A 144,179-nucleotide genomic window follows, 5' to 3' on the forward strand; every position below is an offset into this window, starting at 1 on the left:
TTTTGTCATTGTAATGACATCACAACTTAATATGTGATATGTATGTTAATTAATTGTGTATTAATTGTTATTATTTATTTTTTAAGCTTAATTATAAAAAGGTTAAAATAATTTTATTAACTATCTATTAAATTTATAATAACATTTATTATACCAATAAATAAAATCTTAATATAAAAAAAAGCATTTTTTTTGTAAAGTTAAATAAAATATAAAGTAATGATAAATAAATTAATACATAATAGAATATCTAATATATTATTTTGGTAATGAAAGATAAAGTGATATATATAAAATTGCAATTATAAATATATAAAAATATTCAAATTATTAAATTATAATTTGAAATAATAAAGTGTTAACATTTTTGAATAATTAATCAATTTATTTATATTACTATTAAATAACTAATTGTCTATAGAAATTGTTAAATCATGGATGAAGAAAAACAGAAATGAATGTGGTAATAAAAGAAAACTATTTTAATTTTGATGATATATGAGCTAAATTGAGTAATCATTTCTATGTTATAATAAAAAATCAATCTTTAAAAACAAAAATCGTTCAAATCTTTCTTTATTTTAACATTCTATGTATGATAAGATCAAAAAAAATATATATATATTTTTAAAAATATTTTATAATTTATTTATAAATCTTTAAAATATTAAACATATTAACTAAAATGACTGACTGTAAGAAAAAAAAAATAGAATTTTATCAAAAGAATAATTAAGATATAATTACTAATTTTTTTCAACTTGTATAATAATTTAAGATAGTGTCACATTTATTAATATAAATATAATTTTAAAAATATTCTAGACATTTAGAAATTATTAATAGGAAATGACATATAATTAATTAGAATAATGAAAACAATGATTACATACTTCCGTTCAAAAAGGGTTAATTTAAAAAAATAATTGGAAACTTGAAATAATTAAAAGATATTAATTTAACATGAATACATAAAGTTTTTTTTTTCATTATCAAAATTATCAATCAGAATAATATCTATATAAATTTGAAAAATTACATTTACTTATAATCTTATCTGCATAACTAAACATAGAATAAAGTTATTTTTAGAAAACACAACCATTTACACATTTCTATAAATCAAATAGTATTTTTTAATGATAGTATTAAAGAAAACTAATAATATCATTAAAATCGGAAGATACATTTTTAAAATAATAAATCTAAATTTATAATGCTTTTTAAAAGGTGAAGTTATAATTAAATGATTACTTAATTTGGTAACAAAACATTAAATAAATAATCATCAAAAAGAAATTTATATAAAAGCTATAAATTTCAAAAAAAAAAAAATTGTAAAATAGATGTAAATTAATTACATAATGTTATACTTATATTTACAAAATTAAACTATCTTTTTGTAATAAAAATTAATGTCAGAAAATTTTATAATCAATTTTTAAATTTATTTAAACAAGAATTCATTAATAAACGTGAATCTTATTAAAAAAAAATCGCCATCAACTTCTATCAATCTATTAAAATTTTTCAAAAAAAAAAGGTAAATGAATTGTCAATTTTTAAGAAACTTAAGTTTCTTAATGTAATTTTCAAGAGTTGTTGAATATTATTATTTACTAAGTACCCAAAATCCACTTAAATATCATAAATTATAAGTTAATTTTTTTTCTTTTATCATTTTTACGTAATAATTGAAAAAATAATTCAAATTACCCCCTTATTATTAAAAATTCTTTCTCCATGTATTTTTTTTTCGTAATTAAGCAATCAAAGAGGTATTTATATATTCTCTTTATCATATAATATTAGTATAAAAATTTTTGTATTATTTTACATTTCGTTTATACCAATGTTTATTTTTAAAATGATAATAGAATTTTATGATTGCAAAATATTAAGAAAATATTATCCACTTTATTTTATCGAAATCTTCTATTAAATAGTATAGGAAAAATAAATAAACTATTCCAATATTATAATACAAAACTTATATCTAAATTTCTATTTTTATTTAGCTAAATGTATAATTTAAAAAAATATATATTAAAAGTTACAATTTTTAAAGAAACATTATAATTTTAAATAATTAAATATATTTCATAAAATATTTATACAATATTTGTTTAAATTAGGAAGTATGTATAATTCGTTTAATATAAATAACTTTAAAGAACAAAAATTTGAGACGTTAAATATAACAAAAAAAATTACACTATATTAGATATCAAATTTATGTAACATATAATTTCTTAAATTTTTTTTTTGTAAATATACCTTTTATGTACCGATAAACATATCTATTTATATATATATTAACAAAAATTAGGTAATAAATATTTGATCTATCTTCTTATTAAAAAAAAAAATTTAATTAAAAGATTATAATTTATTAATGACAGAATATTATAAAAAAAAAATATTTAAATCAGTAATTATATATGGTTAAATTTAATGATATAACAAATATTATGTCTTCCAAATAACTATAGTCATTAAAAAATTATTGTATAGTAAGTTGAAGATATAAATATATGCATATATATATATTTATTAAAAAAAAAGATAACATGAAGGATGACAGTCGAGATGTGATTGCTTGATTTTTGATTTAGCTGTAAAAACCCGGTATGTATTGGGACAAGCAAAATCATTAAAACTCTGTGTTTAAAGATTATTATTAAATGATAAAAATTTTTCATAAACATGTATATTTCTCATAAGTTTAAATTGATATCTTTTCCAAATACAAAATCAACATTTATTCATTCTATACATGAGTTGTAAATGGTCCATAAATTTCTCTTTTCTTATTATTTCTAAAATAAAAATACAATAAACAAATGCCTTTTTAAAAGTTCTTTTTTTTAGATAATAGTAAATTGTGTAAGTATATTAATAATAATAGTTACAAAAATTTTTTTTTTTTTTAAAATACATACTTATATCCGTTCAAGTGTTGTGTAATCTTATTATTGTGTATATGTGATTGTGATAATATGAACACGAGAGTTATCATGTAGCTTGAACAAAAGAACATACCAAACGGACAGGTAGCAAAAAATATATATATTATATAAATAATAATCGATGTAAGCAAACATTCATTATAAAAGCTATTATTGTAATTTTTTTTTTAATATAAAATAAACATTTTCTTTCCATACTTACACATTTATTGGTTGATTCTCAGATAATAATTTGCTACTCTCAGGACCATTATTTTCAACATCTTCATTATTTTGAGATCCTTTATCAATTTTTTTGCCACAACAATGAGTTAATATAAAGACAATTATTCCACAACGATATGTTATATATAAAACTAAATCTATTGTTGTAATTATAATAATCATCATAATTCCAGAAATTGCTAAAAATTTAGCAAAACTTCCAAATGGCCATTTAAAATAGGATCCAAAAATAAGAGTATCAGGTGTTTCTAAAGTTATTATAAATGGTTCAGATTCACCTTGTTCTGTAATTGTTATTACTTCCATATTATATTCCATTTCAGGTTTTAATTGATCAAATGATAATTTATTATTTTCTGTTTCAATAGATATAAAATGCATATCAGCTAAATCAAAATTATCTTTTTTTAAATTTTGTGTAGCATTAAATGTTACTCTATATTTTAATCCCCATCCACCATTTAATTCAGCATCAGGCCAAATAAAATCACAAATTTCTTTACAATTAATTTCTATATCATTTATTGGTTCTGGTGTACTTGGTGGATCAGTTTGAAAATAAAATATTGGTCCCATTTCTGATATTCCAGCTGCATTTAATGATTGTGCTTTACCTGTAAATGTTGTATTTGGTGGTAAATTTATAATAGTAATAGTTTCATCATATTTTATTGTTTGATTAAATTCACTATTAATCCAAAATTCATCATCCATATCTATTTGTAATTCTTTTGGAGTAAAATAAATTGTTACTGTTTCAGGTCTTTTTCCAGGATTTGGACCAGGATCAATATTACAAATAGCTTTAGTAGCACTAAGTTCATCTGAACATGAAATTGTTGGTTGTTCTGGTTTTTCTTTAAGATAAATATTAATTTCATCTGATGGTACAGCTTTTTGAACAGAATTACTTCCTAAACATTTATATGTACCAAAAATATTATCTTGAATATGTTTTCCATTAATAATTAAATAACTTTTATGTCCTTTTTCATTCTTAATTATATTTATTCCATCTGGATAGATAATATTTTCATTGTGATACCATTCAATATCAGGTCTTGGCATTCCTTCAAATTCACATTCTAATGTAACAACATCTTCTTTAAAAATAATTACTTCATTCATTTTTATTGGTTTTGGTGTTGGAGCAAATTTAATGTTTATAAAAGTAATAACATGTTCAACACCTGCAGCATTCTCAACACTACATCTATACTTTCCAGCTTCATTTTTTGAAACTTTATTAATTGTTAATTTAAGTAATCCTATATCATTTGTTAATTTATATTTATCATTTTCCTCAATTTCCTAAAATATAATAAAAAAAATTAATAAATAAATAATTGACTTGTTATTAAAAAATGTTTATACTATTATAATTAATAATGTGATAAGTAAAAATAAATATATATTATTATTTTATCACATTTATAATTATATAAATAGTCAATCTTTTTTATTTACAAAATAAATTAACTCAAATTCTCAATCATTTGACAAATAAAAATGAACATCCTTCAGTTTTGATGTATTAATGATCAAATATAAATAAGTAAAAGATTTGATTTTAATCACATCAACTTTCATTAAACATTTATAAAACAATTATTAATTGTACTTATAAAAATTTTTTTATTTAAACATACCATATATGTGTTTGTTTCATCTTCTTCATCATTTTCCTCATCTTCATCTGATGATGTAAATGGTTTACTAAAATACCATTTTGCTGTTGTTATACCTTCACTTTTATATAAACAATCCACTACAACATCATCATCTTTCATTGCCATAATTTCAGGTATATCTTTAATTTCTGGAGCTATAATAACTTTAACATAAACAGAATTTTGAACACTTCCCATAGCATTTGAAGCAATACATGTATAATTACCAGTATCTTCATTATCAATTGTATCAATCGTCAAAAGTCCCCCTTCAACTTTATATTTGTCAGTTGTCTCTATAGTTGTTTCTATGCCATTCTAAAATAAACAAAGATAATAAGATAATTTTTAATTATTACAATAAAGGCACAACAAATATGTTGATATGTCTTATTACTGATATAAATATAAATATATAGATATATTTATAGTAAACAATATTAAAACTACCATTGTTAGAATGAAGTGATGTCACGTAAAGATGACAAATATAAGATAAGACATAATATAATATTTAATTAACATACCTTTGTAACTCTCCATTCATAAGTAGGTTTTGGTTTACCAACAGCTTGACATTGAATGGCAAAATTGCTACCTTCAGAAATTTCAGTATTATTAAAAGGTTCAAAGACAGTCATTGATGGACGTGCTAGAAAAAAAAAATTAAGTAATTATTTTTTTTTTGGAATTATAATTATTGTTTATAAAAAAAAGATAAGAAATCTTTTTTTTAATTATATATATAATTATTTTATATAAACTTACCATATCCAATTACTTCAATTGACATTTTTTCTATAGTATTATGATATGCAGCAACACATTCATATAATCCATTATCAATTGATGAATCAAATTTTGGTATAACTAATATTTGTGATCCTTCTAAAAAGTCATAATTTCTTGGTGTACCTAGAATAATAATAAAAAAAATTATTAATTAAAACAATAATAATGAATAATTTAATTAATAGTATTTATTATAAGCATATGTTAATAGAAAAGATATTCATTAATTTTTTTTTTCTTAATTATATATTTATATTTATCCACTTAAGAAGCATGCATAATTCGTTCCATTTGTTATTTTATCTATTTAAACAATTTAATATATGGTAATAGTGAAAAAGTAATTGAATAAAAGGATAAAGGATGATTTAAATTATTCATGATATATACCATTATCTGTTGAATGGTGTAATTTGGTATTGTATTAAAATATATATTTATAAATATCATATGTATATATAAATATATTTTTATATGAACATCTGTCAAATGGCTTTATCAAAAGAAGTGGAAAAGCCGGAAGAGAGGTTGCCTATTTTGTAATAATAATAGTATAATTTTAACAAAAAGTTGTTGCGCATCTTCTTCATATAATTAGAAGTTTAAAAAAAAAAATATTTAGTTGATTAGAACATATTGTTTTATTAAAAAGAAATTAAAGGGTCAATTGGATATAAATATGAGTTATTATATTATTCTTTTATCCTTTTTTTTTTCCTTATACATCTTTAACATGTTAAAATAGTATCTTTTGATCTTCTACCGATCATTTTAAATAGTTTTTAAAGAATGTATCATTTTATATATTATTATTTAAAACATTAATTTTTATGTATAAAATTTAAAATATAAATGGAAGCTTGATTAATGGCATATGATTAGTGAAGCATGATTTAAGTAGAAAATAGGCTAATTATATATATTATATTTTATGATGATACTTTACATAAAAATTATATATATAAATATATTTTAAATTTTTAAATATTATTATAAGAAATGAATTAAGTGGAATTAATAATAGTATAATATTAATTATTTAAAAACTTACCTTCTTGAATAATTGTTCCATTAAATGTCCAATAAATATCATAATCATCATGATTTTTAACATAACATTTAATATTAGCTGTACTACCTTCTTCTGGCGTTTGAAGTGGTTGTGGATTAAGAAATTGTGGTGCATCAACAACACTTAGTGAAACTTTTTCTGATGACTTTTCTTCATCATCAATATTAACAACACATTCATATGTACCTGAATCTTCTTCACTTACTTTTGTTAACATTAAAACAGAATAATACTCTTCAGTATTTTTAAGTTTTTTAGGTGTTTTAGTTGTTGATATAGGTTTTGTTAAACCATCTTTATGAAATGATATTGTTATTTCATCAAAATTATCTTCAATTCCAGTAACGGTACAACGAAGTGTATAAAATTTTCCAATTGTTACATGAGTATCAGAATACCCAACTTTTATTTCCCATCCTACAATAATTAAAATTAAAATAAATAAATAGAAGGTTATTTTTATACATTTTAAAACATAAAAAAAAAGATAAGAATAAAAAAGTTTATTGTTATATTTCCTTTTTTTTTTGTTTTTACATCTATTATTATTAAAGTAATTCTTTTAATACTTTAAAAATGAGATGTAATTAGATATAATATAAATGTATATTTAAAAAAGAAATATATAAAAAAGATGAAAGTTATTAATTGTTAAAGATCAAAGATAATTATTTCTTTTATATTTCTTTTAATTATTTCCTCATCATTTTATATGTTTTTAAATATCTATAGATATCCTTGACAGAAAAAAAAAAAGCTATATTATTCTAGAATAAAACTTAAATGCATGTTATATTATATTATATCTATGAAAAATAGATATTTTAAATATCAAAAAAAAAAGGATTGATAGCTGATTTGGGAGTTAAAATTTATAGTTTTATTTTATAAAAATCCTTTGAGATTTTATTACAACATATAGTATACTATATATAATCTAATCTATATATATTTATCTTTTTTAAAAAGTTTGTTACATAAATTAAAAAGTATTGTTAAAATTATATAAAACATTTTTAGAAATTTGTCTAAAATTATCTAATGATATATGATAAAGATTTATAACTACTTTAAGGATTAGGGTTAAATATCATTATAAAATAAAAATAAATAATTTAAATAAACTTACCATTTATAAGATGAGGTATAATAAATAGAAGAATACCCAAAATATTAATGGGTAAGAGGATCATGATTAAATTTTGTTAAAAATTAATATTTAATATATTATTAATATATATTTCTAATTTAATAATACAGTTTGATAATCTTCTTATTATTAAAGAAATATATGTGTTAGCTTGATGTTATAGAGACCTGAAACTATAAAAAGAGATTAAGATGAAAAGGTAAAATTGGTGTAACACTTAAAAATAGCATAAGGAAACATAAGACATTGGTACTTGAAAAATGTAAAGATTAGTTGATGTCTTCTTTATAAAGAAGTAACTCATTCCAATACTTAATGATCAATCTAGAGTTCATTAACTTAATGTCAAATGTTAACGGGATAAGCATAGTTAAAACAACAAAAGCTTACTACAAACGTTGATATGGAGTGGTTTCTCTTAGAAACTGTTCAGATTATATGATGTAAATATTTATATACATTCCAAATAATGTACATATATATATATATCTTTATATCTAATATATAATATATTTTAAAGTACTGGTATTTAATTATTTAATGAATTATAATATATAAAAATAAATAAATAAATATACATATATTTAATAAGATAAATGATAATCGTTATCATATAAATATAATATATTTTTATTATAATTAAAAAGTATATCTTTTTTATAAATGAATATATATATATATAAATTTAAATATTCACAAAAGTTAAAAGACATATTTGGCTCCACCTTTATTTTAGGATAACAAATCTGTACCTTAAAACAATGATGAGAGTTTTCTCTATTAAATCAACATCTATTTATTATATTTCCTTGTAATATATCATTTAATATATATAGTTATAGAAACAAACAAAATATCATGAATTAATATAAATAAAATATTTTAAAATTTTAATTTTATTATAAAGAAAAAAAAAATTTTTTTTTTTAAAATAAATTTATATAATATAAATTAACATAAGTAAAGATGTTATTTTAAACAAATAAAATATAAAATAAACTCTTTTTTTTTGACTCATAAAATTTATACATCATTAAAATATATAAAAAAAGAAACAATATATGAATAAAAAAAAAGAAGTACAAATAAAATATTATTTCCCTCTTAAAAATAATTTTAACCTAAAAGATGTAATTTTACTTTTGGTAAACAATGAATATGGATAATCAAAGTTAAATTTAAATGATTAATATAATGTAATAAAAGATAAAATAACAAGCTTATGATGGGAAAAAGTTTTAAATTATAGGTATCACGTAATTATTATATGTGATTGTATGAAATTTAATACACCATTATATTTTTCTTTAAATATATGCATAATGATGATATTAACAATAAATTATTACTACAATAATTGTATAAACATTTTCTTCTAAAAGTTTTATATTACTTATCTTTAAATGTTGATAAAAAAAAAAGAAATACAATAATAAAAGCTTAAAACAATTTTATATAAAAAAGATGATTAAACTTATTGTAAATAGCTATCATTTAATATTAAAAAGACAAAATGAATTATTATAAGAAGGGGTACTTTTGATGAAATTTTATATGACATAATGACTTTTGTTAAAAAAATTTACTTTTTATTATAAAAGTAAATTCTTTATAAGAAAATGGAAAGTAATTTATAATGAGAAAATTTTGAATGATTTTGAAGAAATTAATTTTATGAAACACATTAAATAAAAATTTTTTTTATTGTAGTGATAAAATAAATCACTAGAAAGATGATTCAAATAAACGTTTTTTTTTTCTAAATATATTTTATCAGGTGGTGTTAAGATTGTCTATTAATTATAAAAATTTGTTAATAGTTATGTCTTAATTATATATACTTTATTAAGTTTTTTTTTTAAATATTTAAATGTCATTTTATAAACATATTAACAAAATAAAGTTGATGATTTAATTTATATAAAATATTGTTACTGATGAAAATATAATTATATATACATATACATTTTTTTATAAATGAAAATTGTAAAAAAAAAATTTACATAAATGATTGTAAAACATAAAAATAAAAAGATGAATATAAAAATAAATGTAAACTTGTTAATATTAAATTTTTAAATTATAATATTTATTAAAAACTTATATTTCTAAGACATATATCAAAATTAAAAATTTACGAAAGTATTTTTGAAAAATATTTTTAATATTCTAACAAAGTTTAAATCTTTTTTAATAAAAATTTCTAAATAATGCTACTTATGAATGGAAGAAGTTTATTTTCGTTAACTACAAAATGTTTTTAATGTTAAGAAAAGAAAGATGTCTATAAATAAATTGTTTCAATTTTACCAAAAAAAGATAAAGAAAAGATAAATGAAACAAACTTAATATGGAAGATATATATATATGATATATAAAGTACTCTAAGATGATACTTTGAAAGAAGTACTTTTATCAAATATGTTGAATATATATATATATCTATATGTATATAAAAGAGTAAAAATTAATAAATTTACTAAATATGTTTAATATTTTTACCATAATAATAAACTTCATTAACTTTGTATTCATTATTCTAATATATGTAATATATGATATCTTTAAAATATAATAACATTTTAATATACAAAATTCATAGGGAGTGAATATAACTTTTCTTGATGAAACCATACACAAAAATTTTATCAGTAGGGGGTGTGAAAAGGTTAAAAGTTTAACAAGAGAAAAGAATACTATTTGTTTTATAATAATTATAAAATTGCTTAATAAAAATTTTTCTGCCTAATTTTATATAAATACATTATATAGTCAAACAATACTATCTTTTGTAACATTTTTATTATAAAAAAATTTTCTTAAAAAAAGATTTTTGAATAAATGAATAGTGATAATGATAAAATAGTAAATACAATAGATGTTTGTAAGAAGGAGATTAAAATAAACTTTAAATATGTCAAAAATGATCCTCTACAAATGAAGAGATAATAAAAAAAAAAGTTTTATAAAGAAAAGTACATTTTTTATTATAAGCCTCTTTTAATTCTAACAGAAATTAGGTAAATGACAAAATGAGAATTATTTAACGGAGATAAGGTAAAATTACATTTTTAATATTTATCATACAAATAAAAAATTTTAAAATAAAAGTTTTTTTTTTATCATACAAAATAAAAAGGTGGAAATATATAATTTTTTAGCATTAATTAAATGTTAAATTATTTATTTTAGCAAATTATATTGTATTAAACAAAGAGACAAAAAGATAAAAATTTAAACATATTATTTACAAAGAATTTATCATTAAAAAAGATATTCTTAAAAATGATTTAATTTAAAATTAAACTAGAATTTTTAATAATTAATATAAGGTTACTTCTCTTTTTTTTTATTAATTTTTTTGATTATTCTTAAGAATATAAAATACCTTTGTTAGGTGATAAAAAATAATACAAAAGACAATTTTAATTAGAAGTTTATTCTTAAGAAAACAAAAGTAATATTATAAGTACCTAATTCTTTTGTCAACTTTTGTTTAATGTTAATCAACCTTTTATAATAGGAAGAGTTAAAACGACAGAAAATCTTTTCTCCTCATAATACTTTAATATTTATTTATATTTAATAAAGCGCTTTGTAATGAGAAAAAAGTTTTGTCAACTTAATGTATTAAATTAGGATATATTATAAATATATATATATATAATATATAAATAATTATAAAATGGTGAAAATTAATGTAATTTTTTAAATTAAATAAATTTTTACCAAATAGTAAATGGTTTTTGAAATAATTCATTTATAAATAAAATTATTTCCACAACAACAAGATACTTGATAAAAAAAAATTTTTTTTAAATATATGAATAAAATTTTTGAATTAATTTTAATATTATAGTATGAATAAATAAAAACAAATTCATATAAAATTGATATATGGCGAAATTAAAATATATATTTAATAATAAAATATAAATGATTTTTGATAGGTAACAGGAAAAAAAATAAAGGATTATAAAAAGTTTTTAAATTTTTTATATTAAGTTTAGGATATAAATAATAAAAAAGACTTTTTATGAGATGACAGAAGACACGGTCAGAAATTTTATTGAAAGAATAATGACAATTTTGTTATGGTAAATTAGCTTTCCGTCAAAAAGAATGCCTTTTTTTTCTAAAATAACGATAAATTATATCTGGATATATATATATATATATACATGTATACAATATTCTATTAATATTAAATATTTTATTATGCTTATCATAATAACCCATTTTAAATTGTTTTAAAAATAATGATATATATGAAGTTTTTATTTAATAAAAGTAATTTGTAATTATTCCTTATTTATTGTTTCTTTAACAAAAGAGGAATAGGAAGTTGGTTGTTAATGTGAAGATTATTTAAATTATGATTGAATGTAAGATTTATTATAATTCTTTTATTATACATATCTCAACATAAGTATTATCTTTATAAGTTGATTATTTCTCCTCATCTTATCATGTCACTTATTTTTCATTAAAACATTATAAGATATAATAAAAATATATAAATTAAAGAGTTGTTGAAAAACTTTTTTTTTTTTAATAATAAAACATTTATAGTTGATTTTATTTTTATTATAAATTACCCTTTAAAGTATTTTTTGAAGGTTTTATTTTGCAATAATTAGTATAATAAATTATATTGCAAAAGTAAAATAAAATTATTTTAAAACAAAAGGTAAACACTAACTACCTGCACGTGGTAATAATTATTTTTTATTATAATATTTTTAAAGAATAATAAACAATAAAATCAAGGTAAATCTTTACTTTATATCATATCATTACGTTACTTTAAATTTTGATTGATAGAGTAAAAATCATTTTAAAATAAAAACATTCACTTTTTCAATAAGATGGAATATTGTTTTTATTTATATTTGAAATAATAATGTTAACATTATATCCTAAAAATTATTTTAAAAAAAATTTTTTTCACCAATGATTGATTGACAAAAAATGGTGATCACTTTATTATCATTACAGTACTTCTTGTAACTTAATTAAAAGTACAAAAATAATTGGAACAACATTAAATAAATTAATAAAACTACTTTATTTTTTTAATAAAAAAACTATAATATGATTATTATACTTAACCATTTAAAATAGATTCAAATTTTTTTTTACCTAAACAAATAAATCTAAATAAAATGGTTTATATGATACATTTTCTATATCACCAAAAAAATAATGACTAATTTGTTAATTGTACAATAATAAAAAAAATAAAATAGATAATTTAAATTGGTATGGAAATGGTTATATTTCAATATTATCACTCTGCTCACAATTTTTTTTTTAGAGTTGTTTTCATCGTACTATAATTTAATCGTTAAATTGAATTAAATATTTTTTTTCTTTACTATTTTAATTCATACTAATATTTTTTTTTATACACAACATCCAAATATAATTGAAGACTTTACATTTTTTTTTTCACATTAGTTTTATATAGTTGTTATAAATGTTGATATATATGAAACAAGAGAAACATTTGAAGAATAATTTTTATATTTCCTTTTTTTTCTTATTAATTAATAAAAATATTCCTGGTATTTTTCAACATAACAAAAAAAATAGTAGAGTTAGTTAAAAAATAGTTTTGATGATAGTTTTTCTTTTGATTGTTTAAAGACCCGTAAAAATCAAACCAATATTATTGAAACAGTACTATACATTATTCATTTATAATTATATTACCATTTCGAACCAGAAATATTTTTTAACAAAAAAAACATTAAGAATTTTTTGTTTACCTATTTGAGAATCTTCAAATGGACTTTTTTGCTTTTAAATTTTACATAAAGGTTAAATATTGTTGATATTTTGAATATTAATTAGTTATTAGTTATAAATTTAAATATACTATTTTTTTTCATCTGAATCTCAAAAAAAAAAAAGTAAAGGCACAAATTACCAATAAGGTCTTTCATTTGTTAAATTTTTCCATGCAGCAAAATGGGTCCAATTCATTTGTTTAATGTTATAGGCATCTTCAGATGAATCTTGGCGTATTAATGTCGATGGTTTGTAGTTATATTTCTTGGAACCCGATGAAGGATGATTTTTACTCAATATTGTATTGGTATTTCTAGAATGACAATTATTTGATATAGGTTGTAAAAAAGAATTATATTTACTTTCTTCAGTAACTAAATGGTAATTATTTCCATTATTAGAGTCCCAAAATTGTTGATTATCAGTCTCGTAACAAATACAAAATTCAATAGTATCATCCTATAAAAAAAAAGTTTTAATAAATAAAAAATATAATAAAAATTTTTATTACTTTTTTTTCATCTTTTGGAATTTCTGTTTCAAAACAAAATGTATCATAAATTTTTGAATTTGAAGGTTGATATTTCCCATAAATATCAGTATATGTTTTCCATTTATCTGTCGTTAGACGAAGGAATACCTTTTTTTCATATGACAAGTTTACGACTTTAATTGTACCTGTCATTTTGTGACAGTTATTTTTAAGCACCACATTCTCTAAGGCAACTTTGTTAGTATCTAGTGATTCACGAAATTTAACATATTCACTAGCAGGTTGTTTAAAATCTAATGTCCAAGAAGCTTTATTTTTTTCATTGTCAGAATTGTCAGAATCATAAAATTCATCAGAATCATCATTATTGTTTCTGTAACGTCTTAAAATTGATGGTGATAAGCGAGGAGGATAATCTGATGGTTCTTTCATAACTCGTATTGTATATAACTCTTTTCCCATTTCATCAGCAAATTTAACACATTTCTTATCGCTTGTAGGTGGAACTTCTTGAGATGGTAATGGTGAAGAGCAAGTTGTGTTACTATTTTGTGCTAAGATTGTAGCTATTGATGATGAACTTGAATTATTGTCTAGTTCTTTTAATTTTGAAATTATTTCATTTTCTGTAATAGTATGATTAAAATCAGGTGGAGTACCATAGTCAAAATCAGATAATGATTGTTCTTCGGAAGAACTAATTCCAGAACTTGCAGCACTATCACTTTCATCATTGCAATCACAATTATCTATACTTTTGTATGGAAAATGAAGACATGATTTTTTAACTTCAATTTCATCAAGGAAATTATTTTGGGACAATCTGATTAAACCGTACTTGTTTAATCCTTCAGATTCACTTCTAGAACGTGCCTAAATAATTAAAAATTTTAATTTTATAAATAAAAACAAAATAGTTTACCTTAATTGGTTGAATAATTGTATCACCAAAATTTGTTTTGGAAAAAGTACCGGGTCGACGAAAGAGTCCATTTGCCAAAAGTGATGGTGATGAGGTTGGAGCAGAGTGTGCAACTTCAACATCATTAGAACTGATATGATAATCCAACACATTTGTACTCATGCATTCCATATCTGAACCATTTACTAAAAAATAATAAATAATTAAAAATTTAGTTATATTATTATTAATTTAATAAATAATTATATTTTAATATATATAAAATGTAAAAAAAAAAAATTAAAAGAACAAAAATTTTTAAAAATTTTTATATTATAATCAAATGTAATATACTAATCAAAATTAATAAATAAAAAACCTTTTGCTTCTAATTTGTTAAGGTCAACGTCTTTTTATAATTAAAAAAGATGGACAAGAGTAACAATACACTAACATACATATAAATATAATCCATTTTTCTTATCAACATTAGATAAGTATAATATATTTAACAAACATTTTATTAAAATAATTAAAATGCCTTATAACAAAATATTTTATATATATAATTGATAACAATTTTTTTTGAAAGACACCTATCTTTGAAACATACATATTGCTTTGTCCTTTCACAAATACATGAAGAAAGATTAACTAACTAGCAGTCTAAGATGTCAAAATTATTAAAATATATATATTAATATATTTTATATATATAACATTGCGTAAGTTGCTTCAAAGAAAAAATGTTACAAACATCCTTATGGCGTGAAACGTGACTTTTGTTGATAAAAAAAAAGACATATATTATTTTGAAAAGTTTAATGATAAACTTTTTCTAATTTTTGATATACACCCATTATTTTTAAATATAATTTTAAATATAATTTTTCTTAAACACTATTATTTTTTTTTTAGTGTTAAGAAAATATAGAAGGAGGAAAAAAAGTGATGTCTTTGTTTAAATTTTAGCAATATACATTAAAAATAGTAATTAAAATGTCATACAAATTTAAATACTAATGATATATGTGTTTTATTGTAGAAAAAAAAAACTATTATATAAGTAATAACAAATTGATAAATTATAAAAAAAAAAAATACTTAGTTAGGTAGTAAGAACAATATATGCTACAAAGTACTGTATTAATGATTATTAAATGAAAAAGATTAATTTGTTTGTTAAAAGTATTGATAATATTTTAATAATAAAAAATAATAAAAAAATGTTATAAGATTTTTATTTAATTTATCATGTAAAATATAAGAATCTATGATTATTATATCAATGACATTAAAGCTTAAATAATTTACTCGGGATGTTTACATTAAATAATTTTTGATGAAATACATCCTTAAAGTAACTTTTTTTTGTTCTATTACATTTAACATGTCTTTAAACATTTTTCATTATTTAAAAGAAAAAAGTAATGAGTAATGAGTAATGGAGAAAATTTGTGTAATAAAAATATTATCTGAAATTTTATTAAATATAATATAAATTTTTAAAAATTTAGGAATATTAAATAAATGATATTGTCATACTTTTAAAAATATTTACTTTTTTTTTAGTGTATTTTAAAGCCTACCTATGAAACAAGAAAGATCTTTCCACACCATAGATTTTGTTAGGTAAATTGATTTATCAACTGTTAATTATATTCTTATAAATATTATATATTTATAATGTATATATATATATATCTTTGTATTTAAAAAAAAGAAGATAATATATGTATAAGTAACTAAAATTACGGAGATTGTTATATTTAATATATTGACGCAAGATTTATTTAAAAATATTATATAAATATTATATTAAATTAGTATATTTTAATTTTTAAGAAAAAAAAAATAAAATTTAAAGGTCTTCCCTATAATAATAGTACTACCGATCAAAATAATAATAATATTATTTTATTTCTAATTAAATAAAAGCATATTTTTTTTTAAAGAAACAATGTTTATAACATTCACGGTAATATATCAATATATTTATATATATATATACATATACATTTCGGCACTAACCCTTTTTGTTTGAAAGTGTAGGTTATAATAGTAGGACAGCCTATCAATCTTTTATATTAAACTTGATAATGATCACAAGCTATTCACGTGTATTACTTAAAGTATTCACTAATTATACATGAAATTGTATTAAATTTGCAAAATTTATTAGCTTTAACTATAAGTTAAGAAAAAAAAATTAAAAAATTTTCTTTTTGTTTAAAAAAAAAAAGTAAAATATATAGTAGAAAAATATTCTATAAATATTTTAATATAATTAAAGTTTGATAACAATAATTATGTCATCTTGAAATAAATAAATTTTGTATGTATACGTATAATATTTAGGTACTTTATCAACGTGATGAATTTTATTGTAACAGTACAAAATCATGAATTAATAAAATGTATGTTGAAACGTACATTGTAAAAAAGAGATACATTAAATAAATTATACATCATCGATTTTATATATTAAAATGATGAAGTATATATCATCTTTATGAGAAAAAAAAAAACTAAAAGCTTAACTGATTGATTGAAAAGATTATTGTATCAATGTAATATACTTCTAGATATTGGCATAATAATAAATATATACATTATGATCAAGATAAAATGGCAAGAATGTAAGAAAAACTTTTTAGATACATTTATATATATAATATATCTATAATACATTATTATTATTCCTTCTGCTTAAAAGTTCAACAAAAACAGATTGATAGAATTAGATATCTTATTTACATAAATAACTACATTAATATTATTATTACTTTTTTTATTTTTTTTTATTTTCTAAAACATATACTTTTTTTCTTTGTCAAGGTATGCAATTCATAATTAAAGCATGTGATAATTGACAAAAATGGGAAACTACTAATAAGAATGATGAAAATAAACTATTACAATAATAATATTATCAAAGTGTAAAATTTAAAAATTTTCTTATAAAAGGTAATAACATTAATTTTTATAAACAATAAACCTTCCACGTTTTGATAATTAGGGTTATATGATAACATTAAAAAGTAATAAAAAATAAATAAATATGTATAATCGCATTTTCTTGATTAATTTATAAAATAATATTTAACAAAAATAATCTAATGACTAATTTGAGTAGACGTATTGTAAATTAAACTTTCAAAGTAACAGGAAATTTGTATAATCAGAAATTCTAGTTATAACGTTTTTAATATCACAAAACAAAACATTTTCTTGATTACCTTTTTATAGTGGAAAAAAAATGTTTATTTGGGAAATTTTAACCATGATATTAAACAAGAATAAAAATGGCATGATATTTATATTATTTATTTTTTTTTTATTGTAATAAAAATAAAATAAATATTATTTTAATGACTTTATTTAATTTTTTTTATTATTATTATTACTAATTAAATAATACCATTTAAAAGAAAGAAGAAATAAAAGTTAAAAATAATTGGGATATACCACAACTAATATGAAGTAATAATTTTTAGTAACATAAATCACACTTGATTTTAAAAAATTAAGTATTATGAATTGAAATATAAAGTAGTAATACTTAAATATTTTAAAGTGTAAATAAAATAAGTTTACCTCACTATCAAATGACATATTTTTAGGGTTAACTGATAAATTTATTATCATTAAAAAAATTTTCTTAACAAATACCTTTTTTTGCAAAAAAATATTTTACAATTTATTTTTTAGTGTAAAATAATTTAATAAATGATATTGAAAGAAAATTTTTATAATCATAACAATTTGTAGCAATGTTTATAAAAATGATATATATATATATTTATTGCATAATTTTTGTTTTTGTTAAGAATAATAAATTAATAGTATGTATAATAATGTTGATAAATTTAAGTTAAGAGTAAAATCTGGTCAACAAATTAATAAATTATATTTTACAACAACAAACTGTTGAAAGAGTAAAATTTTTTTTTTTATCATTTAATAACATTTGTTATCTTTCAAAAGGTGAATAAAAACATAAATTAGTTTTATTTTTCTTTATAAAATTATAAGATAAATATATTTTTTTTAAAAGATAGTATTTTATAGAAAGATGAAAAAGATTAATAGAAATAAAATATAAGAATGATGAAAGAGTATGTTAATAAGATAATCATTATACCTTTAAATACATGTTATATGAAGAGAAAATAATTTTGTGATATATTCACATGCTTGTATATTTAATATAAATGATCATTTTAATTAAATTTGTTATAATTTAATGTTAAACTTTTAATGACCATTATCTTTTAAAAACCGGTGACAGTATTATGGTAACAAAATAATAACAAAAATTTTAAATAATGGTATTATCATATACCGTAATAAGTTTTTTTTTTGACTAATTTTAAATTTGACCTAATGAAGTAAACATATATATTAAATTTCAAGGATTACAATCGTATAAAAATGATAGTGGCAAAATGTGTTTAAATTTTAATACGTAGCCCTTTTATAAATTAATTTATTATTACACAAAATTACATTTTTCATTTGGTGCCATTTACTTTACTAACCTTTCTTTTATTTTCACGTGAAAAATGTAATAATCGTTCTTTATTAGGTACGTTAAAAGTAATAAATTTCTAACTTTTTTCAATAAATCACTTTTATTTTGTTTTAAAAAAAAAAGTTACTTTTAATATGATAAATTTTTAAATACAAAATTAGAAATGATTTAAATAAAAGTGGGAAAAATATATTAAAAAAAAATATATGCTATTTCTTAAAATGTTAAAATAGAATAGATAAACATAATTAGATTAATTATCATTCAAAGAATATTTTTTAAATATAAATAGTATTAACAAATTTTAAAAATTTATTTAATAAATAAAAAAAAAGTTTATTTTGTTATTATTTTTATATTTACTTATTTTATAAAATAAAACAAACATATATTCTCTTTTAACTTAAAAAAAAATAATATGAAATATTATTAAAGCACCTGTTTCTTGATTATTTTTACCATGAAATTATGTTGAATTAAAGGCATTTTATAGATAGATAATAAAGAATAGTGTAATGTATCAATCTCATTTAATCTAATTTACTTTAAAGCTTTCTTTCAAAAAAAAAGATAAAATGATTAGATATGACTTTAAAATAAAAGAAAATTTTCTTTACGTAATTTAAGTGATTGATAAATTTTTATTAGAAAATTTTAACTTATTAAATTGAAGTATTTAATATCTTAAATACTTTTAACTTATCAACAAAAATTGATATATTATTTTAAAAAAATAAAAATGTTTTTGTTATAGTTGTTGTATTAACAAATAAATAAGATATCAGTCCATTTTAATATAAGAAATTTTTAAATATAATATTTTTTGTTATCATAAATGAAACAATTTTATAAAAACAAAAATATTTATATTAATACAGTAGGAAAGTAATTATTAATTTAAGGGTAAAATATTATTATTACATTTTTTTTTATAAAGTTGATTAATATAATTTACCTGCTATAAATGGAAGTCTTATAATATACGGGCTTATATATGATAAATATAAGGAATAAATATATTCTTTTATCGTTGAAAAGAATGTTGGTTGAGCTAATTGTAAAGATGTATTACTTCTTTCTTCTTTTCTTTCTGAAGTATCATGATCAGAAATAATATTAGATTTATCATTTATATGTTTAGTTGTGTTCATAATAATAATTAAAAAAAAAAAATAGTTTTAAATGTGTGTTTTAAATGTGTTGATATTATGAAAATAATTTTAGGTCATATGCCATTTTATGACTTCCTAGCACTTAAAATGCCTTCAAACAAAATAGATTGATGAATAAAACTACTCCAAAATAATATTTCGATTGAAGTAGTTATTTTAAAGTTAAAAGAAGTAGACTGTTTCCGGATGATAGTTGTGGTGAGCATAAGTTTAGTTACGTGCCAATTGATAAACAGATTTTGAAAGCTTACTATTTATCACAGTACAAATATATATAATAAATGTAAGTATTTAAAGTTATGGAAGGAATGTGTATGAGTATTTTAAAAATATAACACAAGCTTTTTTTTTTAAAGTTTACAATAAAGGGCAATATTTATTCATAAAAATTTTTATTAAAACAATATTTTGAGTTATGAACAAAAATTTATATATATATATTGTATAATTTATTATGGTCCTGATAGGAAATATATTATTGGCAATCTTCCATAAGACTACCCAAGATAAAATATGTTAAACCAAAAATGATAACACAACTTTTTATATATATATAAAAAAAAATAGAGGGGTAAAAAGTAGTATGTATTTAACTATGCTCTTATTAATAAACATTAGATAAATTTTTAAAGCTCTTAACAAGAGATAAAAATGTATGATGAATTCTTTACATTTAAAATTTATGTCAATATTTTTCAACATTTTTAAAGATGTACTTTAATTCATTATATTATTTTAGTATTATAAAAAATTAGTTTATAGTAGATTATCTATTTTACAAATTTACTACCATGTAAATTTCAATAAAAAAAAAATGAGTTAAGTAATAATTAGAATATAACAAAATTTAACTAAATACATATTACTAAAAATATATATATATATATATATATATCACTATTTAAATATATTTAAGATATTATCAATACATTTTCTTAAAAAACTATATCACATATTATATATTGAAATGTAATATAATTTAAAAATATATATATATATATATAAATAAAAAATATGTATAAATTTTTATTATATTATTAAATAAACTATAATAATAAGACAAACTTTAAAAAAAAATATATTTAAATAATACTTGTGAATACATAAAAACCTTGAACGAAAAATGATTAAAACAATTATTTATGTAATATTTAATATAATATAAACTGTAAATTATCTTATTTTATATAAAGAAATAATATTATAAAAATATAGAGTTACATTTATATATTTTTTCTCATACATTATATATATTACTACCTTTATATTAGAAATTTTAAAAAAAAATATAAAAACTTATAAAAATAAAAATCTTTTACAAGGTTTTTATTAAGATGGGGATTAGAGTGTAAATTTGTTTCAGTAATATAGATATTTAAATGGTTTAAATGAATAATGTCAATCTAAAAGCATAAAAGGAAAAAGTTTTTAAAATGTCTATACATTTTTATCATGGATAAACATAAATAAAATTAAGGATAATCAAAAAAATAAAAAAAAATATAAATAAAAGAGATATAATAGAAGAAGCATGCAAATTTTATCAAATATTTTTATTCAATTTTATTTTTAACTCATTCATTGTTATTTTTAAAAATTATTTGATTTATAAAATTGAAGAGAAATTAGTATAATATACTTAACTGTATCAATATTATTATGAGAAAATATAATTAAGATATCATGACAGATGTACTTTTATATGAAATATAACTAAAAATAGTTTAAAATATTAGTTCAAACAATATAAATTAAATTATTTTAGCAATTTTTTTTATAAAAATTTTTTAAATATTTTTAAAATAGGAATAATTAAATTAGATAAAAAAAAGAATTTATATAAAAGATTTAAATTAATTTTTTTATAAAAATTATATATATATTGTTTAACTTTTGCACTTGTTATATAATACATTATATTGATATAATATATTGTATTAACTTTTTTTACTATTAAAGAATACTAATTTGTAACTATCAAAAAATTTATTCTTCTTTGAATAAAAAATGAAATATTAATTTTAAAGTCATTTAAACATATAATAAATATAAATATGTACTTTTAACTGATAAAAACTTTCTAGATAATTGTTAAGATAGTTTATAAAATGAAGATTTATATGAAAAATAATTTGATAATGATAACAATAGTTTATTAAAAAAATTAAAAATATATTTTTTTTTTATAAATAGAAACAATTGTTTTATTATATTTACTTTATACATTATTATCATAATAAAGTGATTAATTTCTTAAAAGAAAAATGATAACATTTATTAATTTTAACTTACCAAATATAAATTAAACAGTTATGTATACTAAGTGTTTCATAATAACAACAACTATTAATTTGTTTTTAAAAAGAAAATGTTTAGAAAAACATATCAATCATAATAATTTGATTAAGTTTTTTCATTAAAATTAAATAAGTTTTATTCATTTTTCTTTACTTTTTGATGGAAAAGGGATGAATGTTAATTTTGATTTGTAAAATTTTTATTATCATTTTTAAGAAAGGAATTATACTTTAATTGGTAAAAATTTGATAAACTATATAAAATTTTTTTTTATTTTATATAATATAATAATTTTAATATAGTATATTTTCTAGTTTTATTTTATCAAGTCTTAAGTAAATTCTCAATTTTATTTAATATTTTACTCACGAATTTATATGTTATGTCATTTATTACATTTATAAAATTTATCTATTTTTAGAAATAAATAAGGACCAGTTTAAAACGAGAAAATAAAGCAACATTTAAGAAAAAAAAAAATTGATCATCTAAAATAAAATTATTATACTTTATTTTTTGGTATTTACAATATTATCATTTAAACATTGCACTTTAAATGTTCATATAAAACCATTTTTTTCCTTAAACTAAATTTTATTTTTTACTTAATAATTGATCATACTACAGTTTTTGATTTTTAATTTGCTTTCTAGTATATGAATAATATTTTTGATATTTTAATAAGTATATGTATGCTCTATTCCAAGAGATCACATTTTTCAATTAACGTGAATACTATTATCATCAACATATTATATCAAATACTTTGTTTGTTAAGAATTTATGCTATATATATTGTTTTTCTTCTACTTTATTTTACTAAATTTATCATTTGTTAATTTGTAATATTAACTTTTTTGTTCCTGGTATGTTTGATAAATAAATTTACTAAAAATATTCTTTTTTCTTAATCACCTGATTGGAATTGATATATTTTTGTTTTTTTTTGAAAAAAAAAAAGATAAAAAAAAAAATATTTGAATTTTAGTTAGTAAATCAAATTGATAGATATAAAATTTGTATATATAACAAATCTTAATATCTATTTAAAAAATAAGAAACAAAATATTCATATAGGAATATATAAAAAAATTTTGTAATATTTTATTTGACAGAATAATTAAATATAAAGACATATAAAATGAAACTTTTTGATTTGTTTTATGGCATCTAAGATGAATTTTTGACAAAATTTAATTGAACTAATTCCCGAAGCTGAGTTATATATGGAAATAAGTTTTTACTTCTTATAATTTTATATGCATATATATACATTTTATGTATATTTTTGTGTATAAAAGAGTAAATTTGCTTTAATAAATATTGTTTCTCTTAACACATGTACAAAATTATTTTATTATTATATATTCATTTTATATTCATTTCAAAATACAATTTATTTTTTTTTATCCACAAATGATATGTATTTATTTATCAATAAAAAAAATATATAATACTATCATTAACTCTATTATATATGCGTTTTATTAAACAATTCTTTTATTAGTAAATTGATATAATATTTCTCTTTCATTAACTTTATTTGATATTTTAAATTGTAATTCAAGTATTAAAATGTAATGATAAAAATTTACTATCATTACTAGCATTATTTATATTTATGGAAACATCAAATTGCATATAATTGCTTATTAGTAGATTTTTTTTCTAATATTTATTAATAATACATATTATTTTACAAAATATTATTCTTATTTCAAAATAAAATGATAGTAAAAAATTCAAATTTCTAATAGTATAAAACTGTATCGATTACTTTATTATTATAATTATTTTATTTTTACTCAATATTATTTTTACATTTTAATATAATTTGTAGATATATTGCAAAGAAATTAATAAAAAAAAACAAACATTAATACATGTATAATATTTAATATACTTCAACGACTTTAATATAATATGCAAAATGTCTCTTTCTGGTAGTAAATCATCAACAGATTCTTTAATTTTAAAAGCATTTGATGAAGAATTATTTCAATCATTATCCTATCCAACAAAATTTGCATTTGCTAATTTGGCTACAATTATATTACATCAAGATTTTTATGAATATGGTGACGTCGAGACAAGGTAATTATTTTTTTTTATTTAACCATAATTATTACATTTTTTTTTTATTTTCCAGGAAATTTAGTGAAAACACATTAAAAAAAATTTTTAAAGTATGTAATTTACCTAAATCAACAAATATGTCACTTCTTCAACAACTATATGGAAATAATATAACAACAGATCCAACAATATTAATAATGACAATAAAAGAAGGTATTTCAGATGGTTGTCATAATATTTTAATGCCAATTTGTAAAATTTTAACATTTCATTTGGAAGATGGTATTTATGATAGTAGATTTAGAGTTTTTTTAAGACATCTTTGTGCATTGTTATCAATAGATTGGGATACTTTAGAAGATGCGGAGGAGTATTTAGTTAAAATGTTAACAAAAGGTGAACACAAAGAATCTGAGTAAGTTTTTTTTCATTAGAAAAAAATTTTTTTTTTATAAATGAAATTAATTATAATTATTTATTACAAATCATTAAGTGGATCACGGAGTACAAATATCACGTATGTCTACTAAATATATTTTTTGTAGTTGTGTAAATGTGAATATTTATTATCTTATTTTACATCATTTTTTATTTCAGAGAACATAAAAAAGCTCGTTTAAGAGATCAAAAAATAAAAAAAATAAAACGTTACGTGACAATTGGAGCAGCAGGTGGAATAGGAGGTTTACTAATTGGAGTATCTGGGGGATTAGCAGCACCATTTGTAGCATCAGGAGCTGCTGCTATAATTGGTACAACTGCAGCTACAACAGCTTTAGCTACAACAGCAGGTGCTGCAATATTAGGAACTGCTTTTGGTGTAGCTGGAGCTGGATTAACAAGTTATAAAATGAAAAAAAGAGTTGGAAATATTGAACAATTTGAATTTGTTAAATTTTCAGAAGGTTGTAGTTTACAAACAATAATTGTTGTAAGTGGATGGATAACAAGAGTAAGTTTATTATAATTATAAATTTATAAAAAAAGTTAATTAGAACAGCGAGAATTGTGCTTTTACGTATCCATGGAGAAATTTACGTGCATCTAAAGAACAGTATGCTTTGGTATATGAAAGTAAATATCTACTTGAGCTAGGGAATGCCTTAACATACTTGTTATCTGGTGTTGTAGCAACAGCAGTTCAACAAACATTAATGGAAACAGCTTTACATGGTTTATTGACAGCTATAGCATGGCCTGTCGCATTAATTTCAATTGCTAGTATGATTGACAATCCTTGGAATGTTTGTATTTCAAGAAGTGTTGAAATTGGAGAACAATTAGCAGAGACATTACTACAAAGACCAAATGGTCATAAACCAGTTACATTAATTGGTTTTTCTTTAGGAGCTAGAGTAATATTTCATTGTCTATTAAAAATGGCATCAAGACCAGAGTCAAGAGGAATTATTGACAATGTCATTCTACTTGGAGCACCAGTATCAGCATCACCAGCTCAATGGGAATTGACTTGTAAAGTTGTTGCTGGAAGAATTATTAACGGTTACAGTTCTAATGATTGGATGTTAAAATTTTTATACAGAACAATGAGTATACAATTTTCAATAGCTGGTATATCACCAATAAAATTTACTAATTATAATAGACATAAGATCGCAAATCATGAGTTATCACATATTATAACAGGACATTTCGACTACGTCTCAAAATTAGATGATATTCTTGATGAATTGGGTATAAAAATGGAAACAGTTGATAAAAGAATTCCATATTCTAATGAAAGAGAAGAACAAGAATATATTTCAATAAGAGATTCAAGTAATAATATCGAAGAAAATTAAAATTTAAATGGAATTTGAGTTTATTCAAATAACATTTTTTTAATTTCTATTTATTTTAACAAATAATAAGTAAAATTTAATTGCATTGTTTACCTAAAAAAGTTCTCAAAGATCAAAGTATTTAAAGAATAAATATTCACCAAAAAAACTATTAAATTTAAATATTTGAAAAAAAAAATTATCCAAAAAATTTGTATAAAAATAATGAATGATAAAATATTACATTCAGGTTTTTGTGCATTGCTTTGTAATAAAATAATTTTTTAAAATAACATGTTTATAAAATAGTATCATTTCATTAACATCTAGTTAACACGTTCAAATCAAACAATTTTTAAAAAACTTGAATATTTTAGAATTTTTAAGTAACATATTTATTAATATATTTATACTTTTTTTTTTTTAAATTTTTTATTAATATTTAATATATAAAATAAATTGTTAATTTAAATTTTTAAATATTTTTTCTAAATCACAATTTATCATTAACAATAATAACAATATGCTAAGTTATTTAACAAGAAAAGTTTTTAATGGTAGTATAATTTTTAAAAGGTCATTCTTGAAATATTAATTAAATTCCTTAATCATTGAAACTTTATTTTTATGCAGGAAACTTTTTTATATTTTTTTAAACACATATAAATATAATAAAATGAATAATATAAACAAGGAACTTTTATTCTGTTATTTGTGTGTCAATCTTTGTTTTATAAAAAATCGCAATATTTTTATTATATGAAATAGAAAGTAAATATTGAATAGAGATTATTTAACATAATATAAAACAATGATTAATAAGATTTTTTAGTGTATTATTCTTTGAAGGGACTATAAAGTTTTATTGTAAAATATAATAAACTTATTCATTACAAAAAAAAACAATCTTTTTAACTTAAAAATTAATTCATATTTTTTTTCTTTTTAAAGCTATAAAAAACATACTTTAAATTTATATAAAAATTTAAAAAAATATAAATTTTTAAAAAACCATTTATTTTATTTCTTAAAAATAATAATATATCATTTTAATTGAAAAAAAATTACACTATAAAAGATTAATTTTTTTATGCTTTAAAAAAGTCTTCTGAGAAATAAACAAATATTTTGATTATTTAAAATTAATTCTATTTTTAAATAATAAAAATTGTAAATAATTATATTTTATTCTTTTTTCTATTAAAACAAAACATAATAACATAATTGATAGTTTAACAATTTTATGATTAATAAAATTTTAAATTTGTCTTTTTTAGATTGTCATTAGAAGACTTTTGAAAGTGTGGGATTAAAATAATAAATTTGTGATAAATAATGTTAGGTTTAAGATTGATATGACAGATGTAATTAAAAGAATTATGTAACATATATAAATATAAGATTAAAATAGTAAACATTTTTAAACTTGATATATATAATAAAATAAATTAAATGTCTTTGTTTTTCCGCATTAAGGGATCGACTTCTTCTCTAATATGAATCCGTGGCGCAACGGTAGCGCGTCCGACTCCAGATCGGAAGGCTGCGTGTTCAAATCACGTCGGGTTCAATTATTTTTATTTTTTTATTAAAAAATAATAAATTGGTTTGCGGGATTAATTTACAAAAATGTTTACAATATATTAATATTTTCAATTTGTTTTATAAAAAGAAATTTAAAAAGTAATAAATATTTATTAAAGAGAAAACTTTTTTCAATATATTAAAAACTTATAAATTATTTATATAATAAATGGTAATAAAATTTATTTTGATTTATATTTACCAATAAAAATTCTTTATCAGAGATTAGTTTTTAATTTTAAAACAATATCTAAAATTTTAAACTGGAAATATTTTTAGCTTCACATTTGTCAATTTAAAACTAAAAATATGTTAAATACAAATTATAGATATTAGAAATATAAGTTATGTAAAAAATCATATATTATTTTAAAAAATTGACTATAATAAAGATAATAAATTTACATGTTTATTAATTTTTTTTTTGTACTATGTACAAATTTTGATCTTTTCTAACAATTAAATTAAATGTATCAGCATCATCTACGTCTTATGTTAGAATAATTTTTAAATTCTTGAAAATATTTAAATAACTTTTTTAACAATATAACATTTTTAATATTCATTAATTTAAATGGAGTTATTAAAATAGCTATCAATTATCCTACATTTTATATGTTGATTAAAAAAATTTTTTTTGCAAAAGAATAAAATTGAATTGTTATTTTAGTTTTAAAGACAGTTTATAGAAACCTATCTAATATACATTAAGAATGTTTTTCTAATTTAAAAAATATAAAAATAATATTTTTATTAAAAATGTTTAATAGTTATTTAATAGATTTGGAAGAGTACGACAAAAAAAGCAATATTCTAAAAATTTTGATTTTTATTTATCCATTATTATATTTTTAATAATTTGTTAAGCATTTTTTCATATATTGTAAATCAAAAATACGCTTTAGAAATGTTGCTAATAATTTTGTTTTTTATGTTTAAAATTAAGATTTTATAACTTAAAATATTTTTATTGATATATAATATAATTTGAATATAATATTTATTTTATGATTAATATATTATTAATGAAACAAATTATATTTTAATGTTTATACTATTATAAATTACAAATACTACCTTTATTACTAAAAAAAAATTTATACATAAATATATGTATGAAAAATAATCTTCTCTAACATCAATAAACATTATTATTTGCAACATTGATCACTTTTTTTTAATAATATTTTTTGTTTACATGATTATAGGATAATAATCCAAGTGAAAATAATGTATAATTATAAATTAATGATAATAATATTTTTTTATTTGGACACAAACGAAATAATTTATAGAAAAAATCAATTTGAGAGCAGAAATCAACTTTTTTTTATTTTGTTAAAGATTAATTTAAAAATAACTTGTTACTTTACTAATTTTACATAATTTAAAGTATATATTTGGAAATTATATTATTTTAATAATTAAAATTCTTGTTAATCAATTTCAATTATATTGTAGTAAAGTATATAATTAATTAATTAAATATTATTTTAAAAATAACTTTTTAGCAAATTAACAAACATCATGGTATATTCCATTTAAAGTAACATAAAACACTTATTAGTAAAAAGTAAAAAAAAGTTATTATTAAATTCTTATAAAAATTCCATTTTTCTAAAAAGTATTTTTTTATCTTGATTTAAAAAAAATCAATTTAATTATCAAGAAATTTGGAAACAAATTAATGTTAAAGCTATATATTTTTTTAAATTTAAACAATAGTGATTAACATACTTTGGAAGTTAATTGTATATTGTTTCAAAGAAATATGACATAAACTGTAGTTTATTTAAATGTAAACAAAACATTTTTTAATAATTATAACTACATTATATCATTATATAGTAGTTTCAAACTACTGTATAACTTTTAAAAATGTTAAAAAGAATTTAATTTTTATTTTTAAAAGATATAATAGTGGAAAATTAATGAAAAAAAATTATTGATATTAAATGTGAAATCATTTTTTATAATAGAAATTTATTTAACTTACCAATCACATTTCTTACCATTGTTATTATCACGTTTTAAAAATACAAATATCATTAAAGTAGTAATTTTATAAAGATAATAGACAAAAAAAATGTTATTTAATTTTTTAGATAATAAGTAATTATATTAAAAATAAAAAAAATTTTTAAATCACATAATCTAAAGATCTATTCATTATAAAAAAAATATACATATCACATGAATAACATAAGGACCTTTTAATTACATTGTAAAATGATTAATTATTATTATTTTGGATCTTTTAATACGGTAGTTTGATATTTTATGCTAATATTTAAAATAAACAACTTTAAAAATAAAGTATATGTTTACATTTAAGTATTCAATTATAAGATAAAATAAACTTAAAATATTAAATTAATATTTTTTTAATTAACATTAACAAATTACATAACTATTTTTAACTTTTTATTTATAATGGTACAAAATGTTTGATTTGAAAACTACAAAAATATAAATATATTAAATTGTATTTAAATTAATTACTAGAAATTTTTTCAATATCAAAATCTTTTATTTAAAACATATAAATGTAATAATATAAAAGAAGTTGGAATTAACTTTTTATATTTGTTAAAATGAAAAAGATTATAATAAAGAGAATAAATAAAAGTAATTAGAGATATTTGTAATACTTTTTTCCGATATTTATAAAATTTTCATAAACGAAAAAACTTTTTTAATTTCCTTTTAAAAAAAGTTTTGTTTTAAAAAATTTTAACTTAATTAAATATCTATTCATTATGCTAAAAATATAACATAAAATAAGAAGAAAAGTTTGAAAAGTATGTTAATATTATTGGCAACATTTAATTACAGTAAAATATATTCACTAATTAGTTATATCGTTATAAATGTAAATAATGTTTCTTTTAAAATTTACTTTGACTTATCCAGATGAAATATAATTTTACTAATTAAACTTTTCATTATTAAGAAAGAAGTGTATCTTTTTAGTTATTAAATTTATGAACCACATAACATTATTAAAATTACTTTTGAATATATGTTTTAATTGTTCTTGAAAATTTTAAATGAAAATTAGTGCTTTTTATTAAAATTAAAATAACCATGAATGTTTTATCTAAGCAATTTAAGATATATTTTAAAAAAGATATAAAATTTAAATAATTAAATTTAAAATATTATTTTTCAAAAAGCTTAAAAGAGAATTAAATTTTATTAATAACTACAAGAATGATTTAAACTTTATTTATCAAACAAATATTTAACATTACTATTATAATATCAAAAAATTCTTTAAAAAATATTATCTTTTCTAAAATTTAATATTCAAAGTAAACCAAAAGTCAATCATATGGTAACCTTTAGAAAATAATAAAATTCCATCCAATAATAGACTACTTTAAAACACAAGTTAACTTGTTGTTAAGAAACTATTAAAGGATAGAAAAAATTAAAAAAAATGTAATATGATATACTGTAAAATCTTTTATATTTATAGAAAAAAAAAGGTAACAATTGATGTTATCGATAAAATAAAGATATTGTAGATGAGATATGTCATATGAAAACACAATTGATATCATTGTACTACCAGACAAAGAAAAAGTTTTTTTTGAAAACTAATGAATCAAAAAATAATAATACAACTATTGTTTAACTAAATTTTATCATAAAAACAAAGCTTTTGTCTATAGAATCTTCTTATTCATTTTTTTGTCATAAATTTTTGTATATACTTAAAACACATCATCTGTTTTATTTATAATTTTTATCAATAAAATTACTATAAACAAAATTAATAAAATGTTTTGGATAATAAATTACTATTTATATTATTTAAATTATTATTTACACACTTATAAAAATAAACTTTTCTTTTTGAGTACTTTAATTAGCAAGAATTTTTTTTAAAATTATATTTATAAACTATGTCAAAGATATATGAAAAATGAAAAGATAAAAATTGAATATATTTGTATTAATATCTAAAAAGAAGTGCTGATCTTTTCCAAATACGGTTTTCAAGTATGTAAATATTATTCAAGCATGTCTCGTATGAAAAAAAAATTTTAAAAAAGTATAGCAAAAATACTAATTGTATTTTGTTAACGTTTAAGTGTAACGTGGTTGAAGTAGACTTCAAACATTTCTACGTTTTAATCTATCATGTTATTTCGAATTCATTATCAAAATATATACAGGATATCAGAAGATAAAATTGAGATGATTTCATAAGTTTTGCATTATTGTATACCACAACTTTAGCTATTGGAATGTCACAAAATTCGCGCTGCAGTAGTGTATTTTTGTTATTATCTTTAAATAATTCATTTTCTTTTTTTCAAAAAAAAATAATATTTTTAATAATGTATATTTTTTTCTATCAATTAAAGATAAATAATTTAACCCAAAGAAATTTAAAATACAAAGAATGGGATGATATTTATTCTTAACTTAAAAATGATATTGTTCTATAAAGTAAAAACTTATAATAAATAAAATAATTTTTTTTTATTAAAGTATACTCTTATTTTAAAGAATTAACTTAACTTAAGTTATAGATTTATATGTCATTAACAATAAATAATAGTAAAATTATTAAAAATATACTTCTTTTTTTTAATGTTATGGTGGTAGATAGTAAAGAAAAATAGAGATATATTTAAAAAAATTATGAAGTTAAGAGTAATTTTAATGTTTTTAAAATATCATAATATTGTTAGTAAGATTCTTAGTTTTTTTTATTTAAGAACAAAAAAATATACATATAGTGACCTATTTATAAATATCTAGTTTTTTTATCTATTTTTTTAATAATATTATATTCTGATAAACAAACAAAAAAATAGTCTTTTGGTATTATATAATAAGAAATACAAGTTGAATAAAAAATATAAATAATTAAAAAAGATAAAATTTTTATTATGAAATATTCAAAAAAAATATATTGAGACTTTTCAATTATTTTTATAAATTTTAATAATTTATTATATAATAATTGTTAATACTATTTAAGCGTTTTATTATTATTATTAATTCTTTCTTAATAATATGATAAAAGAAATTTTTTTGTTTATAGAAAAATAAAATAAATTAAAACAAGGCTATTTTATTGAATTCCACCATTTTTCAATGTCTTCATTTATAGATGTATTATCAAGATCTGCAGTTATGATATCTTCTTCTTTTAAAATGTAATTGTGATATGTTGGGGATATTGTTCTAGCTCTTCTAATTGTATAATTTTGATGATGTTTCCCAACAGTAGTATTATTTAATGATGTTAGATTATAACAATCTATAGAAGTTTTTGAAGATGGTAAACTTAATTTTTGTGTAACTAAAGATGTAGAAAGATGAATATCAGAATCATCTGTATCCCATTCTTCTATTTGATCAAGATTATGTGCTGACATACGATGATGATGTGATTGTTGTGATAATTTAATATTTGATAATGGTATATGTTGTGGGATATCATGTGAAGAAGAAGATGTTGTTGTTGTTGTTGAGAGATTTGATAATTTTTTTCCTAACATTGAAATTTTGCGAACATTTGCTGAATGTAAAAATTTTTTAGCTGCCTCATTGATAAATGTTTTTGTTTCATTGACATCTGATATAGATTTTCGCCTTTCTTTTCTTTTTCCATGTTGTATAGTTAACTTTGAAGTTACTGAATCTATTGAATTAGTTTCTGGTTGTAATATATCTGTTGATTTTGATTGATATAAATCTGTTACAACTGAAGATTTTCCATGTGATGTTATAGATTTTTCTGATTGAAAGTCTGTTCTATTACCAACATTATGAAGTTGTTTTATTGATGATAAACCAAATTTAATAGATTCATTATCAACATCTGTAGAATGAAGCATAGAATGATAAAAAGAAGATGGATGTATTAATGTATCTTTATGTGTTGCTAATGTTTTATTTTTTCTTAAACATTTTTCAAGCCATAATTTTATTGTTTGTTTTGCAACTTCTTCCTCAATTATATATTCTAATTCTTCTCTTTGAAGAAGTTCCTCAAGCTCAAGAGATTTTCTAATATCAACACTTCTATAACTTAACATATATAAAACATCATGAAATGTTACATCATCACCATTATGAATTTTTTCCATTTCATAACACATATGTTTAAATAGAAGCCTATCTTTATTTGTATCAACTTCTAATCTTCCTTTAAGTAAACGTAAAAGAAATTTAACTCTTTTAACTGGAATACTACCTTTTTGTTCTGTATCTAACATATTCCAAATTAATTGAAAATTTTTAATATCAGCATAACTTAATAAAGCATCCTCCTCAGATGAATAGAAAAGTGAAAAATTTTCCATAATAACAGCAACAAGTAAATTTCTTACAATATATGTAATAATTAAATAAAATGAACAAAAATATATAATTGCTCCATAATAATTACCACAATCAGTTTCCCAATAATTTAAACCTTCTTTCCAATAACAAAATGGTGGACTTATTGATGAATCATGAAAAATATCATTCCAATCTTCTCCAGTAACTGATCTAAAAAGGACAACTAATGCTTCTGAACCAGATCTAAAATTAACATGTTTTGATACAGCTTGTCCATATTTTACCATACCAAATAATATAACACCAGTATATGCATAAAATAAGACAAGTAAAAACATTGCTAATATAATAAAAAAACTTCTATACATTGACATAAATACTGTTAACATTAACATTTTTAATATTGTATTTCTTCCAGCAATAGTAAAAAATCTTGCTACAACAATAACATATCCAAATGTATATGTATATCGTTTTAAACTAACAGCACCACCAACAACACTTGCTGGTAATGCAACAAAAAAATGTAAAAATATCCATACAATTCCAAGTGCTGTTATTAATAAATCAATTTTATTTCTTCTACTTTGCCAAAATCCATTAATTGTATATGCTATTATTTTTAAAATAACTTCAATTGCAAATGCTACATTAGCTATTGCTGATAAAAATGTAACAAAATATAAAAATTTTGATAATTCTTTTTCTTCTTCAACACTCCATGGTACAAGAAGTGTTGCTGAATTAAATATAACCATATAAAAGAAAAAATTATTAAATGTTTTTGACATTGTCCAATCATATACACGTTTTCTAAATTTTGCTGAATCTCTTGGTTTTGGTGGTACATGTAATGGTTGAGCCATTTTTAATCTTGCTTTTAAATCATGCCATCTTCTTTGATCAACTGTTAATAATGCTGTACCACGATTTTGTGTATAATTAGCAATTATTACACCAACAAATAATGTTAAACCAATCATACAACCAATAAAAACATATATATGTATAAAAACAACTGCCCATGGTCCTTGACGTTTCATTAATATATCTCTTATAACATTCCAACCTTTATATGATAATGTTTCAAATAATGCTAACATTGAATTACCAATATGATCAAAATTAAAATTTCTAGGATTTGTCCAAACTCTTGGTACTAAAATTTTTGGATGTATATCTTCATCATTTTTTCCATGTACTTCAAGTCTTGTAACAAATATTTTTTGCCAAAATACACCAGTACAATTTTCTCTTGTTGTTATTGTTGGATCATTACATGCAGCTAATCTTCCACCAACTGTTTGAACACCAAAACTTGCAAACATAAACATAACAACAATCATTAAAATTGTTACAAGTAATATTTCTTTAAATCCTCTAAATAATTCAACAACAACTCTTCTTATATGTGGTACTAATGTATATATTCTAAGGGGTCGCATAGCTCTACATATCATTAATAATTGTTCTTTAGAATTCATTTCAACTTTTTTTTTCATTGTTAATAAAAATATTAAACTTGTTAAATAAATAAATATTGTCATAAATGCACCTAAATCTTTACAAAATGCTTTTGGTGTAAAAAATAAACCATTTGCAACAATTTTCATAGTTAATTCAATTGTCATAGCTAAAACAAATATATAATCAGCTATTTGAAGATAAAAATTAAACATAACTAAATTTTCTCCAGTTGTTGGCCATGGACTTTCAAATATCATTGATATACAACTTAATGATGTTACAAATACCATTACCCAATCAAGATATGGTAATAAACCAACAATAGAACGTATTTGTTTATAATTTCTTGAATATTTTGAAATAACATTTATATCAGACATATGATTTAAATAATTATATTGTGCACTAACAACATACTCACAAAATTTACGAAATTTCGAATCTTTACCAAATATAAATAATGGTGAATCAAAATATGGATGATTTTCTCTCATTTCTTCTTCTATTCTACTTCTTGTAAATTCAGCTAAAAGTCTTTTTTGTTGAAATGCTTTAATATCAATACCACCACCATCTTTTGAATCTTTTTTAAGTCCATCATTTTGATATTCATTAAATCTACCAAATTCACCATTTTCATTTAATTGTTCAATAATTTTTTGTGTTGCATCTAAATTTGTATTTTTAAAATAATTTGCCTGATTATGCCTATTTTTAGTAAATAATTTTTTAACCATATTTCCCATAGTTAAAAAACCTGAATGTCTTAAAGAAATAATTTTCATTTTAGAAAAAATTTTATTATTAGATGTTAATAATTTCTTATGCTTATTTGCTGCACTTTCCTCAAAATGGTCTTCAATATCAGTTTCACCATTTATAACAAATTGATGAGTAAAAGAGTCACGCATTTTTGGTGTTGGAAATTCACTATTAATTTTTTTAAGTTTAACCATTTGTGGTCGTGTTGGAAATTTTTCAAATATTCTTAATCTCCATGGTAAAGTTAGACGCATTGAAGTTGTCTGTTCCTTAGCTTTTAATTGTTTCATTTTTTTTAATTCTTCATCCATTTCTAAATTATCAAGAATAACAGCAACAAATAAACTTAAAACAATTAATGTTACAAAAAGATGATATGCAACAAAATATATTGCAACAAAAGGAGTCCATTCATCATTAATCATTCGTAATACTTCAACTACAAAATCTGTCCATCCTTCTTGTGTTATTATTTGAAACATTGCCATAAATGCTTGTGGAAATGTTTGAAAATGATCTAAATCTGGTACATGAAGAAATAATTGTAATGAAACCGTTGATGCAATAATAATAAATGTAACAGTAAATATAACTAATCCACCTAATTTTTTTCCTGGACTAAATATTTTCCAGACAAATTCTTCTAATATTGGGCTTGCTTTAATAAGGCGTAATAAACGAAAAACTTGAAAATATGTAAAAATATTTTTATCATAAAATATTGGTAAAACATTTAAGGTGCTTCCAATTGCTAAAATAAGTTCAAATTTAAAAACATTCCTTTTCCAGTATTGGTTAATGCCAAAACACATTATTTTTACAAAGCATTCAATATTAAAAATAAGCGTAAAAACACATTCAATTTTATAATATAATTCTTTCCTTTTAATATCACTTTCATTATGAGCCCAAAAAAATGAGGCATTTACAAAGGCATTAGCAAGGACAAATGTAATAACAAATGCTTGAAAAAAAACAGAATGAAGAATTGTTGAAAGTATTTGATATTTTCCTGTTACAATTTTATTATCTAAATCCAATCTTACTAAATTCCAACCATTAATTCCTTTTTCAATTTTAGTTTTAAATTCTTCATCAATTGAGACATCATTTTTTTGCCACATTTCTGAAAATTGTACACGAATTTCAGCAAATGTTTCTGTTATAACAGCTATAAAAACATTTTTAACAAGCCATGCTAAGAAAAATATTAATGTTAAAAAATATATGAAAGCTAAATGTGATGGTAATGAATCCATACAATCATAAAGAACATATACCCATCCTTCTTCAGATGCTGCCATATAAACTGTAAATACACTAGCACCAAAATTATCAAACATTCCATAAAAACCTTCAGCTTTAGCATCTAAATCTAATTTCATACATTCTAAATTATCTGGACATTCATATCCACCACCACCTTTTTTTGAACACATTGTATCAGGAATAGCAAGATCATGAATAGTAACATTAGATGGATTTGTTCCTGGTAAAACACAATGATAATCTAATCTACCAAATAATTGTATACCAAGTATAGCATAAAGTGCCATAAAAAAGACAAAAAATACAGTGACATTTTGGACTTGTTGACTGGATCTTCTTAATAATTGTTGTATTCTATTTTGCGGCAAATTAAAATTAACAGTAAGACGTATTAATCTTATTATTACTAATGGTCTTACACATCTTATCATTGTCCATATAGGACGATAAGTTAAATTTAAAAATGATAAATGTATTGTTAATAATAAATAAATTTCTAAAATCCATGAAGATATTTGGGAAAACATTAAAATAAAGTCAAATTGTAACCATCGTTGACGAAAATATGCATTAGAAGGTTTTATTAATCCATAGCATTTTATTTTGATAATACTTTCAATTAAAAAAGTAATTGTTGTAAATGTATCAACAACAAAAATAATATAAATTAATGGAGGCCATAATTCAAGTGTTCTTGGTGTATTTAAACATACTGTTAATAAATCAAATACACAAGCTATTTTTAATAAATTAATAAATGATTTTCTTTCAAGATATTCTGAAAAAAAATAATAATATTAATTAAAAAAAAATTATTAATTATCTTTTTACCTGTCCTTAAACGTTTTTTTGAAAATGATGATGAGGCATTTAAAAGATCTGCTAATGCTGTTAATGATTCTCTTGGACGGTATGTAGTATTTTGTTGTATATCTTTTGAAGTTTTTTGTATTAAAAAATTTTCATTTGTACTTAATTTAGAATTCATTTCTGATGGATTTGATATAGCAGATTCAGATGTTTTACTAGCAATCATTGCCCCACTTATTACAGCAGCCTTAGCCACTTAAAAAAATTAACAAAAAATTAGTTATATAATATTAAAGTAAAAAAAAAATATTAAGTTAAAAAAGAGGAAAAAAAATTAAGAAAATTCTAATGAAAGTTTAATATTTTCAATTAAGAATACTGCATGAAGTATAACATGTTGCTATCAAAAAACTTGACAATATCAATTATCATAGCATTGTAAATGTTGTGTCATTGAGTATATTAAACTATTTTATATATAATTTAACTTTATATCCAAAAAGAGAAGACAACTTTTATTCAGCTGATAAAAATTTTAAACTGATGTACAAATTTATACAAATAAAATTTTGTGAAGAACAATTAAGAGACATTATATTGCGTTTAGTGAAGTTAATAAATAAAATCTTTTTTATGGTAAGATTTGATTGTTTAGACAAAAAAATATATATATAATCTAATTTGCAAGAATATTAAAATAAAGAATGAAAAATTTTTATATATTTTTAAAAATTAACTATTATTGTTTTTTTTTTTCAAATATATAAAGTTTTAAGTTAAAAAGTTACTAAATGTTATTCTCAGTCAATTATGTAAAATATTTATATTTATCAAATTTATATTGAGGATATTTAATTACAAATAAAATTTATATGTAGTAAAGAGATATATTATGCTTTGGTGATAAAAATAAAAAGGGCAGTTAAATAAGATTTAAATATAACAAATTCATATAAGCATTTTATAAAAAAAAACACATAAAATATATTTTGTATATATATTTTTACTTTTTGCTATTTTTATAAAGGGGTAAAAATATTATATTATATATTTTTATTAAATAAAATATATTTAAATATTGTCAAGTTTTACGATGGCAATCAAATAATTTATAAAAAGACAAAGTACTTATAATTGCTTATATCTTGTCCTTTTAAGTAATAAGAAAATTATATATTGAAAAAAAAAAATTATTTATTTTAATCTAATAGTATATAAATAATTTTTTTTAGTATATTTTAATACTTACTTAGTAAACGGGTGGTTGATGTTTTTCCCATATTTTAATTTTTGTAGAAATAATTCTTTAAAAATGATAAATGAATAGATAAAATAAATCAAAAATAAAAAAAAAAAATTTTATTTAAAAGAATATAGCTGGTTAAAAATTTTTATTCAATTGGTCATTCACCCATTACCGGAGAATTAATAGTTTTCCTAAAAATTTGTTTAAAAAGTTTTTTTTTTCCTTTTCCGTTAAATCACTCCTTATAAACAATTATCAAATATATACATTGTAAACAAAAAAGTTAAGAATATAAACTTTTAAAATTAAGAAGAAGAAAATAATATGTTTAAAGTGTCATATTTAAAAGGGAAACAATTTATAGTAAACTTCAATAGTATTTTTAAAATTCTGAAATATTGTTTGTACCTTTGGGACATCTTTTCACTTTTTCTTTATAAAATATCAAACAATGTTTCAACCATATCAGAAACTTAAAATCTCAATAACTCTTTTATCTATATTATATATTATATATATATATATATTTATATAAGCATATTTTTAAAGAAAATGTTATTACTTAAAAGTTTTCAAAAGTTACATTTACAAAGCAACATTTAAGTTTAAAATATTTTTTTTCCATTAAATTAAACTTAAAGAAAGACAAAAAAAAATATATATATATATGTATATAATTAAAATTACTTATAAATACTTTTATTTACTATAAATAACATAAATATTTATAATGAAAAATAAAATCTTTGGTTTTATGATGATCATTAATTATCAAAGTAAAACATGTAATTTTCATTTATAATATTTAACATTTTATTTATATAAAAAGTAACTGAAATTTTAAAAAATATTATGGTATCGTCTAAATTTATACTTTATTAAAAGATCTATATTTTGAAAATAAATTATATATATATATACATATATATTTATTAACTACATCGAAAATTAAAAACAAAAATTGTGGTTACTTCGATAATTTATTTTCCTTTTAAAATTATTCGCCATATATTACTAATTTAACACTAAATATATCATTAGCATTTTTTAACACTACAAATTATACTATTTTTAAAAAAAAAAAAAAGAAAAGTATATGTATGAAAGATTTTTTTTTTTTAAAAAAAAAAGAAAAAGATTATCATTATGATAAAATATGTAATATTTATAATAAGTAATTGTATTTATTTTTTACAAAATAATATACCAATCATAAATATATAGATATATAAGGATTACATAAAAATGATATATTAAATTGGATGAATGTATTTTAAAATATAAACTGTTGAATAGATATTTAAATATAGACATATAAATATACAGATATCATCATAATTTTACTATTGATATACATATTTAAAAAAGAATTATGGAAGAAGAAATTTTTATTCAATTCACTTATTTACTAATAAACAAATATTCAACAACTACTCAACTAATATATTTATATATCTATGTATATGTATATTGTTGATAAAAATGTTTAAATAATATTTAATTTTATCATGAATAAATAGATATATTCCTTAAAATATCTTCAAAAAAAAAGATATAATTTATGACTACATTTATTTAATAAAAGTACGTGAAATTATGTTGCCGGAAGTTAGACATGATTTTTTTACCACATCCGTTTGTTTATTAATGAATACTTATTTTAAATTTTGTTTTATTTAAAAAAAAATATATAATAGTAAAATAGAAAGCATTATTTTTTGAGATTAAATCATTTGAGTTATTATATGTTATTAAAATGAATTGGCCTTATACGTCGTGAGATTCCTTTAATTGCTTTCTAAAAAAAATTATATATTTATATTTTTTTTATATAAAATAAAAAAATACAATTATTTACCTGTACATCATCATTTAATAAAATGAAAACATTATTGCTTACTATATAAAGACCAATTAAACAATAACATAAAACATAAACCATATCTTTGGCTTCTTCTGATATGTCATACCATGATGCAGCAATACATCCTATAGATGGGAGTAACGTAGCTAAAATACTTATTTTAGCTTCATTTGCTAATTCTCTTTTTGTTTTTGAATTTTTAACACAAAAAATTGATGTAATAATTAAAATATTTGAAATGATGGAAATAACACCAATAATAATATATATAATTCTATATGAATCTTTTAAATCACATATAGTGACATTTTTTATAATAACAAATGGTATTATTACGATAAGACTTAAAATTAACCATATAAACATAAGTAAATATCTTTTTCTTAGAGGTAATTCTATAAGTTTAACAGGATACTGAACTGCTAATAATATATAAATATTATTATTTAATGAAAAACATATCTAAAGTAGTATTAAAATTAAAAATAATTTTTTTAAAGTTATTCTTTTTTTTATATATTATTAAAAAAAAAGTTTTAACTTACTTGTAATACTATAACTGATAATAATGTTATAAAAGATATACAAATAAAATTAGTAGTTATAAGTATACCAGAAGTTATAAATATTCCATGAATTAGAACATCAACAACAAGTCTTGGAACAACAACAACATAATCTTGTAATAGTTGATTACTATTTAAATGAATAAATAAAATAAATAATGATATAAGGAATCCTATAATTCCTAATGTTAGAAAAACTATTGAATAAAATGTATACATTTAATAATTTATGATATCAAATAAGCATTTACAATATTAACAATATTTGTTTCTTATCAAATTGATCATGTTTCCTTTTTCTTTTCTTTTTTTTTCAATATTATTGTGTTTTATGATTTTTCATTCACAATACATACAATCAACATACCTCTTAAAACGCGTATATGTACATATATATTATGATATTTAACATCTATACATTTTTGTAACAATATATAACAATAATTATATATTATAATAATATAATACACATCTTTTATATTTTTAAAATTTTAAAAAGTATTTTTGCAACAATATAAAAATATAAAAAAAAAAATTTAATGATAAAACATGTTCCTTCATTAAATATTTTACCTTCTTATTTAACAGATTAGGGTTCACTGGTTTTTTTATAAGTATATATTTTATCAATATAAAATAAAACTAGAATTTATTTATAATGTTATTTAACATCCTACAGCAAAAATAATTTCATTCAAATAATATTAATACTTTTTAAAATAAAAATAAAAAAATCAAATTAAATATCTATTATCTTTTAACTACTAAATAACTTTGTCTTTTTATAAATGACCTCGTTTAAACTAAAGAGTCACGGACTACATTTTATATAGTATTTTTAAAATTAATGATATAATAAAGGTATTTCTTTAAACGAATAGTATTGGAAGAATACATACTATTTTATTAAAACAGCTTTTTTTGTCAGCGGATATATTATTATTATTATAATTTTTTTTTCTTTCAATTGTTTTACTAATATTTTATCTTTTTTTTATGTTTTAGTTAAACAATCTATACAGTGCTTGTGGATTATATTTATGTATATTGTAAAAAAATAAACTATATTATATACTTAAAGTGAAGATCATTTAGAGCTTTAACAATCCTATCAATATTACTCATCTGTCAGTGGTACCTTTTTATAAATACTACCTGATAATATAGACACCTTTAAGTATTATTTTTGTTGACAATACATATATTTATTTTAATATTCTTTTCACAAAATAATTTTATACATTTATTTTATTTTGTTGAAATCTTTCATATATAAATTTATCTTTATGGATATTTAATAATTTATTATTATTATTTATTTAAAAAAAAAAATATCCATATATCAATATTTTTTTATTGTTGAAAATAATAAATATTTAAAATATGGCAAATCAACAAAGAAGACAACCTAATCATAGTAGTAGTCAACCATTATCAAATAATGTATCGGTATGTTGTTTTTTATTTTTAATTTATTTATATAATAAATATTTTTTTTAGTCAAGAAATCATAGGTATAGACATAATTACAGGTATTATCCTTATCATGAAACAGAGATAAGCTGTTGTATGAAATATTCAGTTTTTGGTTTTAATGTATCATTTTGGATACTTGGTTTTGCACTTCTTGCTATTGGAATATGGGCACAAATAGAAAAAACAAATCCTTATACACAATTAAATAGATTATCAAAATTTTATTTAGACCCTGCATGGATATTAATAATTGTTGGTTCAATAATATTTTTGATAGGTTTTAGTGGTTGTGTTGGTGCATTAAGAGAAAATACATGTCTTTTGGCATTATATTCAACAATATTAGGATTAATATTAATTGCTGAATTAAGTTTAGCTATGTTTGTATATGTATCAAAAGATTATATTGAAGGTGAATATCGATTAAAGTTAGATGATATGATAAAAATGTATAGAGATGATCCTGATTTACAAACTGTTATAGATTGGATGCAACAAGATTTTCAATGTTGTGGTATTAATGGTGCAGATGATTGGGATTTAAATATATATTTTAATGCTTCTGCAACATCATTAAAATCACAGGAAGCTGGTGGTGTACCATTTTCATGTTGTGTACAAGGACATGATCAAGGTTTAACAAATTATGCTTGTGGACATGGAGCAAGATTAAATAAACAAAATCTTGTTAAAGCAATATATATTGAGGGTTGTCTCCCAAAATTACAATTATGGCTGGCTAATAATTTTATTTATTCTGGATCTTTTTTAATTGTAATTTCAGTAACTCAAATAATGGGAATACTTTTTGCACAATGCCTTCGTGCTGATATCTTTGCCCAAAGAGATAAATTAATACGATCTTATTAATAATAATTATTATTATTATTAAAATAAATAAGATATTTCATATTGAAAGTTAACGTGTACCATGAAAAATATAATGTATGAAGTATTTTATCTTTCATTTTTAAAAAAGAAAAAAAAGAGTAACTTATCATAATATTAAAGCATATTTCTTTTTTATTATTTTTTTTTTGTATCATTTCCTGCAATTTATTTTTAATGTTTGATGTTAAAAAAAAATAAAATTATATAATTTATAGACATAACGAAAATCAAAATTGTTATTATATATATATTATATTAAATTTAAGTATATTTTTAAGTGAAAATATTAATGTTAAAAATGTGTATTTGTGAAAAATGTTAACGCACTTTTTTTATTTTGTAATAATATTTTTAAATGTCTTAAAAATTTTTATATTTATATTATATGATGTATGTATAAATGTAAATTGGTTTTTAGATCATGATAAATAATATGATAATATTATTAACATCCTGATAAAAGCTTTTAAGTTATGTAATATTATAATTATAAATAAAATTGATAATAATTGTCATACATTTATAATTGTATTCTTTATATTTATGTGTTAATTGGTTTTATCAGTTTTATTACATAATAAATAAATTTAAGTGATTTATATAGATATATATCCCTTAAATCTGTTGGCCAAAAGATAATCGTTCTATCGTCCTGGTACCTTATAAAATAATATAAGGGCGATTATCGGTAAAATTTAAATAGATATCTTATGTAATATTCAAGAGGGTTAAACTTAAAACAGTTCTAATTACTCTGTATACTGTTTACAGCTGCCGACAAAAGAAGCCGAGTTGTCTAGAATAAGTAATTTAAACATAAATATATTTACTATATATGTATATATTATATATATATAACTGTAGCTAACAAAATCTCTGCTTTCTGAATATTAATATATTACATATCAAAAGGGTAAATGAACTGATGAGTTCTTTTACTTAAAGTGTCATGTCTTTGTAAAACTTAATTGCTAGTCACGTATAGAAGCATATTCATTTTATTCATACAAATAACCAATTAGATACTTTATTTTTGATAATAATGATAGAATGAATTGTTGATAAATCAAGACAACTACTCAATGTGCTTTAATTTATTTTATCTCATTGAATAGTTAATGAAATTGAAATGAGAAGTTTTTATGGTATAGAAGATGGTTAAAGAAAATGAACATTAAATTATATATGAAGGCTAATGAATTTAAAATAAGGAAAGTCAAAAAAGAATAATGAAAAAAGATTTACATTATGTTTTTGGGTTTCTAGAAAGACATCAGTAAACTTCCTGTATACATTTATATTTATATATATAAAAGGCTAATTTTTTATTTTATTACTATTTTTAGTGACAAATAGGAAAAAAGTTAAAGATTTTGTCCTCCTATATATTCTTTAACATTTAGATATTTTCCCACTATAAAACAACAGTTAGAAAGTAACATTAAAAAAAAATATATATATATACATATAAAGAAATATAAAATGTATATCTAGGAATGCAGTTTTTTCATATGTTTATCAACTTATCGTACCCTTTTTACAAATATATATATATATATATAAATATTTAATATATAAAAATATATAATTTCAATTGTATGTTAATAAAAATTTTATCAAGAATGAGTTTATGTCACAAAAAGTCAAAATTACCGGAAACTAATCGTGATTTCTTAGAAATGATTCTTTATTCAAATGTATTCTTTCATACTTATATATATGTATAATTTTTTTTTTATAAATGTCTTCCAAAAAAATGTTAATATATTTTTTTAAGTAAAACGATTGTTTACAAAATTTCTTACTTATTTTAGAAATCTATTTTATTTCTTGTATAATAAAATACCCATAAAATAATATTATTTAAAAATAAAAAAACATTTCAAATATCATTGAATATATTTTTTTATACATAAATAAATGTAATAATTTATATAATATTGAAAAATCTGACAAACAAAAAGATTATTAATGTATATGTATATATAAATTATAAGTTTTTAAAATTTAATAAATGATAAAAGTAAAAAAGAAAATTGCAAAAAGGATGTTTATTTTGGATGAGGAGATCTCCAATTTCATGACCGTATTGTAGATGATATAATATAGTTTACTTTACTTGTTGACTTGAATGTTATGTTACAAGAAAGTTAAGATAGTTATATCTTTTTCTTCCATATGGAGATGTTTGAATTAGAAAAATTTTTATCATAATATTGTATTTATAAAATGATGATATAAAAGTTGAAAAGATTTATTAAAATTATACTACTAACACGCCTTATGTTATAGAAGTTTGTTCATTTAACTACTATTGTCTTATCAAATAAAACTAAAAATGTTAACAGTTAAATATTCACTTTCCTTCCCATTATATTGTAAAAATATGAATTTTTTTTTTATCCTATTATAGTTATGTTTTTAAAAAATATATTATTTTTTTTTTTATCATATATAAACCACCTAACTTTTTTTTTAATCTATTTATTTAATTTTATATAACCAATAAAAAGAAATCTTTTTGAATAAGAATTATTAACTTTTTATTTCAATATTTATTCTTCTTCTCATTGTTTATTAGCGGCACATGAATATATATTTTTAAGAAACTATATTATTAACACATTTCTTCTTTATATAAATTACATAAAAGAAATTTATTTCATATCCTGTAAAGTTGTTTAAATAATCACGCCGTGAAATTTTAACCTGATAGACTTCCGAAAAAGTTATATTTTTTTTCACCTCATTATAAATATTTATTTATTTTTAATATCTTATATTATTTTAAAATCTTTAAAAAGATAATTATTTTTGATGATAACATTATTGTAAGTAAAATGTTAAAAAAAATATATTTTTAGATCATCAATTATTATAATTATTTAATACTATTAAAAACATATTTAAATATTACCATATATTTGTATATATAACATTTATATTTAAAAGATATTTAAAATTATAAAAAGAAAAAATTAATTGGACTATTAAAAATCTTTAAAAGTAATTATGTATTCATATAAAATACTTTCTCTTTTTTTAATTTTTTTTTCTTCAATATTTAATTAATGAAATTTTGATGCCTCCTTGATAATATTTTAGAAACTTTTTCCCTCTTTATAATAGTGTATATATATTATTTTATTTTTAAAATTATGGATAGTAAAGAAAAGGATTAATAATTAACGGAAAATTTTCCTCCAATAAGAGAATTGTAAATGTTTTTAGTGATAGGAGGAGTTGATAGGAGTTTTGAAGATACAAACAAACATTAACTATGTCTTTATAAAAGAGACACCACAATAAAAGATAGGGCGGTATCATATTTTGATAAAGGAAACAGTTATACTTGATGTTCATAGCCTTTTTGAGTGCGATGTTACACTACCATAAATAAATGAGTAAGATCATTTAATGTTTCTTCTTATTTTTTTGATAAAAATTTCGGAAGGAATATAACAAAAAAATGAGTAGAATTTCACGGAATGTTTTCCTAAATATCTTTTTAAAAATAATAATACTATTTCTCGTGGATATATAGTCACTTCCTTTTTTTAATTTTTTTTTTCCGTTACGATACGTATTATCATACCATTTAACTTTTAATATATTTTACAAATATACACATATAAATATATATATATCTGCAAAAATTCTTTTTCATTATCTGTATATAATAATATGAAATATTAAAATACTTTTTAATATAATTTTTATATTACATACACTTTTACCTAACTCAGGAAACGATAATTTATACTTCTATATCATTTCTTTATCTATCAGTAATTATAAAAAAATTTTTTATTTCTTATAAGTATAAATAATTATTTTTCCAACCATATTATATTATCATTATCTTTTAGTATTACACTTTTCATTTATACTTCCTTTAAATAAAAATATTATATATTTTCTCCTAATCTAACTTATTTTTAATATAGAAGATATTTATCAATATAAGTAATATACAGAAAGTGAAAATTTTTTGTGATTAAAAATCTTCATTAACAAAAAAAAAAATATTTTTATTTATAAAAGGAAAAGTTAAAGAAAACGGAAGGAAGTTTTAAAGAAAGTGATATTTAAATTGAAATGGACATAAAACAAGAAAACCTTTCAGTCATAACTGGTGATAATATCAATAGTAAGTTTCACTTAATATTAGAAAAATATATTTAATAAAATACATATATAAAACATTAATAAAATATTTTAAATAATTTTAACATTTAAAAATAAATAATATTTTTAGATTCATCACTTCAAAATAAAAAAATTTTATCAAATATTAATGAACAATTAACAAATGGTGGTTTACATCAAAATACTTTTGATTTAACATCATTTAATTTACCAACATTTCAAAATAGTATTATGTATAATTCACAAGTTCAAAATCTTACAGCATCTAATAATATTGGAAGGAATCCATTTTATGATACTCAAAGTATAGCACCCCTTAAAACTACTGAATTTTCTATGAACCAACAACAGAATGAAGGTATGTTTGAATATCTCAACAATTGCAGTAAGTATATATTGATAAACTTTTTTTTTTAACATGATAAAAAAAAAGAAAATTTCTTTCATTTGATTTTTTTTTTTCCTTTTTACATATTTATCTATATGTAAAATACTTTTTTTTTTCTTTTTAAAACATATTTTTAGTAATAATTTTGTGCAATTTTTTTTTTTAAATCAAATTGCTTTTATTATTTTCTATATATATATACTTTTAATGATAATTTAAAATCTTTTTTTTTTAATAATTTATATAATGTTTTGTTAAAAATATTATACTTAAATATTTTTTTTTTATGTATAGTATATTATATGTATAAATATATGTATATATATAAAAATATATATTTATTATTTTACAATTTTATGGTAATGATTTAAAATATGATAACAACTTACCATAGTTATTTTAAAAATATTTTATCATTTATTTATGGTAATAAATGGTATATAAATATAAATATATATATATATTATATGTGTTTATATATATATACTCTAACTTTATATATGTAAATGCAATAGAATTATATTACATAATTTTATATATATAATGGATAGAGAAAGAAAGATTATTTTTATAAATAATTTGATAGTAAACAATGTTTTTTTTTTTTTATTCTTGATAAAAAGATATTTATTAATTATATATAATGCCAAAATATAATAGATTACCATAACATAAAATTTAAGAAAATATAAGAAATAAATTGTTGTTATAATATTAAGAAATATATTTTGATAATTATAGTTGAATAAAAAATTTATCAAAAATTTTGTAGTAAAAGGAAATAATCAATGTTAATTCATTCTTCCAGAATAAAATTATTTTTTCAATTCATTACCATAACATTCTATTTCTCTATTTTGAGGATGCCAATTTATTCTTATTTCCTCATTATTCTAATTTTTATCAGGACAGTAGATAACATTTTATTGTTAACATTTGAAGGAGCATCTTTGTAATTTGATTCATTAATCAAGAATAAATCACATACTTAAGTTTAATAAGTTCTTTTAATAGAGTAGTACTAATTAATTTGATGAAACATATTTTGTTATATTCTATTTCTTATATGTTTGACTTTATTATTATTATTATTATCAAGTAACTAAAAATAATTGTGTTATAGGAGTTAATTTGAGTTTACAACATTCATTGTTACAATCATCAACAAATAATAATTCTACAAATACGTTGTTAAATTCTATGGCAAATAATTCTAATCCAACAACATTAACATCACCAACAGGACATGCTATATTATTGAAAGACGATAATATTGGTATCAATATGGATAATGCTGGAACATTAAATTCATGTTTTTCATGTCCACCTCTTCGTATATCATCATGTCAATCAAATACACTCAATCAACCAGGTATGTTATTTTTAAGAATTGACATTATATATAGTTAATATAATTGCCATAAATATAGTTATTATATATATATATATATATTACATACCTTATTGTTGATAACTTTTGACTATTCTTATACTTGTTATATTTATAATTAATAACCTTTTAAGTTCTTTATAATTTTTTACTTTTACTTATAATCAAAATAATATATTATTATTACTTTATCATCATTAACTATAAATATAATCAAAATATTGTCGGGTTTTTATTATTTATGTATATATATAGGTAAACCTCTAAATATTATTTATAATATTTTGGTTAAAAAAGATTTACCTATCCAAAATGAATAATATATTTAGAATACAAATTAAATGTTACCAATCATTAAATGGTCATATGTATATATATGTATATGTAAAAATAAATCTTTATAACTAAAAAAAAACATAAATAACATATAAAAGAAAATATACCCAATTATTCGTTATAAATTTCCGGTTTTAAAATTTGAGTAAAATATAATGATAAATGATATAATATTACTGTGTTATACTTAGTTCAAAATTAAATAAACTAAAAGGAAAAACGGAAATCAAATGATAAATATAAAAAAAAAGTCTTTTTTTTTTAAATATTTTTTCACAATTTTACTTCTATTCACATTAATTTTGATTTTAAAATTAAATTTTACTGTAGTAAGAAAATTAGAATATATAAAATAAAAGCAATCACGTAGATATACAATTATTATGATAAGAAAATAATAGGAAAAAAAAAGTTTCTTTCTAATATAATTAACTTTTAATTTTACTTATAAAAAAATTTTTATTATATCCTTTTTTAAATGTAATTTGTGATCAAAATAAATTAAGATATAATTGTTAATTTAAATGATTTATTATTTGGCACCTTAAACATATCCTTATTTAGTTTATACTTATTATCTTTTATTGTTTTGAATAGAGTAATTACTTCAAGATGACTTAAACTTTCTTTATATAAATTAACGCCAGTTGGTAATTGTTGTAGATAAATTAAATACTATCTATTATTAATATAAATAAACAAAGAAGTAAATATATTAGTAAATAGCCCGGACAAATAAAATTAAAATTATAATTTCTTAATGTTTTTTTTTTTGGAAGTAACTGTATTACAGATTTTATAAATAGTCTCTAATTAAAATAAAATTATTACTATTATACACCTGTTAAAGATGTTTTAAAAATAATTTTAAGAAAAAAAGAAATATATTTATATAATAATATATATATAAATAAATTTATATATTTTTAGATCCTTATCAAATATTGGGGCCAACAAGTTCAAGATTAGCTTCAGCTGGTTCAGGACAAATACAGTTATGGCAATTTTTATTAGAATTATTGTCAGATAGTCGCAATGCAGATTCCATAACATGGGAAGGTACACAAGGTGAATTTAAACTTGTTGATCCAGATGACGTTGCTAGAAGATGGGGTGAAAGAAAATCAAAACCTAATATGAATTATGATAAAATGAGTAGAGCATTAAGATATTATTATGATAAAAATATAATGTGTAAAGTTCATGGTAAAAGGTATGCATATAAATTTGATTTTCAAGGAATAGCACAAGCACTTCAACCACAAACAACACATCCTGGACCATCTGATATGTTTAATACAGCAAATTCACGTATTCAACAAGATTTTATGAATACATCATGGACGACTGCTGCCAATTATAGATCTCTCATGAATCCATCAGGCCTCCAAAATTCCACCGGTTTTTTTAATCAAACAATGGGATATGGTAGTTTTAATTCATCAAATATGTCAACACCTCGCAACTTTCCTTTGTACAATCCTCAAGGATACTCAAAATGTATATATTCAAAGAGAGTTTCAGATGAAAGATATATATTTTAACAAAAAAAAAAAAATATTAAATATGCTTCTTTTTGTTTTTTTTTACTTGACTTATTTTCTCAACTATATTATCTTTATTTAGATAAACAATAATGGCATACTAAAATCTTCTAAAGATTGGAAATTGAAAAATTAATAGATCTAATGATAAATAAAACTTTTTTATTGCTTTTTTTCTTCTTTAAGAAAACTTTTTAAAAAAACAAATTTGATTGTGTTTTTATAAAGATATCGTAAAGTTAAGAATAATTTTTTTATTGTATGTAAAAAAAAATTTTTTTTTTTTTGCTTTATTTTCAATTAAAATTAATTAAAAAATATTTGTGATAGGTTTATATAATTTTATTTATTATTTTAATTAAAGATAAAAATAGGTTAAAAAATTTTTATGTGTAAAGAAAAAGGACAGTATACTGTATATGAAATTATTTTTACTATATATTCTTAATTTAAAATTTATATTTTTAAGGGATTTATTTGAAGATATAAAGTAAGAAATTAAAGTATATAAGAATAAGATTACTTTGTTATAATTTTGTACTGTATTGAGATAAAAATATTAATTAAAAAGAATATTTTTATATAAAAGAACAACTATTTAGTAATTAATGATAATTATATATATTTTTTTATTTTTAATTGTAAGTCTTAATAAAGTAAAATTATTTTATTTTAAAATTATATTCAATTATGTTTTCATTAAAACTAATAAAATCGATATCAAAGTTTGTTTTTTAATTTTTCAAATACTTTAATTCTTTGAATAGAAAAAAAAAATTTTTTACAGTACATATGCACTCAATATATGTGAAAAAATTTGTTAAAAATAATAACTCAATTAAATAGATAACTTCGTTTTTTTATAACTTATATAATATGTTAATTGTTGTTATAATTATAGTTTCTCTTCAGATTCAAAAACATTCAAAATGTCATTTCATATCATTTCATAAAAATAAAATAAATAATTAAGAAAAATTAAAAAAAAAAAAGAAAATTGGTCAGTGAATCAAATAATTTTGATTATTTATATCTATTATTATTTTTAGTAATTGTTAAGATATATAATTTATTGTATAAAAATATAATTGTTATATGCTTTTTAATAATTGTTTATTTAATATAGCATATTTTTATAAAAAAATATTAGATTATCTTATATAAATTTATTAATATATTTATCAAAGCACATAATTACTTCGTACTAAATATATATTAAATATATTTTTTTCCTGTTAACATTAAAAAAAAATTTATCGTTATTAAATATTTTCGACAATTAAAATATATATATATATATATATATAAATATAATTATTTTAATAAGAATCCCATAGTATATGTAAATAATTTTGATAATATTATTGAATCCGTATATGAAAATTTACTCAAATTGTCCTTTTAATCATTCCTTTTTTGCACATATTGACATTATCAGTATTTACCTTTTGTCACATTAGTTGTCGTTTTTTATGATACTTATTTTTATATTCATTAGGCAAGAATAATAATACAAAAAGTTATATTTCTTCCTTTATTTTATTATTATTATTATTTTTTTTTTATTATTATGATATAATATTAATATCATTTATCTAAATATTCTTACCAAGTCAACAATATTTCCTCTACATATTGGGCAAGCTTTACCAGGACCTTTAAATTGTTTGGAACATCGTTTGCACATACATAGATGACCACAAGGATAACATGAAATATTTTTAATTCTTTCAATACATATTGTACATGTATCTTGTTCATTTACTGGTTCTGTTAAATTTTGTACCTCCTCTTCTGAAGCTGATTCATCATTTTCACTATCTTGAGATGTTCTTTCAATTTCATTTTCTGATGTTTCTGTTGTTCTATAGGCACGATATCTTGCTAATGTCTCATCAGCACCTGTTAATATTGTATTAACTCTTCTTTCTAAACTATTTGAACTTTCAAGAAGATCAGCCACTGTTCTACCATTTAAAATTCTTGTGACAATTGGATTTTGTAAAGATGATGTTATAATTGATTCACCTCTTGGAGAAACAGAAGTTGGATGAATATTATTATTATATGTATTTAAAATTGAAGATTCTGAAGTTATTGGATCAGGTGTATGAATAGAATATGGTGGTGTATATGATATATTTCGACGATTTCCTATACTACTAGGACTTGATGAAAGACGATTTGATAAATAATTATTATCACGTGTATTTGGAGAAATTCTAACAGAATTTCTTGGTGATCCTTCATTCATTCTATTCAATAAATTTCTAACATATTCAGATGGTTCAATATTATGAATATATTCATTTTGATTAAATTCAGAAATACTTGGTAAACTAGTACTTCTTTCTCTAACATTTTCATAACCAACCATTCTAAGAGATGTTATTGTTCCATCTAATTTCATAAATAAATAAATAAATGGTAATGTTAAAATTTGTCCAACTTCTGTATCACCAGCATCCTGTAAACAATAAAATAATCTTCCAGAATCAGTATAATAAAATGAAAGAGAATCATATTTATTTGCTAACATTGAACGAATTTCAAAATATTGATAATATTCTTCTTTATCTTCTAATAGAGAAGGATTACATGGTAATTCTTGAGGATCAATTTCATCTGGTCTTTTAACAGTTACACCAATAATAAATGGTCCACGAGAAGTAGTTCGAATATCTTTTATTAATAATTTTATTCTTTCATTTGGTTTAATTGGTCTACATGTAAAAACATACGTATTGCGACCACCTGAATTATCATATGTTACCACTTGCCCGTTATTACTTAATAGTACATTAACACCAATTGTTGAATGAAATCTTTGATCATCGTTGTTTAATTGTGCTTAAAAAAAAATATTTAATGATTATTGAGATGTTACAAAAAAAAAAAAAATTTACCTATATATTCTGAACCATAATTATAATCAATTCTAGATTGTGTTACATTATCAGGTGTCTCATTTCTAAATTCAATCATATTACTTTCTGATGGTGAATCACTTATAATATCTTCAGATGAGGAATCACTTCTATTTTGAAGTGTTCTTCTTAATTCTTGAGCATCAGCATTTATAAGAAATTCAATTGATGTTGTCTCACCATAAATATCAATCATAAGCCAAAGTCTAGTTGCATCAGGTGGAAATTTAAAAAAAGTACTATAATCTTGAAAATTTATTCCATAAATAATTTCATGATTTTCATTACAAATTACATGAAATACAGTATTTGGACGACATAATCTTGATGGTATTGATTTAGCCCAATAACCATCTTGTTCTGTTAAATTAGGGCATGTAAATTCAGGGACAGGATTATGTCTAAATTCTGTGGAAGGATTATGAACAGTTGCTCCCAACCTCAATACACCTGACCAAGCGGAAGTTGTTTCTCGTATTCTAAAGACCACGTGCTCACCAATATCAATAGGCCTAAATAATAAATTAAACAAAATTAGGATATAGTTATTTATCGTTTAAAAAAAAAAAAGAGTGAGTTACTTACCTATTAGTGAAAGCGACACCATTATTATATGATGTATGCCTGGTAGCAACTCTATTATCATGCGACAACTCCAAATTTGAACCACGTACAGTATGAAATTTTAATTGAATTTTTGGATTTATTGGTGTACCTCTATTTACAAACTCATTTAATAAATAGACATCAGGATTAATAATATTACTCTGTCCTAGTCCCATTCCTTTAAAATTTCTCTGTAATGTATGATAATGCATATTGATATTTATCAAATAATGAATATAATATATTTTAATACAAGAAAGTTAAAAAAAAAAATTATATCATTTAAAATAGTAAAATATTTTACAAGTTGTTAACGTTTAAATAGCTGTTCAAATCATATTTCTTTATCTTTAAAAAGTATGAGGAGAAAGGGAAATAAAAAAACAAATATATGACAAAATGTAATAGAAAAACAATAAAAGGGGTTAGAGCCAAATTTGTGGTGTGTTAAATAAAAAAAAATATGTTAAACCACTAAACAAAAATTATCCTTTATTTTCTAACAATCAAAATATATTACATAAAGCATCTCTGATATATCCACTAACTAAAAAATAATCAATATATTATATTTTAAAATAAGAATAATTGAATGATATGTAGAAGATAAATTAAAATTTGTATAATATCATATTATTTTATTTCTTAAAATTAAGAACAAAATATTTAAATTATATAAAAATATAAGTAATTAGTAATGATTTCAAATAAGGGTCTTTTGTCATAAATATTAAGAAATAAGCTATTCTTAATTTTTTTTTTATTCTCTATCTTAAAAGTGATCAGATGATATTAGAAGTAGTAAAAAATAATTACATATTACGGCAATAATACTCAAGAACTACAAAGAATGAATGAATGACTCTTTTAACTTATTATTCATTTAACCTCATGTTTAATTTAATTGTAAAAAAAAAAGAATATTTTCTTATATCACTTTCAATCTAAGTATCTATCAACCTTGTTATATTACGCACATCTACCTAATGAAATCACTTACGTTCTTTATATTTCATAAAGTGAAGGTTTAAAATGAGGACAAAACAATAGACTTTTATAAAGAAATAATTTTATTTTTAAAATAAATAAATAACAATAAATATTGTTTTTATTATTTTATTTTCTTTTTTGATATCCACATATTTATGATTAAAACAAATTGCGTAGTAAAATACATATCTGATCATAGTTAAATAAATATGAATATATATGTTATATGTTTTGATAATAGTTGTTTCTAACAACCTATTTTATAAAAGAAATGTCAAAAACTTTTTTTTATAGTAAATAATTGTTAGTTGATTTGTTATAAATATTTGATGTCTGTTTTAAAATTTCAATTTTTTTTTTTTTAATATTTTTTTTACCTTTTTTACAATATCATTATTGATATATTTGTTAGAAAATAATAATAAAGTTTAAAAAAATTAATTATTTTATTATGAAGAAGGAAAACTATAAAAAAAAGATGTAATAAGATAAAAAAAAATGTTGAAATTTAAAATAAATATTAATTAAGATATGAAGTGTTTTTATAATAAATTATTAAATGCCGTATACAAAAATATCTAAATTAATTAAAAAATTTGTACTCTTATAAAAAAAAAAACAATCTTTTAAAAGAAAAATTTTTTGAAGTATATATATATATATATATATATATACATTAAAATTTTATAGAATATTTACTTTATATGTATTTTTATAAAAGAATAAATTTGATATAGTATGAAGAAAAAAAAATTTATCTATTTTTAATGGTAATGTCTTTTCAATTAGCCAAGTTTTTTTTAGGTTACTTTTTATAATAACATTAAAATGTATGTTGTGAGTATGTAATGTAATTATGAGAAAATAATTAAGTATAAAATTAAATATTTAAAAAAAAAAGTTAAATGATCACGTCTATCTATTTATATATCTATACCATATTTTTTTTTTACATTTTTTGGTCTATCTTTTAAATGTACATTTCAATTTTATACACAAAACAGATAAAAGATTTTAACTTTATGATATAGTATTGTCATTTATATTTGCTTGCTCCTATTTAAAGTTTTTATTAATAAATTTAAATTTTAACTCTTATAAAATAAAAAATATGATATATTTTATGGATAACATATATTATTAAGAATATTTAATAATATATCTGCAAAAGAAAAAGTTTGTATATAATTTTAATTAATTATTTATTCAAATTATAAAGTATAGAAAAAGTAATTAAATTAATCTTCATTCTTTTATCCTTTTTTTATGTCTTTAAAATAAATTTTTTTTTGTTTCCCATATATATTTATTTACTATTTAACACGTGCTATATTCTTTAAACTCCAAAAAAAAATATACTAATTACATTTATAGAAGGTACTTGATGTGGAGAGTTTTTTTTTTTGTTAATAACATATATTTTTATAGTTATTTCATTTTATTTTTTTACATTTCATTAAAAAGATAATTTTATATTTTTTCACAGCTCTTTTATACAACATTAGATTAATAAATAGTTTTATATTTTTTAAAATAATGTTTAACGAGAATAAAAAATAAATAAACATTTTATCAATAATTTATTTATATTTCTTTATTTTTATAGAAAAGTTTGAAATAATGGTTGCTAAACCAAATACAACACTAACTATAACCAGTTATTTTTACGATTATTTAAAAAATAAAAGATATGAAGAAAATCAAAATAATCAAGAATATTTTGGTAATAATAATGGTACACATAGACTTCGCCATGAATATGAATATCTTGAACGTTGTAACAGAGAATGTTGTGCTGAAAGAAGTAAAATAATGCAACAAAATACAGAAAATTATTATGGAAAATTGAAAAGAAAAGATGTTACTGATGATAATAATACAAAACAAACGTAAATTTTTTTTAATATTTAAATGTATAATATTTATAACTAAATTAACATTTCTTATAATAATTATAATATAATTTTCCTATCAATAATTTTGTATATAATATTCATTATCAATTGTCAGAAAATTTTAAATATTTTGAGAGACATTATTTTTATTTTTAACAATATTATTTATATATATATACGCATATACTTTCCACTATTATGACAACATTTAATTTGAATGTTAAGTCACATTATTATTTTTTTTTTAAATGTAAATAAGAAATTATAAAAAAATTTTAAATATTGCTATATAAATTATTTTTAATGGAATTAGCTTTGTAAATGGACTATGTCATGCGATTTTAATATTATATTCTATATTGTCTTTTTTCTTTTTAATAATGCATTACAAAATTTGTATTTTATTTAATAAATATATTTAATTAATAATTTAATGATAAATAATATATAATCTTTATTTCGTAATTAATTAATAAAAATAGTTATAATATTTTAGTATATGATATTCCAAATTTTGTGTTGAGATATCATGATTTGTTGTCCTTTATTATATTATAGTATAATTGTCTAAAAATAGTTTATTTATAGAGTATTTTATATAGCATTTTATTAGCTATAATTAATTATAAATGTATAATTAAACAATATCCTTATTTTTTTTATTTTTTTTTATCAAATTGTTATTATATTACTTTGGTATTAATATTTTTATTATACTATTATTTTTTTTATATAACTATTTCATTAATAAGGATAATTATTGAACTTCTTAAAAGTTTTTATGTCCTATTTTTTTAAAATATGTAATTGTTTTTTATATTTATTCCAGAAAATGGGTGATAAAAAGCAAAATATTAAAATAACAAACAATCCTTCATCTGATGTGGAATTATATAAACAAAAAATTCAGACATTGTTACAAGCTTATAAAGAACAAGAAGATGAAAAGAGACGCCTTCAAGAGGTAGTTGAAACAATGAAAATGGTAACTGTTGATGATGAATCAGTCAATAAGTTAAGATCAATGTTAGCAGAAGGTGAAAAACAACGTTTAAAAAAAGAAAAAATATTATTAGCTGATAGAAAAGGATTATTAGAAAAATATAACGAAAGTAGAAAAGAATTAAAATTGATAAAAGATAAAATTAAACAGGCAGGTTTGAATATTGATGATAGTAGTGATATAACACTCAATTTTGATAAAGTTAATAACCTGTATGAAAAATTTAAAAATAAAAAAGAAAATAATGATAATGATTTAATAGAAAATAATAAATTAAATAATACAATTCATATACAAAATTTATTAATTGATACAAAGGTATGATATATAAAGATATTTATTTTATTATCATATTTTTTAGAAAACATTTGAAACCGATAGTAAATCATTGAATAAAAAAATAGAAAATCTTTACAAAATAAATATTGAAAAGGATATTCGTATAGCTAATTTAGAAAGTGCAAATGAAATATCAACATTAAAAGTTGCTGAGTTGGCAAATGAAAATACATCTTACTTAGAAAAAATATCATCTCTAGAGAAAGAAATAGAACAGTTAAAAAATATGACATCTCATAGTAGAAAAAATTCTTTAGTATCAGAGGAAGAAGATAAAAGTTTTGATTTATGTAAACAAAAACAAAATTTTGAAATAATAGAAAATAACTTAAATTATAACATTTCAAATATTTTTGAAAACGATAATAAGTGCCGGACATCTATTTGTCACAAATGCTCTATCAATGTGTGCAAAGAATTGATAAAAAAAGATGACTTAGATAGTATTTTAAAAGAGATAACAAATATATCTTTCGATATGATGAATGTAAGTTGATAAGTAAACAAAAATAATATTAAATTTAATATTATATTCATTTATTTAAGATCAAATCATATATGTTAGAAAATTTACAATCATTTAAAAAAGAAATTAATCATTTACTTTTTATGTTGATTGATGACGCAAATAGTTTTGTTAAAGATGTATATAAAAAACAATCATTAGAAATAGAAAAATTTAAAAAAATAATAAAAGAACAACGTGAAGAAATTGATTTATTAAAAAAATATTCAGAAATATGTAAAATTAAAGGACAAATCCAAGGAAACAGTAATAATTTTGAGAGAAAACGATCACTATCAAGAAACTCCTCTACAACAACTGATTTGTATTCATTAATTAATGATAAAAATAATCATCATCATAATGAGAATGTGAAATCAAATTTAACAAATACTGAAGAGACTGTTCTTGTTCATCACTATGTTGAACAATTAACAAAAAAAGAAAAAATTCTTGAAAATATTCAAAAAGAATTTGTTTTATTGGAGGGAAAATATAATGATTGCCTTAAAGAAAAATTAGGAGCGCAAATGGAGTATGAATCACAAATTCAACTTCTTCAAGATCAAATTCGTGATATACGAGGTTCAACAAAACAATTACAGGTTAATGATTTTCAATATATAAGAAATGTATTTATAAGTTATTTAAATACTAGAAGTAATGATTTCATAAGCCGCCGTAATATGCTAAAAGCTCTTGGACAAGTATTAAGTCTTAGCAATTTAGACCTTCATAGAATTGATACATTTAAGTAAATATATTCTTCATAGCATATTATCTATAGTAATTAAATATAAATATATGATAAGATTATATTAATAATAATATTATTAAAGATCTTTTTTTAGTATCAAGTAACTATTTACATAAAACCTTTTTTATAATTTAAATATATGATTTTATTTTATATTATTATCATAAAAATTATTATTAAAACTTTTTTTTTTATCACTATAACATTTTGATAAGACAATAATTTTGTTAAAAAAATTTTTCTTTAATATATAACTATAATTACTATACTATAGTAATATATCTTAAATATATAATATTAATTTAAAAGTTATAATAACCATTTTGAAAATAACTTATATAACAATTAAAAATTTAATGTATTATTAGATTGTCTAATCATTTTTAATAGTTAGGCCTTCAGTAGTAACTGTCAATATTATTTGAACATTATTATCTATACTTTATAATCTTTATTCTTTACACTAATGCTTGTTTGATTGACCATCCTTAGATTAGATTAGATATTTTTTGACCTATCTATAGTTAAAAATATCATATATAAAGAGTAGTAATTTTTATTATTTTTGTCATTTAAAACAAAATATTATGGGTAAGGTAAGTTATTTTATTTTTATATAAAAATAATTAAAAATATATTTTAAGATATTAATCTTTTTATTACCACTTTTTATTACAATTTTTGGACAGTTAGATGATTTTGATCCTGAAAATCTTTCTGGACAAGATTTAATTGATTATGTTAATAGTAAACAAAGTTCATGGAGAGCAGAATATCATGAAAGAATAAATTCTTATGATGCTAGAGTTAGATATGGATTAATGGGTGTTAATCATGTTCGTAATTCTGTTAAAGCTAGAAAACATGTCTCTGCAACAAAAGATCTTGTTATGGATATTCCAGAATCATTTGATGCTCGTGATGCCTGGCCAGAATGTGATAGTATTAAAAAAATAAGAGATCAAAGTAGTTGTGGAAGTTGTTGGTCAACATCAATGGTTGAAGCTGCTTCTGATAGAATTTGTATTCATTCAGAGGGTCAAATTCAAGTAACCCTTTCAAATGTTGATCTTCTTAGTTGTTGTAAATCATGTGGTTTTGGATGTAATGGTGGAGATCCATTCTCAGCATGGAAATATTTTGTTAAGACAGGTATTGTTACTGGATCTGGTTTTAAAGAACATTCTGGATGCCGTTATTATCCTTTCCCTAATTGTGAACATCATTCTAATAAGACAACTTATAAACCATGTCAACATGATCTTTATCCAACACCAAAATGTGAAAGAAAATGTCAATCAGGTTATACAGACAAAAGTTATGAACAAGATAAATTTTATGGAAGAATTGCTTATTCAATAAAGGATGATGAAATTGCTATTCAAAAAGAATTAATGGCAAATGGTCCTATACAAGTTGCTTTTGAAGTTTACGATGATTTCTTAAATTATAAAGAAGGTGTGTATCATCATGTTGGTGGCAAACTTGGTGGTGGACATGCTGTTAAAATGATTGGATGGGGTGTTGATAATGGTGAAAAATATTGGCTTATTGCCAACTCATGGAATGAAGATTGGGGTGAGAATGGTTTCTTTAGAATAAGAAGAGGTACTGATGAATGTGGTATTGAATCAGGTGCCGTTGCAGGAATCCCAAAACTTAAACAAATTCGTGGACGTTACTATAATCACGTGGCCATTGATGATAACAGTGATGAATTCTTTTTTTAAATTATTTTTTTTTTAACTAAACTCAATAATATTAAATTTCATTACTTAAAAAGCAAAAATAATTGTTTGTAAAATAGCAACATTTTGATTAACTTTAATCATATTTTATTGTTAATTCATATCTAAACAAATAAATAAAGTTTTGAAAAAAAAATAACATTTTATTTGAACTAATAAATACTAAAGATATAAAAATACTTTGAACATAGATTCTTCATGAAAAACAATTATTAGTTGATACTAAAAATTTACTTGTTTTTATCTTTAAAATAAAAAGAGATATAACATAAGACTTAATTATTTTTTTAGTTTCCATTCTTTTTAACTTTCAAATATCTTATAATAAACATATTATGTTAACATGAGACTAGTTTCAATAAATATTTTTCAAATTAATTCTAGACTGAATTGTTTCTGTAGAAATAAATTAGTTAATTTATAGGTTCACGAAAAGACCAAAAACTTTCAATTTGACCTGAAGCATAAAAACAAAAAGAAAAGTTTAGTTTTTAAATTATACAAAAACATACACATATAAAATCCTTTGAAAAATAATGAATTTTAAATATAATTATGATAAAATTAATAATAAAATTTAAAGAATTTTAAGTAATTAAAACTGAAAAGCAAAAATGGGGAATATTTTTTTTCTAAAAAATGACATCTACAATATAATTAAAAATAATGAATAAAAAACAACTAATCTAAATCAGATTTTTACGAGAAGTCGATTGAAAGTGGTCTCATCTTTCTGTGACTTCTAGAACTCAAGATATAATGAAAAATGTGTCTTCAAAAAGTTTCAAGAACGGAGTTCATAACTCAAGTATATGAGCACCTGGCGCTTTGAAACCAGATGCGCTGGACTTCTCTAAGAATTCTAGGTATAGTCCACGTTGAAAACTTTTTAAAATTTTCAACCGTTCTTGAGATACAATTTCTGGTATTTTTTCGCGCCTTATCTTTTATCATTATTTTTTATATCTCAAAAACTGCTGAAGATATAAAAAAAGTTTGAAGGTAGACCCTAGATGAAAACTGAATAGAAGTTGATTCCAGAAAACTGCTTTTAATTATCTCAATTTTGAAAAAAGATATAGCAAAAGGCGGAAATTTTTTCTAAATATTCTTTGTTCTTGCCTTTACATACCTCGTCTTTTATTATATTACCTGTTCCCACCTTTACTATAATATAACATATAATAATGAAATTATTAATATTAGATTCTTAATAATACGTATATCTAGAAAAAATTGACTTCGTAAAAATATCTTAACTATTTTCATAGATTCAGAAATGATAAATGTGTTTTCAATTTGACCTCAAGCAAAATAGGAAAAAAAAACTTTTTTCTGGAATTTGAATCTAAAATTGCTTTCATTTGATAGCCCTTGAAAAATAATGAATTTTAAATATAATCAAGGCTATGCTAAAATCAAAACTTCAAAAGTTGTGGCGCTTCAAAGTTGAAGGCGAAAGTGGGGAATATTTTTTTCTAAAACATGACTTTTACAAAAAAATTAAAAATATTGAAATAAAAACACTTTTTCTAGACCAGATTTTTACGAGAAGTCGATTAAAAGTGGTCTCATCTTTCTGTGACTTCTAGAACTCAAGAAATAATGAAAAATGTGTCTTCAAAAAGTTTCAAGAACGGAGTTCATAACTCAGGTATATGAGCACCTAAAGCTATGAAACCAGATGCGCTGTACTTCTCTAAGAATTCTAGGTGTAGTCTACGTTGGAAACTTTTTAAAAACTTCAACCGTTCTTGAGATACATTCTGTGGTACTTTTTCGCGCCTTATCTTTTATCATCATTTTTTATATCTCAAAAACTATTAGAGATATAAAAAAAGTTTGAAGGTAGACCCTAGATGAAAACTGAATAGTAGTCGATTCCAAAAAACTGCTTTTAATTATCTCTATTTTGAAGCAAGATATAACAGAAGGCGGAAATTTTTTCCAAATATTCATTGTTCTTGTCTTTATATACCTCGTTTTTTATTGTATTACCTGTTTATACCTTTACTATAATATAACATATTATACTGAAATTATTAATATTTGATTCTTAATAATACGTATATCTAGAAAAAATTGACTTCATAAAAATATCTTTACTATTTTCATGGATTCAGAAATGATAAATATGTTTTCAATTTAACCTCAAGCAAAATAGGAAAAAAAAACTTTTTTTTGGAATTTGAATCTAAAATTACCCTCAGTTGATAGCCATTGAAAAATAATGAATTTTAAATATAATCAAGGCTATGCTAAAATCAAAACTTCAAAAGTTGTGGCGCTTCAAAGTTGAAGGCGAAAGTGGGGAATATTTTTTTCTAAAACATGACTTTTATGATAAAATTAAAAATATTAAAATTTAAACAAGTTTTCTAGACCAGAATTTTACGAGAAGTCGATTAAAGATGGTCTCAATTTTCTGTGACTTCTAGAACTCAAGATATAATGAAAAATGTGTCTTCAAAAAGTTTCAAGAACGAAGTTCATAACTCAGGTATATGAGCACCTAGAGCTTTGAAACCAGATGCGCTGTACTTCTCTAAGAATTCTAGGTGTAGTCTACGTTAAAAACTTTTAAAAATTTTCAGCCGTTCTTGAGATACATTCTGTGGTACTTTTTCGCGCCTTATCTTTTATCATCATTTTTTATACCTCAAAAACTGTTGAAGATATAAAAAAATTTTGAAGGTAGACCCTACATGAAAACTGAATGGTAGTCGATTCCAAAAAACTGCTTTTAATTATCTCTATTTTGAAGCAAGATATAACAGAAGGCGGAAATTTTTTCCAAATATTCATTGTTCTTGCCTTTACATACCTCGTCTTTTATTATATTACCTGTTCCCACCTTTACTATAATAAAACATATTATACTGAAATTATTAATATTAGATTCTTAATAATACGTATATCTAGAAAAAAATTAACCTTCGTAAAAATATCTTAACTATTTTCATAGATTCAGAAATGATAAATGTGTTTTCAATTTGACCTCAGGCATAATAAGTAAAAAAAACTTTTTTTTGGAATTTAAATCTAAAATTACCCTCAGTTGATAGCCCTTGAAAAATAATGAATTTTGAATATAATCAAGGCTATACCAAATATAAAATTCGAAAAGTTGTGACGCTTCAAAGTTGAAGGTGAAAGTGAGGAATATTTTTTTCTAAAACACGACTTCTATGATAAAATAAAAAATATTAAAATAAAAACATTTTTTCTAGACCAAATTTTTACAAGAAGTCGATTAAAAGTGGTCTCATCTTTCTGTGACTTCTAGAACTCAAGATATAATGAAAAATATGTCTCCAAAAAGTTTCAAGAACGGAGTTCATAACTCAAGTATATGAGCACCTAGAGCTATGAAATTAGATGCGCTGGACTTCTCTAATAATTCTAGGTATAGTCTACGTTGAAAACTTTTTAAAAACTTCAACCGTTCTTGAGATACATTCTGTGGTACTTTTTCGCGCCTTATCTTTTATCATCATTTTTTATATCTCAAAAACTGTTAAAGATATAAAAAAATTTTGAAGGTAGACCCTACATGAAAACTGAATAGTAGTTGATTCCTGAAAACTGCTTTTAATTATCTCAATTTTGAAGAGAGATATAGCAGAAGGCGGAAATTTTTTCTAAATATTCTTTGTTCTTCTCTTTATATACCTCAATCGAAATATATCATATTACCAATAGAGTAGTTTTTTTTTGATTTTTATTAAACCATTAATCTAAATTGGTTATATTTTTAAGAAATTTTTTTACTATTTTTATAAATTCACAATTGATCTAAATTTTTCTTTTTTGATCTTATGTATAAGAGATAAAAAATATTTTTTCTTGAATTTGATAGAGAATTTATATTCATATGCTAGCTTTTTATATATGATGCATTTGTTATGTAATAAAGGGTATATTGAAAGCAAAAATTAAGGAGTTTCAATGAGTCAAATTTAAAGGTGATTGTGCACTCAAAATATAAAGTTTTGGCACATCTGACAATTATTTTTGAGCAAATCTTTATTTTGTGAAAAAGTAGTTTTTTTTTTGTTGTTATCAACATATTTGTTCTTTGAGAAAAGTTAAATATAATTTTAAAAATTTGGCAAAATGTTTTCTATTCCAATTCTGGTTTATATGTATTGTGAGTTTATCTTTATAATTATGGTTATTAGAACAAATTAATTCAGTGTAATGTATTTTTTGTTTTCTTTACTACTATGTTTAATTTATAATATCATTTTTATTAATTTTGTAAAAGAAATAAAATTTTATTTTTGAAAAATATTATTTAAGAATAAAAGTCTTTTTTAACTTGTAATTATGATTAACCAAAGGTATTTTTTATTTTTCGAATTTTTAGATTATTTTGCTTTGTAAATAATAATAATTAGAAAATAATATTTACTTTGATAAATCGAAAATAATTTTCTTTTGTTTACATCTCTCCTATTTCTAGTTCAATTTTTGTAACTTATTATTTTGATAGCGTATGTTTTACAACAATTATCAATGATAAATTAAAAAAATTGTATTTGAAAGTGTTAACAAATTAGTAAAAAGTTTGATTTAAAAAAAATTAAGAAATACCGTTTATCTTGCATTTATTTTTACTAAACTTTAATATAATAAATTTTTTTGTATTTTGTTCAAAATAGTTGAAAGTTAGTTAAGTGATATTGTGATGAAAAATTATTTTTTAAAAAATATTTTGTTTTTAAGTTTCGATTATTATCTTTATTTAAAAATTATTTCTTTATCATTGGTTTAATAATACACAAACAATATCTTTACAACTTATTGTTTAAATAGTATTTACATATAAATACGTTATTTTTTTATTAAAAAAGTTTATATTTGATTAATAATAAAATAAACTACCAAGAATATAGTAAGAAATATAGAAAAATGATTCGTACCGTGAATTGAAAGTGAAGAATTTTTTTCTGGTTTACATGAAGAACTCACTTGATATAATCCTTTAAATCCACTAATTGTATTGGGTAAGATTGAAAAGTTTGAAATTTTTGAGTCGTAGTTTAATTCTATTTCTTCACCACAAAAAATGTAATGTTCTTTATTTATTTTACTTATTATTTCTTTATTATATAACTTTCCTTCGTTATATATTAATATTTCTATTTCACCTGGTCCTCTAAATTCCATAAATATTAGATTAAATGATCTTGGCCCATTTAAAAAAACAAAATTCATTTTTGTCATTTTTTCAGGATATGAAGTCATATAATCTTTTGAATATATGATATTCTTAATATCAGGACTATTAAAAAATTTGTAAGTTAAAACTGGTGGTATTAATAAAGGTGAAAAAATAATTGATTGAGAATTATTTTTTACGGATAAAGATAATGAATTACCATAAATATACAGTGGATATATACCATCCAATGATATTAATATATTTTCTTCATTAAAAATACTTAATTCAGTACCATTTGGTGATATAATCATTCCATTAGTAATATTTTCGTTATCATTAAAAACATTTATATACATTAATTTATCAACATTTATAACAGTAAGTTGATTTGGAGGTATATGTTGGTATACTAAATTATTAGTGTCTTCACTATTAAAATTTAGGTCAGACACAAAAAAGTCATAATTGACTTTGTCGTTATCATCATCAGTTGCTTTGTAAATTCTTATATAAACTACATTACTATTAATAAGAAGACCACTAGGTTCTAATAAGTAAGCATCTGAAGTAAAAAAATATGAATCATCTACAATATTACTCATTGATATGTCATTTTTAAATATATCTAAAATAACATTGGATGTCATAAAATATTTTTGTGGTATTATTTTAATAAATCCTTTATTTCCAATAATTTTAATTATTGTACTCTTAACAGTACCAGATATAAAAACATTGTTGTAAGAATCTGTTAAATTAACTAATCTTTCTTCTTCAAAATTAGAAAATAATTTTGTTGTTATTTTAAAATTAAATCCTCTTTTAATGTTATTAATATCAAAAACATTACTTGTATCAGATACCCATTGTATATTTGTATTACCACTTGATGAATATAAAATTTTCTCTTTAAATAAAATATTACTAGCAGTTAATGTAAGTAATGTGCGATTAAATTTGTTCATTATAAATATAGTATTTGAGATTTTACCAAAATATGAAGGATTTCTTAAGTCAGGTAAAATATTTTCAATAATTAAATATTCATTTGTAATATTATAATTAATATTCCAATTACACATAACATTTGGACAATAAGGTATTCCTGTATCTTTATAACCAGGATTATAAATATATATTGGAGAATCATTATAACTTATTGTTGAAGGTATTTCTGGACATGAACAATCTAAAATTTTTTATTAAAATTTAATTATTATTATTTAATAATACCTTGTAATCTTGCGGTTCCCATAAAACCAATGGCATTTTGTACACCATCAGATATCCATTTTAAAGCAACATTTGATGTATTTGTAGCATAAATAAATTTTTGTGATTGAAATCCTTGATATTTCCAAATATCTTGTAAATTTGCACCAAAACCATTCATTTCAAGATAATCACAACCATATTCTGATTCAAAAGCTAAGTTAAATAAAAATCTTAAATTTTTATTTGTTAAATCATTAAAATTCCATGTACATTTTGAATTTATTTTATAAAAATCACTATTTGTATATGATTTAATACCAAATGTTATTGAATCACTTTGACTTAAACGAGATATATCATTTATACCTAAACAATAATCATTATATGGATTATCAAATTTTGTTGAATTATATGGAGAAATTTTTATAAAAAATTTTGATAAACTTTGCCCAATTAGTTCACTAACATTTATTGTAATATTTCCTTTATAATAAAATGTAACAGGTAAATCAGAAGTTAAGTATCCTGTTAAAAAGTTTGGGTCAACATCATCATCATTTATTGAATTAACCAATTGTCCAGAAATTTGTACAAACTCATTAACATTTGAATTTAACCGGAAATCATAAATAAAAACTCTTAGATATTCACTGTTACTATTTACATTAAATGTACAAGATTTATTTGTCGGTGTTGTGTATGGATAATTGTAAGATAATAGAAAATATGGTTCTATATCAATAAAAATGTTATGATTGTTATTTATTCCTGAACACCAATATTTATTTGGATTTCTTTCTCGTATAAAAACTTTTATTCCTGTATGATTAAATGTATCATTTTTTAATGTATCGTCACATCCAAAAACTATTGTTGAATTTATTCCTGTTATTTGATAATAAGCATGACTACCTCTATGAATGATATCACTTCCATATTTATAATAATCACCATTTTGAGGATCAATAAATCTTAAATATTCATTAGTTCCTATTAAAAATTGATCAAATATATATTCAAATGTTTTTGGAACATTACTAAACATTTCAAAAATTGCTTGGCCATTTATATTTGGTTTTGGTTTATCATATGTATTATAATTATATCCTTTTGTTGTTAATACAATTGTTTCATTTGAAACTTGATAAACATTTATTGTATTTAATTTAAGAAAATCATAAACATATTTATCACCATTAATAGTTAGTAAGAACAAAAAAAATAATAACAATATGCTATTAAAAAACATTATTAAAATAATTGTTCTTGAAGAAGCTTAAATTTTTATTTTAGTATATAATGTTATCAATTTATATATTGTAAACATTTAATCTTTATTATTAAAATAAAATTATACTTTTATCTTGATAACCATTATATCATACCTTTTATAAAATTAATTTTGTCGCAATATATTCTTTTTTTTTATTTTAATTCTCAATAAAATTTAATATTTTATTTGTATAGAGAAAATTTATATATTACTTTTCTTATCAGTCTTGTATATATATATCGATGAGTAAGAGAAATCTTAAACAAACTTTTATAATCATTATGAAAGCATATTTCTAATTATATTTTATAGTAGTGTAAGCTTTACAAAAATTTATAGATTATTAATAAAATTTTTATATGAATTTTAGATAGGGAGGTCTTTTGATATAATTTAATATTTTAACATTTATTTTCATTAGACAAAATCATTATATTTCTTTATTTTTTTTTTAAAATAATATTTTTTTTAATATACATTATTCTACTAGAATAATATTATTTGATTTTTTAACAAAAAAAAAACTATCATTTATTACATAGAACTTGATAATTTTTGAATTGTTTCTTTTAACATACTTATCTGTTGAAAATTTAATACATTAATATCATTTTATATAATAAACATATTTTATTACCTATAAATAGATGAAGCTTGATATATAGTACTGAAATATTATATATCGTGACCTGGATATTTAATAAAAATGATCTCTTGATGATTGATATAAATGCGGTTTATATTTATTAGCTAAATAGCTTTATTTGTTTGAGTTACGGAAACATTTAAAAGGTCGGCAAAAATATTTATTAAAAGAGTTACTAATAAAAAAGTTTTTTTTATGTAACCTAATTACCATATTATATATCATTCTCATTTTTTTTTAATATTTATTTTAAAGTTTTTTTTTTATCGTTTATAATATAAATAAATTTTTTTTTTATTTCTTAAAAGAGTTAAATTAATTAATTTTATTACTTTCACATGGCATAAAAATAATTATTTTTTTTATATAAAAAAATTTTTTTTATTGACTTTTATATATATATATTTTAATATCATTTTTATAGTAAATTGATTCTCATCTCTACTTTAGTATTAAAGGTTATATTATTTAAATTTTATTATAAAAGTAAATATTCTTAAATTCTTTCTATCTTAAAATTTTTGAAAATTGTTTATATAAAAAATTGTAAATTTTTTTTTTATAAAGATTATATTTTTAAGTAATGACATAAAAATTTAATAATATTTAAACAAAAAAATATAGGTAAATTCAAAGATTTTATTAATCTTATATATAATTCTTTTGTTTTTATAATTTTTGACTATTTATCATTTATCATATTTATATAATAAAATTGTAAAATAATATATTTGTAAAGAATTCTATTGTGTACTCACTTATATTATTCGTTATTTTTACCTCACTTAAATTCATTAAAAATTCCTGATCTAACTATGCAAATTATGTAAACAACATAAAGTGTTACCAAAGTATTTTTTTTGTTGTTTATTTCGCACACCTTTTGTCATATTTATAATATCTTCTTTATTACCATACCAGGTAATTTTATTATTTAATTAAAAAGTATTGTTAAATATATTCAAAACTTAACCTTTTAAATGTATTATAACAAATATTACTTTTATGTAACTTTTTAAAAAATATTTTAATGGCAATATATATATATATATATTTATATACCTTTTTATTTGGCACTTTTTTTTTTATAAATATTTATACTATATAAATTAATTTCTATAATATAATATCAATAAAAATATGAATCATATTTTATTGTAGGTATACTTTGTTTTGTTAATCATTAAATATATATGTCTCATCATTTGATAAAATATGAAAATCTTTCTAAAATGATTTCTTTTACATCTTTTATTTGCTTACTAATAGGGATACATTTAATTTAGTATGATACTTTTAATTTATGTCCAAATTTTGACATACAACTTTCTTTAATGCCATCACTTTTATTTCTTGATTAAAAGTTATAAATAGTTTGTTTATAGTAAGATTAAATGTATACTCATCACACTGATTAGCTTGAATATTTATTTATTTAATGATTATATATATAAGAAACACCTTTCAAAGTTCAAGATAATGTAATATTAAAATTATTTTTATTGTTTATTATTCATATTTTGTTTACATTTTAATAATAATTATTATTATATTCTTGTATATGATTATTTTTATCAAGTATTTCTAAATCATTACTCATATATTATTATTTCATCTAAAGTACTATTATAGATTTTTTTTTATTATTTATTTTTAACTTCTATATTTTATCATCAATAATTTTTATTTTTCAATTATATTATTATATATATATAGGACTACAATATATAAATATAATATACTAAAATAAATCAATTAAATGATAATATATATATAGAATAGTACGATTATATAATAATAATTTTTTTTATCATTATATAAGTTATATTATAAAATAAAAAATAATTTTTTTTTTCTTTTAGAAAAAAAATGACTCATATATTGTTGATAACGTTAGGTATTGTACTATTTTCTACAATACCATTTTCACCATTTATTTATGCTCAATATAATAATAATATGTATAATCAAAGGTAATAATAATATATATGTATGTACTTAAATAAAGTAAATATTTTTATATAGATATCAACAAAATAATCAAGTTAATGGGATGTATAATCAACAAGGATATCAAAAAAATATTAATAATATGAGATCATCTTATGTACAAAATAATGGTAAGCAACAAGGATTAATTTCTGCTAATCCTAGTAGAAATAATGCTGTAACTGGTACAGGACCAGGTATTGTTGAAGTTGGTGCTGAAGTTTATGTTAAATTAAATTCATATAATAATCCATCTTTAACTATGCCTAATGCTACAACATGTTCATGTCCAACAGGTAAATTATGTCCATATCTTGAACCAAATAGAATTCCATGTAATTTTGGTTTTACTATTGTAATGTCAAATATTGAGTAAGTATTAGTATTAATATATAAATATATATATATAATTTTTTTAAGAGGTGAAGTTAAATATTTGAGTAGTGAATTTTTCCCTTCAACAGGATATTTAGATCTTACTTCACAAGGTATAGAAACAAAAGTTAATATGGGATCAAAACCAACAAGTATTGATATATTTGTACATCAATTTGGTGTTGTTATTAATTCAGAAACAGGAGCATTAGAACGTTTTCAATATTTATATCACGTTGATACATTTGTTTTATCAACAAGAAATATATCAGCATCTCCTGTTGGTGGTTCACCTAATAGACAAATTCCAACATTAACAGGACAACTTGTTGGATCAACATTAACTCTTGAATATTATACACAATGTTTAGATAATAGAGTTGGTCCTAATTGTGATATTGTTTGTGAAAATACACCAAACCCAAATACAAATCAAATATTATGTTACTCAAATATTACTGGTTATGCATACACCTGTGCTCCTGGAAGTACTTTTGCATCATTAACACCTAATTGTACTATATGTCCAAATGGAATTGTTAATGGAACATGTAGTGGTACTGTTGTTATATCTGATGCTGAATTAGGTCTTGTTCCAAGTGGTTTCCGTATAGCTACAATTGTTTTAGGTTGCCTTTTAGGATTATCATTAATTTTTATTTTATTCTTGATAATTCTTTTTTGTATGTACGTTTTAAAAATTTATTTTTAATATTTTTATAATCAAAAACAATTTTTTTTTTTAGAATGAAAAATCGTTATGCTAAAGAGAGTGATAATAAAAAATATACAAGTTCAGGTTATGTAAAAGTAAATAGTTCTGATAATACATTATTTGGTGAAAGAAAAAAATTTTCAGGACAACAACAAAATACTTTTAATCAAGAATCTGATTGGTCTAATAAACCTGCACCTATTAAAAATGGTGTTCCAACATTATTAAATAGTGTAGTAAATACAACACAACATGAAACTCGTGATGTATCAAATTATAGTGATGATGGAAATAGATCTGGACAATTTTCAGTAAGAAGAGAAGCACAAGTTTAATCATATCATATATTTTTTTTATACATATATATATATATAATTTCCTATCTCCTATTATCAAGTCAACAAAATACAAAATAACTTAATATTCCGAGAAAGTTGTAAGTTATATAATTTTGGTTTTCTCAAAATTATACAACTTTTTTGATTTCTATTGTAATTTTTTCTTTGAACATTTATCTTTATTTGTCATTAACACTTATATTTATATTATATAAGTTTTTAAAAATTTTTTTTTTTTTTTCAATTATTGTTATACCATTTAAAAGATATTTTTAAAGTTAAATGTCGTAAATGTAATCTTAAAAATAAAGACATTTAGGATATATATATGTGTTTTTTTTTTACAATTTAATAACAAATAAATTTTTTAATGTTTTTATTAACAAAAGTATAAAAACTAAAAAAAAATTGAAAGGTGTGTGCAACAACATGATATTTTGACAATTCAATTATACTGCGAGAAAAATATCAATTAATTTTAATATTAAAAATAAATTGATGAATAAAAAATGTCATTAATAAGATATGCACGAAAAAAATCATTAAATAATTGTTATTTTAAAGTTACTTATAAATTTTAAAAAAAATACTGTTGCACAGAAAGGAAAGATTTTTTTTTTTAGTATTATGAAATTTTTAGAGTGCTTTACATAAAAAAAATGTTTATAAAAATTAGTAATATTATTGTTCCTATATTACAATATTTCTAATTTTTGATATCAATAAAATATTCCATTAAAACATTTGATTTTGGGAATAAAAAAAAGATTTTTTTTTTTTAGAAAAAAAGTATTAACTAAATTGGGAGCAATTTGTATTATATCGATTTCAAAAATGGTACTATTTTAAGTAGAAATTAATTGTGTACCTTAAGAGATCGTAAATTTTAGCAAAAATAATGTTAAAAAATATGTTTTTGTTAACAATTTAAATACTATTTTTTTTTTTTGCTATTGTTATTATTCATCATCATCCTCGTCGCACTCTCCATTTTTTTCTCTTTTAACAAAACGTGCCATTCTTTCAACAAGAGTTTCAGTCCAATCTACTACAATAGAATGACTATTAATATATAATTCCGATTGTTTATTATCTTGATCATTATTTGTTCCCAAAATCATGTATCTTTGACCAATTCGAAGTTTAGGACATTTACATATAGCCATCTTCTCTGGAAGCCACAAATAATTTGGTCCTTTCTTAATTTTATAATCATTCTTTTTATATACTTTTTCAATTGATATTTCATATTTTACATAATCTGTCATAATTTCTCTTGATATAATATAAAATTGGAATACTTAAAAAAAAGTAATATTATTAAATATATTTTATTATTTTATAAACATACCATGTTGACGTTTACAAAATTTTCTAAAATTGACACGTTTTGGAGAAATTTTACACTTCTCACAATTTATATTACTTTTTGGAATACTATTTTGAGTAGAAGAAGCAATTTCTAGAAGAAAAAAATTAATTTTTTTTTTTATTTATTATATAGGTAAATTAATCTTACTTATACATGGCATTTGTGGATTACGACTTTGTTGGTATCCTTTAGCACATCTATTACATGTTTGTCCAGTAACTCCAGGTTTACAAATACATTGTCCAGATGTTTGATTACAACTTTTTGATAATGATCCAACAAGATGACATCCACATGCTTAAAATAAAAATTTATTGTATATATATATATATATTTATATGAATATTTTTAAATATTTTTATTTATCCTTATCATTCCCTATTATCAATTATTCCTGTGGTATTTTATTAAAATTACAATGCATAGTGTATTGATCAATTAATTAGTAAGTAACATATTTATCATATAACATTAGTTGAAATAATTTTTAATGTTATACAAGATGGATCACTTTTCAATATAATGAAAAATACCAATTTTACAATGGTTAATTTGATACTTCATATAATATATTACTTTTTAATTATAGTATATTAAACTATTTGTTAGTGTGTCAAATAATTAGTATATTATTATTGGCACATAATTTTGAAAGAAGATTAATTAGTATACTTTTTTATTTTATGATGATAGAAAATTTTAAAGAAAAAGGTTGAAGATTTTGTTACAAAGTATATAAACATATGCTATTCTTTAAAATATTGTGGTAATAATAACGTTCCATAATAATTAAAGAGAAAATAAATTAAAAAGAAATGTGTGATACTATTATTGAAATGATTTATTGTTTCTTTCTATGTAAAGTTAAAGAATATTTTATAGTAAAGTTTACTATTAATTTACCTATTAATAAGTGAGAAGTTAAATGTTAATAATAAAATAAAGTAATGTTTTTAACATTAAATTCTTGTATCTTAACGACAAATTGAGATAAATTAGATGATTGAATTTAATTTATATATAAATATTTTTAATATTACAACTATAAAATGATCAAATTTTAAGTAAAAATTTTTATTTTTTCAAAATCCCTTACTATCAAAATTTTTACTAATCTCTTTTCAATAAAAATATAAAAAAAAAAATAGAATCTTTATAAATTAAGAGCGATTAAATATCAACATTTGAATAAAATTTAAAAAGTTAATATTAACTTTTATTTGAAAAATAATACAATGTAATCTTAGATAGTATATATCAAATAAGAAAAGATAAATCTTTTTGAAATTGAAATAAAATGATAAAAGGTACATCTAACCTTACAAAACAATCACATTAATTTATTCTTTTGTTAATATTGTTTATTATAACATATAATAATGAAAAATAATGTATTTTTCAATTGATTAAAATATATAAGTTAACAATTAATGTTCTACTTATAAAAATATACAGTATATCTTATTTTAATTATATGTAAAAAAAATTATTATTTTTAATAATATGTTTATTTATATAAAATGATATGATCCCTCAAATTTATTATTTTATATATTACTCATATAGGTATATTTATTATAATTATGATAGTCTTTAAATCATTTAATTTCTTCATGTAAATATTATACCATTAAAAGATATAAATGTTTATTTAACAACTTATTGTTTTAAATTAAATTCATATTAATCAAGATATCTCTTGATGAGAAAGATAAATAAAAGCTGGTACAAAAGATAGAAAAACAAAAAGAATTACCATGAATTCTAATGTATGTTTTTCTTCAATTATAAGTCATTTATATAAAACAATAATAATTGTTTTTAGTTTAAGAATATTAAATAAACAAAACTATTTAATAGTATTAATTATTAAATATCTAATGACAATGTAGTATTTTTATATATATATGTTAAAGTATTTCCTTTCTTATTCATATAATAATAAGAAAATAATATACTTATAAACTCTTTTTTTTTTTTTACTTTAAAACATTAATATAACTTACCTTTACATGCTCTTCTATGTGTAATAGCTTTTGTGTTATCTCTATAATAACCTGGTTTACAATAATGACAATTTCTTCCAGCAGTATTATGACGACAATTTATACAAATTCCACCACTTTTATTTCCACTTAAACGATATAACTCAGCATTAAAACGACATTTTCTGGCATGTAAATTACAATTACAAGCTAAAATATAAATATTAAAAATAAATTATCAGAAATAAAAAATATATTGTAATTTATAACTCAAAAATTAATAATAGAGATATAATTTTTTTTTTCCTATTCTTTAATTTACATTAAAATGTTATTTTAAAAAAAAATTTTATATATCAATCATTGTAAATGATTATAATAACAGCAGGATATTTCAGATAAAATAATTAATACCCAAAAAAAAATTTTTATATATATTTATGTACCCTACTTTTATCAAATGAACAAAGCCTTTTTTTTTTAATGTTCAATTTAAATTTTATACCATAAAAGAATACCGTTGAGAAGTTATCTTTAATCAAATAAAGTATTACTTTCAATCTAAAAACCTTTTGTTAAAATATATTTTATAAATATTCAATTCACAAATTGACAGCTCACTAACTATAGCGGTATAATAAAATAAGGATATTTGTAAAAACAGATGAAAAATTACTCTTTATGAATGTTAATTTAAAAATTAATTCTTATGGGAGTATTGAAAGAAATATTTGATATATTATACATGGTTTATTTATTTTCTATTTATATACTAATGTTATATCTTAAATTTATTATATCTAAGGAAAAAGTGAATCATTCATAGATGAAGAATTTCTTTTTTATAAAAATAATCATACTGTATACATTAAATTTTTTTTTTATACCCCTATTTTCTTTTATTAAGAATAACAAATTAGTACTTTAAAATAAAATAATTTAATAATATTATATAAAGATATAATTATAATATTTTAACTTACCGACACATGCATTGGCACTTTCAGATGTTGCTCTAGCCCATGGACGATCATAATGGAAGGGTTTACATCTTTCACAGTCATTTCCAGCAGTGTTATGTTTACAATCACAGGTGTATTGTCCTTTTTTGTCATAAATACATCGTGATGCATGTCCATTACATTTACATCTCCCTCCAACAGCTAACTCAGCCATTGAATAATAACTTTTTGCTATCATATCATTAGATATATCATCAGTAATATTATTTGAATCAGTAATAGCATATAATTGTTCATTAAATGTTGATGGTTTATTAAAAATAATTCTTATATCAGTAGCTGTTACCCAATCTTGAAGAATTGGTGATTGTTCAAAACGAAAAGCAGATGGTCTACCTTCTAGTGTTGCAAATGCTACACGACTTGCTGTTGGTGACATTGTATGAGAATTTGTACAAATTGCTTCCTAAAAAAAAATTTTATATTTATTATTATAAATTAAATATCTTATTTAAATAACCTGTTCATTTTTTGGGCTAATTGTATCTTTAACATCACGTTGATACATTTCCATACATTGTGATGAATAAAATTGAAAAGGTATCCAATTTTTTCCATTATCAACACTTTTATATATTGCCATTGAATCAGGTATTTTATTACAAAATTGCATACTTATATATGTTAATTCAAATTTTTTTCCTAATGATACAGTTAATGTTACATTTTCATTTTTATTAATTGATGGTTCTGATATCCAACAAGTCAAATTTCTTGCATTATTTAAATCAGTTAACAATGATGCTGGATGTGCTTTACTTTTAATTGTATTATCACAAATATCACATACTTCACGAATTAAGCCATTGACATTTTCACGAATGGCACAAAATCTGAAATTTTATCATAATATATTAATTTTCTTAATTTTTAATACATTTTAAGGTCATTATTAATCCTCATCAACATCTTTTAATCACCCTCAAGCATATTGATATTATTTTTGTTAATAGCAATAACAGCTTGATATATAAATCTATTATAAAATAGATGTAAACAATAGCCATAAATGGATAGAATAACATGTGTCAAATTCCTTCTTTTTACATATTATATTAGCGGTTAATTAAAAGAATTGTAAGATTTAACAAATCAGGATTATTCAATGAAAATGTGCTAAATATCTAAATTAATTAATAATCAATCAGAAGTATACTATTTGTAAAGCCTATATTATTAATTTAATCTTATGGTTGAATAAGAGTTAAACAAAGGTAAGAACACTTACGTAAAGATTAATATGGCAATGTAAAAAGATCATAACTGATGAATGAGGTTTCATTATCTCATTTTGAATATTAATAAAAATTTCAAGTACATATTATTATTATTTAATGATAGAATACATGTCAAATGACGGTTCTTCTTAAATTTCTTTTTATCCTATTTATAATAGAATTTGGATTAGATTCAATTAATATTTTGATGTAAAGCTACTCTTTTGTTTTAATATATCATATTGTCACCTACCGCCATCTTAAGATTTTTAAAAATGGTACTTATAAAAAGTAAAAGATATAAGAAAGTATATATATATATATATTTATATCAATTGATACTATTAATAACAACCTGGATATAAATTTTATACCTAACATATCTTGATACATTTTGCCATTGTCATAAATAATTCTTTCAACTTGATATATCCTATTAAACTTAATAATTTATTTTATAATAATTTTCTTTTTTTTTTTCTTTTTAATTTTACTAAGGATATACTTTAAATAATATGATACTAAGAAAGATAAGAAATATATTTTAAGATTGACTTTTATGACAGTAAATAACAGTTGATAGAGGTAATATTTAAAAATGAAAATGTATCTCATAAAATAAAAACTGGTATATATATGTTATAAATAGTTTGATAATAAAATAAAATATATCATATATTAAAGTATTTTAACAGTAAAATGAGGTAATTTAATATTCAATAAAATTAATATTTATATATTTTTATATATATGGTACAAAAATTTAAACATACTTTGAAGGACCGTTAACACCACAGGTACTAGAAGCAATAACTGGTTTTCCAAATGCAGCATTAATAAAATCAGGAACACATCTTATTGGACGTCCAGATGAATCATAACATGGATCATGATCTGGTTGTTTCATTGAAAATTGTGAAAAATATGCACAATTATTCAATTTTGTTAAAATAATAAATTGAAATATAATAAGAAACATTTTAAACTTATTTATATAACTATTATTGAACAGATAATTAACCATTATCTTAAAAAAAAAAATTTATTTTATTTATATAAAATATATAAGTAATATGATAAAAATGAATATAAAAAAAAATTTGTATTTATTGTATATATATAGTAAACGTTATCGTTATTTTATTGTTATTACATGGACCACTTTTTCTACCAATCACTATTTCAATTATATATATGATTTTAACACAAATATACATATATGTATATAATTATTCACGGGTCCCAAAATGTTAATAATGTATTATAAATGTTTTCTTAAAAAGGTATATACAAATAAAAATTTATGTTAAGAAAATATAAAATATATGGTTAACAATAAAATTTTTAAATTTTTACAAAAAAGAATTTAAATATTACTATCTTTAATTTATATTTGAAAAAAAAATATATATATAAATATATATAATATATATTAAAAATATTTAAATAATATATTTGCAAAAGTTATAAAAAAAATATAATTTAATATGTAATAATAAAAATTAATTGTTATATTAATTATAAAATATATTTTAATTAATAAAAATTATGCCTATTTTTTGATATTTCACCTATCACGTACGTTTACAATTGTTTATTATCAAATATATAGTAGTAGTTGACGAGAATGCAATTGAAAAAGTGATAAAATGCTGTTGAAAGCTTTTTGGTTAAGAAGATTTTTAGGCGGAGTTAAAATATTTAGTTTTATATTAAGATATCTTTGAAAATTATATACATATAAATTATCAAAAGAAGTTCTTTAAATGAAGGAGGTATAAAATTTAAATTATAACATTATATTAACTAAATAATCAAGAAAAATGTTGTTCTATTTCTTTAATAATTATAAATGAAAAAATAATAATAAAAAACTTTATAATGTAAACAAACTTTTAAATTAAATTGAACATTTTTAGTTATGAAAAAAAAAAATTAATTTTCTAAATTTTAATAAATGTTAGAAGTAATTAGATTAAAGAAGATTGAAAAAAGGAAAATAATATTATAAAAAGTATAAGAATAATCATGGAAATGTTATATAAAAAGTGTTAAATTAATAGCTAAAATAAGAAGGCGTATCTTTTGTTGTTTAATGTTGTAACAATATCATTTGAATAATAAACATAAAGAGAGAAACTTTAAAGATTGTTCTTTTTAAATGAATAATAATTAATAAATACATTACAAAAAGTTATTGAATTTAATTAATTTTACCTTCAATTGTTATAAAAGATTAATTTTGGTTTTTTTTTCATAAAAGTTTACCTTCAAAAATTTCATAAAAGAAATTAACCAAAATGAAAAAAAAAAATGATGGATTCTATTAATGACATTTCCGTTCTCATTTATAAAAATTAAAAAAAATAAAGAAATTTTTTTTTGTTAAATAAATAATTGTGGTATCATAGTGTGAGGATAATATATTACCTTAAATCCCGACAATGGAATACTACTAATTTTGACTCTTTATAATTTCATTGTTTGACAAAGTCATACTTAACCAAAAGAAAAAAGAAATAATTGTCAAAATATTTTTTTTTTCAAAAGAAAAATTTTTAATTAAAAAGTACTTTTAGATGTGTTAATTTATTATATTACCTGTGTAATACTTTTAAAAGAAAATAAATAATTTTAAAATGATTTAATGATTTAAATACAATGTTTATAGTTATTATTAAATTTTACCTGATTTGGTATTTAATATATAGTTTTAATGATGCAATTTAATTAATAAAAAAAATGTTTAATATCATCTAGTAAGAAAAAAAATTTTTTTTTTTAAATATTTGAATATAAAAAAATTATTATTTAAAGATTACTATTTTTATTATGTTAATTCAAAAGATGACAAAAGAAATGGCATAAACGTTTTTTATAATATTTTTTTTTTCATTATAAAATATAAATTTTTTTATCTATCTATTCAAAAATTTTAATAATATGATAAAGAATATATCAATAAAAGGATCATAGAATTGTAAAATTGAACATTGTTAATAAAAAAAAAAGTAGAAAGATTTATTGTCATATAAGAAGGTAAATTGTTATTTATAAAGTTATTAGTAACAAAAAAAAAGTGGTATTTCAAAATATATATAAAAGATTATAGTAAAAAGAATACAAATAAGTGACGTTCCGCTATAATAGTAATATCTCTGACAAATAAAATTTTATCATATATTACAAGAATGATGAATATACAGAAAAAAAAATCAGTATAAAATTTTATTTTTATAATATTTTTTATATTATTATTATATTTAATTTAAAAGATTTCTTCATAAAATAAAAAAAAAATTTTTCATAAGTTTATACTATAATCATCTTGCACAACAATTCATTTCCATTTTTAATTTTATCAAGATTTAAATCCATAGAACGGAAGTTAATTTTATAAATTAAATTATACCAGTAAAATATAAATATCTGATCATGTTGATATATAAAACGAACATTAAAAAAAGTGGTATAAAAAAAGATAATCATTTAATATAATAAAGTTTCTTTATAAATTTCTTTTGACCTCATCCTTCAACTTTGAAAGTATTAGACATGCTGTGAAAAGATTCTTTTACATTAATACTAATTTATTCTTTTGTAAAAGGAAACATTTAAAAGAGATTCTCAAATTATAATCATTTATAAATCATCTGTTTGATTAAATGAATTAAATAATTTAAACTTCAAATAAAGATTTATTAAAATATTATAACTTATTTATGTTAAATAAAATATTATATATATAATAAATATATTTTTTAATTATAATATATTTTTAATTATAAAATTTTAGTTAATATATAATTTATACAATCTATTCGATCTTTAATTTATCTTAATCTTTTATACAAATAAATATAATTTTCCATAACATAATTATATTTAAAAATTTCTCACATCAATTCTATTTTCTAAAAATGCTACAATAAATATTTTAGTGAGCAAAATTTCATTTATTTTTATTTATTATACAATATATTTAAGTAAAATATTTTTCTTTTTATATAACTTATAATGAAACAACAATATTGATAATATATATATATTATACTTTGAATATTTTTAAATTATATAAGTTCCATTTTAAGTTGTAAAAGTAATTTTATTGAGATGATAGGGATAATAAAAGGAAATTTTGTGTGATGAATTTTCTTCCAATAGACAGAACAAAACTAATTCTATATTATCTTCCACTTTATTATCACTTAACTGATAGTAAAGATATACCGTACAGAGATAATTGAAAATAGAAGAAGTTCTTTTTGTGTTGATTCTGAAATTTTAATTTAATAAGATGTTATGGTAATTTTTAAAACACTAAAATTGTTTCTTTACTTGAAAAATTCAATTTCATAAAATTATATTAAATTTAAGAAGAAAAAAAAAATACCACACAGATAGAAAAATTGTCATCAAAAGATATTTTCAATTACAATATATATTATATATAATATTTATTATGTTCTTTAATAAATTAAAGGGAACGGTATGATTGTTTAATCAAGGCAATCTAAATAATATATATAAATATATTTAATTTAATAAAAAAAAAATTTTATTTAACAAAAATTTTGAAGGTAATTAAAAAAGATAATTTAAAATTAGATTTAAAGTTATGGTTTATCAGATTTTTTAATTGTATCCCATCTTAATACTTCAACATCAACACGATAAAATTGCGTTCCAACTGGAAGTCTATATCTATTATTTTCACGTCTAATTTGACATTTCTCAACACTTGAAACAGTTGCAATTAATGAGTGCCGGCGTTGTTTTGTTTCTTGATTACTTAATCCTAATCTTTCAACACTTGTTTCTTTTACAAAATAAAGAATATTAGTAGAGCTAAAAAAATTATATATATATATTTAAAAATAATTAATTAAAATTACCATGATAAAAGATAAGCATCATATGTTGGATTCCACATTATTAATACAGTACATCCCTCATGAATATCTTGTAAAGATATCATTGCTTTAATATCTCCTCCATGAAGTCTTGTTTGTACACTAACAGAATTAGTAGATTTTTTTAAATTTTTGTTGTCATTTATCAAGATAGGTGATGTAATATCTGTTTCTGTATAATTTCCATTTTCTTTTTTACTTAATGAAAGCAAATTTTTTGATGTATTATCATTTTCTTCTACAATAATATTATTTTTATCTTTACAATATTCATTATCATTTTTATTATTTATAACTTTTTTTCCCATTTCTTCAATTTTTTGCATCATTACTTTTAATTTTTCATCCTTTTCAGTGACATCACATTCCATTAAATGAATTTTAACATTAGCTCTAGCTAAATCTTCTTTTAATTTTTCTATTTCTTTATCTTTTAATGATATAACATTAGTTGTATCCTCTTTTAAATTATCATACATAGTTGACACATTATTATATTTATTTTCCATTTCTGTAATTTTTTTGTTTAATTCATTATCTTGTTTAATAAAAGTTTTAATTAATGTACCAATAACATATCTATATGCATTCTGGCATTCATTGCTATAGAAAATAATTTTTTTATAATCTTTAATAAATTCAATAAAATTATTCATTTCATTACTAATAATATTATTACATTCATCCAATTTTTTATTAATTAATGCAATATCTAATAAATTAATATTTGTTTGGCATTCTATAGAATTTTTTAATGGTATATGATTTGGATAAATAATTGTATTTGTCATTTCAACAGGTGAATACTCTTTTTGCAATGTTGTTTCCATAATATTTTGTTCTGTTAAATCATTTAAACTTAATTCACCATATCCTGGTAAATCATCAAAACTTGAAAAATGATCATCACCACTAAATCTAAATTGATTTATATTATTTAATGAATTTGGTATACATATACTATTTGTTTTTTTTAATTTTCTTTTATCACAATCATCATCATATTGTCTTTCCTCTGATATACCTTGAAATGTTGTTGATAAAAAATTAGATCTTTGAAAACCTTCTAAATTATCATCGCCACTCATAAAATGTGTAAATGTTAAATGTTTTGGTAAACTTGTTGAAGATAATGTATCATCTGTTAATTGTCCCGTTGGTCTTATAATACTGCTACTTAATACAATATTTGGTGTTTCTGTTTTAATTTCAATTGACAATTTTTTATAAACATTTGGTGTTTCAAATTTAATAATAGATTCCATCTCTGGAAGTACTTTTTTTAAATTTGTTAAATTTGATATATTTAATTGTGGTATTCCTTCATCAATTTTAACAATTTCACATAAAAAATGTGGTAGGTAATCATCAAATCCAGTAAATAATTGTTTTAAAAAATGTTTTTTTGAATTTTGACTAAATTTTTCTCTTTTATCATTCTCTTCTGTAACAAATGTTTCAACTTTTTTATTAAATGTATTAAACCATTCATTAAATTCTTTTGAAAAATATATTCTTCTTAATGTTTCAGTTGTCATAGTGGCATACATTAATGGTGCATCATTTAATTGTTTTATAAGATCACCTTTTAATACAACATTTTCATATGTACTTTCAAACATTGCTATTTTATTATGTCCTTCTGCAGCCTGTTCACTTACAGGTTCTATAACAACTTTAAGACGTTGTAGTATTGTATTTAATAATTCATATTTTGAATCTATTATTTTATTACCAATATTTGTTACATCTTCAACATTTTTTTTTAATTCTGTTATATCATTAATAAGTGAAAGACGATCTGGACTTAATTTTACACCAGTTACTGTTGGTCCCATTGAAATTTCATATGATTTTATCTTTTTTTTTAATTCATTTAAATTATCATTTACTTTTTTCATGTGAAGTTGTAAAGCATTCATTCTTACCTCTAATCCTTTTATACATTTTATTTCCGGTTTATTAATTTTAGCTTTTGCATTAAGAAGGTCTGTTTTTGCATCATTTAAAGTAACTGTTTTTGCATGTTCAAAATAACATTTTGTGCTATTTTCAAGTTCTTCTAAACTAGTATGAGGATCTTTTGTATCAATCCAATCATAAAGTGATATTGGTTCTTCACAATATTGATCAGATCTTATTTTTGATGTTTTTAAAACATTTATTGGTATCATTATTTTTTTACATAATTCTAATTTTTCATTTAATTTTTTTAACATATCAAATCCTTTCTCTATAACTTTTGGCATCCCAATTGCTCTATCTTCATTTCTTTCACATTTTTTTATTAATATATCAAGCGAATGTAGTATGGCTATTATAAATGTCTTATAACCATTATCCAATAACTCGTGATATTGATAATTTTGTTTTATTATTTCATTCATCCTTTCCTCATACTGTTTAATACCGTGTAATAATTTTGCGAAACTATTTATAGATATAAAATCTTTGGAATTTTTTAACATATTATCAATATCACAATTAATATCATTATATAATTCTTCATATTTTTTCATAACTTCTTCTCTTGTCTCAGGATTTTCTTCATTATATTTACGATTAAATAAAAATATAGGTAATTCCATACTTTCTGTTTCTGAAGTATAACTACTTAACATTTTATTTGGATCAAGATTTTCACCTGTTGGTAAAAGAAGAAGCTTAAAAATATAATTATAATATAAAAAAATTTAAAAAAAAATTTTTTACCTGATTTTGATAATCAATCTTTTTTGTTTCTAGTATTTGAATTCTTAAGTCATGCACTGATGCATTTGGAGGCATTTTGAAATAAAATATTTCAGCAAAATTTACATAAAATAATTGCACCATTTTTTGAAAATATATCCAATTTTTAATATTAACAAATAATTAGCATCATTAAAACCTATTTTTTTTTTTAAAAAAAATAAGAAACAAATTATTCCTTTATTATAGAAATTCTAAAATAGATAGAATAAAAGGTAATATATATTTTTTAATGTAAATTTTATCAAAAATAGTATAATAAAATAGTAATTATATTTATTAGAACGTGTTTATTTCTTAGTATACACGTCACGTGTTAATATTCTTAGATAAAATTATTTAGCATATCAAGCGATTATACGATTACGTAAAAAAATAAATAATTATTTTTTAGTTTAAAATATATATAAACTTTAATTGATAGTTGTTAATAAGTGGTTTATCATGAAATGAAAAAAACGCCTGTAGTACATATTTTTCCACAACAAACGTTTTAAGAATCTTAAGCAAATTGCTTTAATGTAATATTGCTATTTTTTTACTTTTATTATTTTTATTTTTAAAGTATTAAGATAAGATCAATACAATTATCTTTGTTTTTTTAAAAAAATAAAAAAATTTGATTTATAGTGATTTAACTTTATATTTTAATATTTATTATCATACTTATATATCCAGATTTTAGTTTTTACCAATATAAATGTATCTTATTATCTATCAACAAAAGTATTAACTAATTATATAGAAAAAGTAATCTATCATAAGTTAACATTAATAATTTACAATAACAAAATTTTTATATTTACAAAATTACTAATAGTAATATAATTTTTATAAAAATATAATTATAAAAAGAGTTAAAAAAAATTTTTTTTCATAATAAATAGAAAATTACTGAATATAAAAAAATGATATTTTTTTGAGTAATTTAATAAATTAAATCATTTTTGTTATAACCATTTTTTGTCCATTTTTTTGTTTTATGTGTGATTCATGATGAATTATATTACCACAAATTTCACTTTTTTCATTATTATAATTTGCGAAGCCATTTGATTGGTAAGGTAAAGAATTTCCTTTTGAGTTAGCTAATCTACCATATAAAAACCAATTTACTGATGTATTAATGTATGGTAATATATGAGTAAAATAAATTAACATATAAGGATTCATATCATCATCATTTCCAATAATATTTCCATCTTTACTTTTAAATAAATCAATGTATGTTACATATAAAACAGATATCCAATATGGAGTCCAACAACCAAAATATAAAACTGCTAATGAAATTATGTATGTTGTTATTTTTTTAATTGGTATAACAGATTTCACTGATGTTTCCCTTTGATGAGCTCTAAAATATGTTTTATTTTTATTTTTTTTTTCATTTTTTAACAAACCTAATTTTCATAACTAATTTGGCATTTACTACTATAAGTAATATCATAGGAATAACATATCCAATAATAAATATTAAACCTGTAAACCATAAAAATAATTCCGAAGGCATTCCATCAACACATTGATATATTATGACAGCTAATGTAATATTTTGTTCCGGTGTATATTTTTGAGAACGTATCTTTTTTTCAGATGTTGCATAAATCTAAATTATTTTTTTAATATATATATATTTTATATTTTAAGTAGACATTAATTATATATTAACATACAATAACAGGTGATAATGTAACTGCTGCTGCAACCATAATTGATAAAACAATACATATATTTTGACTATTAGTTCTTTTATTAAATCCTTGTGGTTTACCAATTGCTATATAACGGTCTATACTTAATGCTGTTATTAAAAATGTTGAAGCCATCTTTCCTACAGAATTTGAGACACGATATATTTTGCACGAATATTTACCAAACATCCAAAAACCAACAAGAAGGTCAGACATAGCTAAAGTTTATCTAAAAATTTTTGTAAATAATATTTGACATACCTAAAGGTAAACTAAGTAAAGTTATTGTATCTACAATACAAAGAGCAATGACATATAATTGTATGCTATTACCACTACCTCTTGACTATAAAAATTATTAAAATAATTAAAAATTTTAATTATAAATTATACCTTAATGCCAGGTTTTCTTCTATTTCCTAATAATTTTGTATTATACTGATCATTAGAAAAATTTTTTGCTGACCATATCATTGTTAACATGGATGTATTACCACAAATACCAATTAATAAACATATCATATAAGCAAAAGCTATAATAAAGGCAGTTGTTTCAGGTTCTTTGTATGCAGGAAATATTTCAATATATGTTTCATTTCGAAATGTTGACATTGTTATTTTTTTGTTTTTTCCTTTTATAATACAATATAATAAAATAAAAAAAAAAGATTAAAATATTATTAAATACCTAAAAATATATTTAAATATATATATATATACATATACATTTTTTTTTAAAATAATTTTACAATAGTAATTATAAATTTTTAAATATTATTTTTATAGGTAACCAATAAAAAAGTTTTTTTTTTTGTTAATAGAAATTTTTTTTGTGTAATATTTTTAAAATAAAAATGTAATATTTTCATAATAAAAAAAATAAATCTCCTGGAAAATTATGTTATTATCTTTTGATGGAATGAAAATAGGATGGAAAAGAAATAATAAAAAATGTACTTTGATTTTAAAATATAAGATAAATTTAATAAAAATATTTTATTAGTTATATTCAAAATTAAAAATATGATAAATGTAAATAAGTTATTAAAAGAAACTTTATAAAAAAAAATTTTAAGTTTCAGAGATATTAATGAATCTTAAAACATGTAATATTGTAAGTGAAGCATATAAAAATTGTATCTAACAGAAGTTTAAATCACGCCTCTCATTAACAAACAAATGTCTTAGAATACAAATCATCAAAATTTTAAAAATTATTAATAAGAAATAAAATAGTTTATATATTATGTAAAACAATTTTCTTAAACAAACTGAGTCAACTTTTAGATTTATAATTTTATAATATATTATTTATATCATTTAAATAAAATAATATTTACAAACATATAAAATTATTTTAAAAAAAAATCTTTTAAACATTAGTATTAATGTGTTATTAAAATTAAATTAAAAAAAAAAATAAAAAAAAAAATGAATGGTTTTTAAAAAGGTTCAAGCATTTATAAAAAATATCATTAAATAAAATTTATATTGATAGTTTTATTTATAAATGGATTTAATACACTGTATAGTAAAGATTTTTAATATTTTTAGATATGAAAATACTTTAAAAATGAATATAAAAATTTTAAAATTGATAATGTTACAATTATTTTTTTTATACTCACAAAAAAATTATGAACATTTAACAGATATACAATATAAAAATTTACTTTTCATTTAATGATAAAACATATTTTTGTTATGTATATTTTAAAGTAATATTAAATAAAATCTTTATAATGACGATAAAAGAATGATTTACCTGTAATATGCTAATACTAAATATCATTTAAAGAAATATTAATAAAATGTTTTTTTTTATCATAAAGCTTAAAAATATAATCTTATTCAATATTTTTTTAAATACTTTGTATTTAGTTAAATTGCTTTCAAATTATTCAAATTTACAAAGTTTATATTACAGTAAAAAATAAAAAAAAATTTATTATAAAAATGCTATAATATATTATCAAATTTTATAAATGAATTTACCTAAATTATATATTAAAATTTGTTATATGTTATTATGACATCATAAAGTATTTATAATTATTTTTAAATAGCAATTGAATAGAACTTTTTTTTAGATTTATTATCATTTTCTAAGTAATAACTTACATTTATTTTATTTTAAAATATGCAAATATTACTTTATCTCTTAAGTTTAGACATTAAAAGTTATTAAAGAAGTAACAAACTATTCAATAGAAACGGAATAAAATCTTTTTATTCTAAAAATCATGCTTCAATAAATAAAATAAAAAGTACCATTTTATTAATATTTTATCAAAGTAACTATTAATTTTAAATATTTTCTCTTTTTAAAAAAAAAAATAGAGTACTAATTTTGTTTTATATTTAATGAAACTCTTAAAGACTCCAAAATCTTTTAATTGACAACAATAATTGATAAATTAAGAAAATATATAAAAGGTTTTGACATCTGTTTTTGAATATAAAATTTCTTTTCAATGTTATTTTTTTTATAAGTATTTCTTTATTATTTAATTCAATAAGATGAAACAAAAATATGTATACTATTTGATAAAAAAAAAACATCATTTTTTATTAGTGTATATCTTGTAAAAAAAAATAATCTGTGTAAAATGTTTTTTCCATGCAATTATTGTTTTTTATTTAATTTGCAAAAAAGATAAAAAAATTTAAAAAAGCTTATTAGTTATTTAAAACAAAAATGTAATTTTTTAATTATATAAACATTTATTTAAAATTTATTTAACTTAGTTTAATAAAATTTGTTATTGATCAAATAAAAAAAAAACAGATTATAATAAAAATCAAAAATGTATTTTCTTTTATAAACCCGTTTATATTATTTTAACAATCAATTAAACTTTTACATTTAGTTTTTTTTTTATATTTTAACAAATTGTAAAAAAATATTTTGTATATATTTTAAATTATATATAATTTGTTTACACACTACTTTTTTAAATATAATTTTTTGATATTTATAATAAAATATTACATATTATTGCGCTATTTATTTATTTTTTTTTCTGTTACTATCCACTATCTTGTAAAAGAGGAATAGTATTTGAATTGGTAGATGTTTTGTTATTAGTTGATATATTGATAGAACTTCTATCATTATTTTCATCATATGCTGGTGGTGGTGGTAATGATATTGGTGATATTATTGTTGATGTTCTCAATGGTGTTGATACTGTGTATGAAAAGGCAATTGATTGATAGGAGGGTAAAAAATTAATTGATGATTGAGAGACAATACTTAGAGATGTAGAGTTAGTTCTCCTTGTTGATGCATCTGATCTTCTATTTCCACACGTAACACCACGTAAAAAAAATAACATTGATGAACCACGGTAATTACAATTTGGAAACCACATAAAATAATTACAATCATTTGATTGTAATGTATTATTTCCCATATAAGTAATTGGAACTCTACCAAATATATTTGGTCTTGTTAATTTTGATAAAATTAAAGTACAAAGTCCTGCTATTGATATTAATAATGCAATACCAAAAATAAAAGTTACATGATCTTCATGAACATCATTTGGATATTCTAAATAAACAGGTGTATGATAAGTATTATTTATCTAATAAATAATAAATAATAAAATAAAAAATAAATAAATTACCTTGTGTGTTTGTTGTTTAGATATAAAAAAATCACAAAATGGTAATTTATTAGTATCATTTAATAATTTGACAAAATTACAACAAGCCATTCGACTCATCTTTAATTGTCTTTTACAAAAATGTATAACTTCATTTGTATTTGTAATATTTATTTTTTCTAAGGTAGATAATGTAGTAGATTTAATTAATTCATTATTTATTGATAATGTTAAATTTGTTGGTTGTTTTATAAAAACCATTATAAAAAAATCTAAAAAAAATTATTAAATTCTTTATAGTTATTGTAAAGATTTAACATTATAATAATGTAATTTTTTATAACTATATAAACATTTCCTTTTTAAAAATTTACTTTATCTATATATTAAAATAATATATTATAATAAACTTTTATAACAAATTTGTCATCTTATACTTTATAAAAAAAAATCATTTAATATTTTAAGAAGTATTTTAAAAAAAAAAAAATAAATAAAAAACCAATAAATTTACAGTAGGTTAAAAATTAATTATAACAATTTTTTTTTATAAATAAATAAAATATATATGAATAATAAAATTACTATATAAATTTAAATAAATAAATATTATATTTTATTTTTTAAATTAAAAAAAAAATAGATATAAAATAAAAATTTATGTTATTATGATTCTTTAAAAACATTTATAATTCTTGTTATAGTAAATTATCATAAATAACATATTTTTAGTTTTTACCAAAAATGCTTGTCAAATTAAAGCCGATCAATCTTTGGTGGTTTGAAGTTAAAATATATTCATTTAATAATCTAGTAAAAAAAAATATAAATAATTTTTAAAATTTTATTTAACAAAATATTTTGAAGGAATGTTTAAAGTGGTATATTTTTATAACGTTTTTCTTCTCAAATAAAGATACCCGATTTATAAAACATTTAAAAAAAAAAAAAAATTTTTTTTCCGATATATAACTTATTTTAGATGAGGTTTTCTCTAAGGAAGACAGGCTACTTTTGTTTATAAATTTGAGTATTGTCATATTTCTTCTTATAATAAGATATTTTCTCCTAAATTTAAATACACCAAATCTGATATAGAAATTTCTATATAAACATTTATTTTTTTCTTTTTAAAGAATGTTATTGTTTAATAAGTAACTTTTATTTAAAATAGAAAAGAGATAAATGAACATTTAACATATAGTTTATTCATAAAGATATCATTTTAATTCTTATATAGATAAAGAAATTTAAAAAAAATATATATATATAAAAAAACTACAATTTATGATAAACATAGCTTTTTTAAAAGTATTTTTATTTTTAGTATATCAAAATTATTATACTTTAAACAGGAAAAAATGTTTTCAAAATATACTATGTTGTTAAAATAATATATATATGTATTTGATTTAAAAAATATTTTGAATGAAATAAAGTATATACATTAATCATTGTAATTGATGGTTTAATATTTAAATTTTGATTTTTCAACAATTCCTTAGAGTCCAAATATCAATTGTGCAATAATTTCAATGAAAAGAAAATTAAGTTTAACATTGAAAGATGAGATATTTGCCGTATTATTCATCAATCATTACATTCATGTAAAAGTATTTGTTACTAATTTTAAATTTTTTTTTATTTTTTTTTTTGTTAAATTAAATAAAATATATTTTAATGTTAAATTATTTAAAATGTAATAAAAAAAAATAAAATTGTTTTAAATATTTATATTAATTTATTAAAATGATAACAAAATTGTAGTGACTATTAGTTTATTGGTTTTAAATTTGAAGAATAAAATAAATTAACTTTGTAACCACATTCAATTTGGTACATTTTTTATTATTAAGTTGTTTTTTTTTCAATCTAAATGATAAAAACTGCTGTTATTGCAATAATATATGCAAATGTTGCGATGGCATAAAGTAATATATTTAACGAATGTGCTATTCTTGAGTATTCACTATTAGATGATGACTCGGCTTCTTTTCCATTTATTGAAATAATTCTATCAATTAAATTGCATATAATTATTAATTGATGAGGTGGTGGTATACGGTTTGCTGAAAGAGAAAGTTTTCTTAATAATAAACTACTAATAAAAAGAATTGACGTTGCGGAAAGATTAAAACCAGCATAAATTACTAAAAAAAAGAAAGAATTATATGATAAGCTTAAATTATTAATATGATAAAATACCTATTTGTGGTGTTGTTGAAGTATATGTTGGCATTCTAGTGTTAAGAAGTACCAACGAAAGTATTTGCGATAAAATTGAAAATGCAAGTATACCATTTTGTGTATATGATAATTGAAACAAAACAGATGATACTGATAATAATGTTGTAACTAATGCTGGTAACATAATTTCAGTATAATAATATACAGCATTTCTTCTTAAACCAATACATAATTCACAATTATTTGTTTCAATATCAAATGGATCCCTTTTCCAGTCACCTAAAATAGAAATAACATATTTTGAATCTGTAACTGATAAATTTTCAATTGTCCATCCAGATATATGAACTTCTGATAACTCAGCATGTTTTTTATTACTTAATTCTGGTGATACTGTAAATCTGACAGAAAAATATCTTTTGTCATCAAATTTAAAGCATACTTTTTGATAGTCATTTGGGTATTCAGTATAAACAAAATTATATGGAACAGCAAAATTGAAATCTGTCCACATATATACTTGTCCTGTGTAATTTGCGGCAAGAACTTTTGATGTAATTGTTCCAGGATTGTTAACTGGACCATTTATTTGTACAAGTTGTGGTGTAAATATTTGTACCCAGTAAAAATTTAACCATGATATTCCCCATTGGTCTTTATCCCATGAAACTTTAGAATCATTCCAACTAAAAACCATACGTCCAAAAACTTTAACCATCTGTTTAATTTCATCCATCTCAACATGATTAAGGCGAATACTTTCAACATTAACAATTTTTGTAGAATTTGATGATGAATTTGTATATGTTTGTCCCAAAAATTGACGTAATTTCCATGCACGATCACCACCTTGACAACTTTGACATGATCTTCTACAATTTGCCATCATCCACATTGCATTACTTTGACATTCCCCTTGACTAGCCCATAATGAACATTTTAAATCTGAATCAACACATGATGATATTGTATTTTGTTCTTTTGATTGTCCAATTATTGCCAATAATATTAAAAAAATTAAAAATAAAGAAAAAATATGATTTGAAATATACATTATAATATATCTAAAAAAAAACTATTTTAAATTTTTTATAAATTAATATATAAATAATTATAATAAAAAAAATAAATATATAAAAGAATGATTTTAGAATAAACTTAAACTTTTCAACAACACACTTAATTTATATTCTTTTTTCTTTTATTATTAAATTTATTTATAATAATTATTTCTAGTTCCTATTTTAATTTCAATTTTCATTGACTTTCTCTTAAAATCGGTAACCTATATTGAAATTAGTATAAAATTTAAAGGAACAATGACATAATGACTATACTTAAATCCTAATTTCTGAATTTAAGATATACTTAAAAATATATTTATATATATTAGAGATTTTCTTAGATGATTATTATTTAAAAATAATGGAAATATAGATAATAATGTGTGTAAATATATATTTTTGGGTGATTTTAAAGAGTATTCAAATTATAAGATTACTAAATATCTTTTATAGAAATATTTAAAAAAAAAATATGGAAACAGATTTGTATAATCAACAAAAATTATTTTTTTTTTAATAATTTTTTAATGGATGTATGGTTATTTACATTCAACCGAAAAAATGTTATTAAAAAAAAATTATTTTTTTTTAGATAATATAATATTTGTTAGTTAAAATAAAAAAATTTGATTTTTATATTCTTTTTTAAATAGTTAATTTAACTTTTACCAATAAAGTAAATCCTTTTTAATATAAAATGATTTTTATTTATATAAATGTATGTTAAAAATAGATATTATCATAATGATAAAGTTATAAATAGAACGTAAACAAAATATCTTAAAAAAAATAGTAAAAAGATAAAATTAATGTTATATTTAATTAATATTTTTATTTAAATGAATTAAATAAATACAATAAGTAATTTAATAATAAATCTTGTTTTTAAATAATTAATTTAACATTTTAATATCAATTACATAACAATTACCATTGATCAAAATAAATATAAAAAAAAGGCCAAAGGGTTTTGTTAATTCATTGAATATATGTTAATTACAATATAATGAAAAAATTTTATAATATTTCTTTAATTATATTTAATATACTTTTAGTATTCAAACATTTCCTATCAATATTATTTAAATTTAGTTCATCCAACAAAAATATATTAAAATTGGGACATACTGAAACATAAAAAATTAATTACTTTATTTAAAATAGTCCAAATTAATATTAATGTAATTTAATAATTATCTTTATTCCCATTTAAAAAAAAATATATATTGTGAGGTTAATTAATATATAGAAATTTATTTTATTGTAATTTAAAACAATTAATCAATGACATTTTTATTTGTTTTTGCATATAAAATGTCAAATTTTTTTTAATTAAAAAAAAATTTAGTAATAAGCAGCAATCAAATGTGATTTATTGTTTTCATTTTGAGAAAAATCATTTGCTACTTTATATCTTTCATATACTTCTTTAAAAGTAGTATTGTTATTTTTATGGTTAATTCTATCTGCCTTTTGGTATTCATAACTATTATTTGATATGGAATCTAAACTTATTTGTCGAACATGAAAACATTTCTCATTTGTATTTGAATTATTAAGTATTATCTGTTCAACTTCATCATAATCTGTCTCATCATCTTCTGAAAAGTCCGTAATTTGTAAGACAGATGGTGGACGTTGTAATGGTTCACTATTATCACCATCATTATCTTTTTCTGTCTTACATTTTCTATGTTGTAATAATAATTCTAATTCTCTAGATGTATATGACTTATATCCAGATCTATTTTTTTCAATTAACAAAAGACTATATAATCTATCAGCTTCTTTTCCACAATATTTTTTAAAAACATCTTTTTCTAGAAGAAATACATTTCTACCATTACATTTTCCAAACATTTTAACAATTTTTCTACTAAAACCTTTAGCAATCAACCAATTTTGAAGATCTTCTTCAGTTGACTTTACTGTTATACAAATATTATCATTATAATCACTGCCTTGATAAGTATTTAATTTTTTATAATCAAGTTTACATATTGTATCATGTAACTGTTTCATGAAAGCACGTTCTAATGTACTTGAAAGTTCACTATCATCATAATCATTCTGTTCTTTACTATTTTTTTTACTATTATAATTTTTTTCTAATCTATCAATTTCTATATTTGACATTGATTTTGAACGATTATCATTATTAATAGCTTTTGTTAAATATTCATTTTCAATGGTTTCATGATATTCTAAAATAAAATACATTTGTTTAAAAATGAAACATAAAAAATAATACAATAAGACAGAGGATATATTTAAAAATATTTTATAATAATAAAAATCTTTAGTATAAATACAAAAACAAAGGATATAAAAAAAGTTGTACAAATAAGCTTGCAAAAGGAAAAAAAAAATTTATATTTTACTTTTTTTTTTAATTGACAATAATATACTTTATCTTACAAAATTAATATTATTTTGATCAAAAAAAAAAATATTTAAAATATTTGGATATTAATGAAATTGCCAAAAGTTTAAAAAAAGACTATTATATGCAATAATTGATATTAAATACATATCATAAAATATGTATAAAAAAAATTTTTTTTAAGGCAAAAAAATATAAAGTAGAAAAGCTTTTTCTTTGCGAATTGAAATAGCTTATATATATCTAGCATATATTTTAATGTTATTATGAATATAATTAAGAAAAAATATTTTTCTTTTTTTTTCACTCAAATTTCATTAGTATTTGATACTTTGAATATATAAAAAAAAATATATTTTTTTTGTATAATTTTAGTTATAAATTATCTAACTAAATGATATATTCTTTAGTTTTATGGCAAGTATAAATATATAATTTCTTTTGTATAACCAGAATACTCAAGAATTTATCTTCTTCTTTTTACTACAATACATTGAAGGTTCAAATTGATGTAACAGAGGTATAGAAGGAATAATAGTTTAAAATTTTATATGAATTTTCAGGAAATAAAGAGCACTTTCATTAAAATGAAAATTTTCTCTTCCATTATTCAAAATAATTTTTTTTTTATAATAGACAGAAGGCACATATAAATAACATATAAGGTATTTGGTAAAATTGTAACTTTTTTTTAACAAAGGTATCATTTAAAAAAAAATAAATTTCATCATTTTTTTTTTTTAAAAAAAATCTTGATGCAAGGGAAATTTTTCTTTGAATTCATTCAACATAGGTTAATTAAATATTTGATTTTTTTGACATTATTTCAATATAAATAAACAATTTAGAAATATCTAAATTCTCCACGTTTCCCTTGCCTTTGCCTAATATACTCAGGCACATCATCAGGTATTAATGATCCAGGAACTGGTCCTGTTCCATTATGATGTGCATTATTGTGTATTGGCATAGAAGGTTGGTGGTTTCCTGACTGGACATTATATATATTTGATGACGAACCTTTTAATGTTTGTTCCTAAAAAAAAATATATAAATATTTTAATTAATATTTAATATAAAAAATTCAAACCTTTAAATTAGATGGTGACTCCTCTAATCCACCTGGTATTGATACAGTTGCTAGAATAGTTTTTGGTACAAAACCAATTTTATTATTAGCATTTCTACATTGCCACCAATTTTTTTGATCATTAAGAAGTTCTAAAAGTTCACCTCTTGATACAGTTAATTCTTTTTCATGACCTGATAATCTATCATGTGTTACTTGAACAATTTTAGCACCTCTTTCTAATAATTCTTCACCATACTCTAATTGTCTTGGATTTTGTTCATTAATATTTGTATATGATTGTGGTCTTTGTTGATAAATAGATGCTGTTGTTGAATTTCTTGGTGTACCACCATTTGATGGTGCTTTAAATTCTGATGATGATCGTTTAGATACAACAGATCCATTAGTATGTTGTAATGGTGAAACATATGTAGCTCTAGTACCATAATTACCACCTTCTGAATTTACTGAGTGATTTTCATACATTTCTTTTAAATGCATCTCTTCTTGTTTCATTCTTTCTCTTCTTAATTTTTCTTCTTCTTTACGTAATCTTTCCTCATCCTCTCTTAATCTTCTTTCTCTTTCACGAATTTTTTCTTGTTCAAATCTTAATTTTTCTTGTTCTAATTTCATTCTTTCAATTTCAAGCTAAAAAAAATATATATATAAAGTATAAATAAAAATAAAAAAAATTTACAGTATTATCAACAGAATGTTCACGACTAACAGAACGACTTGGTGGTACCATTCCATTAGTATATGGTGCTGTACGTTGTTGTGGTCCATAATATGAATTATAATTTCCTGATGTTTTTAATGGTGGTGCAGAAACTCCACGATGTATTGGTACTGGTGTATTTGTACCAGACATTTGAATACCACTATATTGTCTTGAAGTATGATAATCATTATTACCACTTTGTGCTATACCATATGGTGCAAATCCATCCATAAATACTGGTCTATATGGTATTGGTAATGGACCATTCCATTCTTCTGGTGGTATCCTCCATGCATTTCCTAAACTCATCCAAACATCAATTTCTTTACTTGTTAAACAATTATGTAATAATTCTTTTGCTTCTCTTGATATTAATGGACTTATTACTTGTTCAGCAATATTACGTCCTAATCCCCATTTTGAAGCATCTAAAATAACTGTTAATGGTGTAAATAGAAAATGTAATAATTCTGGAGCATTTGGTTCATGAATATGGCCTTTAAGTTTTGCAAGTAAATTAAAACTAAGTTTAAATTTTTGTAGAACTTCATAAAATTCTTGTTGATGTGGTACTTGTGCTCTTAATTGTAATATACCATTTTGTATTTCAATTGGATTTGAAGCAAATCGTGATTTAGAAGAATTTCTTTGACTTTTTAATCTTTGTTGTTGTAATTCAATTTCACGTTGCGCTAATGCAGCAGATTGAATTCTAGCAACAAATCTTTCAATATCATCAAAACAATGATTTAATGTATTAACATCACATTCAAAAAGTTCAGTACCATCCTCAAAAAAATCATCTTGATTTATTGGTGGTTGTTGTTGTTGTTGTTGTGATTGTGGTGGTAAACGATAATCTCCATTATACATATTTTTAGGTAATGGTGCATAATTAGTATTATAACTTAAATTGGTATCTCTTCTACCACCTTTAACTCTATCATATTTTCCTTGAAGATATAATATCATATCATTTGCCACTTCACGAGCTGATACTCTAGTACATTGAAATATATGCATTTCAGTTGGATTAGCTCCTTTACGACCACTACGAATATCTTCATTAACAATAAATATAAGAATATTATTATATAAATCTTGTGAATCATTTGATTGATGTGATGTTGGATCACGTACTAAATCCATTGGAAATTGTTCAACTAAATCACCATTCTCATCTTCAACACTAACAACTTGTGGTGTTAATTTTAATATCATTGGTTGTGCCCATATAGCACTATTTCTTTCCATTTGTTTTAATTTTCTAACACCATCTCCTGGTGATTGTAAACCAAATTGTCTTCCAACAGCAAATGTAGCTAAATGTTCAACAGAATATGATGGATTATTATCATTAGGATCAACTGATGGTCCTCTCCTTCTAACAGAATTTGGTGGTAATTGTCCATACATATTTGGTGGAATATTTCCACGATTTGGTAAACTAATTGCTGATCCTGATCGTGAACCAAATCCTTTTGGAGATGAAGGAACCGAATTTATGGGATGTTGTCCCATAGAAGGCCCTCGTGAATAATTCATAGATAAAAATTTTTAATAAAATAAATCTAAAATATCTATAAAATTATACATATATAGTTAAATTCATATATATTTATATATGTTTTAATATTGATAATTATATATATTAAAATTTTTTAAAAATAAGATAATTTAAAGATGATTATTAAATATATTTGTATATTTAAGTATATAAAGATAAAAAGGTATAAAAGTTATTGACTGTAAAATTAAAAGATAAGATTTTTAAATATTATGAGTAATATAAATCTCATCTTTAAAAGTTAAAAAGAGTAGTGATAACAAATTATTGATAGATTAAACTTTTTATCGTGGTTTAAGCAAACAATTTACAAAATATTATAAATATAATCATACTCAATATATTTAAATTATTTGATAAAGTTATTTCTATTTTAATATTATTTATATTATTATTGATAAGAAAATTTATGAACATCTATCTAATATTAGTGTTAGAAAAAGAAAAAATGAAAAACTTTAACTAAAAATTAGTCATTACAAAAATGTTAACAATATATGCATGTATAAAAGTATAATTATGAGTAGTAATGTCAACAGTACTGATGATAAAGCAATACTATATTTAATTTTTTTTTTTTAATTTTCTTTTCTAAAATCTAATTTATTTTATTAATACAAAAATAAAAAATTTAGGTTAACAAATATTAAAAGTACCTTCATTTGAATTATACATAAAGTATTAGAAAAATATTTACCATCATTAATAAAAATACAAGATAAATTTTTGTTTTTTCTTATATAAATAAGAATTAATTTTAGTAAAGTAAAAAAAAAAATAAATAATGACAAGTTATAAACATTTATCATTCTAAAGGTATGTTAATTGTATAAAATAAAAAAAAATTGAAATTTTTATGTTGTCTTATTTCAACAAAAATATGTGTATTAAAATTTAATCAAAAGAAATATTTTTATGACATTTCAATATTATTTATTAAAAAAAAACTAAATAAAAAATAAATATATCATATTTTCAAATAAAAAATAAAAGTAGAAATATATTATGTTATAATCAATGATACTTTGAAATAATTTATTAGTACAAATCATTAAACAAAATATATAAAAGATTACGGATAAAGAAATATATTACAATACTATTTATATATATTACCTATTATGATGATATCAACTAAAACCTATATAATGTTTGTGATTTGAAAACAATTAAAATAAAGTTTGACTCTTATTTGAATAACATGTTTATGATAATAGATTATTTTAATATGACCATTTTATGTTAATAAATAAAATAGAATTATAGTCGGAAATTTAAACTATTAAAGAAAGTATATATAATTAAAAGACAGTACCTTGGTATAATTAATAATCTATTGATATGTCTAATATAAATAATATTATTAATAATATCACTTTATTCTTATATCAAAAAAAATCTTTTTATTATAACCATTTTGGGTAAAATAAAACTCTTTTATGATTAATTTTATAATCATTTTTCAATAATGATTAGAAATATAAATAATTTGATAATATATATATGTATTAAAAAAAAAAGATAATGTATATGTATATATACATATTAAATAATAATATTAAAAAAATAAAATAAATTTTATAAATATTTATATGTGTTAAAATATAATATGATATAATTATTATCATTAAAATATTTATATATAAAATTTTTCTTATAAGGTAAAAGTTGAAAGAGACAAATTTATGAGAGAATATTGAATCATTATACATATATACTTTCAATAATGTTTACTAAGTTATTGAACTTTTGAACTAAAAATGATTTAAAGTTGTTGAAACATAAGCTACTTTCATTTAGACAGTTATTATTGTTTTTATTATTTATTTACCTGATGAAATATTAATATAAGTTGATTGAATTAACTTTAATATATGTAAAAAGTAAAATGAGAAAAAAGATAGAAATTAATAAAGCATTAATATTTAAAGTTTTCAAGTATTTCAAGCAAATGAGACTTTCTTAATGATTGTTAATGTCTTTTTAGACAAATAAAGTTTTATTTAAAGTATGTAAAATGTTTTATAAATAATATCCTTTTAAATATTAAATATTTATACATATAAAATTATTTTATAATAATGATAAACTACAAAAATGTTGTTGTATATATATATTTATAAAAATAAAAAAATAGATTTAATTAGGAAGTTAATTTTGATTAACTAAAATTACGGTAATAAAGAAGAAAAAAAATTTTTTTATCAACAAAATCTATTATTAATTATAAAAAAAAAAAAATTCTTTTAATCTACATTATTAAAATAAAAGTGGCATTTTTAAAAAGGTCAATATACAAAATTAGTAATAAAATTTTTTTTTTTCTATCTTTTTAAAAGAAAACTTTCTTCTAAAATCATGCATTGATGTTTGCATTTCTTTGATAGAGTAAATGTACATAAAATTTATATATATTAGTACCTTTTTCGGTGATCTTAGATTGATTTATATATATATATTTATGTATATATATATAAGACTCTAACAAATGCCTTTAACCGCAAAATCTTTTCATTCTACTGGTTGAAAGAAAAAGAAATAGAGTGGTAAAATAGGAACTCTTTGACGGCAAAAACGTTTAGTTAATTATTAAAAGAAGGGTCACCTTAACAATTATCATTTTCATAAGTTTTAGATAAAATGTAACATATAATTTTGTAACCTAAGAATGATGAATAACCCTTTTAATATCAATTTATTTATCTTTTTTATTCATTTTTATGATAATATAACAACATATCTATTTTTTAAATATATAATTTTATTCATTAAAGAATACAAAGAATGTTTAATGATAATCATTAGTAAAAATAGACAGTTTCATAATGATATAATGTATAATTTACTATTATAGATTAATCATTATACAAATTTTTAAGAAAAAAAAAAAAAGAATTCTAAATATTTATAAAAGATAATAGAAAAAAGTTTTTTTTTTCATTTTTGTTAATAATAAAAAAAAAGGGTAAATAATAATTTAAACATATATACACTAATATATATATATATATATATTCATCTTTATAATAAAAATTTAAAAAGATTTAACATTCCTTAAAGCAATAATATAATAATAATTAGAATATTTATTATGTATTACAAATAAACTATATCATTTTGTTGATTAAAATTTTATTAAGGTTATCCAAAACTTGTATTGAATGATAGTAAGATGTATAAATGAATAATGTGGGCATATATTTAAAGAAAAAAAAAACTATTTAACAATTGAACAATTTTTGTATATTAATTATATATTTGATAGTTATTAATTTATAACAAGTCTTATATAGCAATATATGACTAAAATTTAATTAATTAATACATATATAATAAATAAGAAAATTATTCAAGTGTTTTTGTAATATTAATCGTAAAAAGGATTTAGATGCACTAATTTTCTTTTTTATTTTATTGAATCTTTTGATAAATTAACTATTATACAATTAAATTAAGTGACAAAAAATTTTTAAATTAGAAAATATTAGAATATAACAGAAAATTAATTTTTTTTTTGTTAAATTAAAATTTTTTTTTATAAAATTAATATTTATCATTTAAACAATATATATATATATATATATAATGTATGTAGTTAAAAATGTATACAATTATAACAATTAAAACTTATACTTATATAAAATAAGATATGCTTAAATAATTATTAAAAACTTGTAATTAATATTAACTACCAGTCCCGTAAAAATTTTAAATGAATCGTCTCCAGTAAATACTTCAACCTGTCCAATAAAATATTATATATATATATAGTGGATAAGAAACTATTTAATAAATTTTATAATTGATGGATGCGGTTATATTATTTGTAAAAATTTTTAGGTGATATATTTACAGGAAAATATTTCCAGTATTTAATTTGAAAAAGTTATTGAAGTATGTGTTTATAGGAAATAATATTTGACGATCAAATTAAGTTACATATTTTGATGCCTTTCAAGGACAGTCTTTAGATAAATATTTCTCACTTTGTTAATGATTTGTTGTTAATAAATGATAAGTAAGGAATGTAATTATTAACTGATGTATATATAAGTACTTTATGAGATATTTCTACAATTAATATATAATGAATAAAAAAAAATTTTTGCAATAATAACTTTTTATCAATAAAATAATGACAAAGATTTTTAAATGGTAATATATTTATTTATTTATAAGAATATTTTATTAGTCGGTAAAATATTTTTAATATATAAGGTATATATTATATATATATATATATATATGTATATATTGAATGTATTATTATGAATGAAATATTTATAATCAAGAATAGTTGATTTAAGTAGTAGGTTATTAATAGTATTCAAGTAAAATATTTTATATAGAATTTATAAAATATTATTATACTACAAATATAAATAAAATTTTACATATTTTAAATTAAGAAGAATAAAAGTATAATATAAGTATGTTTAAATGATATTATAAATATTTATACTTATTATAACTAATCATTACTTAATATTATAAATTAATTATCTAATACAATTTAAATATATTTTATCAGATATTTAAATTATATAAAAAAAAGTAAAAAAGATAGATAAAAAATTAAAAATATGAAATTAATTTTCTAAATAAATTTATAACTATTAAATATTGATAAAAAAATGTATTTTTTTTAGATTATATTATTTATTTAATAAATGTAAATTGAAACCTAAGATAATATAATTTTTTCTTATTTAATAAATAACTTTATAAATAAATAATAGATGATAAAATTAGTTAAATATTTAATTTTACAAGTGCAGGAATACTTTTTTTTTTATATTTTATTATATATATAGTTATTTTCTAAAAATTGAAATGAAACTTAATTTAAAGGAACGGTCAAGATAATATTGTTTAAAGAGAGATGAACGAAAAAATTGTCCTCACACAATCATTATCTTTTAGTAACTGGTAATACAATAGAAAAGCAAAAGGGAGATAAGACAAGTTGAAATAAGTTAAAGAAGGTTGAGATAACTTTGACTGTTGCGGTTCTTCTTCAACAATAATTTTCTTCTTCTATTCAATCATCTAATCATTATTTTGGAGTCAATATGAGCGGTTACTAAAACTACTCTTGCATAAACTATTACTATTTTTATATTTAAAGTTAACAATACCATCATATACTTATAAAGGTGATCATTATATTGAGGCATCAGGTGATATACATTCTAGTGAAATGTTATTAAAAAAAAATACATATGATATACATATATTATATGAAGGACATGAAAATAATATTAAATGCCTACACAATTACTTGTTTAAAATAAAATTTAAAAAAAATATTCATTTTTTAACATTTGCACTTTATATATTATATTATATAAAAATATATTTTGCAAATATTATCAATAAAAACAATCTATAATTTTTAAAAAAAAAATCACTAGAAAATTTATAAAAGAAACAAAAATCATATAATTTAGTATGTCAAATTATTTTTACAAATGTATATAAAATAAAGAATAAATAAAAATGTTTGAATATTTACATAAACTTGACAGATCAAGATATTAAAAAACAATTACTATATTATATTATTAAGTTATATATATTATTATTTTTTTTCCAGAAATAATAATAATAAATATGGTATAATATTTTTTTTGTTTAAAAATATTTTATTATTTATATAGTATTAATAAATTCATGGACAATTTGATTTATTAATAATAACAAATAAATTTATTGTTAACTAATAAAAATTTATATGTATACTAATAAAAGGTAATAAAATATATATAATATTTATATATTAAAAATCATTTTTTAATATAAAAGCAAAAAGAAAAAATATATTCTACATAGTAATTAATTTAAAAAAAAATATATATTATATAATATATTTAGAAGTACTATTTATAAATTTAAAAAATTTATATTTAATAGAAAAAGTCTTTCATTTCAAATTAAAGTAAAAATAATTTAAAGTATAAATTTTAATTTAAAATAGAAAAATAGTAAGATGGCGCTCTGGTTTTTCCATAAAATTATATCAATTTTTGTAACATTAGTTAAAAGTATTTAATAAATTCATTTTTCAGTATATATTTCTATCAAATATATAATGAGTAAAAGTATGAGACTATTATACACATATGAGTTTCATTATTTTTTCAACTAACAATTACCAGTGACACTAAAAATATAAATGTTGATTGTAAGTAAAAATAATCATAGAAAAACAAGTTCATTTATTATTAAGTATCTTTAAACTACCTACATGTGTATTATCTTATTTTACTTTTAAAACAATAAATATAATTAATCAAGTATTAATTTTTAAAATACTGATAATGATTAAACTTGGAAAAGTAAATACGTGAGTATTTTAAATTATTATCATATAAATATAATCTAATATTTTAATATAAAATAAAAAAGATATGTTAAAGATAAATATATCTAAAAATAATTTTCTTATTTACAACAATACAATAACTTTATTATTTTTTAAATAAATTTTTATTTTTTATAAAAAGTTTTTGCACAAGAAAATAATATCAGAAATATATTAAATTGTAAATAATATGATGTAATTTTAAGGGTAATGAAGTTACAATTTTTCTTTTTATATAAATAATTTAAAAACTTTATATATGTATAAATGTAGTAAATTTATGAAAAAAAAAAGTTTATAATACGTAAATATTATATATGAGGAATGTTGAAAATAGATTTTATGGTTTTATTAAAATCAATATAAAATTGTTGAATTGTTAGTAAAATAAAAAAAATTACCAAGTTTACTTTTCATATGATATAATAAATTTTATAATCATTAAGTGTCTATATTGTGTATAGAGAATGTTTAATAATTTCATTATACCTTCTTTTAACATTAATTTTTATTTTTTTTAAACAATAAAATAATTGAAACATTTTTAAAAATTAAACATTAAAAAGTGGTTAATTTATTGAAATTATTAATATATAATCAATTGTAATACTTTATTTGAAAAAAAAAATTTTAACATGAAAATAAATGATTCTAATTTAAAGTTACAAAAATGAGAAAATAATTTAAAATATTTTAGTTAGCTAAAATTATAAATTAAAAAAAAATATCAAAGATTATATAAAGTAATAATGACGTATGAATCATATTTAACGATATGCAAACTTTATAAATGAAATGATATTAAAAGTAAGTTATAAATTATTTTAAAAATTATTTATTTTTTATGTATCATAAAATATTTTAAACAAAAAGAAATACATATTTATAAAAAAAATGTTATAATTTTATATCTAAAAACTAAATAATTTACAATATTTAATGGATATATAAATAATAAAAAAGAAAGAAAAAAGATAATAATTTAAAAAAGTGATAAAAATTTTTATTTGATATATAACTTAAAAAAAAGGGTATATTCTTTATTTTTTTTTTCTATTTTTTATAGTATTATTAAAAAACATGTAATAACGATATTTATTCATACAAAATTAATAACTTTTTTAAGATATCAACAAACAAAAAATATTTTTATGTATTTAAATGTGTTCTAATATCTTGGAATAAAAGTATATATATATAAATTTCTATTCAAACATCAACATTTAACATCATCTATTACATAAATAAAATTTCAAATGTCTGTTGAAAAATCTTCTTTATTAATGTTCAATCGACCTTGTCTTTAAAAGTATGTATATTGATTTATTTCTACTAAATCTATTGTAAGAAAAGAGATACTAAAATTTTGAACTTAATATTTGAAATTAAAGAAAAAAAAAACTTTTAATTGATGTCGTTTTGTATGAATATAAATTATTTTAAAATTAAAAAAAAAAAAATTATTTAACAAAAAAAAATAAAACATGTTTTAGTAATCATTTTTACTTTCCAGCCAATGTAATTTTAAAAAAAAAATTATTTTTAAAATAAAGTCAAAATATTTATTAAAATAATTAGGCATATTAAATTTAAACATTAATTATTTATATTTTTTTTTTCTACTAAAAATGTAAATATTAATTTTTTTTTAGTAGAATAAAAAGATTAATATATTACATAAAAATTAAAAAAAATTTTTAAAATCTTTGTATTTAAAAAAAGTATAATACATAAATAATTTTAAGTATATAAAAAAGGTTATTCTAAAAATCAATGTGTCATCTTTAATTTTGAACAGGATAAGTATAATTAGAACAGGAAAAATGATATAAATTTAAGAATATTAGAAATTTTCTTACCCTTTAATTAAAAATGTAATGTTTTAAAAATAAAAGGATATTTAATAAATATGTTATCTCTATTTAAATAGGCAATATAAATTTAATGAAAAAAAATAAGATAGAATGATAAATTAAAAATTTTTTATTAAACTTTTTTTTCATCATACCTACGGCAACTTTATAGTTTTTTTTTTTTAATCTTCAAATTAGTAAAGATTTAAATATATTTATATTATATTTTTATGTTAAGTTTTAATAATTCCTTTTAGTTAAAATTATATATTAATGACAAAATTTCATTTTATTATTAATAAAAAAATATGTATTATTTATTATTTATTTTTATTAATTAATTCTACATTAATGCAAATGCAATATATGCCAGGTTCATTTTTAGCAGATCAATTTTTATCTGCAGCTACAGCTTATGGTCCTGGTATAAATATATTTACTCCATGGACATATGTTGATTTGGCTTATGATAATATACCATTTGTAGGTAAATTTCCTACACTAGGAAAAGATGGTACAAGTTCTTATGCAATAATGTCACCTCAACAATTAAAAGATGGAAATCCAATACCACCAATATATTTAGCAAAACCTTTACCACCTCATGTACCTGAACCTGTTGAAGTTGTTGCTGTTCCATTAGATGAGGAAGCATTACATGGTGAACCTTTATTCCCAAAAGGTAAAAAAATAATAAAATTTATTTAAAATATTATTTATATATATAATCTTTTTTTTTTAGAATTACCTTTACCATGGGCAAAAACAAAAGAAACAAATAAAGAGAGAGATGAAAAAACAGGTGAAAAATTAAAAAATCCATTTTCAAGTAATGAAATAGATTTAAGTGAAGAAGAAAAAGAATCAAATATAAAAGAAATTAAACCTTTTAAAGGTAAAAAATTACTTTTACGTGAATGGCTTCTCCATCATAATAAATAATTTATTTTTTATTTTAATTTTTTAATTTAAATAAACAATTATATTTATTTTTATTCAAAACATTTAAATTTTATTATATTGTACTTTGATTAAGAAAAAAAAAAGTAGATACGTTGCTTAGCAACAAAAGTATTCTTCTTAAAACTATATTACAGGCAAACTATATTAATAAACATTTATAATTTACTAACGTAGAAATAATATTTTAGTTCATTTCAATTTATTCTTGTATATATATATTTTTAGATATATTTTTATATACTACTTTTTAATCATATAATTTTAATATTTATTTAAGCTATTCACAATTTTTTTTTTTATAAAAATATAATTATGGTTGGAAGACCTCCTATAGAAACATGGAATCGAAGTGAATTAGAAGATAAATATTTAAAATTATATACATCAGAATTTGAATTAAAAAAGAAAAATAAAAGTTTAGAAAATGAATTAAAAAAGTATGTTAAATGTATAAAAAATAATTTTTTTTATTTATTTAGATATAATACAAAAATAAGAAAAAAAATTTCTGGAGAAAGCAACAGTACAGTAAATGAATATCAAACAAATATAAATTCTTTAAAACATGAAAAAGAAATTTTGATTCAAAAAATTGGTGCTTTAAAACAACAATTGCTAGCATATACTACACCACAAATGAGGCAAGTAGGAATAAATTTACTTACATCAAGGCCAGGAAATATGACAACATTAAGAACATTAATGACAACAGGAGAGAGACCTTCTGCCAAAATGATAATTGGTACCAGTAAATGGAGTAATAAAAATACTGAAATAAATAATCAACCAAATGATATAATGAATAAAAATGCGCAAATTGATAATAAACAAAATATAAATTATAATAATAGTGATTATTCAAAAAATAATAAAATAACAAATAATAATAAAGTAGAAAAAAATATACAACCAACAATTAATAGTCCAAATTTACAAAATCCTGATATGGAACTTTATAGTCAATTAAAGGTAAATTATATTAAAATTAATAGAGAATTAAGAGAAAAAAATGATGAAACAAATTTATTACAAAAACAATTGCAAGATAAAATAAATTTAATTAATAATTTACAAGAAGAATTAAATAATTTAAGTGATGAAAATGTTATATTAAAAAAAGAAAAGAAACAATCAGCTAAAACATTAAAAGAGTTAGAAAAAAAGATACAATTAAATCTTGAAGATTTGGATAGTAACATTGAGTCAACACAAAAATTAACAAATAATTTTGAGAATGAAAGAAACAAAATAGAAAAGCCTCTACTTGAAGCAGAAATAAGACAATTAAAAGATGAAATATATTCTTTAAAAGAAATTAATGAAAAATTAATTAAAAATAGTTTTGAACAAGATAATTGTGGAAAAGTTAGAATAGATCAATTAAATTCTTTAAAAGGGACCATTGAGATGTTAAATGAAAAAGTAGAGAAATTAAAAAATAATAATGATGAATTAGAAAGAAGAATTCAATATTTAAATATTGAAAAAAAAACTATCGAAAAACATTTAGAAAATAAAGAAGAACATAATCAAGATAAAAAATCATCAAACATTGAATTAAAAAATATTTTAGAAGAATTTTCACAAATTAAAAATATTAACAAAAATACAATAGATATTGATAATAATGTTAATGATTTATTTGTTAATATTAATAATATGATAGAAAAATATTCAAAAGAAGATAGTAATATTAATGATAAAGAATTTGAATATAAAAAAATGTATGAAGAAGTTCATGAAGAAATGGAGAAACTAAGAAATTTACTTGTACTTCAACATAATATTAATGAAAAACAAATAAATGAAATTGAACTTCTTAAAATAAATAATAGTTTATTATCAGAAGAGTTAACAAAAAGAAAAAAAATAATTGAAGAAAATAAAACTAAATATAATTTAGAGATAAATAAATTGAAGAGGCAAATTAATAAGAAATATTCATTACCATATAATATAGATGTATCACCAGGACCAATTCCATTTGAAGGAAATGAAGATATTGGTACAATAAATGAAATGTCAGTAATATTAAAAGGAATACAATTTAATGAGGAGTTTCAAATTAATTCACAATGTCTTTATTTTATATCATTAGAATTTTTTAATTTTGAAATTTTAACAACACCATCATTTAGTGGTATATCATGTTCTTTTGAATATACAGCAATTTATGATTTAATTGTATCTGAATTATTAGTATATTATATGGAAAATGAAGGAATTTATATAGAATTATATAAAGTTGTTGGATCTGAATGTACTAAATTAGGATCTAATATAATTTCATTAAAATCACTTTTTCATTCATCAAAAATATTAGATAATGAAATTATTATTTATGATATAGAAAATAAAAGTCAAATAGGATCTATAAAATATAATATTATTTTAACAGATATAATATTTGAATGTATTAAAGAAGGATATAAAAAATTATATTTAAAAGATAATATAACTACTTTAAAAAATATAGAATCACTTAAACAAGATACTTCATTAAATACAATAAAAAATAATACTAAAATAAAAGATAAATTGGAGGAAGAAAAATTTTTAAATGAAAATATAGAAAATGATAAATTTAATACTAAAATTCAAAAAGATATATTAAATTGGAAAAGTAATAAACAAATATCTGAAGATGAAACTATTTCTATATTAAATAATAAACAATTAAATATAGAATCAATCAAAGAAAATAATTCAGAAGAAAATAAAATATTATCAAATGTATTACAAAATATTTCTAATATAGATGAAGATAAGATTGATGAAATACCATTAACATTTAACCCAACAACTTTATCAAATATAGAAGAAGAAAGTTTATCACAATCATCTGAAATAAATGATAAAAATAAAATAAATGAAGAAATAATTATAAATGTTGATATTTATGGTATTTTAACATTATCTAATATTACAAAAAATAATGATATTGTAACATTTATTGCTTATCAAATACCAGGACATTCAGCATATTTAAGTGAACCAATTAAAGGATTAAATCCTATTTATAATTCTCATAAAGTATGGAATATATTATTAGATTATAATAATATATCAAATATTATAAAAGAAAGTATATTTATTTATATAGTTGATGATAATAAATATAAAAGAAATATACCAGATAATAATGTTTTTGATGAAGCTGTTTTATGTTATACAATAATTAATATTAAAAATATTGATCTTAATAAACCTATGTATGGTGATTATGAAACATATTTAGGAAATGGTAAAAAATCGAATACAAAATTAAGATTAGCTATATATGCTGGACCACAAAAAGATGAAAAAGATTTTTTTAATAAACCATTAAGTAGTCTTATTAATAATAATAAAGATAAAAATAATAGTGAAAATGATATTTTAATTAATAATCTAACATCAAATGATAAAAAGAAAATAACAAATAGTAGCAATTCAAATCCATCATCAACTACCAGTTCTGAAACTAAAACATATATAAAAAGTGAAATATCAAGTAATAGTGAATCATATGATAATAAAATTATTCAAAATAATAATTTAAATCAAGAAAAAATTAAAATACCTTTATCTAAACAATTATTTCCTATACCACCATCTAGAAATGTAACTCAAAAAAAAGAAAATGACTCAACATCATCACATAGTTCAATTATCACTGTAACAGAAATGAATATTAATAATTCAAAAAACGAAAGTGCTTTACCACCAATTAAATCAACAATACCATTAGAAATATTAAATAATGAAATGATATCAAATATTGATGAAAAACAAATTAATGAAATTAAAGATTATACTACATCATTCGATGATAAAAGTAATTCTGAAATATTATCAATTAAATCAGATAAAACAAATTCAAATAAATCTATTGATAAAAAAGAAAATAAAGAATATGTAAAAGGTGTTGGATTTATGAGTCCATTACATTATTCAATATCACCTTCTAATAGTTATACATCTTATACTTCAACAAATGATAATAAAAAAAAAGAAAATATACTAAAGAAAAAAGAACCATCATTATATGATAATGAAAAAATGAAATTAATAAAACCTATAACTCATCAAACAACATTAAATAAAGACATTCTAAATAATAGTACTAAAGGTGGAATATTAAATATAAATATATTATCATTTTATGTAACAGAAAATTTTTATTATATATATGGTAGAAATATAAATTTTAATATTTTTTTTGAATGGCAAATTATTGATATAGATCAAGATATGTGTGAAAGTAATGAATCATTATCAATATCAAATTATCCTAATATTCCTATTATTGTTAATAGTAAAAATGAATATATATTAACAAAAAGACAAATAGAACTTTTAGAACAATGGCAAGAACTTGGTAATAAACTTACATTTACAATGGTATCAGATCCAGGTGATGAAGGTGAATGTGATGATATAGGAACATCATCATTTGATCTTCAATATATTAATGTTGGACATCCAATTGAAATAAAAATTTACAATAATGATGGTGATTGGATAGCATCAATGAATGTTGAAGTTAATTTACAATATACATAAAATAAATAAAATATTTACACATCAATTTATTGATCCCAAAAAAAAAGTATAGTATCTTGTTAAAAAAAATATCATTTTTTTTATTTATTAATCATAATAAATTTGTTTATTCATAATCAAAATTAAACACATTGTTTTTAATATTTTAATTAAAAAGACTGTCTCAATAAAAATAATTGAAAAATAACATAACAACTAGAAAAACTTTTTTTCATCTATATTATGGATTAAATTGATTATATATTAATTTTAAATAACTTCTAAAAATACATATTTTGTTTAAACTGTAAATCAAATCAAATTTTAAAAAGTAAAATATTACATTCAAAAATCCAAAAAACTTTTATTTATTTTTAATATCTTGAAATTACTAACATTTAATATTATTGCTACTTAAATCAATATTTATTTTTAACAAAAATGTTTAATTTACAAAAAATAAATAAGAGACTTTTGTCAAAATAAACAATATGTGAAAAAAATCGAAAAATAATGATAATTATTTTTGTGTTGTAAATTTTATTTTTTTAGATTATTAAAGTTATGTTTTTGTAAATAAATGATTCTTTATTTTAAAAATAAAGTATTAGAGTTTATTTAAAAATAAACAAATTATTATCTTATAAAAATTTTTTTTTCTTTTAAAATGAAATATTTCTGAAAACATTTACTCTTTGAAACTATAAAAAATACTTTCTTATATTTACATATTAAAACAATATCAGTATGAATTTAGATCATTTAATAATAATAACTTTAATAAATGTTTTTTTTTAATTTAATAAAATGAAAAAAATTTATAATATTAGATTAGAAAAAAAAAATATTATAAAAAAATTAATCTCTTTATCTAAAAAGTTAAATAAAAAAAATATTTCTTGATATTTTATACCATCTTAAAAGTGACATTTATATAAAAATTATCATAATCGCGTTAAAATATTTAATTATTTGTACACTCATTAGCATATACATTTATTTAATTGATATTTTTTGGAATTTTAATGATTACTATGTTATTTCTTTTTGTATTACTTTTAATTAAATGTCCATTCAAAAATTTAAAATTTATGTATTTTTTAGTAGTTTTTTAAAAACATTTTTGATAAAAATATTAATGGCATTCACCAAAAATATTAAAAAAAATTTCTTAAATAATATAAAACATTCTTCAATGTTCTAAATAACCTATTTTTAGTTAATTTATAAAAAATAAACCATATTAATATACTTTTTCGGTTATGATTATTTAGAATTTAAAAAATAATACAAATTAATTAAAATATAAAGTATAAAATTAATATATTATTAAAATCTTTTTTTAAATAATTTATAATTTAAATCACAACATTTTTAACAACAATTGCTTGAATTTATTATTATGCAATATTTTGATTAAATATAAAAAAAAATTTTAATAAAGTACATTCATAAACTTTAAAAGTAATTTTACTTTCTAAATACATACTAATTATTTTAAAAACATAATTATCATAATTTTATTATAAGATCTTTAAAATCTATAATAATATTAAATTTACATTTTAAAATAAATTTTTCTTTAATATATAAAAGCATATTATATCAAATAAAGAAAAATAAAAATTAATAATAGAAAACATTTGATTTTAAAATCTATAAAATAAAAAATTATTATTTTTACAAAAATTAATTTAAAAAAAATCACATTTTTCTAAAAATAATATTACTTGTTAAGATACTTTTTTTATTATAATAATTAAACATTTGTATATTTCAGTCATAATTATTAATGACACTAGAATTGGAGTATTAGAAGGAAGGTGGAATGCAGATTGCAGTATAAATAAAAAAAAGTTTGTATAAGAAAAATCAGTATTATTTCTATCTCTATTCTTAAATTGCAATCTTAAAAAAATTCTAGAGAATATGCCATGAAAATGCATATTTATTTAAAATCTAATTTATCGAAATATTATTGTATTTAATTATTATTTGATAAATTATTTATATAAAATCCTTCGTTTTATTAATATTATTGTAATTGGTAAATTCATATTACCGCTACATCATTCCATAATAGTATGAAGCAATGAACGCTATTAATAATTTAAAAAGTACTTATTTAACTAGAAAATTAGTAATGCCATGAGAAATTATTACATTAGATAGAAGAAGTGGATAAGAAGAATGCAGTACAAATACAGAAGAAGTAAAACAAATCAGTCTTACTTCTATCTTCATTCTTAAGATGACAACATAAAAGCATATAAATTAATTTGCTAAAGAAAGCATAATTATATTTAATATCAAATATTGTATTATATGATTCTTGTATTAAAAAAAAATAATTATTTATGTTATCAATTTTTTAATATTATTCTAAATTAGTGAAATTCTAAATACCGCTATATCATTTTAATATCGGAACAAAACCATGAACGCCATTAAGAATATTAAATTATCAAAAATTAATTTTTTTTTTAAGTTACTTCTCATTTTTATATTTATGGGATTTACTAAAAATTTGTTTTTTTAGTTTTAACATTTTATAAAATTATATCTGAGTAGAAGGAGGAGTAAATCTTTTCAAAGATACACATTTCCTAAGGCGCGATAACGGTTTGATTTTACAACCGTTTGTCATCAAATTTGTAACTATTTATTAGTAATTGTGTAACCAATTTTTCTATTTTTTTTATGATTTTTTTTAACAATATTGTGGTCGGATTATTAATCTAATAACTTTTGTAATATTTTAGGGGTTTAAGTTCATATTAAGTGTCTATCCACCATTAAAGGTGACGAATTTAGTTTAACGATATCTTTTGTAAGTAATTTTTAATCTGGATTATTAGATCTGTGACTTTAGGTGGCCACAAAAGACAAAATTCTAAATATATTGTACTGATATTTGATAATAATAAATTATTGATTTATCTCCTTCCCTGGTGTTAGCCTCATAAAACTTATAATAATTTTTACTTCTGTACATAAATGTGATAAATATCAAACATCGTTTTATAAACTATAAAAATTATATATCATATTTATATTTAATTTTTACCGTATTTTGAAAATTTTCCTTTTTTTTATTTATTTAATGATAGGCTTTTGCGTATTAATATATTTTAATAATAATAAAATATTTGACTTTAATTATTTAATAAAAAAAAGGTAATTAATTAAGGAATTTAACAGTCAAATATTAAATTTGAATAATATTTCCTTTTACAATTATTTTTTTAATTATGATTTGTAGTTATGTAACTTATGTTAAATAAAAAGGTAATTGTGATTATCATATTTATAATAGAAATAAATTATTTATGTTTTAAACTTTTTAAATTGTAATTAATAAATTACAATTATAAAAATATATTCAATTTATACAAATTTTTATTTTTTATTAAGTTTATTTTTTCACCTTTATAAAAATTAATATTGATTTTATTATTAAAAATTTTTGTGTTAAAAATATTTTTTTTGGTTGAAAAGAAAGCTTTCAAATAATAAAATAATTTATTATATTAAATAGTTTATGTAATTGTAAAAAAAACTATTAAACCTAATTGGTATATTAAGTTAATTTTTTTTTAATGTAGAAGTAAATAAATGATTTGATATAAAAATGATAATATTTGTTAAATGTTTACATCCTTCTGAGCATGAATTTTTTGGTTTTTTTATTAATAAAAATAATATTTATATATATTTTAATAATAATATAAAGCTTTTATAATTTATTAAACACATTATCTAACGTTTAACTTGATTTTTTAACAAATTAACATTTAATTTCTATACTTTTTTATAATTAATCAGTATATACATGTTACCATGTCTCTTATTTAATATTTATGGAAAAAATATAATTTAAAAAATATCCTGAATCATATTTAAGTACTTTTGCCATCATCCTATCTTTTTTTCCTCTTTATCTATATGAAATCATCTTTAAATTAAAATATTTTTGTTATCTTTAAAATTGGATATGACAAATGAAAGAAATACTTGAAAAATGTTTACATCATATTACAAATCTTGAGTTTCTTTAATAATATAATATAAGAAGAATAGTTATAATAGTTATATATTTTTGATTGCATATTATTATAAGAAAACAAAAAAACAATTTTGTATAGTACTTTTAAAATTCAAATATATTATCTTCTTAAAGAAATATATTTATTTGTTTTTAAAATAAACTTTAATATTTATATAAAAAAAATTTAAAAAAAATTAAAAGAAGTATATATTAATTAAACATTATGTTAAGGTAAAAATTATTGAAGTTTTTAAAATGATTGCACATTATCTTTTTAATATAACAGATGTGGTTAAATGATGAATAAATTAATTATATTTTACTATATTATTATATACTTTTAAAAATAAATATAATTTATTTTAAATTTTTTTATTCAGAAATTATAAATATATTAAATATTTATAACATTATTTTTACTTTTTATAAATAAAAAAAATTATTTTTTTTAACTTTTATTTCCATCACTATTAAATTTATAATTATTTGTTTTTGTCATAGGATATTTAATTTTTCTTCTAAAATACAGTTTTTGTGCTAAAAAAAAATACCACGTTACAATCAGATATTTACTTATTCTCTATTTTTTTCATTTTAATTAAATTGTTGTAAATATAAATTTTTTTAATTGTATTATATTTTACATTATGTTAAAGTAGTGCTAAAATTATATTTCAATTTTTTTAAAATATTAATACATTTTCTATTAGATAATTAATTCATTAGTTTTAATATAATATAAAAAAAATAAAATTTCTATTTAAACTTAACATGAATTATAATTTTGTAAATATTTATTAATAATCAAATATAAAGTAATTTTTTTTAAATTTTTATTTTGATAGTTATGCTAATTTTAATATAGTATAAAATTGATTGTTTTTAAAAAATAAGATATCTATTCTAATATAATTCAACAACTTTATTTTTCATATAAAAAAAATTTTTTTATATTATAAAATATAAAATAATTAAATAAATAAGTATGTTTTCTCTTAAATTAATTTAAAAGTTTAAATTTATTAAAACTAGAAATATTGTAGAGTATATACATCTATCATTTTTTTTTTTTTTGGAATATTTACATAAAAACATAGTTATTTTTTTAAACAAATTTATATGTTTTTGTTTTATATACTTTAAATAAAAGAAAAAAATTTTACAATTGAATTTCATATGATAAAATATATTATCAATTATTTTTATATTGTTAGAAACTTTTTTGTTGATCTTAATGATTAATGAAATTTATAAATGTAATTTATAAATGTAGTACTTATTAATTGAAGCTAATAGTTTTTTATAACATATATGAATATCATAAATATTAAAAGTATTTAAATATAAACTATAAATATTTTGTAAAGGATAATATATATTTTTCTCTCATCATAAAATTTTTTTTTATGGTAAATATAATTAGATTTAGAATGATTATAATATTTATAAAACGTGAATAAAAAAAATTATTTATATAAACTATAGTTCATATATATGTTATAAAACATATCTCTGTCAAAAATTTATAATAATAAAAAAATTTAAATAACGTCTTTTTGTGTATTTTAAAAAAAGAGGTGTCAAAATTAATATATATATATAATTATAATTTAATAAAATATTTTATTTTAATATCATATTATTAAAATATAACATATTTTTAAAAAAAAAAAAGACTTTAATATTATAACTATAAATCACTGGCAATCTTTTTATCTATTACTAAAATTAGTATCATAAATTTTATTAATTTAAATCATTAAATCAGGTAAAGTCATAAAATATAATATAAATTTTTTTTTAAATATACAAATCATAAGTTATCTTTTAATATTTAAAATAGTGATTACTTTTTATATATTGTAAACATTTTAAATGTTTTAAAAACTACATTTATTTATAAAAACAATTTAGTTTTTAAAAATATGAATATTTTATTATATAAAATTATTTTCAAATAAACTTTAATATATTTTGTTCTAATAATATATGCATATATAATATATAAAAATTAAAATAATAATTAAAAGCTATAAATTTCATTTTATTTATTATTAAAAATTTAAAGTTATTAATTTTTATTCCTATTACTGTTTATTATCTCATTTTACCTCATGTTTAATATTAAGATATTATTCTATTAATTAACTATTAATTTATCTTTTTAATTATATTTTGAATGAATAGGTTTATCATAAAGATGTTTCAAAGAAATACAAATATATATATTTATAAATCGTTAAATGATAATATAACTAACTAAATTGTTATCTTTTTTACTCATTTTAAATATTATTTATATTGAAATATATTAATTAATTAAAAGATAAATTTTGGACATATTATAAATTTAACAATTATATTTTCTTTAACTATATTATAAGGAAAAAGTTTTCATATATTTTAAATATTAAAAGGTAAAAAATTATCAGGAAATTTATCAATAATAATGATTATTCTTTAATATTTTGATTAAGTTATTATATGTAATAAGTAACTTTTTTAAGAATATCTATAACTATTTCCTTTTGGTAGTAAATGATGCAATAACTATTAAGATATTCCTGAACATACAACCATCTGTTGATAAAATGATTTTACTTATTTGTCCTTTTTTTAAATATCTTATCACTTTAATAATGAATATTTTTATATTATTAAAGCAATATCTATTATTTTTTTGTTCTAAAAAGATTTTTTTTCAAAATTTTTTTTATGAAATAATTAAGATTTTTTTATTAATTTTGTACTATAAAATATTACAGTAAGTAATGTTTTATGTATTAAAAAAATAATGCTCTTTAAATATATTTTATTTTATTATCTATTTTATATTAAAAATAAAAATCAAAATAATATAATTTTAAAACAATATTGGATAATTATACAAAGGCTATCTTATTTCATTACATTTTTTTTCTATTTTATTATATTTAATTGTTTCTATACTTCTTTGTCTAATAATATTATTTATATATTCTATTATTACATTAAATTTTAAGTAAAATACATGAAAAAAAACCACGGTTATTAAAAAAAAGAGAAAAAATCTTAATTGATATTTTGTAATATAATACTACTTATAAAAATATTTTTGAAATTATTTTGACTATAATATTTAACAATTAATGCTATACATTTTTTTATTTTTACATTTTTTAAAGTATTTCTTTTTTTCATAATTAAGTAATAAAATATTATGTAATCAAACTTTTAAAGTATTAAGAAAATATCATTATATTAAAAATTAACTTCCTTAATTACTGATTTGTATTATAACAATTCATTAAATTTTCATCTTTGCTTTGGCAATTCATTCAAATATAAGAGAGGACAAATTAACTTTTGATTGCGTTATCTTTTAAATAGTATATTATTAACTTCTTTCACTTTGTATGATTATCTAAATTGTGAAAAGAATTTATTTTAACAAAAATTCTTATTTATAATATATTTGCTATTTATATTTTAAATTATAAAAATACAAGAAACAATTTATTAATTATTTTTTTATTACCTATCATTTTTACTTTATTTTATTTAAAAGATGATACATACCTTTTTAATACTTATTTATTTTTTATATATTTTTTTCTTATAAAAAATTAAATTTTTAATTTAAATAGTAAAAATAAATGCTATATTATAATTAATTATTATGTTATATAAAAATTTACATTAATATTATCATTTTAAAATATTGTAATTTTACAATACCAGTTAATTTATCTTTTATATTTTTTTGTTAAGAAATAACAAGATATTAAAATATTAATATACAAAATTTTTCCTTAAATAGATAGTTTAACAATTAAAAATAAAAATTTTCCAATATAAAAGTGTCAAAATAAATTATTATTTAAATAGAAAATTAAATTTTAAATTATTACGTATTAAAATTTTTTCATAACAAAATAAAAATAGATTTATTTTAAATTTTTTTTTGTAATATAAATATTAAATTAAAATTATATTTCTACATATTTTTTTTGTTATGATTATAATAAAAAGAACTTTTAAATTTACTATAATTTCTTTTGTTATTTTTGATATTATTCACAAACGTTATCATAATGAAAAGGATAAATTTTTAATTTTTATTTCTTTTATTCACAGCATTTTTTTTATAATATATATATTATTAAAAAAAATTTGTTCTATCAATAATAGTTAGTTTGTAAAAGTATGACTAATATATTTGAATAGAATATATTAATAAATTTAAGTTTACAACATGTAAAAGTTGTTTGTTTTAAACTTTACTTTAATTTTGCTGTGTTCTTAATATTAATATTTTGTTTAATTTTTTTTTGAAAATAAATGAATAAATCTGAGATAGACAGACAACTCAATTTATTATTTTTATTTTATTAATAATCTTTTCTATAAAAAATGTTACAGAAAATATTTATATTCATAAGACAAAATACAAAGATTTGTTAAATGACTCGCTAATACTACTCCCTATGTTGGTGATACAGTTATTTTAAAATGTCATGTTGAAAATCAAAATAATAATTTTGAAAAAACTATACTAGCTTATTTAGAAGTTTTTAAATTATTAGAAAATTATGGAATTTTCGATAAACGAAGTATTAGAAAAAAACATATAAATAGTGATTTTATTTTTGCAAACTAAAGTGCTCTAATACAATAATAATGCTATGTATCAGAAACTCATTCAACACCTAAAATATATTGGGCAATAACAAAATCTGGTACAATAGATAATATTCTTTCATGGATTGGTTATGATATACAAAATGTTATATATGTAAATATTTTAAAAATTTATCTTTACTAATACAATGTGGTCAAATACACAAAAATTCAATATTTTATTTTAAAAATATTTTACTATCTATGATAATGTTGCTACAATGATTGATTCAAAATTTAATAATATGAAATTAATACATATTTTTATTTACCTAGCTTTTAATGATCAACAATTGTCATCAGAAAAAATAAATATTTTTTACAAATCACAGGTACATATCATAATGATAGTGATAATGATATATAAAAAAAGGTGATGAAGTAAGGCTTATAGGTAATGTAAATTTAAAACCAGAACATTATGATATATATACATGGAATTATAATAATGAACTTTTCAAAAAAGCAACAAAAAAAGTTTTATATACTAAATATCTTATACCAGATGATCATAATTCACGTTTTACATGTCGTGTAAATAATGCATTAGGATCTGGTTTGAATACAATATTATTAAATGTTAAATATGAACATAAATTTATAATTTAATCACAGGTAAAAATTGTTAATCAAAAAGAAATGGCAAAATTTTATTGTGAAACACATGGTAACCCAAAACCTAGAATATATTGGAGAAAATCTGGTAATGAACAAATAATACATGAAGGTTCAAATTTTACATTTAAAAATGTACAAAAATAGCAAACAGGTGAATATGAGTGTGTAGTTACAAATAATGATTTTAAATCAGTAATACTTTTACAAAATTTATTTATTAAAGATGATCTTCAAGTACGTGCAAATGATACAGTATTTGTTAATCATGAATCAATATCAACATTATCATGTGAATTTCATGGATATCCAAAACCTGGTGATATTATATGGACATTTAATGGTGAAAATATTATCACTGGTAAACCAAGTAAAAGGTTTAATGTTATTCAAATTGATAAAAATTATGGTGTTGATAGTAAATTAATTATTTATAATCTTGAAAGTAAAAATCCAGGTAATAATAATTGTACTGCTTCAACAGTATATACAATAGTAACAGCAACTATATCATTATGTTTATATACTTTTATGTATAAAATATTAAGATTAATATAAAAATTGATTTCAATTTATTAATAACACTATTATTTATCATACTTTGTACTACTGTTTTAATAATTATATTGTTTATATATTAATAAATATAGAAAAAAGAAAACAATATATTGAGTAAGAAAAAAAAATAAGTTAATGATATACAAGTTGAGTGTGCTGCTGTTAAAAATATTAATTTTGCCTCTGTAGAATTATTACGTAATTAAAGAACAAATTCAATTGGTGTATTAACATATAATAAAGCATATGAGTCAATAAATCAAAATAATCCAGCTTTAGATTTTAATAACAATTATGGAAAAGGATACTATCAATCTAGTTATCAAGTAACATTTATTACAACAGATATAAATTTAAGTTATGCTACAACTATTCTTAGATATGATGGTAATACTTATGTGTAATAATACAACAAAATTTTGTAGTAATGATAAAATTTTTTTTCGAATATGGAACTCTTAAGAGAAATTATAACGCCTGATAATGAAAGTGGTACACCATTGTTAGTTGATTGTGATAATAATATAAATCAAAAAGATATTCTTGTTAGGAGAATATCTGCACATCTTTAATTAATATCGGATAATACATTTTTTTGACAGGTATGTTATTTTCTGCATAAAAGCATTATTTAATAAATTTATTCATAAGCTATGTTGTTATTACTATCCTTCAATAAGAAAAAAATATTATTGTTTGTTATAACAAAATTTTATCCTTATCTTTATATACTGTTTTGCCTTAAAAATGTTTCAAGTCACAAAAAAATAATTCTCCATCACATCTTTGTTGTATTAAAATGATTAAATTTTACTAAAAGAACGGTAATAGAATAGAAATTGAAACATTTTTTAAATTTTAATTATTAATCTATGTTTTATTTTATTATTTTTAATAAAAAAATTAATAAAATTTTTTTTATCATAAATAAATATATAGATAAGAAATAATATAAAAGTTAAACAGTAAAATTATATTTTTTAACAAATATTAATTTAATATTAAATTATTAACTTTAAAAATGATTAGATTAAAAATTTTTGATTTTATTATAATAAATCTAGCACTTTAAAATATTAAATAACATTTTAATTTGTAATTTATGAGCACTCCTAACTTTATACTAGTAATAAAAATTACAAAATATAAAATATTAGAAAATTAGATTTTAATTCAAGATTTTTAAAGAAATCATTATTAATATTTTTAAATTTTTAATTTAAATAGCATTAATAGTGCTTTATATATATAATAAGAAATTAGTATTAAAAAAACATTAGAAAAATTATTTTGCAAAATTGGAAAAGCTAAAGATAAAAAAAATATTATTAATAAATTGTTTATAAGTAAATATTTTATAAATACTTTCTTTTACTTATTATTTTTATTTTTAAAACTAATCTTAAAATCAAAGTATTCTTTAACTACAACGTACAAACTATTAAAATGTTTTTAAATTTTGGCTTTTAGAATAGCTAGTTCTTGAAATTATAAAATTTTAGGATTACATAAATTTCATTATACATTAACCTTTATTTTGATAATATTTCAATCAAATAATTTGGTTTATGTAAGCTTTTTGTTTTCTTATAGCTTTAATTGTAAGAATTTTAAATAGAAAAAGGAAATTAACATTTTTTTGATATTAAACAAATTATACAATTATTATAATATTGAAAATATATAATATGCAAATAAATTTTTAGAAATTATTTTTGCTTGATAAAGTTTTAAAGATCTTTTAATAAGTAAATATTATATGTTATTCCATTTAACAAGTTAATTTTATAAAAATAATTCAAAAAGTTGTTACTGTAAAGTAAATAAATTTTAATATAAAAACAAGAACAAAATAAATTATTATACAAAAAAATTTTTTTTTTTTTAATAATGAAATTGTCTAATTTTTTAATATTTTTAATCAATCTTGCAACGTATTGGAACGGAAATGGAATAAAAACATATTTTGGAGAAATTGTTGGATTTGATATTGTGAGTTATTACTTTTAGATTTTATAATAATTACATGCAGACAGTGTTAGGTGAAGAAGTGACACATTATTTTGGAGTACCATATGCACAATCTCCAACTGGATTTTTTAGATTTAAACCACCATATGAATTAGAACAAAATCGTTTTAAAGAAAATAATACTTATTATGCAGTACATAAAGCTCCAGGATGTCCACAAATTATTAGAAAAATGGGTTTTGACGGATATGATTCATTAAATCCTAAAGATACTAATGAAAATTGTCTTAGATTAAACATGTGGGTTCCAAAAAATGGAGAAAAAATGCCAGTTATAGTTTTTTTCCATGGTGGTAGTTGGACAGTAAGAACTGGTAGTGCTGATAAATTTAATGGATCTGTTCTTGCTTTAAAAACAAAGTCAATAGTTGTTGTACCTAATTTTAGACTTGGATTTTTTGGTTTTGCTTATTTAAGTGGTAAAGATGGAATAGAAGGTAACATGGGATTATTAGATCAGCAAATGGCATTAAAATGGATTAATAGAACAATTGAAAGTTTTGGTGGTGATAAAGATAAAGTAACTATTTTTGGAACAGGTACTGGGTCTTCTTCAGTAGCAGCTCATCTATTTTCAAGTAATAGTAAACCTTTTTTTAAAAGAGGAATAATGAGTTCTGGTACTATAACACATTTTATGAGTACAGTATCAACAGATATAGCTGAAAAAAATACTAGAAATGTTTCAGTATTGCTAAATTGCATTAGTAGCATAAATGATACATCAAAAAACAATGCACAAATTGTAGAATGTTTACGTAATAAAACTATAGCAGAATTGTTAGATGCTGCTAGAAATGTTAGTGCTCCTGGTCAAATGCCAACACCATTTCCTTTTATGCCTGTAAATAAGGATACAGTTTTTTTCAATGGAAGTATAACAGATATCTATAATAAGAAATTGTTTAATAAAGATGTTGATTTAATGTTTGGAAGAACAGCTGATGAAGCAACATTTTTTATGGCAACTGGTTTTACAAATAATACTCAATTTGGTTGTTATTTTTATCCAGATAAACCTGCTAATGATTCCGCTAATAAATGTGAAATGAATATTACAAACTTTGAAAATCTAGTTAAATTTGGAGGAAAAATATTAAATTTTAATGATACAGAAACTGCAAAATTAAAAACAATTTATAATGATTCTGCTACAACATATACCAACCGATCTATAAGAATTTTATCTGATTTTATTTTTGATTGTGAACTTTCTAGATTTGCAATAACATTTGCAAATGTTTCTAGACATAACACTTATTTTTATGAATATAATAGACGTTCACCAATTAATCTCTGGCCAGAATGGACAGGTGCAATGCATGGAGATGATTTAATTGATATTTTTGGTATTCCATTTAGATGTCCTGAGAAATATGCTCAAGGCATTTGGCAACGTGAAAAAGATTATTCAGAAAATGTAATGTGGGCAATTGGTAATTTTACAAATTATGGTAATACAACAACGGTATGGTATAAATTAAATGCTACTGAACCTAAAGCTTTTGTATTTAATGGACAATTAGGACAAACAGGAACAAGTCCACAATATAAAAATGTCACACCATTAACATGTACTGAGTATGATAAACTTTTTATTCAATCCATTCTACGGAATGCTCTTTTAAATATCAAGAAAATGGCACAAAATAATTTACCAAAGTAAATATTGAAAAGCGTTTCAAATATAATTTAAAAGCAGTATATATTCCGCATTTAAAAGCTTTACAAGTAATAACAACTTTTAATAATAATAATTAAATATGAATATATTAAATTTTTTTTTTTGAATTTTTTAATAAAATTTTTTTTATTAAGTTTAAATAATTTTCTGCTTATTATTTGTTTGTTTTTTGTCTAAAGTAAAAGTTTTTTTTTTATATCATAAAGTTAAGATTATTTTGTTTTAAAATTTTCTCTTATGAAATTCTTATTGAAAAAAATTTATTCTTTGCTAGAAACTTATTAGCAAACTAAATTTTATTATTGCTCTTTTTTAACATTATTATACTTAAAGTTATCAATTTAATTTTTTTATTAAATTTATAAATACTTTTAGTTGAAGTTTATTTCTCAAAATTTAGCATAAAGAAATATATTTAAAAGTTTATTAATTAGGTATAAAATAATTTTATTTTAATTAACATAGGATTTTAATAAAAAAAATTAAGCGCTTTTAATATAGAAATGATCATGTTATTAAGGATTTAACAGATAAACTAACAAAAAAATGTTTTATAAATTTATTAGTGTATAAGTTAAAAAAGAATACCACATCAAGCTATACTAACTGAAATAATGATACTCTGCTGTAATTATGCGTAAAATAGCATGTGTCTCTGTTAACATATTTAGTTAAACTTAATTTTATATTTTTTAATAACGATTGAAAACAATATGTTTAAATCATCATTAAATAAAAATGTTTTTTACCATTTTTAATATAATCAGAAATTTGTGATTATTAAGCAAGAAAAAAACTTAATAATGTTTTGTGATATAAGCTAAATTAAAAAAAAAACTTTATTAATTTTGCATTAAAGAAAAATATATTAGAAAATAAAAAAAATATCTAAATCATAAAGAACATATTTATAATTAATAAATAAAATATAAATAATGTAATTTTTAATTTTTTTATTGCATAAATTAAAAAAATTTTGATTTTAAAAAAACAAAATCAAAATATAAAAAAAAATTTTATACTACATTTTTTATTTCTATTTAAATAAAATTTAATTAAAATTTACTTTGTTATATATTAATAAATTGTCTTCTTAAAGAAATTAAAATTTTATAACAGTTTTAACATTTACTCAAAAAAAACAAAATTTTTATTTAATATTGTCTTTATTTTTATTCAAACCGTTTTAAAAAAAGATAATTTTTATTTGGTAAATTTTTAATTCAAAAAAGTATTAATATTTATTTTATAAGCCAATAAGTTATAAATAATTACCAAAAAAAATTAGTTACTTTTCCTTTAAATATAACATTTATTTATTACATAATGTTTCTTAACTGAATTTTAATTTTAAATTAATGTAAAATTAAATCAAACTTGTAATTAATTTTGTTGTTATGTTATATTTAAACTTCTAAACATTTAAATAAGATAATTGAGTAATATTAAAAATAATTTTTATATTTTAAATTACTTATACAATAAATATTTAATTTTTTTATTTAATGTATATTTATACATTTTTCATAAATGCATTTATCATCGCAAACAAAATAATTAGTCTAATATTTTTTTCTACTGTTCCATTAAAAATAAGAATATTAAAAAATAAAGTAAAAACTTCTAAAAATGTAAATTATAGCCATTTAAAAAAAAAATTTTTTTAATTACAAAAGTAAAACTTAATCGTTATATAATTGATTATTATAGTTATTTTAAGATAAAAATTAAAAAAAAACAATTTCTTAAATAGCAAAGCAAAACTTTGGAAATTTTTATGAGCAAAATAATAAATACTAATTTAGAAAAAAATTACATAATTATTATAAATATGACAAGCAAATATCTGTATGGAACTTTAAGAATATTAATATTATCAGGGCATTTGAAAAGTTTTGAACCTCACTATGATGAAGTTAATATTTTTTCCTAATAATACCGCCATTATTTGACGTTATCCCTCTTTAGCTTAATGCTTTTTTTTCATCTAGATTCCATGGCTTCTACACCCTCTTTGAAGTGATTTTCTTCAAGACCTTCAAAATAGCCATCTACGGTCTTTGGAAGCTCTTCAATTGATAAAAATTGCTTTCCACTTAAAACTTTTTCGAATCTAGAAAACAAATAAAAGTCAGATGAAGCTAAATCTAGAGAATAGGATGAATGTGGCAATAATTCGTAGCTCAAACTTGAGATTTTTGATAATAAAGTTAAAAAAGTATGAGCACGCGCATTGTCCATGGTAGAAAAGATTTCAAAATCGAATGGTTTAAAATATCAATAACTGATAAAAAAAATTGTCTTATCAGTTAAGTTTTTTTTTATAGTGATAAAAAAAGTTTCTCTTTAAGAAAAGCTATATAATGGTTTTATTTTTTAATGACTATTGCCTTAGGCTCAAAATTTTTCAAAGGACCTAATAAAAATTTTCCAATATAAAAGTATCAAAATAAATTATCATTTTAATATAAATTTTAATTTTAAAATATTATATATTAAAAGTTTTCATAACAAAATGTAAATAGATTTATTTTAAATTTTTTTTGTAATATAGATATTAAATAATTTTATTACAAATATTAAATTAAAATTAAATTTCTACATATTCTTTTTAGTTATGATTGTAATAAAAAAAACTTTTAAATTAACTATAACTTCATTTAATACTTTGATACTATTCACAAGCGTTATCATAAAAAATAGAATAAATTTTTAATTTTTATTTCTTTTATTCGCAGTATTTTTATAATAATATATATAATGTTAAAATAAATTTGTTATATCAATGAAAATTTGTTTGTAGAAATATGATTAATATACTTTAACAGAATATAACATTAAATTTAATTTTACAACTTGCAAAGCTGTTTTTTTAAACTTAATCTTTTTTTATTGTGTTCTTAATATTACTATTTTGTTTAAAAATTTTTTTTTTGATATTAAGAGACTGATTTGATAGTAACAATAACTTATAATAATATTAATTTGATTTTAAAAAAAAAATAAAAAAAAACAAGACAATGAAATTTATTATTTTTTGTTAAATATTTATTTTATTTGTAATTAATGTTGCAGGTGAAAATTTATATTTAAAAAGACAAATACACATATTTGTTGAAGGGTCCGTTAATACTACTGCCTATGTTGGTGATACAGTTATTTTAAAATGTCATGTTGAAAATCAAGTAAGTTTATATATATATTTTTTTATTTTTTATTAATATTTTTAATTTATAATAATAGGAGGGAACAGTTCAATGGCTTCTTGAAGGTTTAGGTTTAAGAACAGAAAGAGATCTTCCAATGTTTTCACAATTTAGAATGGTTGGAAGTCCAATGAAAGGAGAATATGATTTGGAGATAACAATGTTACAGGATGGGATGATGGTTTTTATGAATGTCAAGTTACATCATTAAAAACTTATAATAATTTTGAAAAAACTAAACCATCTTATTTAAAAGTTCTTAAATTACCAGAAGATTATGAAGGTTTTATAATTAAAGTCATGGAAAAAAACATAAGAATGGTGATTTAATTTTTGCAAAAGAAGGTGTTCCAATAGAAGAAATATGTTTCCTATCAAAAACTCATCCAACACCTAAATTTTATTGGGTTATAACAAAATCTGGTACATTAGATAATATTCTTTCATGGATTGGTAATGGTATACCAGATGTTATATATGATAAATATTCTAGAATTTTATCCTTATCAATACAATCTGGTCAAATACACAAAAATTCATCATTTAATTCTAAAAATATTTTACTATTTATTGATAGGTTAATACAATGTTGATCCTAAATTTGAAAATATGAAATGATATTATATTTTTATTTATCAAGTTTTTAATAATCCTTAATCATCATTAGTTACAATAAATATTTTATATAAACCACAAGTACAGGTTACAATTGATAGTGACAATGATACTTTAAAACAAATTAATAAAATTAAACTTTTATGTAATGTCAATTCAAAACCAGAACATAGTGGTAAATATACATGGTATCATAATAATGAAATTCTTAAAAAAGCAACAAAAAAGTTTTATATACTGAATATCTTATACCAGATGCTCATAATTCACGTTTTACATGTCGTGTAAATAATGTATTAAGATCTGGTTCTAATAAAATATTATGAAATGTTAATTATGAACATAAATTTATAAGTTCATCACAAGTAAAAATTGTTAATTAAAATGAAATGGCAGAAATTTATTGTGAAACACATGGAAATCCAAAACCTTGAATATATTGGAGAAAATTTGGTGATGAACAAATAATACATGAAGGTTCAAATTTTACAATTAAAAATGTACAAAAGTGGCAAACAGGTGAATATGAGTGTGTAGCTACAAATAATGATTTTAAACCAGTAATACTTTCACATAATTTATTTATTGAAGGTGATTTTCAAGTACGTGCAAATGATACAGTATTTGTTAATCATGAATCAATAGCAACATTGTCATGTGAATTTCATGGATATCCAAAACCTGGTGATATTATATGGACATTTAATGGTGAAAATATTATCACTGGTAAACCAAGTAAAAGGTTTAATGTTATTCAAATTGATAAAAATTTTGGTGTTGATAGTAAATTAATTATTTATAATCTTGAAAGTAAAGATATAAGTAATTATAATTGTACTGCTTCAACAATATATACAACTGTAACAGCAACTATATCATTACGTTCATATACTATTATGTATAAAATATTAGGTTTAATTAAAAAAATTGATTTCAATTTATTAATAACACTATTATTTATCATACTTTGTATTATTGTTTTAATAATTATATTAATTATATATTAATAAATATAGAAAAAAGAAAACAATATATCGATTAAGAAATAAAAAATATGTTAGTGATATACAAGTTGAATGTCCTGCTGTTGATGATATTAATTTTGTCTCTGTAGAATTATTACGTAAAGAAAGAACAAATTCATTTGGTGCATCAACATATAATAAAGCATATAATTCAATAAGTTAAAATAATCCAGATTTAGATTTTAATGACAATTATGGATAAGGATAAGATCAATCTGGTTATCAAGTAATATTTATTACAACAGATATAAATTCAAGTTAGGTTACAACTAATCTTAGATATGATGGTAATAATTCACCAACATTTTATAGTAATGATAAAAATGAATTTTTGAATATAGAAATATTAGAAGAAATTGTAACACTTGATAAAGAAAATGGTACATTAATATTTATTGATTGTGTTAATAATAATAATATAAATCAAAGAAATAGTCTTGTTAATAAAATTTCTACACATGTTTAAATAATAACGGAAGATTCTTTTTTTGACAAATTTGTTATTATTTACATATAAACATTAATTAATAATATCAATATATAAGTTATGTTGTTTTTACTGCCTATTAAAAAAAATATTATTGTTTGTTTTAGCAAACTTTTATACTTATATTTTTATATTGTTTTGCCATAAAAAAAATTTCTTTTCACAAAAAAAATTTTTAACATCTCATCTTTGTTATACTAAAATGTTTAATTTTATAAAAAGACGATAATAGTAAAGAAATGGAATTTTTTTTTTAATTTTTAATTGTTAGTCTATGTTTTATTTTATTATTTTTTTCTAAACAAATTTATCAAATATATTTTCATTAATAATTAATATATAAATATAAATAAGAAATAATATAAAAGTTAAACAGCAAAATTATATTTTTCAATAAATATCAATTTAATATTTAATTATTATCATTAAAAATGATTAGAATAAAAAATTTTTGATTTTATCATAATAAATCTAGCATTTTAAAATATTAAATAACATTTTAATTTGTAATTAATAGTGCACTCCTAACTTAATACTAGTAATAAAAATTACAAAATGTAATATATTAGAAAATAAGCTTTTAATTCAAAATTTTTAAAGGAACCATTATTAATATTTTTAAATTTTTAATTTAAATAGCATTAATATTGCTTTATATATAAAAAGAAATTAGTACTAAAAACATTGTAAAAATGAATTTGCAAAATTGGAAAAGTTAAAGTTACAAAAAAATACTATTATTACGTTGTTTATAGGCAAGTATTTTACAAATACTTTCTTTTACTTATTATTTTTACTTTTAAACTTATCTTTAAAGTAAAATATTTTTTAACAACAATGTATTAAATAATAAAAAGTTTTTAAAATTTTGATTTTTTGAATTGTTAGTTCTTGAAATTATAAAATTTTAAAATTTTAAAATTATATAAATTTCTTTACAATAACCTCAATTTTGATATAATAATTTGATTTAAGTAAGCTTTTTTTTTCTTATAGCTTTAATTGTAAGAATTTTCAATAAAAAAAGGAAATTAAAAATTTTTTGATATTAAACAAATTATACAATTATTATAATAATGAAAATTTTTAATATGAAAATAAATTTTCAGAAATTATTATTGCTTGATTAAGTTTTAAAGATCTTTGAATAAGTAAATAAAAATGTTATTTCATTTAACAGATTAATTTTATTAAAATAATTTAAAAAGATGCTACTGTAAGATAAATAAATTTTAATATAAAAACAAAAAGTAAAATTGAATATTATACAAAAAAAATTCTTTTTTTAATAATGAAATTGTCAATTTTTTTAATATTTTTAATCAATCTTGCAACGTGTTGGAAGAAAAATGAAATTGATACATATTATGGAAAAATTGTTGGATTTGATGTTGTAAGTTATTATTATTAGATTATTTAATAATTTCTTGCAGACAGTATTAGATGAAAAAGTGACACAATTTTTAGGAGTCCCATATGCGCAATCTCCAACTATATTTTATAGATTCAAGCAACCATATGAATTAGAACAAAATCGTTTTAAAAAACAACCTTATTTTGCAGTTCATAAAGCATTAGGATGTCCACAACATACTAGAATTATGGGTTTTGAAGGATATGATTCATTAAATCCAAAAGAGACAAGTGAAAATTGTCTTAGATTAAACATGTGGGTTCCAAAAAATGGAGAAAAAATGCCAGTTATAGTTTTTTTCCATGGTGGAAGTTGGACAGTAAGAACTGGTAGTGCTGATAAATTTAATGGATCTGTTCTTGCTTTAAAAACAAAGTCAATAGTTGTTGTACCTAACTTTAGACTTGGATTTTTTGGTTTTGCTTATTTAAGTGGTGAAGATGGAATAGAAGGTAATATGGGATTATTAGATCAACAAATGGTATTAACATGGATTAATAGAGTAATTGAAAGTTTTGGTGGNACATATACTAACCGATCAATTAGAATTTTATCTGATTTTATTTTTGATTGTGAACTTTCTAGATTTGCAATAACATATGCAAATTTTTCTAAACATAACACTTATTTTTATGAATATAATAGACGATCACCAATTAATCCCTGGCCAGAATGGACTGGTGCAATGCATGGAGATGATTTAATTGATATATTTGGTATTCCATTTAGACATCCTGAAAAATATAATACAAGTATTTTAGAACGTGAAAAAAAGTATTCAGAAAATGTAATGTGGGCAATAGGTAATTTTACAACTTATGGTAATACAACATCGGTATGGAATAAATTAAATGCTACTGAATCTAAAGCTCTTGTATTTAATGGAGAATTAGGACAACCAGGAAAAACACCACCTTATACAAATGTAACACCACCTACATGTACTGAATTTTATAAGATACTTGTTCAATCCATTCTACGGACTGCCCTTTCAAATATGTTGAAAATGGCACAAAATAAATCACCAAAGTGAGTATTTAAAAGTGTTTGAAATATAATTTAAAAGCAGTATATATTCTGCATTTTAATGCTTTTCAAGTAAAAACAATTTTATATAGATATTTTTTTTTTCTAATTGTTAATTAACTTTTTTTTTTTAATTTTTAAAAAAATATTTTTTATTTGTTTTTTTTTTATTAACTTTAAATGATTTTTTGTTTACTATTTATTTGTTTTTTGTCTAAAATAAAAGGTTTTAATATCATAAAATTAAGAAATATTTGTTTTGAAATTTTATCTTAAGAAATTTTTATAGAACAAAATATATGGTTTGCTAAATAAAATTAGCAAACTATGTAAATTTTATTGTATATTTTAAATATTTTTATAATAAAAGATATCATAATAAATTTTTTTCAATTTATGAAAAATTTTAGTTAAAATTTATTTCTCAAAAATATGCACAAAAAATTTTATTTAAATAATTAATTTTAATTAAGTATGATTTTAAAAAAAAAAGAAAAAAAATGTTTCAATAAAGAAATGATCATGTTATTAAGGATTTAGCAGATACACAAATAAAAAAATGTTTAATAAATTTATTACTATATAAGTTTAAAAAAGAATACCACACCAGACAATACTAACTGAAATAATGATACTCTATGGTAATTATATGTAAAATGGCATGTGTCTCTGTTAACATCTTTAGTTAAACTTAATTTTATATTTTTTTGATAACGATTGAGAAATATATTTATAAATCAGCACAAAATAAAATGTTTATTATAATTTTCAATGTAATCAGAAATTCGTTATTTTTGTGCAAGAAAAAAACTTATTAATGTTTTGTGATATGTGCTAAATTTAAAAAAAAAACTGCATTAATTTTACATTTAAAGAATATTTATTAAAAAATAAAGAATATAAAAATTATAAAAAACTTAATTATAATTAATAAACTAAATACAAAAAATGTAATTTTTAATTTTTAAATGCATGAAAAAAAAATTTTCTTTTAAAAAAAAAAACCAAAATATAAAAAAAATTTTATACTGCATTTATTACTTCCATTTAAAAAAAATTTAATTAAAATTTACTTTGTTATATATTAATAAATTATCTTCTTAGAGAAATTAAAATTTTATAACAGTTTTAACATTTACTCAAAAAAAACAAAATTTTTATTTAATATTGTCTTTATTTTTATTCAAACTTTTTTTAAAAAAAATAATTTTTATAAAATAAATTTTTAATTCAAAAAAGTATTAATATTTATTTTATAAGCCAATAAGTTATAAATAATTACCAAAAAAAATTAGTTACTTTTCCTTTAAATATAACATTTATTTATTAGATAATGTTTCTTAACTGAATTTTTATTTTAAATTAATGTAAAATTAGATCAAACTTGTATTAAATTTTGTTGTTATGTTATATTTAAACTTCTAAACATTTAAATAAGATAATTGAGTAATATTAAAAATAATTTTTATATTTTAAATTACTTATACAATAATTATTTAATTTTTTATTTAATGTATATTTATACGTTTTTCATGAATGCATTTATCATACCAAACAAAATAAATTTTTTTTATAAATTAATCTAAAATATATTTATTATTGTTTTATTATATATGAGAATATTAAAAAGAAAATAAATAAAAATGTTGTATTAATGTAAATTATAGCTATTCTAAGAAAAATAAATTATTTTAGTTACAATAGCAAAACTTAATCCTTATATAATTGATTATTATAGTTATTTTAAGATAAAAATTCAAAAACATAAATTTCTTGAATAGCAAAGCAAAATTTTAGAAATTTTCTTAAGCAAATTGATAAATACAAATTTAGAAAAAAATTATCTATCTATTATAAATATAACAAGTAAATATCTGTATGAAACTTCAAGAATATTAATATTATTATGGTTATTATAAAAATAATTATAAATTATATTTTATGATAATTGATTAATTTTTATTAACTTGTTATTTAGAATTTTAAAAAGAAGTGACGCAATTAATAATTTGGAAAAAAATAAACAGATTAACAGAAATTAAAAGTTTCCTAAATGAGTCAAAACAAAACTATAATAGAATATAAAATTAATCAATATTCTTAAATTTAAATTGTAACATAAAAATAGAACAGATTTAACTGATAAATTGACAATTAATTCAAACATTTAGTGTATGTTTGTTTTTATGATAAAAATATTATTTATTCTTAGCATTATTTTACATATTAATTAATGAATCAATGTATTTCAAAAAAAAAATCATTTGATATACTTTCAATGATCGGAAATAAATTGGAGAAATAATATTCAAATAACACAACTTTTTTTTGTTAATTACATATTTATAATATCAAATATATTAAGTAATTTTAATTATTTATTTGTAAAATGTCAAATTAAGTTATATCATTTTAATTTACAATATGTAGAAAATTTTTATGAATACGTATTTTATTTTTTATTTGTTAGTAATTTTGATGCATATTAAAATATTTTTTATACATTTAATTATTATACTACATTTACTACATATGAAACTTTATCTAATTGAAAAACCTTTAAAATAGAAATTCTATAATACTTTGGTAAAAAAGAAGATATAAATATTTATTAATCATGAAAAAAGTATACAAATATTTATAACTATTTTTATTGTAGAAAAGTATTTAGAACTAATTTTTTAAAAAAGTTAGATTGTTTTTTGAAAATATTTGATAAATTTGTTGGTATGTTTTTAGAATAAATGCTTATTAAAAAATAAGGCATCCATGATGAAACGGGAAATAATTATACATTTTTCTTTACAGTTAGTAACATAAATATCTTAAAAATGTTACATAAAATTAATTTTATAATTATTGGCACTAAAGATGCAAAAAATTTCAAGTTAAAAAAAGTATATCAGTCAATAACTTAATATGTACATATTAAAAATTCAAAGATCTATATTAAAAAAGATAAAATTAATAATGATACAAAAATAACTAAACGAATGCTTTATAAAAAAAATTAATATTGAAAAAAAATAAAATCTTAAAATCATAAAAACATACGATAAATAAAACTCTTTATGACATTCATAAAATTTTCTAGCTAAATTAAAATTTAAAATTTTATTATTATTTAGTGTATTCCTGGTATATAAAGCAGAAAATTTTTTGATAATAAATATATTTCTAGCGAAAGCTTTTATGAGAAAAAAAAAACACTTTTAATAATTTTTATTATAATGTAAAATATTTAATTAAAAAAAAGTATACTGAAAAAGTAAACTTACCATTTTTAGTGATAGTAAAGACATTCTATTGACATCTATTGTTTTATAATAAATGCAAATATTTTTTGAAGCAGTTGGAGCAAAATTAATAATATCAAATACAATATGTTTTGATAAACTAACCAGAATTAAGGATTTGTTCATAAATCTGTATAGTAAATTACCCTTAAAATTTTGAACAAATAACATTTTATCTAATGAATTTAAAGGATACCATGAAACACTTTAATCATTAAAAGCTTTACAATTACAGAATATTTTTATTTTGATGTATTTTTTTATAATAAAAAACAGAATATAGTTATATTTATACTACTTTTACCTTCATAATTTTTTTTATAATAAAATTATCAGTGATTAAAGTAGTAAATTTAAATTGGAAACTTTTTTTTCTACATTTAAATTAATTATTCTTCTTGTTTTAATTACTCTAAAATTAATTTTATGTAAAATTTATGATGTTAATTTATTATTAAATGTAAAGTAATAGTTGAAACTATTTATATCCTTTTATCTATCTTCAATAAATTTTTTACCAACATTTAATTCTATTAAAAACTTTTTAGTATATTTGTTAAAATTTTTTAAAATTAAATGCATTTTTGGTAAAAATAAATACCAAATACTCTTTTCAATAGTATTTGTATTTTAAATATATAAATTATATTCTTTCATAATAAATAATTAAATAGAATGTAAAACTTTATAGATAGTTGAAATTTTAGCAATCGCAATTATATCATTGTGAAAATATTTGATTGCAAAACAATTAAATTGATTATAAATAAATTATAAATATCTTAGTATGCATCGTAGTACAAAATAAAAGACAAAAAAATTGTTAAATGATGAATATCTGTTAGATTTTGAAAATTATAATAAAAAAAACGTAGTTGTATTTTATATAATATTATAATATTTCACTAATAAACAATTGTTATCATCTTATATTTTTTTTTAATAATTATAATTAAATCAAGGGTAGTTTTAACTATTATATTATATTTTAACAATGACTTGTTTTAAATTAATAAAAGTATAATGAATGGTTTTTTCTGTATTCATTTTTCTAATTCAAAATATAAAAAAATATATTTAGATAAATTAAACCTTGCGTTATTAAAACGAAAAACATTATCAATAAATAAATTATGTATCAATTTATCTCTTTTTTTATTTTCGATTTGTTTATTTAAATTTTAATTTGCATCTCTAGGATATTATATAGTTTCATATACAATTAATTTCTTTGTATGGTCTAATGCAAAATTTTAAATTTCAGTTTTTTTAAAAAATAATAATAATAAAAATTTATAAATTCTTTATCATCACTATGATAATAATATGAATACTTTTTATTTTCCCAAAATAAATTCTTCTATATATATAAAATAATCTAGTAAATTGTTTCATACTTTTTTTTTTAGTTTTTCTAAAACTGTTAAAACAGATATAAGATTAATTGTTGATATTATAAAAAACATTTACAAAAGAAATAAATTTTTGTTTGACATAATAAATTTATTCATTTAAAATATATTCAAGAAAAAAAAATATTTATTGTATTAGTTATTTAAAATATAAAAATTATTTTTAATATTACTCAATTATCTTTTTCAAGTGTTTAGAAGTTTAAATATAACATAACAACAAAATTAATTACAAGTTTGATTTAATTTTACAAAAAATTAATATTTAAATGCAGTAAAAAAACATTATGTAATAAATAAATGAATGTTATACTAAAAAAAAATAAACTTATTTTTTTGACGATTTTTTATAACTTATTGACTTCTAAAATAAATAATTATAATTTTTTAAATCTATAAAATTTTTTTTATATTTTGATTTTGTTTTTTTAAGAGCAAACTTTCTTTAATTCATTAATTTTTTTTTTAATTCATGCAATAAGAAAATTAAAAATTACATTATTTGTATTTAATTTAATAATTATAAATATTTTCTTTATATTTTAAGTATTTTTTTATTTTCTAATAAATATTTCTTTAATGCAAAATTAATATAGTTTTTTTTTTTTTTTAATTTAACTTATATCACAATTTCATTAATAAGTTTTTTTCTTGCTTAATAATGACGAATTTCTGATTATATTGAAAATGACAATAAACATTTTTATTTAGTGATGATTTATAAATATTGGTCTCAATCGTTATTAAAAAATATAAAATTAAGTTTAACTAAAGATGTTAACAGAAACACATGGTATTTTACGTATAATTACCGCAGAGTATCATTATTTCAGTTAGTATTGTCTGGTGTGGTATTCTTTTTAAACTTATATACTAATAAATTTATTAAACATTTTTTTGTTAGTTTATCTGTTAAATCCTTAATAACATGATCATTTCTATATTTATAACATTTTTTTCTTTTCATTTTATATCTAATTAGATGAAATTTAAAATTGATTTTTTGTGCATATTTTTGAGAAATAAACTTTAACTAAAATTATTCATAAATTTAAAAAAAAATTTATTACGATATTTTTTAGTATAAAATATTTAAAATATACAATAAAATTAACATAGTTTGCTAATATTAATCTAACAAACCATATATTTTGTTCTATAAAAATTTCTTTAGATAAAATTTTAAAACAAAATATTCTTTATTTTATGATATTAAAAAACCTTTTACTTTTGACAAAAAACAAACAAATAGTAAGCAAAAAATTATTTTAAGTTAATAAAAAAAACAATTAAAAAAATATTTTTTAAATAATTAAAAAAAAAAAGTTAATTAACAATTAGAAAAAAAAAATCTATATAAAATTGTTTTTAC

General features: G+C 19.3%; 27 protein-coding genes across 27 annotated transcripts in view; 13 read left to right on the forward strand and 14 right to left on the reverse strand.

Moving 5' to 3' along the window:
- Positions 1 to 2,770: 2,770 nt before the first annotated feature.
- SRAE_X000059100 (Immunoglobulin subtype 2 domain and Immunoglobulin subtype domain and Fibronectin, type III domain and Immunoglobulin-like domain and Immunoglobulin I-set domain and Immunoglobulin V-set domain and Immunoglobulin-like fold domain-containing protein) lies at positions 2,771 to 7,921 on the reverse strand (the record flags this gene model as incomplete). The annotated part of the gene is made up of 7 exons (XM_024644954.1): positions 2,771 to 2,819; positions 3,172 to 4,505; positions 4,844 to 5,182; positions 5,392 to 5,516; positions 5,633 to 5,779; positions 6,708 to 7,145; positions 7,858 to 7,921. 7 exons carry the CDS (start codon positions 7,919 to 7,921, stop codon positions 2,771 to 2,773), a joined length of 2,496 nt encoding a protein of 831 aa, XP_024510460.1.
- A 6,043-nt stretch (positions 7,922 to 13,964) lies between these two features.
- Positions 13,965 to 20,750, reverse strand: SRAE_X000059200 (Protein phosphatase 1 regulatory subunit 3; the record flags this gene model as incomplete). The annotated part of the gene is made up of 5 exons (XM_024644955.1): positions 13,965 to 13,984; positions 14,034 to 14,130; positions 14,183 to 15,037; positions 15,087 to 15,271; positions 20,555 to 20,750. The coding sequence occupies 5 exons, from the start codon at positions 20,748 to 20,750 to the stop codon at positions 13,965 to 13,967; spliced, it is 1,353 nt and encodes a 450-aa protein (XP_024510461.1).
- Positions 20,751 to 24,999: 4,249 nt separating this feature from the next.
- Positions 25,000 to 26,947, forward strand: SRAE_X000059300 (Protein of unknown function DUF726 family-containing protein; the record flags this gene model as incomplete). Its single annotated transcript, XM_024644956.1, has 5 exons — positions 25,000 to 25,163; positions 25,219 to 25,560; positions 25,639 to 25,662; positions 25,743 to 26,097; positions 26,141 to 26,947. 5 exons carry the CDS (start codon positions 25,000 to 25,002, stop codon positions 26,945 to 26,947), a joined length of 1,692 nt encoding a protein of 563 aa, XP_024510462.1.
- Positions 26,948 to 33,597: 6,650 nt separating this feature from the next.
- Positions 33,598 to 40,407, reverse strand: SRAE_X000059400 (Narrow abdomen; the record flags this gene model as incomplete). Its single annotated transcript, XM_024644957.1, has 3 exons — positions 33,598 to 39,095; positions 39,149 to 39,382; positions 40,377 to 40,407. 3 exons carry the CDS (start codon positions 40,405 to 40,407, stop codon positions 33,598 to 33,600), a joined length of 5,763 nt encoding a protein of 1,920 aa, XP_024510463.1.
- Positions 40,408 to 42,114: 1,707 nt separating this feature from the next.
- Positions 42,115 to 43,022, reverse strand: SRAE_X000059500 (Hypothetical protein; the record flags this gene model as incomplete). The annotated part of the gene is made up of 3 exons (XM_024644958.1): positions 42,115 to 42,171; positions 42,232 to 42,699; positions 42,783 to 43,022. The coding sequence occupies 3 exons, from the start codon at positions 43,020 to 43,022 to the stop codon at positions 42,115 to 42,117; spliced, it is 765 nt and encodes a 254-aa protein (XP_024510464.1).
- Positions 43,023 to 44,186: 1,164 nt separating this feature from the next.
- Positions 44,187 to 45,149, forward strand: SRAE_X000059600 (Tetraspanin 26A; the record flags this gene model as incomplete). The annotated part of the gene is made up of 2 exons (XM_024644959.1): positions 44,187 to 44,252; positions 44,304 to 45,149. 2 exons carry the CDS (start codon positions 44,187 to 44,189, stop codon positions 45,147 to 45,149), a joined length of 912 nt encoding a protein of 303 aa, XP_024510465.1.
- A 4,119-nt stretch (positions 45,150 to 49,268) lies between these two features.
- Positions 49,269 to 52,977, forward strand: SRAE_X000059700 (Ets domain and Winged helix-turn-helix DNA-binding domain-containing protein; the record flags this gene model as incomplete). Its single annotated transcript, XM_024644960.1, has 4 exons — positions 49,269 to 49,320; positions 49,429 to 49,704; positions 50,831 to 51,079; positions 52,364 to 52,977. The coding sequence occupies 4 exons, from the start codon at positions 49,269 to 49,271 to the stop codon at positions 52,975 to 52,977; spliced, it is 1,191 nt and encodes a 396-aa protein (XP_024510466.1).
- Positions 52,978 to 54,568: 1,591 nt separating this feature from the next.
- Positions 54,569 to 56,722, reverse strand: SRAE_X000059800 (Protein neuralized; the record flags this gene model as incomplete). The annotated part of the gene is made up of 3 exons (XM_024644961.1): positions 54,569 to 55,827; positions 55,884 to 56,416; positions 56,490 to 56,722. 3 exons carry the CDS (start codon positions 56,720 to 56,722, stop codon positions 54,569 to 54,571), a joined length of 2,025 nt encoding a protein of 674 aa, XP_024510467.1.
- Positions 56,723 to 59,120: 2,398 nt separating this feature from the next.
- SRAE_X000059900 (Hypothetical protein) lies at positions 59,121 to 59,393 on the forward strand (the record flags this gene model as incomplete). Its single annotated transcript, XM_024644962.1, has 1 exon — positions 59,121 to 59,393. The coding sequence occupies one exon, from the start codon at positions 59,121 to 59,123 to the stop codon at positions 59,391 to 59,393; it is 273 nt and encodes a 90-aa protein (XP_024510468.1).
- An 834-nt stretch (positions 59,394 to 60,227) lies between these two features.
- On the forward strand, positions 60,228 to 62,000 carry SRAE_X000060000 (GRIP domain-containing protein; the record flags this gene model as incomplete). Its single annotated transcript, XM_024644964.1, has 3 exons — positions 60,228 to 60,716; positions 60,760 to 61,224; positions 61,284 to 62,000. The coding sequence occupies 3 exons, from the start codon at positions 60,228 to 60,230 to the stop codon at positions 61,998 to 62,000; spliced, it is 1,671 nt and encodes a 556-aa protein (XP_024510469.1).
- Positions 62,001 to 62,586: 586 nt separating this feature from the next.
- SRAE_X000060100 (Cathepsin B) lies at positions 62,587 to 63,729 on the forward strand (the record flags this gene model as incomplete). The annotated part of the gene is made up of 2 exons (XM_024644965.1): positions 62,587 to 62,595; positions 62,644 to 63,729. The coding sequence occupies 2 exons, from the start codon at positions 62,587 to 62,589 to the stop codon at positions 63,727 to 63,729; spliced, it is 1,095 nt and encodes a 364-aa protein (XP_024510470.1).
- Positions 63,730 to 65,390: 1,661 nt separating this feature from the next.
- Positions 65,391 to 71,378, reverse strand: SRAE_X000060200 (CUB domain-containing protein; the record flags this gene model as incomplete). The annotated part of the gene is made up of 3 exons (XM_024644966.1): positions 65,391 to 65,521; positions 68,673 to 70,103; positions 70,148 to 71,378. The coding sequence occupies 3 exons, from the start codon at positions 71,376 to 71,378 to the stop codon at positions 65,391 to 65,393; spliced, it is 2,793 nt and encodes a 930-aa protein (XP_024510471.1).
- Positions 71,379 to 73,917: 2,539 nt separating this feature from the next.
- SRAE_X000060300 (Hypothetical protein) lies at positions 73,918 to 75,462 on the forward strand (the record flags this gene model as incomplete). The annotated part of the gene is made up of 4 exons (XM_024644967.1): positions 73,918 to 74,021; positions 74,074 to 74,409; positions 74,458 to 75,099; positions 75,159 to 75,462. 4 exons carry the CDS (start codon positions 73,918 to 73,920, stop codon positions 75,460 to 75,462), a joined length of 1,386 nt encoding a protein of 461 aa, XP_024510472.1.
- Positions 75,463 to 76,424: 962 nt separating this feature from the next.
- SRAE_X000060400 (Netrin-1a) lies at positions 76,425 to 81,968 on the reverse strand (the record flags this gene model as incomplete). The annotated part of the gene is made up of 7 exons (XM_024644968.1): positions 76,425 to 76,765; positions 76,817 to 76,927; positions 76,985 to 77,134; positions 78,844 to 79,032; positions 79,806 to 80,250; positions 80,305 to 80,677; positions 81,835 to 81,968. 7 exons carry the CDS (start codon positions 81,966 to 81,968, stop codon positions 76,425 to 76,427), a joined length of 1,743 nt encoding a protein of 580 aa, XP_024510473.1.
- A 3,709-nt stretch (positions 81,969 to 85,677) lies between these two features.
- On the reverse strand, positions 85,678 to 88,761 carry SRAE_X000060500 (RB1-inducible coiled-coil protein 1; the record flags this gene model as incomplete). The annotated part of the gene is made up of 3 exons (XM_024644969.1): positions 85,678 to 85,909; positions 85,957 to 88,637; positions 88,687 to 88,761. The coding sequence occupies 3 exons, from the start codon at positions 88,759 to 88,761 to the stop codon at positions 85,678 to 85,680; spliced, it is 2,988 nt and encodes a 995-aa protein (XP_024510474.1).
- Positions 88,762 to 89,661: 900 nt separating this feature from the next.
- Positions 89,662 to 91,031, reverse strand: SRAE_X000060600 (G protein-coupled receptor, rhodopsin-like family and GPCR, rhodopsin-like, 7TM domain-containing protein; the record flags this gene model as incomplete). The annotated part of the gene is made up of 5 exons (XM_024644970.1): positions 89,662 to 90,082; positions 90,129 to 90,334; positions 90,402 to 90,637; positions 90,681 to 90,765; positions 90,813 to 91,031. The coding sequence occupies 5 exons, from the start codon at positions 91,029 to 91,031 to the stop codon at positions 89,662 to 89,664; spliced, it is 1,167 nt and encodes a 388-aa protein (XP_024510475.1).
- Positions 91,032 to 93,448: 2,417 nt separating this feature from the next.
- SRAE_X000060700 (Hypothetical protein) lies at positions 93,449 to 94,150 on the reverse strand (the record flags this gene model as incomplete). Its single annotated transcript, XM_024644971.1, has 2 exons — positions 93,449 to 94,009; positions 94,052 to 94,150. 2 exons carry the CDS (start codon positions 94,148 to 94,150, stop codon positions 93,449 to 93,451), a joined length of 660 nt encoding a protein of 219 aa, XP_024510476.1.
- Positions 94,151 to 95,902: 1,752 nt separating this feature from the next.
- On the reverse strand, positions 95,903 to 97,271 carry SRAE_X000060800 (ShKT domain and Neurotransmitter-gated ion-channel ligand-binding domain-containing protein; the record flags this gene model as incomplete). Its single annotated transcript, XM_024644972.1, has 2 exons — positions 95,903 to 96,180; positions 96,236 to 97,271. 2 exons carry the CDS (start codon positions 97,269 to 97,271, stop codon positions 95,903 to 95,905), a joined length of 1,314 nt encoding a protein of 437 aa, XP_024510477.1.
- Positions 97,272 to 98,625: 1,354 nt separating this feature from the next.
- SRAE_X000060900 (SH3 domain and PTB/PI domain and Tensin phosphotyrosine-binding domain-containing protein) lies at positions 98,626 to 103,005 on the reverse strand (the record flags this gene model as incomplete). The annotated part of the gene is made up of 4 exons (XM_024644973.1): positions 98,626 to 99,485; positions 100,685 to 100,700; positions 100,755 to 101,387; positions 101,437 to 103,005. 4 exons carry the CDS (start codon positions 103,003 to 103,005, stop codon positions 98,626 to 98,628), a joined length of 3,078 nt encoding a protein of 1,025 aa, XP_024510478.1.
- An 8,590-nt stretch (positions 103,006 to 111,595) lies between these two features.
- SRAE_X000061000 (Hypothetical protein) lies at positions 111,596 to 112,186 on the forward strand (the record flags this gene model as incomplete). Its single annotated transcript, XM_024644975.1, has 2 exons — positions 111,596 to 111,926; positions 111,987 to 112,186. The coding sequence occupies 2 exons, from the start codon at positions 111,596 to 111,598 to the stop codon at positions 112,184 to 112,186; spliced, it is 531 nt and encodes a 176-aa protein (XP_024510479.1).
- A 333-nt stretch (positions 112,187 to 112,519) lies between these two features.
- SRAE_X000061100 (Protein of unknown function DUF3250 family-containing protein) lies at positions 112,520 to 116,752 on the forward strand (the record flags this gene model as incomplete). The annotated part of the gene is made up of 2 exons (XM_024644976.1): positions 112,520 to 112,644; positions 112,687 to 116,752. 2 exons carry the CDS (start codon positions 112,520 to 112,522, stop codon positions 116,750 to 116,752), a joined length of 4,191 nt encoding a protein of 1,396 aa, XP_024510480.1.
- Positions 116,753 to 126,077: 9,325 nt separating this feature from the next.
- Positions 126,078 to 127,183, forward strand: SRAE_X000061200 (Poly-glutamine tract binding protein 1; the record flags this gene model as incomplete). The annotated part of the gene is made up of 4 exons (XM_024644977.1): positions 126,078 to 126,141; positions 126,280 to 126,586; positions 126,820 to 127,011; positions 127,075 to 127,183. 4 exons carry the CDS (start codon positions 126,078 to 126,080, stop codon positions 127,181 to 127,183), a joined length of 672 nt encoding a protein of 223 aa, XP_024510481.1.
- Positions 127,184 to 128,501: 1,318 nt separating this feature from the next.
- On the forward strand, positions 128,502 to 130,308 carry SRAE_X000061300 (Acetylcholinesterase; the record flags this gene model as incomplete). Its single annotated transcript, XM_024644978.1, has 2 exons — positions 128,502 to 128,603; positions 128,644 to 130,308. 2 exons carry the CDS (start codon positions 128,502 to 128,504, stop codon positions 130,306 to 130,308), a joined length of 1,767 nt encoding a protein of 588 aa, XP_024510482.1.
- A 2,001-nt stretch (positions 130,309 to 132,309) lies between these two features.
- SRAE_X000061400 (Hypothetical protein) lies at positions 132,310 to 132,567 on the reverse strand (the record flags this gene model as incomplete). Its single annotated transcript, XM_024644979.1, has 1 exon — positions 132,310 to 132,567. One exon carries the CDS (start codon positions 132,565 to 132,567, stop codon positions 132,310 to 132,312), a length of 258 nt encoding a protein of 85 aa, XP_024510483.1.
- A 544-nt stretch (positions 132,568 to 133,111) lies between these two features.
- SRAE_X000061500 (Poly-glutamine tract binding protein 1) lies at positions 133,112 to 135,335 on the forward strand (the record flags this gene model as incomplete). The annotated part of the gene is made up of 7 exons (XM_024644980.1): positions 133,112 to 133,121; positions 133,402 to 133,511; positions 133,570 to 133,730; positions 133,831 to 134,002; positions 134,235 to 134,322; positions 134,625 to 135,045; positions 135,164 to 135,335. The coding sequence occupies 7 exons, from the start codon at positions 133,112 to 133,114 to the stop codon at positions 135,333 to 135,335; spliced, it is 1,134 nt and encodes a 377-aa protein (XP_024510484.1).
- A 1,615-nt stretch (positions 135,336 to 136,950) lies between these two features.
- Positions 136,951 to 138,106, forward strand: SRAE_X000061600 (Carboxylesterase, type B domain-containing protein; the record flags this gene model as incomplete). Its single annotated transcript, XM_024644981.1, has 2 exons — positions 136,951 to 137,052; positions 137,093 to 138,106. 2 exons carry the CDS (start codon positions 136,951 to 136,953, stop codon positions 138,104 to 138,106), a joined length of 1,116 nt encoding a protein of 371 aa, XP_024510485.1.
- A 5,730-nt stretch (positions 138,107 to 143,836) lies between these two features.
- The window catches only part of SRAE_X000061700 (Acetylcholinesterase), a gene marked incomplete at both ends in the record, with an annotated part of 2,219 nt that continues 1,876 nt past the window's right edge, over positions 143,837 to 144,179 (reverse strand). Inside the window, one exon of the mRNA XM_024644982.1 lies at positions 143,837 to 143,840. Coding sequence (XP_024510486.1) covers positions 143,837 to 143,840 — 4 coding nt within the window. The remainder of the gene's footprint in view (positions 143,841 to 144,179) is intronic.

Source organism: Strongyloides ratti (genome assembly GCF_001040885.1).
Source record: "Strongyloides ratti genome assembly S_ratti_ED321, chromosome : X".
NCBI lineage: Eukaryota > Metazoa > Nematoda > Chromadorea > Rhabditida > Strongyloididae > Strongyloides > Strongyloides ratti.